The 144179-nt window shown below is 45.0% G+C and overlaps 1 protein-coding gene and 1 long non-coding RNA gene across 4 annotated transcripts; one reads left to right on the forward strand and one right to left on the reverse strand.

The window, feature by feature from the left end:
* Positions 1-13725: 13725 nt before the first annotated feature.
* PAX2 (paired box 2) lies at positions 13726-98396 on the reverse strand. Of its 3 annotated transcripts, XM_079313165.1 has the most exons (11): positions 97748-98180; positions 93675-93840; positions 92166-92363; positions 63824-63909; positions 61668-61787; positions 39918-40093; positions 37946-38072; positions 26177-26386; positions 22450-22551; positions 16531-16617; positions 13726-14610 (listed from the first exon to the last, which is right to left on the reverse strand). In XM_079313165.1, the coding sequence occupies exons 1-11, from the start codon at positions 97788-97790 to the stop codon at positions 14534-14536; spliced, it is 1392 nt and encodes a 463-aa protein (XP_079169291.1). In that variant the 5' UTR covers positions 97791-98180; the 3' UTR covers positions 13726-14533. The 3 variants fall into 3 exon arrangements, with proteins under 3 accessions (XP_079169291.1, XP_079169289.1, XP_079169290.1); XM_079313163.1 differs by lacking the exon at positions 26177-26386 and having other exon boundaries at positions 97748-98396; XM_079313164.1 differs by lacking the exon at positions 26177-26386 and having other exon boundaries at positions 13726-14591.
* LOC306805021 lies at positions 14468-116187 on the forward strand. Its single transcript, XR_013775089.1, has 2 exons — positions 14468-14958; positions 115612-116187. It is a non-coding gene; the product is annotated as an uncharacterized lncRNA (long non-coding RNA).
* The last annotated feature ends 27992 nt before the right edge of the window (positions 116188-144179 follow it).

Raw genomic sequence — 144179 nt, forward strand, 5'->3', positions numbered from 1 at the left:
ATTTTCTTCTCTCTTTGGCTTCTTCAGTCTGGGCTGTATCTTAGGTGACTTTTCAGCATTTAAATAAGAGGTTGACAAAAGCTTATTTTGGGGGAAAAATATAACACAGTGGGGATAGATGGCAGAAACAAAATGTTGTTATAATTCTGGTGCTGCTAACCAAAACTAGAATCCTGCATTTATTTTTCAAGGTCGAATCAGTTTAGGAGCAAGCCACAGTAGACAGCCTGCCCACTAGTTTTGGGTGCTGAAGGAGAAACTGTGTCAGGAAAAATATTTTCCGTCTTTGCTAAGCAAACCAGATTATCAATGGTGTACAGATTTACCATGCTTTGAAAAAGGATTAATGGGACCAAGTCAGAGGACCTGCAATCACAACACTTATGTCTGAAGAGGAGCATAAGGAAGTTCTTGCTTGTGTATGATTGTTGTCAGTATGTATCTCCTCTGGTAGCAGCATGGGGTATTTAAAAATGAGTGTCTGTTTAGGCAAATTAAGAACTATCCTGGTGCATAAACCAAACTCATTAGCCTAAGCTTTCAGCTGCCTTTTGAGGCTTTTGGTAGGCCATTTAACCTGGGGTCTGATGCTCACTGTTAGCATACACAGATAGATATATGTAGCACAAACCCCACGTTCTGTGCACAAGCAACCAAATAATCCAGACTCAACTTTTCTGTGTTCTGAGTGGTTGTGCAAGGGAAGAGTTACACCAAAGCTTTGATTTTCCTGGATTAAAACCTTTGTAGTTCAGAGATGACAAAAAACCCTAGTACCATTGCCAATGTATGACTCACTTAGAAGGAAAGACTCCAAAAAGGCTTCCAGCCAGCTTAGAATAGAACACAAAAATGATGAGACCCAGCCCTGTGATATGACCTTGGAAACATCTTCCTTTCCCTGCAGACTCTTCACCATTGGTGTCAAATGTTCTGGTGTCTCCCTCTCTTCTGAGGGGAACAGATGATGTCTGTGCTCAGGCTCAGCTTGGGAACACAAACAAGTCTCAGTGTAAATAAAAATGTTATTTATTTTTTTCAGTTTGTTGTATTATCCAAGCAAAATGCAAATGGATATGTAAAACACATGAATAAATAGACAATAACGAGTCAAAATAGGCAATCCATACTCAAAGACAAAATTAGAAAGGTGCACTTGACAATATTGGAGATATTGGTAAAGAGTGTGACAACTTCCCAGAATCGAAGACTGTTCTGAGTTACTTTTAGTTTTGTTTCCACTCTCTCCCCTCTTTTGGTGGAAATTTCACATCTGGCACTATGGCCCAGACCAGGAATTTCCAGGAAGGCAGTAATTTCAGAGAATTCACCCCTAGGGAGAAGATACATTCAGCATCACCTGCGTGTTTCACAACAATGGTATTTTGTGGACTTTTGAGACTTCTGGAGGGGTCCAGGAGCCCACTGTGGTACCTGCTGTGCAAACACAAAGCTGCAAGAGAATTTCTGCTGCAGACAGTAATATCTAAATCTAGTGAGGGTGATCAGCTGATACAGACAGAAGGGGAAGCACAATTAAATAGTTGGAGCGCAGGGTAAAATTCAAGTTTGTTCTGATTGATACTAAAACCTAAAAGGAAGTTGAATGGTGAATATGTAATCTAGTTGGCATAAGAACAGGATGAGCTTTTTCCTAATCAGCCTAAACCCCAGAATTTTCAAAGAGCAAGTTAAAAACAAACAAATTAATTAAAGCTAAGGTCTGAGTAGATAGAGACAAAAAAGATGGATGGGTTTTCAGGGATCTTTAACAAAAAAAAAAAAAAAAAGAAGCTAAAACTCAGTGAATAATGCACAAGTGAGTGTCTGAACACTTTTCAAAGTCTTGTAGTAAAAATACTGAGCTGTACATAATTACATACCTAGCTCACATTTCGACCCTTTAGAAGAGATGGTCACAACTGCAGAGACTGAGCCTCTGGAATATTTTGACAAACGTGAAACCAAATAACAAAAGATTATGCAGTTCAGAATACTAGCCTGTTTCTTACAGTTGTTGGGCAGTGAATCTTCAAAGCAGAGTCCTGGGATGGGAATAAACCATGGAAGGAATTCCACTCCTGCATGGATCCAGAAGAAAAGATGCTCGTGAACAGGGAAAGGGCTGAGCTATTGGTGATTCTGGGAAACCTGTGGTGCTTGGTTAGATCCTTGAATATGAGTTACTTTTTAGAGAGCTGCTTTTGGGAATCTCGGCCAAGTGTCTCCCAAAACATAACAATTAATTAACAACTTTATGGCCATTCTTTGGCCTATTGATGAGCTTCTGTGACCTCTCTGTTATCACTTCATTTCCATAAATTTCATTTTTTCCACAGTGTTTTCCAGTTCATTTGCTTAGACACTCTATCTATTATATCTATGTATTCCCCTGCCAGAAAATGATGCAGCATGTAGAAAACCTGTGTTGAAGATTTGTTATCTTTTCTTTCATTTACTTTCTCAAGAATCTGTTAAAAAACAAATAGCTAGGCTAATTGATGCCGGTTCCCTTTGCTTTTATCCATACCTGCATAAAGAGCAGGAGGATCCAGAGAGCTGGCAGAGCTGGTGAGATTTATGTGTTGTTCCTTTGCTGTCAATGATGAGGTGAGCAGCACTGAATGAGTCACTTTCAGTTTTGTCTAATGACGGGTAGGCTGGTCAGGACAGGAATGATGTCTCACTGTGTACAGTACATAATGCACAGAGTCATTGTCTCAGTATCTGTGGGTGATATTAATATGGCTCATGGTCACAATTTGTAGTGTTCTTTTCCAAGACTGCAGCCTTTGTACTCACTCAGTACCCTCTAACCTGCCTGCTAAAAGCAGTATTTTAGCAGTTTGTTCCAGACCTCAGACACTCATGTACAGATTGTATTTTGACCTTATCTGTGTAGCCCAATAGATGTGTATATGAAAGCTAACTAGTATCACCTAGTCAATATTTTACCTGATTCATCTCACATGAAAATCTGTATGTCCAGTTTGGCAAATTTCACTCAGTAAGTAAGAGCAATGACATGAGCCTTAATGTCCTAAAGACCTTTTTATGCAGTTTGATTTTAAGGTTTTTGTCTTTTGTTTTTGAGCCTGTAATTGATACTGGATGGTAGAACTGAAAGAACTCACAACTGTTTTAGGGAGTTTGAGATTTCAATCTTTTATCACATATCCTTCTTGGATCAAAAGCACAAAACTTGGATGAGACTTGTAACTGTGAGAAAAAGTCATGAACTGTATTCTGAGAGAACTGTTTGGCTACTGCACTGCCAAGATAATAACAGTGATACCTGTGAGTGTAAATGACATATGAAGGCAGAGCTGTTATGAGCAAAACAAAGTAGAAAGAGAAAATATAAGTACCTAAGATGAGGTTTGTGATGAGTGCCTAAGAGGCAACATAAATCCACCATCAAGCAACAGCTCTGTGGAAGAAAAAGTTTCTTGATTGGTTCAATGGCAACCTAAAGCAAGTGTGCAAATGAGAACATAAAAAAAAAAATAAAATCACTTTTTGGAAAACAAAAGATAATATTATTTAAAATTTGGCCCCTTTTTTTTTTTTTTTGGCAGACAGCAGAGTTCAGAATTTTACAGTGAAAACTGGACATGTTGAGATGTCCTATGAAGTTCTGCTCTCTCTGGGGATTGTTCCCAGAGTATCATCAGCTCCTAAATGCCATCAGCTCCTGTCAAGTCTCATGGTGTGAGCTATTCACTTTTGCTGCCATTTTATTCCCTATTTTATGCCTTTATATGAAATACTTCCTTTGACATGCAAACAGTTTGCAGTCCCCTTCTTTCCTAGCAGACAGGTAGAAATACCTCCTCTGCTTCTCCTCAGTGAGTGACCAGCTAGGCATGGTGGCACAGCAGCTTTGGAGAGGGGTTTGGAATTTGTCCTGTCTCTCCTCTGTGGTGTTGTGGCTTAGCTCCCATTGCCCCAGGGATATAGCACGTCACATTTACTGCTCCTTCTATATCCCTTTAGCCACCAGAAAACCTGCAGTTTAAGAAATCAGAGAGCTTGCTTAAGATATGAAAAAAGCATTTCCAGAACAAAAAGTGATGCTAGTTCCTTGCTTTCCACCAGTGCTATAAGGAAGGAGCCAAGCTGCAGATTGAACTGAAAGTGAGAAGGGTGAACTCCCCCTCTCTCCTTCCCCATCCCAGCCCCAACCCAGCCCCCAATAAGGCTTCATCTCTCCGGGAATTGAGTCCCTCTGAGCAGGATGCTGAGCCAGAGGAGTGACAGGTGCCTCCTGATATGCCTAAATGAGAAGAACCAATCGGAGGAGCCTGCCCAGCTTTTGTTGTCATCTGGCTTTGCTCACGAAAGATGAGTTTGATTGACAGATGCATCAAGGTTCACAGTTTATTGGTTTTTGCAAAAGAGCCAGATCTGCCAATTTAGACAGGGGAGTGACACAAAACTTTCCATCTAAATGGACTAATTTTACCACAGGGAATTCCCAGGCAGAGCGCTCCAAGGCAGGCGCAGTCCTGTTTTATTTTTTAACAAGGACTGAATGACAAATATAAACGACAGTTCTGGGCTGACGGAACATCAGCATTTGACACTTCACAGGGGAGCGGTGAAATAAACAATAGGCAGAGAAATTGAATTAGAATCAGATGAGAGTCAGCTAGAGAGGGAGAGGAGGGCCTGATTCTCTACCAAATCATTTATAAAAGAGCAAACTGAATACTAAGTAGTTATAACATGCTCACATCCTGATTTATTAGTAAATTTAACCTACTAGCATATTATATTTGCTTGATGTTAATGGGTTGCTGGACAAAGGTGGATGGTAGGGACTGTACAAGGAGTTTCTGTTCATGATGGTGCAAACCTCTTGTGCTAATCTTACCCTGTTACCAATAGACTTGACCAAGTCAGAGAGCAAAAAGTATGGCAAGTTAATTTAATTTCTCTGCTGTTCCCTCTGGCATGTTGCCTGCAGAGTTCTGTCCAGTCTTCCTGCATTCTGGCACTTACTAAGTTTTGGGTACCCAGCTTTGTAGCTTTGGCTCAATTCTTTTACTGCTCTTTTTTCCTCTGGGACTTTTCAAGTTCAAGCAGGCAATTCATGACATTTTAAGGAGAATGATTCTGTGCAGAGTCTGTCCGGAACTTTATGAGTGTGGACCATATCTACTTGAGATAAAAGGTTGGCTCAGCTGGTAGAATTAGCAAGCTATTATCCTATTTCAACTCAGTTTTGACAGGGGGATAGGATTTATAAACTTTCCTGATGGGTTAGACAGCTAACTGTTAGCAAGATGTTGCTGGATAAAATCGGAGTTCCTGGATTTCATGTCATGTTCTGAGATTTGAAGCATATCCAGAGAGAAGATTTTCAATCTTTTTCACTTAGCAAAGAGTAAGAACAAAAAACAAGCAGTAGAAGAATAGCTGTATGTACAGTGCATCTATGTCCATAAGCTCACCTTTCCCAGTTATATTAAAAACATTTTCCTTAAAAATAAACTAGTGATTTTAAAAGTGTATACTAAAAACTATACTAAAAATGCTGGTCTTGATGTTAGAGAAAGCAGCATGAAAATAGGGTGCTTTGGATTGATTTTCTTGGTAATAGTGATTTGACTTTCATAGATGAGTCTGTGAAGTATATATGTGGAAGCTGCCTGATTATCTAGGCAGTGTTACCAACAATTGCTGGTGTATTAAGGAGGTTCTAAATGCAGCTCTGTGATTAAAACAGGACTCTCATGGATGCTGGCATGGGGGAAAAAAAAAAGAAAAGCTTATTTCTTCTGTGCAGAGAGGTTCTCTACCTGTGTGAAGTTTCACCCTGTTCAATCCATTTAAGTTTTTTCTGTAGGTTTTGTTTGTCATCCTTTAGGGAGTTTTCAACAGATGTATTTGAAATTAGTCTCAGGTTAAAAGTCATTATAGAATCATAGAATGTTTTGGATTGGAAGGAACCTTAAATACTGTCTCAGTCCAGCTCCCCTGCAATGGGTGAGGCTGCCTTTAGACCAGTCTGCTGAGAACCCCATCCGACCCGGCCTTGAACACCTCCAGGGAGGGACTTCCACAACTTCTCTGGGCAACCTGTTCTAATGTACCACTGCCCTCACAGTCAAGAATTGCTTCCTAAAATCTAATCTAAATCTGTTTTCTTTCAGTTTAAAAAAACCCCAACACCAAATAACCCCCCTCAAAACAGTCCCTTACAGCTTTTCTCTCAAAGGTCAGAAGCCACAGATGGTAGGGATTTCAGCAGGTCAGCATTTGCTTACAAGCTCTGGCAGCAGAAAGTTAGGATGTAAAGCAAAGATGAATGTTGCCTCCTTCCTGAAACCTGCTGTTCCTTACTAAAGGGAACTGTGGAGGACCATGTAAACCATAAAGATTGAGCAAGTCCTTTGATTGTGTGGGGAAAAGGGAGTAGTGTTGAGAGACCAGTATTACCTGAGCATGGAATGTGGGGTGCTGGATGCTCTCCCCGGTGTCTACAAGAAACATGTGGGGGTTATACCTGGGAGGGTAGGAGGCAGAGAGGGAGGAAGGCATTTTATAGAGAATCCATGATTTCCTCATGGTGGGCAATATCAGGGGTCAACATGCCTGGGGCAGAACTGGCAAGGCATGGAAAGGGATCTTGAAAGAAGGGTGTGGCAGGAGATAGGGCTTGCCAGAAGCAGCCAAGGTTGACAAGAGGGGTTCTCCTCCTACATGGATAAGAACTAGTGAAAAACAGTCCTTTCCAAGCTGCAACTACAGAATGAATTTCCAGGTGGAATTTTGAATGTGAAATTATCAAATAAGCTTTGGATGGCATCTTCCACCAAAATGTCATGCAGGAGAAAACAGGAAAAAACCCAAGCCTCTGATAAGCTTTGGTATCAGACCAGCCCTGTCAGCCTCGCCAGGAGTTACTGGGCCTTTTCCAGGTCTTGTGACATTTGAGCTGCTTCCAAAAACACTAAGCCATAAGGTCCCTGTGATGCACTGAGATGCTTCCTTTTCACTAGAAGTAAATTAACAGAGGAAGAGGCACCATTAATAATGTAGCTGTAGATGTCTTGACAACACTGAAACTAGAAGTTAAATAAAAGTTATTTTGTGTTTATTTTATATACATGTATATAAATATACATATATACAAAATGGTGTTATTTGCAAATTACATTATTTCTAATGATTCTTGTGATTTTTGCTAGTACTTGGATCATGATTTTCAAGTATGAGGTGCTGGCAATGCAAACATTCTTTACTTCACTGTGGCCAGATCCTGAATCATTAAGTTAACTGTCCTTAGGATATTCCCAGCTTTTTTTCTAAAGCAGAGAAAAATTTATATATGGACTGTTTACTAGGCATATCTTCATTAACTGCTTCTTTTTTAGTGACTGGATCCATCCCTTAATATTTTAGAGCACTTTTCTTTGGACACAGACATCATTGTATAGATTTACTACATTGTAGTTTCCAGGATGAAATTTTTCCTTCAAAGCATTGATATTGTGTTTGCTGTTCTTCCATTTTTGCCACTCCCCAGGTCCTTACAGTTTTTCAGTACTGATTGTGTGTCCAGTAAATTCATCTGCTACCTAAATGAATACCTTGAGATGTGTATTATCTTTTCCTGCCTACACTTATTACAGAGTGCATTTAAAGAAGGTTGTCATCATCTCAGAATGTTCAAACTTTTCTTTATTTTTCTTGTCAGAATCATAAAGAGGATTTCTTTACTTAGTGTTGTATTAACCCTCACAAGATGATTTTCCTCATTAGGAGACAGACTGTGGTGCTCTTTTTAGTTTTATCACATAACATTTTCACACTGAGAACTCCCATTGATTATGCAGGAAGATTATTAAAGGAACATAATATTAGTTTGAATGGTGGAAATAGCTCTTTCATGCAAGTATTTATTTTTGCAAGATATATATGTTCTTGAAAGTTGCAAAGGTTTTGCTGTAGTTGTACTGCCAGTTATGGAGACTTACACAGGAATGCCAGCGTGAAGATCTCGGGGCTGTATTTTGTGATACAAATGAGATAATCATGCTAGTTTCTAAATCATTCTTGTAAGATTATTTTACCAGGATGAATTTTGAAAATCCATTTTGTATTTGTCTGACACATCTATCTGGTGATTCCTAGCCTTTCTTTCACCTCTGACAGTGAATGTACATTAATAATTTCCTTTGATTCCAGTCAATTTAACATCTAGGATTCATCTATCAATTAGTTGTTTGATTCTTATCGCCTAAACTTTTGTAGAGAAAGAATTGGGGAATCCAGTTTTATTCCAATTTTGAATGCAAGCCTATCCCTACTTCACATCCCTACTCCCCAGGCCTGTCTGCCTTGGAGGCAGCAAATCCTGGAAATTGAGACCTCCAGCTTTAGGAGAGTTGTTAGGCAGTTTTGCTGCAGTGTTGCAAAAACTTAATTGCTTCTACAGTCTGTTTGGATTTCAACAAGTTTACTTTCACTTATGGAAAATGTCCTGTAGGGGGATTTTCAGCCTATGCTATTAATACTGCAAGGGAAAAATAGAAAATAAAAGGATATGCTTTAACTCTCTGAGTAAGCAAAGGTATTTGATTTCATGATAGCACTTACGGGCAGACTTTCCTTAAGATACACATAGACTGTCAGAAAATGGGGGACACTGGCTTCCATGAGGTGTTGTGAAAATATTTTATAATATGATTAAGAACTGTAGGAGCAAAATTGGTTTGGCCTGGTCTGATTTTTTGCTACATTTTTAGTCCATGACTTTAAACTGCATAGGACTTCCTGGAGAACTGATACTTAACTGAGGAGAAATTGACTAAATACCTCAGTATTTGATTTGTGTATAGCATACCTGAATATAATGCCCAACTGTTTGTTAGGTGGACGATGAATAGCTTGGAGAACAGGTTATTTATGACTTTATACTGGGTTTTGCTCCCCAGTTGACCTGGACAGAGTCTCCCAGCTGAGGCTATGAGGAAACTGTCTACCCCGCATGTTTCTGATGTTGTGGCTACCCAACAGCATTTTGATTTTCTGAACTACCTGGGGGTACCTGATGTGTTATGGATCATTGGGAATCAATGGAGTGAGATCAATAGAAGAGGGAGTCCTGCTGGCAATGCACAGGAGTGTGTGGTGGCTGCTGGGGGCTCAGAGGCTGGATTGTACTGTGGGGTGCAGAAGCATGTGCAGTGCCGTCCATCGTCCATCACACAGTGTGGTGGTTGTTAACAATCATAATGTTGGTTACACCTTGCCCAAAGGGTGCCAGGTGCAGCAAATGCAACATCCCAGAGACCTCAAGGGGAATCTACTGGACAGTGAAGTGTTAGGGCAGTGAGTGAAGAGAGAGAGAAGGAGAGGGAAAGAGAAACAAGCCAGAAGCACAAAAATGACATAGAAAAAAAATGTTGCTTTTATTTCTCATGTGCACAAAAAGAGAAAAGAAAAGAGTCAAACAGAACTGAAGTGATGAGGAAAAGCCAAGAGGGGCTGCAGAAGCCAAGAATGGATGTGACCCTGCACCTGGCACTGGCCCCCTCCCTCCCCAGTCTCGTGTCGAGCTTAGCCTGGAGATCATCAACAGAGCTGCTCTACGCTTACATTTGTTATCAGTTCTGTAATTGTCAGTTTGGTCCCTCCTCCCTGCTTTGCAAGTCTGCCACCATCCTGGGCTCAACCCAGGAGCACACTGTGCTATTTGTGGATCCCTCAGAAGCCCTCACTGTCAGTGCCAAAGAGGGCAGCTCAGCTATGATTCTTATTTCTTTTTCCAGAGGGGTGCTTTTCCTTGGGAATAAAGGGGTGGAGTTTTTCCAACAGTTCAGCAAAACAAGAATTCCTTTAGGAAAATATTAATAAGCGTATATAATTTTATACTCAAGAGAAGAAAGAGGTGCAGGACATTTTGTTTTCCTTTTCTTGTTTAACATCCTCATATTTATGTTGTGATTAATTCGAAGTCTTACTCTGAGTTTGATTCATTGCTACTGATGGGTCAGAAAGCATGCAAACTTCCTCCTGTTTCCAGAGCAGGGCTCATTGCCACCAACCCTCCCCAACAGATTTACAGGCCACAAGTGTCAGCTTTACTGCATCCATCTCATGCAATCCTCCCCACATCCCATTGGGCCAAAAGGATGTGAGAGCTTCAGAGAGCAGGACTCAAAGGTACTGCCCAGTTTTGAATGCCATGGTCCCTGTTGTTTCCAGCCAAGCACAGCATTTGAGATTTCATGAGATTCTTCCGCCATGATTTAGTAGAGACAGGAGACCCAGTCTCAGAACATTTCTGCTTGGTCCATTAGATAAAGCAAACGTAGCAACAGAACTAAGAATGACCTGAGAAAAAAGAACTGAAGGGGCAGCTAAGGAAGAAGAATAAAAAAACCCAATGATTTGTGAGGAAAAGGAAAAGAGAGAAATGTCATGGAAACATTAATTATTATTCACAATAATGCTTAACATTTTGATAGAATTTTCTATCCAGAATCTCAAAGCACTGAGCCGGTGCTAATTAATTCAGCTGAGCAATCCCCCTGTGAACTAGAAACTGTTGTTATTCCCATTTTACTGAGTGTTGGAATTGAGGTGTGTGGGGAAATTGGACTTGACAAAGGTTTTCTAGAGCTGCAAGGAGTGCTAGGGGGTTTGAGTCCCAGATACCCGCTCTTGTAACAGTAATGCTCTTCCCTCCCTGGATAGAAAAGTGCCTTGGGAGTGAGAAATAATAAAAGAGAGGGATAGAAAATTGTATGAAAGGAGGGTGTGAGAAAGAAATGTGAAAAGGTAGGAAGCAGCAGAACGGAGGAGTGGTTTGTGTTATAGACTTCACTGGATTTTGCATAATTATTTCTTCCTCCAATCCTTTTTCATTTTTTCCTGTAACATTTTTTAAAGGAAAATAATTAACCCCACCCCCCCCCCCACCTATAAAAAAGCAGCTGTTGGCCTGTTGGGGAAAGGGTCCTTACAAGGTTTGGCTGTTCCCTCAGGTTCTGGATTTGTGCTGTGCTTTATTGAACACATTGTTTTGTTTTCAGTGAGCACAACGAGACTTGCACAGTACACACAGCGTGTTCCTTATCTACAGGATGAGACGAGGCTGTTTTAATAACTACCATGATGAAGATGGAGATGAACTTATATACAAGAGGAATTGCCTTCACATTACACACATTATCTTCCTACAAAGCAGCAATTGTTTTTTGCAAATAACATAATATTAAATAATTGGTAGAATTTTTGCGTTTCCTGCATAGTCCAGTCTAATGGAATCTAGATGAATATTGATGGTTTTCTTCTGCATAATATCACCACATAAATCCCCATGTCAGCTACTAGACTTGGGCTATAATACTGCTTTACAATGCATCCACCGACTGTAAATCAAAACAACCAACACAAGAAACTCTTTGGCAAATGTAATTCAGTACATTCGCATGAGGGTCTACAGATGGTGGTGGAAGAGGATTAGACTGCCCAGTCCTTTGTGTAATTCTGCTTTCCTTTGAAATTTCCTGGTCAAACTACATGCTGTACTTATGAACTTTCCAGACAAATCCAATGCCTAGTGGAAATCCTCTTTTACCAGTGGAGCTAAACCAACAATAGATTTGGCCCTCCGAGGGTCAAATCAAGCCAGCCATGAGTGAGACAACTAAATCCTGCTTTCAGACTCTAGCTCATGTCCTCAAGTTTAGTGAAACACCATTAGAAAAATAAGCATTTCTGAGCTTCTGGCTTCTCTTGACCTGGGCCCTGGGCTGCAGGTGGCCAAGTGTGAGGTGTGACAGTCTCCTTTTCTCTAGCTTCCTCAGGAGCTTCTCTCTGCTTGTCCTGGGATTTCTTGCCTCTGCACTGACTACCTGCTGAGTGAATCTGGGTGGTGCACAAGTAGAGCAGAGGTTGTACTGAGAGATGAAAAGAGAGACCATTCTAACAGGGCTCAACATCTGTCTGGTGTCTGTGAAGGGAAACAGAAGGAGTGGTGGAATCATATTTTTAGAAATTGAACAGAATTTTCTTCTCATAGAGTAAGATCAGACAACAGGCCAAATTCTGGTCTTGGTGACAGCGTAACAACTCTGCAGCAGGTTACTCAGATGTAAGATGTGCAGAATGACACTTTTAATAGATCAGGAGTAACCTTTGATTTTATTCTGTACAGGAACAGATTTTAGCTCTATATCTTCTATGTAAATGTCCCCCCAAATACCCTTATAATTTGGGCACCCCATAAAAGAAGACACAGACCTATAATCAGCTAAAGCCATGCAAAGGCTAAAAAAGTTAGGTGAAAGGGGCCTTTGGGATCAACACAGATGTTTACTGATGGTAGATTTCATACATACAAGTTAAACTTGGAGACAGAACACCAAGTCCACTACCACATCTCCTCAGAGGCTTGGAACTTTGGATTTTATACATGACGTTGGCTGTACAGATTGCTCCACTGTTCACTTTTATGGCCTTCAGGGGTTTTATTCTCAATCCTGTCTTTGCCCATGGACGATAGGCCATGAGTTTTATCTGAAACCTCTCTAAAACAACAAGGATCTACTTTGGCAGACTTGGTGCCCTGGGGACAGGCTATAGCTGCCTTCATGTTTTCTTTGAGTAATTTTGAGGAAGTGTCAGTGCAAGGAACAGTTTATGAGTTTGCTGACAATACAGGAGTAATCAGCATTTCTATTGACAGTTAGCCTTTTGTAGAACAGTGTTTGTCCGTCACTTGGGAACCAAAATGAGCAGAGAATCCCTAGAGAATCATCAGGCGAGCATTTGGGATAAGGGGTAAATATTAGGGTGCACAATACAGGATTGAAGATGAAAAGATGGGGCTGTATATTGGGTCTGACTGGCAGGATACAAGCATATGGATTTGAATGGGGACCTTATAAATTAGTAGGTGTATGAGCAGATGGGTGGGGAATCAAAGGGGGGCCCATACAGCAGGGCTATAATGGTTAGGAAATTAGGTGTTGGGCACAGATAATGAGGTGGTTGTCACCAGCAGTGGAGATCTGGAGAATGGGCGTTGGGCATATCTAAAATTGCAAAAGTTGGGATGTGGGTGAACTGAAGTCGTCACAGGTACAGAGTTTAAGGTAAAAGGACTGAAGGCTAAGGGCTAGGGAACCAAGCAATTATCCCAGCCAATCCTGAATTTGTCCATCTCAGTCTCAGCTGTCCAGAGGGCAATCAGATGGGCCCACATGAAGCCCCACACTTTCCACCACACGGCGCAGTGAGAGCACAGCTGGGCTTGTTTTCTTTGTTTGCCAACCAGTGACATGGAAAACTTTTGTTGCCTCAGAGTGCTTTTTTTTTTTTTTTTTTTTTTTTTTGTCGACTGATGTATTTGGTAACTTTGTCAGATGTGACTTGTCCACACTGCTCCCCAGAGACAGGATTTGGGAAAGGAGGGGGAGGAGGAGGCGACCGGGTGGAGCTGGCATCCAATCCTCTCCAATACCATCATCCCATTGTAGTGCAAAACAGAAAGGAAACAAAACCCTAGAGTGAAAGAGGAGCATCAAACGTCAGAGGAACTCGTCTGCCATTCAGGTGGTGGGGAGAGATGGGACTTGGTGTTTTATTTTTGTAGGGTTTTTTAATTATTATTTTGGTTTTTTTGTTGGTTTTGTTTGCTTGGGTTTTTTAGAAAATTGGGGAATTTTTTTTGTTCCTTTTTACAGACCTTCATGACAAAGCATAAAAACACAGTTATATTTATATATCTATTTATATATTTCTTCATTTCGTCGGTTTGTTTGTAAGTGTTGCTCCATCCTCCTGTCTGAGCTGATTGTGTGTCACAGAAATTGTGGGTGTATGTGTGAGGGTCCTCCCAACTCTGGCCTGCAAAGTCACCACCCGTGAGGTGCAGCCAGCTCTGGGGGAATCCGTGCTGGAAAGTGGGGATGAGGTGCACAGAGAACCCCTCATGGGGCGCAGATCTTTACTTGGTCCTTTCTTCATTGCCAGGTCTCTATGCTGCCATCTCTGCTCTAGCCAGACCGTTCCCTCTGTCCTGGGAAACAGGGTGAGCATCACAGGTTACACGCACTCAAGAGTCCACCACAGAAGAGCATATCTTTGGGGAACAGTGTTTCACGAGCGGCACTCTCCCCATTTCCCTGGCCCTCACCGCTCCCAGAAGGGGTCCTGTAAGGCAATGGCCGCCAGCTGCATTGCTTCCCAGCCCCCTGGAGTCCTGGAAGGCAGGAGGGTTTGCACGGCAGAGCTGTCTGGGGTGGTGAGGGCTCCTGCAGGGGAGGCCGCTCGGCCGCAGGCTGATCCGGGCGTGGGGCAGGCCGGGGCGGAGGGCAGGGGAACCGGGGCCTCAGTCTCATGTGGTGAGCGCTTGGTCCGGCGCCTTGCTGGCGAAGAGGAAGGAACTGGACTGTGGGGAGGAATGGAGGAGGTCTCTTCACCCTTGGCAGGGGTGGAGGGAGGTGATCAGACAGGTACAATGTGGAGGCCTAAGCTGTCGCCCTGCAGTTTCATGTGGTTTCCATGGTAACTAGTGGCGGTCATAGGCAGCGGCAGCAGTGGGAGGTGCGGAGCCCCGGGATGTGGCACTATAATAATAAGGGGAACCTGAAAGTTAACACAGGAGAAGAATGGACTGGTTGAAAGGACAAACAGTAAACAAAACAAAACAAAAATAAAAACAAAAAAACCAAAACAAAACAAAAAACAGAAACAATCAAACTAAGAAAAGAAATAACGGACAACTGAAAACAAAAAGAAAGGTAGAAAGAAAGAAAGAAAAGCAAAAGAACCAAAAGAAGGACCTGAAGACCGAGCTCCTAATGGGATTAGGGAAAAGCTATCGGTGGAAGCCAATTGAGGGCCACGCCTCAGTCGATAGATGCTACTGTGGCCTCTGGATAGGACGCCCCTCTACAGGAAGGTGATCCTTTTGCATCCTCTGACAGTCAATAAGTAAGCCCATGAGCATTTGTGATGGTTTTGGCTAGGGTAGAGTTAGTTTTCTTCACTGTGGCTGGTAAGGGGCTGTGTTTTGCATTTGTGCTGAGCCCAGGGTTGATAATGCAGAGGTTTTGTTGTTATTGCTGAGCAGGGCTTACACAGAGCCAAGCGTTTTTTGCTTCTCACACTGCCATGCCAGGGAGGAGTCTGGGAGGAGACACAGCCAGGACAGATGACCTGAACGGCCAAAGGGATATTCCAGACCAGAAAACATCATGGTCACTGTGTGAATGGGGGAAGGAAAGAGAAAGGGCAGATGTCTGGAGTGACACTGTTTATCTTCCCAAGTAACCATTATGTGTGATGGGGCTCTGCTCTCCTGGAGATGGCTGAACACCTGCCTGCCCACGGGAATGAGTGAATTAATTCCCTGCTTTGCTTTGCTTGTGTGTGTGGCTTTTGCTTTCCCGATTAAACTGTCTTTATCTCAGCCGAGGAATTTTCTAGTTTTTATCTTTCCGATTCTCTCCCTGATCCTCCTGGTGGGGGAATGAATGAGTGGCTGCATGGGGCTTGGCTAATGCCTGCGGCAAAACCACAACAAACATTGCAGCACAAATATGCCACACCTGATCCGTAGCCACAAAGAAAGTGTCAGGGCCAGATGTTCTGAGTGTACCTGACAAAGGATAATGGGTCACTTTAAAACCAGGAGGGGAGAAATGAAACAAAATTACAGTGTTTTACTACTTGGGATTTGGGTCACATTTGGCATGAAAGCTCTTTAGATGGTTATCGAATGTGTGTTAAATAGTGATTGATTATTAAGGTCACATTTACTGAAGTTTAACAGCACTGGAATAAAATGTGCATCTATTATCCAGTTGTTAAACATCAGTAAATATATAGGTAATAATCACAACGGATTTATTTTACATATAATAAATCTCCTCCTATTCCCTTGCAAAGAAATGTTGTATTAGAAGTTAAAGTCTCGTAGGAGTTTTTTCCTCTCTGAGAAAAGCCCTGACAGCTTCTGACCATATCAGTGACTGGAGATGGATATATATCCCTGCAAGAGAACTCGGTAGAGAGGCTATTATAAATCTTGTGATGCAGCCTGTCTCCCACTCTAGACATTAGTCCAACTGGCCCAGTAGGAAGAAATTCTATAGGATTTAAAGATCTCCCAGGAATTGACTCTGGATTTAGCCTGGGAGAGAAGTGAATGCTTATCTGAATTTTTAACCAGGCCTTGAAAGTATGATGGTTGTGGCTTAAGAGTAGCAGAACTTAATTTAATGTTTGATATAAACTGGAATAAATTGTGCAATTCATGGAGAAGCCAGAACTGAACTGGAATTCTGTCTCATGAAAGAGGTATCAGCTACAGAACTGATACAAAACATGCATGAGGTATACACCCATATCAAACTGGACTGGAGAGTGAGGAAAAAGACCTCTCACCTGCCCAAATACTTGAAAACCCTCTTCAGAAACAAACGAAAAAACAAAGAAAAGAAAACAAAGAGACAAACAGAAGGAGCGCGAGGCTGGGGGCGTGCTGTGGGAAAGAGTACTCACTTAGTAGCGCAGGGTTGCTGAACCGCCAGGCCTCGTTGTAGGTCGTGTACTGAGGGTGGCTGTAGGGGTTCCCTGAGAACTCGCTCCCTGCAACAAACCAAGGACGGTGTGAAACACAGTTTGGAGTAAGGATTTACATCTGCTATTCCATCTGACCAGTGTTCATGCTGAATCGGTTTGCCAGCACGAAAACTGGTGTATGTGGCTTCCTTGTCTGGCTGAAATTCTTCCCTTCAAGTCTCTGCAGTGCCTGTTCAGTGCAAAGTTGCTTGCCCATACCATTAAGCATCACAAAACTGAACTTCTTCACAATCAAGGAATCAATTCAACTTCAATAATACAATAAATTATTGAAGTGGAGATTTTTTGTTTAATTTTTTTCCCCATATGGAAGCTTTTATGCACTTAATTGAAGGTTCTCCAGTAGTGTTGAGACAGTAGGCATGGAAAGTTGATGGAACAAGTTCACAAGAAACTGTTTGGAACTAGTTCTGCTGTTGATGGCAATATGTATTCTAAGTTTTTTTTTATTAAGGTACTGAGCATGATGGCATATTTGTGGAGAAGAGTATAATTCATTTTTGGAAATGTTCTGAGTTGACTGTCCTTAAATACAAAACAAAATGGAAAATACATAATCACTTTCTTTCTTACCCTGGATGATGGTATTAGAAAAGTGATTCATACATGATTAACCTCTGTTTTATGCTCAGTTAGCAAGTTACAGAGAAAACTTGCTTCATTTTAGCTCTGGAAAATATTTTTTTAATGATTAGCACTTTAGGTACTGTGCTGAATCTGAAAGACAAGTTGTGCTTGAGCTCCCCTTTTCACATTAGGAAAATGGGCCCAAACCAAAATAGTTCCAAGCTTTGTGATCTAGTAAGACTCTGAACCAAGATCTGAATGGCACAGAGTCTTCTAAAACATTCAGTTTTTTATTGTGCAGAAGGAGCTCAGTCTCTCTGTTTCTTAGAGGGCTGTGCAGGGTATTTGAACTGGTAACTGAAGGGGTACGGTGCTGTATTCAAAATAAACAAATCTCCCCAAACTTAAACATGTATCATTCTAGTATGGAAAATCACGGCATGATCTGATCATAAGCTCAATTTAATGTAGTAACAACAGACTGTGGACAATCAACCCCATCTGAAAGTCCTTATGTGCTTAAAAGGCAGTGGAAGAATAGAGTTGGTGTTAGCTTCTGGTCTGCCTGAAGGCAGAGGTGGAATTGTTACAACAAAAGTATTTTAAAAGCACCTAGCAGTTCCTGATAGATACCATGGAATAGGAAAAGAAGGTAATGCAGGATGGGATGTATGCCTGTGATACAATTACGAAAGAATGTCAATTAATTATAGCATAATCTCTGCAAATCTCCTCTCACTGGAGTGTTAAAGCCAAAACCACAGATTCTCAGATGGTGGTAATGAAGTCTGTTCAAGTTAGGGGATTTGTACTGCTTTAAACTTGGGGAGAATCTTTCCAGCGAGGTTTTTAGAGGTACTCTGAGTGACAACCAAAGTCAGTGCAAAATGAGTATGAACCAAACCCAATCATCATCCAAAGATATTTTAGTATAGTAGCTTTTAGTTTCAGCATAAAATCTCGTTTTGTGGGAGAGATCTTGCTAACTACTGTTTTCATGATAACAACTCAGCATAATTCCATAGCTAGAAACATGCTGCGTGGAAAATCTGACAACAGCTGGGAAGGAATAGGTGAAACCTGCAAAGATGATCATGCAATGTTCAGTCCAGATTTTTCTCTACTGAATTGACTTATCTGTGGAATATACTGGAATGAGTTTGCTTCCCGAAGAAGGAGAAAAAAAACCTATCCTCGTGAGAATTTCTGCTTTTGAAGTGCTTCATATGATGTAACCTCACTGCATGGAGAAGAATTGTTCTGATATTTCAAGACCTTTCTCTCACTCCCTGCTATAAAGTGTTTATAGTGTTGCTAAAGCACGGGTTAAGCACAGGAGAAAGAGCCACAGCTCTGGAGCGTGGGGAGGAGGGAGGGCAGCCACTGGAAACAGTGTTTATTGACGAGGAGTGAAAGCATGCATGCAGCAGGATAATGAGCTTTTGAGCTCAACTGTGACCAAGAGGAACTGAGCTATCGCCTTCCCCGATCACTAATGAAACAAGTGTAATTTCCTCATCAACATTGGATTCTGTTTAACGACTCCCTGCCGCTGCTGTCCCCAGCCCTCTGCAGGCTCCACACTGCTCTGTGTAAACTTCAGCTCCTCCAGTGGATGCTCACTTCACTAACACAGTTTGCAGAAACTTGACGTCCTGTCTGGGAAAGAGGAAGAATTGAGACAGGGATCAAAGGTATATTCTGTTGCCTTTGGAGGAAACTTCTCTCAGATATGTAGGTTATTGTAGCCCAATACCTGATTAATCTTTCTGAGAGTGACTAACCCCTGCTTTTCCAAGAGTGTGCTCAGGACCACTGGCTTTTGTCCATGTTTACAGCCCAGGACCTGAAGTTACAGGAAGGGCAAGTGCAGGAATCTTGTCACATCATCTGTATAAACCTCCAAGACATTTGCATTAGCTGGCCATGTTGCACGAATGCAGTGTTACAAGAGACAAGCTTTTCTCTAGACTATGTGAGTAGAAGTCTAGTGAAAGGTTGTCATGGGTAGAACATAGCAGCTTTGATTAGCATCAGTTAAATAATCTTCTCAGAAACAGTTTTCATTGGAAAATGCTGTCTCATTGAAATGGAAATATTTTGCTCGAGCTTGTCAGCTTCAATAGAGTTTTGGAAAGAAAAGTTCTGAAGTTATTGCAAATTGAAACAAAGTATTATGTTTCAACTTTCTTGTTTTGTTTCATTTTGCCTTTCTCATTTAATTTAATTTCCTTTCAATTCTTTCATTATTTTAATATGTCATGACATCTAGAACATGTAGATGTTATTGAAATGTTTCATCCTGATGTTTGCAAACTGAACGGTTGCAAGGTTCTGACTCCTCATACCAATGCAAGATGAAAACAAATATCAAGGAATCAGAATTTTGAATGGGTTAGAAGTGTGGTTTTTGAACTGTTTTGTGTTTAGCTCTGCACCTTTGTTAAGAGAAGACAGAGCCTCTTTCCCATGTTTTCTCACATCTGAACAATAGATTTGTTTGCATGTTAGTATGTTTCTTAAAGATACTTCTTGAGCAGTCATCTTGCCAGCTTCTTGTTTCCAGTGCAGTTAAAGCATTGGTCCCTGAACTTCCTTGGCCAGAGGGCACATAACAAACCATTGGCACCATTGCATTTAATTGTTCAAACTGGACTCCTAACAGAGGTTGCAAGTCAGCACAAAGGATTGATCTCAGGAGGCCTATATTCTGTGCAATCTGTGCTCAGGGAATCTTCACTATTTCTCAGCATCTGTATTTAAATCTTATTGGATTAGTCCTCTAATACAGAAACGATGAGGCATGAAGTGAGCCTAGCAGGTGGCAGGTTCAGAACAAATAAGGGATATAGTTTTCACAAAATATGTAATTTAGCTACAGAACTTCTTGCAAAGGTTTCTTTGCAAGGTTCCTATGTTAAAGGCTTATATGGCTTCAGGAGACATTTTTTACATTTGTAGAGGGAAAACCTATCAAGGGTTTAATATTAAATAGAAAAATACTAAGTCTGGCTTAGAAAATCTCATAGCTGCAACATGGAGACTGGGAGGTCTTCTGAGAAAATACCAATACATGCTTGCTCTGCTCTTACATCCTTCCTCATATTTCCCCTGGTGGCCCCTGATACAAAGTAGTGGCTGCAGAGATCTGCAGAGTGACCCATTAAAGCAAAGTCTTCTGTTTCTTCCCAGGAAGCCTCTTTATCTCCATCTTGTTGGCTTCAGTCACACTTGAAAACAGGAAGAAAAGGGCTTCCTGGCTGGGGCTGACCAGTGGGGTATGACTGAAACAGCCAGAACCTGATGCTCTGTTGAAAGATGCAGTAACTACTGCAGGATGCCCAAGCAGGCCACTGGAAAAACTCCCTCTGATTGAATGTTGACATCAGATTTAATGTGAAGATATCCATTTGACCAGAATAATTTTTTTTTTGTTTTTTACTTTAAATTATAACTTAACTCTGTTCCTTTTCTTTTGGGGAATATTTCTTGGGGTATTTTTGCATTTTTTGGTTGTTTTTTTTTTGTTTTGTTTTGGTTTGTTTTGGTTGGGTTTGGGTTTTTTTGGTTTTTTTTTTTTTTTGGGACACTACGGTTTCATATGCAGCCTCCAAGGAGCTGAGATACCCTATTCTTGGATAAGTGAGCCCTGATATTAGTAGTCTTAAAATTTTGTCCCAGTTTAGAAGTCAGTATCATCCTTGTCATGAGGACATTAAACTTAAGTAGCAATCACTCAACAGTTTCTACTCAAAGAGACAGCTATTTTGATATTATTAAGAATTTCTATATGCTGTGGCTTCCTATAAGGTTTGACCATAAATAATCTAAATATTGTCAACTAAATTTACCAGCTGTTATTGGGAGTAGTTGTATGGGGGTTGTTAATTGATTTTATATTGTCTTAGTGCTTGTCTGATTCTGGAATTAAACCACCTCCCTGAATAATTTAGAGTAGGACATACCCTAAAATGTGCCACTGGAACAGGTTGCCCAGAGTAATTGTGGATACCCAATCCCTGGAAGTTTTCATGGTCAGGCTGGATGGGGCTTTGCACAACCTGTGAAGATGTTCACCCATCACAAGGTGGTTGGAACTAAGTGACCTTTAAGTTCCTTTTCAACTCAGGCCATTGTGTGATTTGTCACTTAAAGATGTTAAGACTTTGACCTGAAAACATTTCCTCAGTTACATTTTCACTGTCCTCGCTGAAGTTAATGTTCATTTAGCTGGCTGTTCCAAGATCTGGATGAGGATAAGTTAGGCTTTGCACTTGTAAGACCTGGCAAATCATATGATAGTCATTTAAAAGCTTTCTGTCCTCAACTTTTTGCTGCCTCGGTTCTGGACTCATCTCTTCACAAGCAGAGTGGGTTGTGTACCTGCTCCTTAATCATCACAACTCACAAACATGGGCCATGAAAAGCAGAAATCAGTGGTAGAAGAGTTTTGAGTTCTGAGCTACCATGTCTGAGAAAAGAAAATCCTGCCTCTTAATTTATCTACTGGGGACAACTGTCATCAGAGGAGAGTGGGTAATAGAGCCTGAGGTAATAAATTCTTCAGTTGTCCTAGAGTAAATGGTCCTCTCTTCTTCCAAAAGAGTGGGAGAATCCATATGCTGACATAAGGTACTTGTCTAAAGCATTGTGTATCAAAGAAAGAATTTGTGTTTTGATGTAGGATTAGGTTGATAGTTTCTTGGATTGGAGGCACTGTTTTACAAACGGAATAGTTAAGTAATTGATTGTTAAGAGTGAATAGTTAGTTTCTCATGAAATGCTGTTAATTTCTTCTTAGTAAGTTTAGGCTATATAGACATTAGGTGTTCAAATACTGCAGGTATTAAATTACTGCTGATAATTTTCAGCTTGACGCCATGGTTTTAGACAGAAGGTGAGTTGTCACCCTTAGTTAGTGGATAGGTGAATATCTTGAGCCATGAGCAGTACATAATAATCTGCATGGGTCATTGGAAAATAATTACATTAGTTAATGAATACTAGGGTTAATTAATTACCAATTAATTGCCACAGGTTATAGCTAGCTAGCTACCCATAGCAGCAGTGAATCAGTTACTAGGGGGAAAGATACACATTACAAAAAGGGTTGTTAGCTACATTGGTTATAGGCACCTGATGGTTTCTTTATGAAAAGAATAGCTCTGCATGTCAGCAAAGCAATAGCCAAGTCAGCAGTGAGAGCTCTCACAAAGCTGGTAACCATTCAAACACGTGTGCACCATCACTGAGGGTTGGCAGCTGACTTACCAGGAACCATTCCTGCAAGAGTTGATGTTGGATAGCTGCCTTGTCCAGTTGGGGGAACATGGGGTGGGTAGCCAGGCAAGGTGGTGCTTGCCATATCACGACCTGGAAAGGGAGAGAATGAGGACAGGTGATCAATACAGATAAGATCTTTCCATTTGACTTGGTATCACCTCTTGTCCCACTGTCACACAACTTGATAAGCAGCTACTGCACAGCCTTCTCTAACATGACTTCTGCTCATCCACTGAAAATTCTGGGTGAAGGTTGGGGTGCTTTTGATCTCACACTGTAAGGATGGATGTTAAAAGTTGGCTTTGATGAGGCTCAAAAGAATTTGGTTTGTTTCATTGTAGATTTTGGATGTATTTTAACTAAATCAAAATGGCCCTGATCTGCTCAGAGAATGGCAGCATATTCATTGCCAGAGTAGCTGAGGTCCTGTCAATGTGCACTGGATGCAATTCCAAAACTGTGGTGATGTTGCTTTAGGGCATGATCAATGTGCAAGGCACTGGGAAGTGATCCAAGAGTTTTCTGTGTCTGTCTCTCTTCCCCCTTTTGCCATTCACCTGCTGATGGTTTTAGGCAAGTCACTTTACCTCTCTATGCTTCTTTTTTTGCTGCAAACTCTTTGGTGCAAGGGCTCACTTTTAGTACATTTGCACAGTGCTTAACATAAGACCAGTATTGGTTGGATTCCTTCCAGGTGCTGGTGTACTATATATAATAACAGGATCATGCAAATTAGCTTGAGTCTCACTTCATTTTTATCACAGGTACGAGTTTTTGTTTATAATTCTTGAAGTTGTGATTTCTTTTCACCACCAAAGAAGTAGAGAGGGGTGTGGACTGGGTGTATGATTGTAGTTTATTTTTCCTCTCTTAGGAAGTGCAGCTGGGGGCTTCTTGGATGATGCCAGAGGCATTTCCTCATTTGGACTGGTTAGCCTGAAAATGGGCCAGGCAGAAGGGCATTTGCTGTTAGTGCTTATTGCATTTAAATGAACTAAAATAATCTCAGAAGCTGCTGGGAGTTTCAGGCCAAAGCAAAACAAAACAAACAAAGAAAAACAAAACAAAACAAAAAGCTAAATAAATTAAGATAATCTTTCCCCCACAGCTGCTGAGAGATTTACAGTTCAACCTCCAACACTGCCTACTGAGATGTCAGCCTGTTCCAGGCATCAAAAGCCTTTCACATTCCCTAGGTGAACTGTAGCTCACCACGAAGTTTTTGCTATTTGTTGTTCTTTTTTTTTTTTTTTAATTTGTCTCTCCTGTCTGTTCTAACTGGAGGGCAAGAGTCTGATTGGCCTTCAGGAGTGACAGGTTAAGTACAACCCATTAACACCATTGGAGTCAGCCAAACCATGCTGGGACATGCCAGTGAAAGAAGAAGCAGTGTTGGTTTAACTCTACTACCAGCAGAATGATAACTGATAAAAGCAGGCCCTGGAACAAGCATGAACCTTGGTTGGGGAATCACAAATAATTAACAGTTACAAGGCAAAGCAAAAACTAATAAGCATGGAACATTAACCTGAAGGGAGGAAGTTTCTCTGGGATGAGGTAGGCTAAACCAGTGTCATTGCTTTCACAGGTCTTGAGTAAAGATTACTGAGGTGATTTACTCAAGAAAACAGAAATGCAAGTTCATTCTTTCTCCCTGAAGAGGTTCCTGATCAGTGGCTGATGTTCCTAGCTTATATCCTCTTAGACAACAGCTGAGCCATTTTCCAGCCACTCCCCAATACTGATAAAAATAAATACATAATGTATCAGGGATTAATATTCTACACCTTTTTACTCTTTTATCACCATCATTCCTTTAGTGATTTGTACCCTAATGTTAAACAGTATAAATAGCACCTAGTATATGTAGGGTTTTTTTTCTCACTTTGGTTTAAGGCATGACATTTTTATGCTTAAAATTCTTGTTCTTTTAGTTTAATTTATTGACTAGCCTGAGAAATAACAGCAAGTGATGAGTGAGAAAAAACTGTCACTGAAAATTAATTCATGTTGAGCTTTCATTCAGGTGGGATCACGTATACATTCACTCTGCTACTTGATGTGTGCACATATGCCCCTGTGTTTTTATTCAGACATGAGCGCACAGAGGTTGATGTTCAAAACTGAGCATGGAAAATTTGTTGGGAAGTGATCATCTCTCAAAATCCCAGTCTTGAAAAAGAAGATAACAAACAAGTACTGTATCAGCAATATCAGTATGATTCTCACAATGAAACCCTTAAAATGCTGTTACAAACAGACCCCTTCCACAACCTCGTCTCATTACAAACAGGTAGACAGGATTATTAAATTCTTGTACTGCAGGGCAAAGCTGGCTCATAACATACTTCCAACTGCAGCTATTCTTCCTCCTGCAAGAACCTTCTGAGTGAGAAACCACCTGAATTACTGTGACATTGTTTGCACTTTTTAATGCTTTGTCCCATGTCTGATTCCCTGTAAGAGTCCTAAGGCACATGCCTCTTGAGAAACACAGTGCCTTCTAGGCTAGAAGATGGTCATGCAGAACAGTATCCCCAGATATCTGTACTGTTGGAAAGAGTCAGGAGACTTCTTGGCTTAGGAAGTGCCCAGAACTCAGAGGCTCTTACTGGCTGCAGTAAGGTAAGACCCAGACAGTCTTATAAACACAAGTCTTCTCTGCTGCTACTTGCTGCTTTCCTACATTGAGGTTTAGAAATGCAAATCTCACGTAACAAGACAAAGGAAGGATATTAAGTCAAAAGAGAAAAATAATATAGAACATGAAAGTGGCAGAGGTAAGATATGTTTCTTGAGTATTAGGAACTTGTCTGCACTAAGACTTGTTTGTTCTAAAAAAGTTCAGATTACATCCTTTGAAAAATGGTCAGTGGTAACCCAAGATGATACCCACTATTTCACCCAAGTCATCCCTGAAATTCTGCAGCAGTGTTGCTTCTGTCACCTTTCTCAGGAGTTTCCCTTAGTACCTACCTGAAACTTGACCTTTCTCCTCATCTTTCCCTCCTGCCTGCTGCTCATAAACATTGCCATCTTCTGCAACCTATTCCTTAACTTCCGCTCTTCCCTTAAAGGCCACCTACCTCAGCTCTGTATTCCTTTAGCTGTAAAACACAACCTCTCACATGTTCTTCCTGCTCTTGACATTGAGACATGATGCTGGGTTTCTTAACTGCTTAGTCTGCTGTGTGAAGGCACCTGCTCACATTGACACTCCCAAGCCAGGTGACTCCAATCCTGCTCACAGCACAGCTCTGGCAGTGCTCACCAACTGCCTGTGTCTGACTCAACAGCTGAACCCGTGCTGAACAGCCCAGGCAGGCCTAGAGCTGGCTGGGATCCTCACTCTGCTGTCATATACCTTAGGCTAACACACCGTATTCTCAGGGGCATCCTGGCTATTGAGGCACAATGTTGCTGTTTGCATGTTTCTATACTAAATCCCAAACTCAATCCAGCTGGGACACCCAGTCACTTTTAGGTAGTTACAGCTTCTTTTCCTGTTTTATTCTAAAAATGAAGGACAGGTATGAAAGCTTGTTGATTCTTCATGGAGCTGAGAGCACATGCTGCAGATACAGACCTGGAACGCGGTTGCTCTGGTTCCCACTTGCACTCAAAGAGCTTGCAGCATTTACTGGCCTCCCCATCAGACGAAACTGAGCCCCTTGCCTACAGCATCCCCACTCGGTTTGTGGCCAAGGCCGGTTACCTGCTATCAGAGGCTGGCTGCTGGACTGCCCAAAGTGGGCACCATGATGAAGGAAGGCACTGTAGCAAGGCGTGGACGCATCGTCTGAAAGGGCCATGTGGAAGGGCTGAAGATCAGCCTGCCCAGAGCCGACCGGCGTGGTGGGGGTGAAAGGGGTGAGAGAGGCTCCATGAGGCTCTTGCTTTATACTGAGGGGAGAGGAGAGGTTTTCTGTGGTAGGGTAAGGGATGGACACAGACAGACAAAGGGAACAGGGGAAGGAAGAGGAGGGTGGGGAAGGGAGGAGAGGAAGAACAAAATGGGTAAATGAAAATGGAGTGGTTAAAATCTACAGGGAAATTAATTTTAAAACAAAAATAAAAAATAAAAAGGCTAGGAGTAGATCAGAGGAGCCAGTGCTGAGACAACAGCAGTAAATGTGCCTGGGGGCTAGGCTTGGACTGCAGGAATGCCTCTGCGGGGTAGCAGGAGATGAGGGGAAGGAGTGCAGTGGCAGAAGGGAGGAACGGGAGGCAAGAAGAGGAGAGGTGAGGGAGGGAACATGCAGGAGAGGGAAGACAGGAACAAGCATAGGATTGGGAAGAAGAATGCTCTGAAGCTTTTGTGCTCCCTTTCCTGCTTTTTTTTCTTGCTGGCCAAGGGCATATGAAGATGCTACACTTACACGGTTTGGCCCAAGGAATTGCACCACTTTTTCTCTTCAAACCCAAGGTAACCTTCCTCAGGAGAGTAGCCTTGCTATAAGCATCTATTAAACAGATTGCTGGGTGTAATGGCCAAAGCTTCTGAAGACAAATTTTATAAAAGCTTGATAAAAATGGTATAGCTGGAGTTTGAGGTTAAAATACAAATGTGACTGCAATTAATAGATGGATAGATAGATAGATGGATCAATCAATCGATCTTGTTCACAGTGACACATTTTGAAGGTTTAACCATAAAAGCAGTCAGGGCTGACTCTGATTGTTTCCAGAGTGTGGTTTTGCCAGATAGATACCTTGACAGAGAGATATAATGGAAGAGAGGAAATGTGGGGGACTAATAAAAGGTCTAATTTTCATTGTTGTGTCTATTGGGCCTCCATTTCTGATGTACAGATTTTCATAGGCACAATAGATTCAGTTTTGCAACTAGTCCTAACTTGGCTACCAAGTAGGATGTTTGAGAGTTGGAGAACTCTGTGACCTAAAGCATGGGTATGCCAGAACACCCACTTCTGTTTGGTCAGCAGTAATAGAGTCCTGTATTTGGACACCTGAAAGCAAAGCATGGATGATGTGATCAGATCCAATCCAAATTATCTAGCAAACCATCCATCCTCGGGTAAACAAATTCAAGCCAATAAATGAAAGCCATCTCTCTGCTGTAATGGCAACTATTGCCAATGGACTATGAAATAAGTTAGTTCTGGTGGTTTTGATTTGTACAGAGTAATAGAAATGTGACATATAATTAGGTAATAAATCTGACTTCATTAATGTAGAACTGGCTTAATTAACTTTAGGCACCTTGTTGCAAGGCTGTAGTGCTCACCTAGACAATAAAGGGCTGGGCAATTCCTCTCTGTGAATGCTGTTTATCCTGAGATATTTGTTTTCTAAAGATTTGTTACCTATCAAAAATCATCGTTTGCCATCTGTGTTCTCCTCCAAGTACTTCAGACATGGGTGGCCAGCAAAGGTCTCTCATCACCAAGACTTCTTTGCAGCAAAGATACATGCTCATGTTTCAATCAATTGGGAGGGATCAGTCCTCACCAAAAGGGATACACTTCTTCTTCATTTAGTTTACTAAGTGAGGTCACTGGTATGCTAAGGGAGGATCATGGTGTCTTTTCCCTTTTTTGCTAGGAAGCGCTGTCTGGTAAGGGCCTTTTGTGAAGAATATGGGGAATGGAAGTTGGAGTATCTTTGTTTTACAGTCAACAGAGTAGGCAGCACATAACACCCAGCTTCTGCTTTTTACAACCATACACTGTCCTACTATCCCACCAGTGAGCCTTCATGTGCCAGAGCCAATCTCTGTAGATCAAGAACCCGCCCAAGCAATTTTTCTCCTGCATCCTCTCTCATCAGATGGCAAGGAATGCACAGATTTACTTTCAGACCAAACAGACAGACTCACCACCAGCATTCTGGGAGTGCTTGAAGCCTTTATCCAAATGATGTTGATACAAGATAATTTGGATGAACAGACCTATCTGTAGGCAGAGGGCCAAAAGTTCCCTGGGCTTTCACAGGCTGCAAGTGGAGTAATATTTTTCAAGGAAGCCATTTAACATTGATATGTAAATAAACTGGGGACACTTCTGTCCAAGGCATTTTCCATACTCCTTTTTCAACTCTCTTTATAATACAGGAGACAGCAGGTGTGGGGAGTTGCTGAGGAGGAAAGGGCAGAGAATAAGGTGGACATGGAAGCGTGGGTGGGCAGAAGCAAGAGGTGCTATGGGCAGGGTTAATCCTGTTTGCACAGCCCCCAGGCACGTTGGGTTTCCTAGTCTTTCCCCTGCTTTATTTCTCTTTTAAAGCATGGAATTTTCAGCTATAATCCTTCCTAAAGCACAGCATTTTTCAGGTGCTCTGTGTAAGTGAAACCATAATCTCTGGTAAAACAGACCGCTTAAGCTGCTGTAGCATTAGGCCAATCTGATCCAGCCCCTGGATTTCCGCTCTGCCCAGCCACCACTGAGAGGATTTCAGCCTGAAAGGCTGTATAAAGCCCTTGCAATGGAACAACAGTGCTAGGCCTTGCCTTGCAAAGCTGGGAAGGGTTAAGGGACCAGGAGCTATTTGTCCCAGTGTTGTGAGGCTGTTAAAGCCCCTGTCAGACTCACAGTGGAGATGAGCCCAGCCCTCTCTTGAACACATCAAGGCTTATGAAGAAAAATTCCTCGCACCTTACAGAGGCATCGCCACTTACTCAGTGTGTGGGGGGATAAAGAAGTCAACAGTAACATGGCAAAGAGACTTGAACACAATAATGCTAAACACTCCTCTCTAAGAATAGTGGAAAGGAGGCAAGGATAAGGTCAGACAGCAAATGATTGCACAACCAAAACTCAGACTTTTATGTGTCTATTTATCTGTCTATCTTTCTCTCTACACTCTGCAACTGCACAGACATAATTTATATCCCATATATCTTTACTGATAGATGGCATTTACCATTTTTTACTCCTTTGTTGTCCAACTCTCCACTGACTAAAAGCACCTGAATTCTGTCTCTGGTATAACTCCTGCCACTGCTATGCTGGAATAATTGCCCCAGCAGTGAATTATAGCTCCAAAGCATGCCACTGTATACAAAATCAATTGATTGATCTATCTATCCACCTGTGAATGGCACAGTCCCATTTTTTACTTTAACCAACTCAAACTTCACCTGCATCTTTTATGTTTTCAATTTTGATTTTCTCCATTCTCTAATTCTTTCATATTTGTGATGGAGGATTTGCCCCTGCCTATCCCAAGTCCCACTGCTTCCAGCAAGCTATGGAGCAGTGCCATTTTGGCTTGTCTGTGTTTTTGTTGGGAGTGTTCCTCAGTAAAGCTCTTTCAGTGAATCCCAAGGTATATCTTGCTCCTAAGTCTGGAATACCAACCTGTAATTAAATGACAGGGGAGTGGAATGAGTTTGTAACCCCTTTCCAAAGCAGCAGCAATCTATTCCTGCCCCAGTCTCATTTTTTCTTCTAAAAGGCAAACAGTATCCTTGTTTATAGGTGGCAAAAGAAAAAAATATCACCCACTGTGGGGGAAACTTGAAAGTCAGGGTGGGGATATAGCTGGAAACATAGCAGAGGGCAGCATTTTGTGAATTACCTACTCCTCTCTTTCTGACTGTACTTTCTGAGTTGCGGTTGTTTTTCTTCCATTCTAACCCTCTCCTCTGTTATTTTGGCGGAAGGCAGGAACTGGTGATCTCTAGCCTAAATTCCTACTGCGAATGAAGGGATTTTGGGCAGACAGAGTGAGAGGAAGATTCACAGCTTTGGATTCCTAGGGAGACTCATCTCAGCTTTTATCATGCTCTCTCCTGCTGAAGGGAAGGGAAGAGGGGTGGGTGGGGGTGGGTGGATGTTGGTTGCAGGACTAGATAAGCTGCTTGTTTTTCACTGCTGGCTTCCTGGGGGATAAGCTATCTGCATCCAGTGCTCCTTTTTCTTTATAGCACACAAAGAATACCAAGATTGCACATCCATGCATGAGGGATGCATTTACACACCTGCTCAACACTGCTTACCATCTTGACAAAGTTTCCCATTCTTTGTCTTTTCCTGAGGTCTCTATCAAATATTTGTATGACCCCAGTGCCCCACCCTTTACAGCACATATCCTTACAGCATCACTTAAGATCACTCTTTTGTCTGTGAGGAACTGAGCCCAGAGAAGAGTACTCAAGTTTGTGTAGGAACCCTGTGCCAAAATTGAATCTTATCTCAGGTATTTTGAATTCTATCCTTGTACCCACCTCTGAAACCTCTTTTTCTGTTTCATTGTGGTAACAGAATGGGAGTGGGTCCTCAGAACTCATGGACCGGGTGAGTTCGCACTACTGGCAGTGGAGTTACATAATTTTCTCCCATGCGGGAATCTTGCCTCCAATTCCAATAACCATACAAAAGAGCACAGGACTCACACAGCATATTGTTTGCTTTTGGTTACTGTCATATCAGAAGAACCACGTTTTCTATTCTTAGTTTCCTAGGTTTTCTGTTGTGAGAGCTTTTTATAAGCTGCACTGAAAATAAATACTCTTTTTTTTTTTTTTTTTTCTCTTCTCTGGTCATAACAGACTTTTACTAGAAGACCTTATAGGTATGCCAAGATTAACCTTCTTCTCATTATACCTTTCTTGTCTTCCTACTGACTGGAGAGTGAGCCTTGTGTGTTTATTTTCTCTTTCTGCATACATTCATCCATGTTCTTAGCCCATTACATTGTTAAGTACATGTTTAAAGAAACAACTTTGGACTGCATTCCCCTAAGGGTCAAAGCTGTTGTGACATCACATCCCATATCAACTTTTGTAATCTATTTGCTGTATTATTTTCATTAAACAGAATCCTATAAGCCTAGATTTTATGTCTGACCTGATCAACTGCTGCTTTCCAAGTAAGCTGACCTGCTAACTCTGTATGTTACTTTGAAGAGAAAATTTTATGCTCTTCATACAGAGTAAAACATGGAGTTTCCATGTAGACCTGTGATCTGAACTTACTCTTTGAAGCTACTTGAATACTGATAAATCACTTGAGAACTCCACTGAAGTGTATTTCATGTGGCTCTCAGTACGTTTGTTTAAACATGGAGCTGAAGAAGGAAGATATGCTTTGAAGTCCTGGGTGGAGGGGAGAAAGAAGTGCATGCAACTTGTGCATTTGACAGAGAAGATCAGTAGAGTTTATATTGCCCCCTTTCTTGAGTCCTAGCCCATTGATTTGGAAAGTTTTGCCTGTCTTGAAATGTAGCATGCACTTATTCCTTGTTGTTTTGTGACTTGAGAGTTACCTGTCAAACAAGATGCTTTTGAAATATATACTGGGTAATGCAACTAGAACCAGCTAGTTTGGTTTTTTTTTCACTCAGTCTTTATTATAGGTAACTCCAAGGTTTCATCATAATGGCATTTTACTGATCACAAGACAGGATAGATCTTCCTTGGTAGACCACAGCAGTTGTAAACTTAAAAAGATGGGACAAAGATTACTCTAAGCTCTCAATTTCTCTGAAAGACTGCAGCAGGCAATTTTGGTTGTACAAGAAGTGGGCCTGATTAAATCCAGTACAGCTGATGGACACCAAAAGTTAATAATGTCTGCTTTACTCAGGTATAAAGTCCTTGCTACACTGGGTAAATGTCTACATCATAAGAATTTTTATCAAAATTGTACTCATTGGATCCTTCATTTAACCTCAGAAGAAAAGGCAAAACTTGAATAGCTGGAAATACAATATAATACAATTATTTTGTCTGAAAAAGCCCCCTTTTGTCCAGCATCATAGAGTGTGTCAGCCTGCAATGCTGTCCTCTGCTGAAGAAAATTGGACTGGGAATGCCAATTCACTGCTATTGTCTTTATATGACATTATTTTCATTCACTGCTATTGTTCACTTAAATGCTAATTTAAGGAAAGCAAAGATATTATTTCTTTTGGGTCCTGTGTTCTTCAGTTGAATATGCCTCTAAAGCCCACCAACTGCTTTCTTCATCATCATAAACTTACTGTCAGTGAAAATTCCACTGAATGCATATAAATAGTTTGTGTGATTCCTTCCCCTCCACCCCCATTCCTGTCTGTTTCAGGGATCATTCATCTGACCATCTATCACTCTCAGCCATTTGGTCCCAGAGAAGAATAGTAACACCTTTTGCTTTTACAAATTCCTTGACTAGATAAGAAGATATTATCTCTGCTTAAGGAGGGGAAAAAGTTGATTAAACTTGCAGGTCCTGTGGTCTTCTGCTTTTGCCAGTTCCTCATTTTAAATATGAGAGGCTTGCTCACACAAAATTCTACCTTCATTTTAGTGAGGCAGAATAGCAAAACCTGGCAGCAGATGCATGAATGATTATCACATTCCATTTTCATGGCATTGGAGCATCCAGAGATGTGCCCAAGAGGATGTTTTGTTTGACTGCTGGTGACTGCAGCCATCCTGCTGGGCTGGGCCAGCATCTGTGGGATCTGCCATCACCAAAGACAACTTGGGCCCCTCAACAGTTTTTTTTAAAGTCAGATTAGTCAAGCCCTGGCCAGGGCCATTGCTTGTATCAGAGGCTAAAGTGGACTGAAGTAAGACAGGAATTTTTCACCAGTACAAACCAGGAAAAGGGGAAGGAAATACTTCCCTTCTCGCTGTAACATGGCAAGTACAACTGAATGTAATGCTCAGTTTTAGTAACGATTTGAAACAGCAATCTGGATCAACTTGTTTTACATTTCCACTGTGAGGTTGTTTTCTTAAGCTTGAATTTTATGGGAGGTAACAAATATTTTGACAAATATAAAATTCACCCTAAACATAGTCATTTCAGTTTTTGCCAAGTAGATGAACTGCATCATGTGCATATTTATTTAAGCAATTATGTTGTTTAATATAATTTGTCTTCACATATTATTACATGGCAAAATAGTGAACGATGAGTCCGTATTATTATTTTATTAGATTATTAACTTTTTACTTGTTATCTGTGTCAAGTTATATTTGGATGGAAATTAGAATTAAATTAAAAACAGTATTTGTAATTATTCATGCTAATTAAACAAAATGACCATAGGTTTCCTGACTTCCTAAATATATTAGAACAGAAAAAGCAAGATTTTCTTAGCAGGTTTTGCATTAAAAAAATATTAACTGGAGGAAAGGATAGCTATAAGGAGGAATTTGGACTGGTTTAAGAACACTATTTTGAAACTAATAGATGTCATCCTTTCATACTAACTCTAATTCACTTAATTTGATGAAAACAAATGTTTCTGCTTTTCCAAATCCTAGCTTGTTTCTTCGTTTTAAATGACCAGGTTGTTGAACTGAACAGAATTCTCTTCAGTTCACTTGCTAATCTGAAATGAAGCAAATAGTAACTTTTCACCTTGCAGAAGGTTAAAGTTCTCAAAGGCTTGTTCAGCATTTCAGAAAATTTTTCCAAGTGCCTAGCCAGTGATTTCTCCATGATTAGCATCACAGCTTTCCTGGAAACTTTCACAGAAATCAGATGCTGTTTGAGTACTACTTTTTTATGTCTCTCAGGCATAGCAAGTATACTTTTTTGTCAGTAATTCCAAATTTTTTTTACATACATTCTAAGTCCCCAGGACTCAGAATTTGCTTTGAAGACATCTCACTTCTTTGCATGACAATTCCAACAGCTGTTGGAAAGAGGTGTTTAAAGGTTGATCTTAACCTTTGTTCTCTTCTCAATTCTGTGGACATCCTTGTGCTTTTAAGACACTCCTATTGCTAGTGCCAAAATCTTGAGGTTCTTCTCCACTCACCTCTCAACCATTGAGAACCTACCTAGCTATTGAGTATGTCCCAAACTCAAAGCTCCATGGAAATGAGTGGATGAAAGAAAGCTATTGAGATTTTCTGTTTACCTTGCCTTGTACAGATTTATACTCATCTCCTTTTGCCTTCAATAAAAATGATTGAAGTAGAACAACTCTGTATAACAGAATTCTCTAACAGTGTTCAACTGCACATACTTGCCTTATCATGGTATGTTTGAGCTTGGATCTTTGCTTCTAGGAATTCTGATTGGTGTCCAAAGATATTGTCCAAGAAACTGAGAGGGCTCTACACAAATGCAGCTATGAAAGTCATGAAACATCAAGGCAAGATGTAGCTTGCCTGCTGGCCTGTGTGTGCAGAAAGAGGTGAGGTGGTCTCAAGCAACTCTTAAGAGCTTTCTCTCTCTGAATCTTCACAAGGAAGTTGAAATTTTCTGCAGTGTCTGTTCCATATGAAGGACAGCAGGGTATATTTCCTAGCCTAGTGTCCAACTAGTCCCTAAGTGACAACTCATTCATGGAAATTCCTTGCATATACTTAATAGGGAGAAATAAGGATGACCTGTCTGCTCCATAGTAAAAAATAAATGGTTTTGTTTACTTTTGGAGATTTGAATAATAAATGAGCCATCTAAGTTGTGTTAGTAGAATAATTGTCTAAAAGGGAGTGTTTGATATTGGCAGTACTTGGCAAGGCTGGGCTGTACATGGCTGTGGTGCTAAGCTGTGTCTTTGATTGCATGCCCAGGACTTTGAGGAAGGCTGCCTGGCACGTTGAAGAAGTGGATGCCTGTTTTGCAGCATTTCCACCTCTTCAGTTCCAAGAAGCCCCAAACAGATAAAGGGACTTTAGCAACACTGTTCCTTAACTATCTCACTACATTTCAAGATCTTAGGTAGCTACATATTTTTGAGGTTTTGATGGCTTTTGGAGGTGTGTAATCTGAGAATGGTGTGAGCTGAAAGAGCTTACTGATCATGAGCCAGAGAGAAGGACTTCTTAAGTCTTCAGAAAGGACAAGGATCTGGTGTCATAGAGCTATGGTGTGGAAAGACCTAGTGACACTTTATTCTGTCTGGGAAGACTAAGATGGGGAAACTTGCTTGTAGACTGAATGTCTAAATGTCACATTGTGAAGTGACTCTACACAGAATTTGTACCCTGAATGGGTAGATTTGTTTTACATTTGTTTCAGGTATCATCTAAATTCACAGACTGCCTGGGACAAAAGTATGAGGCATTTCAAGGATGATACCCTGGGAGCAGGACCTAGGTGATACCAAAGCAATCTGTATGTCTCTTCCTTAATTTCCTAGCAGGGGTAGATCAGGAGGCATCACTGGGTTCCTCACCTCTCTGGCCCTTCCTGAAAGCATTGCCCAGCCCCATAGCAAACATATCATGAATCATTCATCTTTAGTAGATTATGCAAATTGAGAACATCAGATCAATGAAGATCAATACCTGCAACCATTTAATTGCCAGCAAAAACATTTTAAGAATGAGCATTATCTGAAGTCCTTTCTTGGGTAATGGCACCATTAATCCAAACATTGGATCCTGGCCTAAGTGTCCAGGAAAAATTCTCCTCCCCTCTTCCCCTGATGCATTTCAGGGTGTTGAGGGGTTTTTTCTTCCCCTTTTCATTTCCAGTTTCTGAGTTTCTCCATCATTACCACCACTGAACAGCTCCCAGTGCTAATAGTTCTGCTTTTGTTACTCTGCACTGATTGAAATGTCGCATACAGATTGAGATGTTAGTGCTAAGTTGCCACCTGGGAATGTCAAGCTGGGTCTGAAATGAACTTTTCTCACTCTTGGATCCAGATGGATCAGATAGGGATGTTCTCAAGCTGAGCTGAGAGTGTGGCAGGGAACATAGTAGAGGTATCACAGGGTATAAGGGACATGAAGAATTTTTTTTTTTCTCAGCCCATAGTCTCCTCTGTGAGACCAAATCTTCCTCCTGCCCCTGTGGGAGTCATGTCCAAGGCTTGTGTAGTGTCCCAGCCTTCAGGAAGCCTCCTCTCACATTAACAGGCTGAAATGCACCATCTTCACTTAGGCAAAAGGACTAAAAATAACAATTTTCATGGCCTCTTTGAATCTTAAACTCTGATTGTAGACACATCACCTTTACATTTTGCTGTAGGGATTTGCCTTGTTCTCCTACTGGCTTTGCCCCTCAAAGACAAGAAGATATTTCCTGTTAAGAGATGTGGATGTGTAAACAGTAGATGAGCACCAGCTGAGTTTTGCAAATACAAAGAAAGGTAGAACACTTTTGCCACAGCTAAGCCATTTTTTTCTGGTTGGCTAAGAAACTGCATGGCTACAAGGATTCTGAATCAAGCCTGATAGCTGTAAAAGCCATGAAAAACTCTGGGATGTCATGCTTTCTGGACACTTCCTAAATAATATAGTTCATCTCCCATGTTCTCCACGAGATTTTGCAGACTTCACACTGGATATCCTCTGTGTTTAACTGTTACTAATCCTGCCTGGTCCCAGAGTTCTTGGTAGTCAAAAGTTGCATGCAACAATATGCCTTTGCTCAGTGTTTGCTGAACAAGCAATGACTGTCTGCTTCAGCCATGAGCTGCTTTGACATCAGGGGCTATTAGCTGGGCTTCTGCAAGAAAACATTGAGATACAAACTCCAGTGCTCTTGATTCTGTGCCATCAGAGGAAAACTTTTTGGTCAAGGGACAAGGTCAAGCTTCTTCCCTTGTTAACAGGACCTAGACCTCTTTGTTATGAGTTGTTTCTCAGCTTCTGCCATGAGGTTTCTAGAGAGGCTACAAAAGTTGTTGAGAAAGGGGGACAGGGGCAAGTCATTTGAGCTTTGGAGCCACTTTAGCTAGGAGGAGCTAGCAAGTCTGGTAGCTGTGTGAGCAGCCACTGATGGCAACCAAAGCCTTGAGAAGAAGGGCTGTGGCACCAGAATACTTCCTTACAGCTCCTAGACACACAGGACAGGCAATCTAACACCTGTGTCAAGACAGCGTGGGAGTGACCCGTGGCCCCAGGCCAACCTGGGCCACTCAGATTCTGCACCACCAGCAAAAAGGAAGTTTCAGTGAAGCATCTGCTATAGAGATTACCTCCTATTTCTTTGCATCCCAATTTGTCTGCTTTCATGTGCTTGCTCAGAGTTTCTACTCTTCCAGACACACCTGAGTTTAATTTGCCCACACATGACAAAAGGCTTGAACAATTTTTTTTTTTTTTTTTGCCAGCTCTCCTAAGAGACTCATGGACGTAAGGAGGAAGGAGTTTAGCAGTTGCAGTTCAGCAGATCTAAGCATTTAATTTGCAAATGCCCCTTCCAAGTGCCAGGACTGAATAAAACTTAAACTATTATTTCTCCAAAAGAAAACCAAGTGGAGATCATGGGTAAGCCATGACCCTGTTGTTCTCAGATACAAAGGAAAAAAATCAGTGAATATTTGGACATGTTTGTCCTCCACCAACATCCCAACCTTAAGCCCCATCTGGACACACAAGCTTGTGATTCACATCTGGGTTTGCCTGTCTTTGAGTCACACCTGGACACATCTAAGTGTACCCCAAACTGCCAACACCCTGAATTTCAAACTTCTATTGAACCCTTATGTTCTCCACAGTCTTTCTGTCTCTTTCCTTGTTTGCCACAGAGGGGTATCTTGCATTAGCAGAAAAAGCAGAAGCTAATGGTGATGAGGGAAATAAATAAAAAGCTTGGTTCTGCTGTTTGGTCAGGCAGCTTACCGGTCACCACAGGGTACGTCTGGGGTCCTGACACATTTGTCCCCAGGTCTGGGTTAGCAGAGGTGGATAGACTTGATTTGACTTCATCGAGACCAGGGGTCAGAGCTGGGAGGGAGTACTCATTACCCTGGGGAAGAGAGGAGAAAGACAGCTCGCTATTGATGCGATGGGAGAAAGGGAAGGGTGTACAGATGGGGGGGAGGAAGAGGAGAGATGCAAACCCCTGCACAGATGGAGGAGGAGGAGGAGGAAATGGAGAAGACAAAGTGACAAGAGGGTTGAGGGGGATGAGGTGGGGGGGCATCCTAGGATGAACTATCCCACTGCCTGCTTGATGGTGTGAAGGGAAAGAGGTGAGGGATCTGGCCTGTTATCTGTGGTATGGCTGAGCCTTCACTCCGTGCTGTGGGGATGGGGATTGCTGTCTGTGCCAGCCCAGGGGAAAAGAAGGGAAATCCACATCCCCTCCTCTTGGCTGAGTGGAGGTGGGAGGTGTTTGCCCTGCTGACAAGGACAGCTGGGGCATAGGACTACAATGACATGACTAGGACAGGCAGGCTGTAGGAAGCAGCCAGTGTTGGCCCACTGTCACCAGGGTCTCTGCCTGGGTCGGCTGCGTCCCCTCCACTGTTACCTCTGTCCTAGCTTTTTAAAAACAAAGAAGCCTCATCCCCTGCCTCTGTCACTCTGTGCATTGGGGTATGAAATTGGGGAGGGGGGAGCCACATGGCTAACAGAAGGGTGGGAGGGGGAGAGCCATTGAATCTGAAAGGGTGTCCTGTCCGAAAGGCTCTGGTAATTGCCTTTTTATTGTGGCAGCCTCCAGACCAGACGCGGGAGCTGGAGAAACCAGGAAGGCTACAAAACAGCAGGAAAAGTTGCTCTGATTAATATTACGTTAAATTAAAACTGATTTTCTGCTCTTTCTCCTCCGTTTTTTTCCATGCATTTCCCCAACCCCCTCCCCATATCTTCCCCTCCTCCAGCAGGTTCCATGCATGCTGCCCCCTCCCCGCCCCTGTCCCTGCTTGGCTAGGACTGCCTAGTCATTTCCAATTCCTTCTTGTATTGATCTTCCTGTAGAAATCAGTTTTGTAATTAGCTGCAAATTAGGCCTTCTACTGAGGGTGAGCCTGCCCCCTGATTTATCACCAGAGTAATTCGCTGTGATCGGAGAGAAATTAAAATGAACTCAATTAGGCTTTGGATTTGCTTTATGGGCCCTGCTCAGAGTTTCAGGGGGAAAAATGACTGTGCTGGTGCTTAATAGTCTAATGAAAGTAAATAAAGGTTATTCATTGTAATAAACCCAGGGACTCTGGGATGAAGGGAGTCCACAGCCAGCCTCTCCTTCTCTTCCTTTGTTGGTTTATGGCTTGGGGCGGTTAAAAAAGACTTTTGATTTTCATTTTATTAAGACAAACAGCTTTTGGGATAAAAGGCTAGGAGAGCGGGGGAGTAAAGAAAAGGTGGGTAGAGCTGCAGAAGTGTGGAAAACTATGTTGGAGATGGGAGTCAAGTCTCAGCTGTGAGTCATGAAGGAAAATGATCCATTAAAACCCAACCCGGCAGCTCGCTGGTCACCAGTGTGATCTCAGGGTGCAGGAGATTCTGTGCAGCGCTGCCTGCCAGTGAATGTGGATGGGGGTGTAGGCAAGTTCATGGCAAGAACAGACTAGCATACAGACAGGTGTGTGTGCAGAGGGAAAAGTGGTCATGGGGATATAGGGAGAGAAGAGTGTGCAGGTATATAGCAAGTTTAGGAGAAGAGGTAAAGCTAGTATGTACATGAGCATCAGCAATACAGTTACAACTAGACAGGGCTGTGAAAGGCATATAACAGATAGAAAGGCAGTAACAGATCAGTGTCAGAACAAGGGACAGAGAGGGGGAGAGGGATTTTGGTGAGGGAATCTCCCTGCCATCATCCTCTCAGTGGCTGTGGGTTCCCATCACCAGGCCAGGCCCTCACCTGCTCAGATTTGATGTGCTCTGATGTTTGAAAGACGTCAGGGTAAGAAGGACGCTCAAAAACTCGATCTAAAGCTTCCAGCTGCTGCTGGGTGAAAGTGTCGCCACGAAGGTGCTTCCGCAAACTGTCCACGCTGCTCTGGGAATCTCCATTGGGAACTGAGCCCTCGGACACATCTGCAGGGCACAGACAGAGAAAACAGGGAGTTAGCACCACCCTGGCTTGGATTAGTAACGGGTGCAGGACAAGGACAGAGTGGGAAAGAGTGAGGCTCTGTGCCTCCACTCAGACAGCCATGCCACTCCTGAGGGAAAAGAAGGCTGCAGGGGTCCAAGAGGAACCCCCTCCTCTCTGATGGAGTGGCCAGGCTGCTCCTGTGGGTTCTCTGGCATTCTCCTGCCCAGGATGAGTGAGGCTGTGGAGAATGGTCCTTAGCTCAGAGATGAGTTTCGGTTCCACTGATTTTCAGTGTTAAAAATTGCCAAATCTCCACTGCTGAGCATAAAATGGGAGCAAAGCACAGCGATTAGCATCGCTAGAAGACCACTGGAGAGGCAGTTCACAGAGAAACAAGAGTGCTGAGGATGGGCTGTACTGGAGAGGACTGAGGGAGCCTGCAACTGGGAAAAAGGCTCTTTAGTAGCTTGTGGGGGAGCCAGTCTCTCTTGTAGCTCCCCAGTCCTATGAGCAGCTATCAGTGTTATAATTTCCTTTTCATCTGATTGTATTCTAGATGAGTCTTTTATCCCCCTTAGATAACAGGGAAATCTGGTTTCTGACTCCATGTTTCACCAGAGATAAATCTCTCCCTGTGGGACAACTGTCCCATCCAACATATGTTGGTTTCTGTTCCATTCACCTATGTGTAGCCTGTGATTTATCATGACTTGTATCTCTGTTATAAAACTCCTTCCAAAATGAGATGAATCCTTGTCTCTGCCAGTCTCCCTTCTTATCCAAAATGAATTATTGTTACAAAACCTAGTCCTGCTTAGTGGGGATGAGCCTTTGTGGTATTATGTTGTTCTTACTAGGAATATAGCTGCCTTCTGGTAGAAGCTTCCCTACAAGTGCATCTCTGTCCTTACAGCAGCCCTCTGATACAGTCCAATCTCACCGCAGTGCCTCCTGCCAAGCTCCAGGTCTGTTAAAAATGCCCTGCCCCATCCAAAGTGAAATTTTTTCCTGTGATAAACCATCTGATCACCTATCTGGCTTTGGGTTTGGTTTGGCTTTTTTTTTTTTCCCTGTTATCCCCCAGCTCAAATGAGGTGCATTTTTCTCTGTTATAACCCCTTTTTATCTCTAGTGAGTCTCCTGCTATTAGCATCTGTCATATCCAAGGTGAGTCTGTCTGTTATAACCTCCTGTCCCAGCTGAAGTGAATCTGCCTCTGTCATAATCCCTCATCTCATCTGAGGCAAGTCTTCTCATTATAATCTCCTCCAACTGTGCTGAGTATCTTTCTGCTGTCACACCTCAGTCTAACTTTGGTGTGCCTGGTTATAATCCCCTGCTTCATCCATGCTGATATATATCCATACTCTCCATGCTGAATCCTTACCTACTGTGCTCCATAAGACACAAGTCTGACTGCTTTATCACCTTGACTAACCTAAGATCAGGTTCTCCCTCTTGTGCTGTAATTATATTCCTGGTTTTTCACTAATATGCCTCATACTTAAGCCTTTCTTGGTGGCCTCCAGTCTGTGAATCTCAGAAACCTGCTGTCTGTCAAGAAATTGTTCAAGGGTTCTGTATAAACCTTTCCCTTCCTCCATGCAATCGCGAGGTGTTCATGGACACTTGATGCTCCCAGGAGCCTGGAGTCACATTCACTGTGCAGCATCCAGAACAAGGCTACTCTGCTGCTTCCTCTTTCAGCTCATGGATGATACCAAGATGGTATTTTCCTGGCACAGTTAATGCCCAACTGGTGGCCCAGAGTTATGACTGAGGCTGCTGCCTTCTGGCTATGAGATATATCCGTTTATAGGTGATTATACGATATGATATAATCAATAGTACATTATATACAGTAGCGTAGTACAGTACCACTCACAAGACCATAGAAAATATTACATATTGATTTGTCCCTGCCAGCAGCCTTCCCTCGAGCAGCCTGTTCTCTCTTTCTTTTCCACCCCAAGCCAGAGCAAGGCTGTTTACTGGCACTGATTCCTGGAGTTTTCTCCTCTCCCCAGGCTTATTTGCCCAAGAGAAAGTTATCAATTTCCTGAAATCTGGAGTTCATGACAGATTTGACTGAGAAAACAAAGCAAGGCTCAGGCTTGGTGGACTGCCTACTGTGTGGATCATTACTGTTTTCATGGTTTAGATGGACTGGGCTGTTTCTGCAGGGGTGACTTGCAGGAGAACTAGAACTCTGGTGTTCTCTGCAGAAAGCTGGCACAGAAATCCTGGGTCCAGACTCAGATAAAACAATGTTTCTGTATCAGCCTCAACCTGTCTGCAGCCTGTGAAGCTGTTAGCCCTTGAGGATTTTTCCACATGTGTCCGTGTGTATGATTATACACACCATGACACTAATACACACGGGTATTTTTGCAGTAGATAGTTATTCTGTTATTATTTAGATTCTGCATCACAGTACATGCCTGACCAGGCACTTATCTGTGGCTGCTGGTTTTGGCTATAACTGATTTTCAAGGATGGCAGCCCTATACTCTGCATTGAATTTGGTGTGAGCAGACGGATGTGCAGTAAAACTTTCACTGATGGTGATTAAACTAGACTTTAGCCTTAGTGAGCTGCCCTGTGTGCTTACACAGATTTGTGCACAGGCATTTGCAATTCTGTCTGCCTTCAGAGCCCTGTGCACATGTGTCTTCTTCATGTGCACAGGCCATGCCTTTGTGTGAAGAAGCTGAAATCACAGCTTTCCCGAGTCACTGTAAGAGTCTCTTTTCCTTCATTTATTCAGGGGCCCTTCAGATCTTGACAAATCTGTCACTCTAAATTTGCGAGAGATTATGGTGCTCTCTGCCTAGCACGGAGAGAGGTGATATATGATATCTGCTGCCCCTATTGATTGCCTGATCTGGTGGCAGAGGGCTGGCGAAATGAACTTGAAATGAACATCATGCCTCAACTCATTGTGCGTATAATACACTACTTAATCCCACATTTTTGAGCCGCTATGGAATTCAATTGATCAATCATGTCCCTCTGATAGTACTGTTTTAGGGGTTATTGCTGCACTGCTCACTGACCTTTCTATTTCTTTATTTATTTATGGCATAGTGTGTGCGTGTGCATGTGCACACACAAGCGTGTATGTGTGTTTGGGAAACCCAAGACCAGCTGATGAGAAAGGACCTGTACAGTCTGCAGGAAATGAAAGATAAGGATGAAGGAAATAGAAGGGTAAAGAATGGGGTTAAATAAGAAATAAGAATGATCAAAGCAAGCAAATGGGTAGAGAGGGGTGCAAAAGTCATAAGGAGAAAGACAATGCTTTAGTTTGGAAATTCCTGGAGGGGAGAGGGAAGAAGGAGGTGGATGGGTCACTCTGCCCTAGCCTATGCTTTAAAATCTGCAAAAGAAAAGAAACTTTTGACCCAGGCCCGTCATGGTAGATTTAAAAAGCTTGCCATAGTATTTGGCTTAATAATGGTAGGACACATGAATCCCAAATTTCAAAGAGCATTTATGAATTGTGCGTATATATTTTATTTATGAAGCAGAGAAGGTTTCACAGAGGTGATCCTGAAAGATAGATTTGTATATCTTGTGTTGCTAATGTTGAGACATTCACAGTCACAGATCATTTTATTTTCTTCAAAACCAAATGATTGTAAGTCCCCTGTATTTGTCTTCTGGTGTCAAAACCTACAGAGGATGTGTTTCATTTTTTCCCTGAAACTGCAAGGACCAGACACTTATATCTGGTTTTAGATCAAAGCTGCAATTCTTATCTAAGTGCATGACTCTGTAAGCTGGACTATCAGGAGAAGATTCCAATAGTGTAATACACAAAGTATGAGAGTCTTGTGGGTATGAGCAAAGGTGGCAGAGAGGAGTTCAGGAAAGAGATGGAGTCCTTCAAAGTGATGTGGGTGCTAGTGAAGCAAGGGCTTATGGGGAAAACTTGAATTGAGAAAGACTAGCAGATCCCGTGAGGAATGGCACTGCGGTGGGCAACAGTCACTTAGCTAATGAAGAGCAGTGCTAGGAGTAAAAGCTTAAGGGCCATGGATTTGCCAAGAAAGCAGATATTGGAAGGGGTCTTGTTCAAAGGGGTAAAGGAAGGCTTAAAGGGTAAAGGAAAGCTGCAGGATGAGTTGAGGATGACACCTGGGTAACTATGATAACTGTCCTCAATAGAAAGCAGCACCATCACCTTTCCCAGATCCCTTTTGGTGGCAAGGGAAACCACTCTTTTAAATCATAAGAATCTTAACAAACAGCTTGAGAGGCAAAGCACAGCCTCAGTCACTGTGTCACTCACAAAGGTGCACGGTGCTGTCAGTGTGATCAGGCCTTGCACATGTGACAGGAAATATCTCTCCTTCAAGGAACAGCCAAGGGAGTACACACAGTGAATATTCAGAGTAAACCCTCAACACAAGATACAGATAAGCTCCAAGGGTGTCACAGAAACATTTGGACAAATAACAAGGAAATGCTATGCCAAAGAACAACAGAACAATTTTAACTACATCTGATACAGGGAATATGCCCATTAAATAATTCCAAAGCAAAGAGACATTCTCAGGTCTGGAAGCCACAAAGACACCATAATGTACAAGTAGCATAAAGCAGCATAATTAATTACTTCCCTGGCTGCAAGTGACATACAGAACTCATGCTCAGGGTGGAACAGGACCATGTCAACAAATAACTCAGAAGTATTGCTGATATAGGGAGAACTTTGTGGCACAGAAACATCTAGGAAGGTCATGAGAAGCTGTGCAGCTACCACACAAACATGGAGATCCTGCTCTCTTTTAAGGAAGGGGCTGTTGCCATCCCTATGACTTGTCTGTCTGCAGTGTCGTGGGGCTCTGATCTCAGCTGGGCCCTTGTGGCTCTACCAATAAAAATCACAGTCATAATAAAAGCGAGTGTGACTGGCATGAGAAGTGCCAGCCAGGTGACACAGCAGAACCCATCTAATTGCCAAAGGCTCCGAGGGAAGCACAAGCACTGATGCAGTGGTGCTGAGCTGTCTGCTGCAGTGCTGTCCCTCTGCACCAGCAAGGCGAGCCTGTCCTCTCCTCAGCCTGCCTGCACCATCCCTGCTGGGGTGCTTAACCCAGAGCAGCCCTCTCCCACTCCCTGAGCATTTGTGGCTACACACGCTGCCCCTTCCCAAATCACACTTCTGTGTTAACACTGCTCTTTCCCTTTTTTTCCGATTTCTCCTCTCTTTTTTCCCCCTCTGATGTGCTCCCGTGTCCCCATGCAGCCTGGGCCTGTCAGGCAGCTTTCCTGCCCATCCCAGGGGGCCTTTCCCCACACTGCCAGTTGTTGCAGTTTCAAACTCAATTGTTCTCCTCGGTACTGAGGCAAATGGAGTCATTAATTACCTTCTATCGGCTGGGCCGAGTTCAGAAGGCGATCGATAGCCAGTGCTTGTCATTCACGGCAGCCAGCCCTGTGCAGCCCCTCGTGCTACATTCAGTGTGGCTCCATGGAGCACCCAGCACTGCCAGAGCACCCAGCACTGCCACCCCAGCACTGCCAGAGCATCCCAGCACTGCCAGAGCACCCAGCACTGCCACCCCAGCACTGCCAGAGCACCCAGCACTGCCAGAGCATCCCAGCACTGCCAGAGCACCCCAGCACTGCCACCCCAGCACTGCCAGAGCACCCAGCACTGCCAGAGCATCCCAGCACTGCCAGAGCATCCCAGCACTACCACCCCAGCACTGCCAGAGCATCCCAGCACTGCCACCCCAGCACTGCCAGAGCACCCAGCACTGCCACCCCAGCACTGCCAAAGCAACCAGCACTGCCACCCCAGCACTGCCAGAGCTGCCCTTCAAACCCAGTCTCCAGCTCCCACTGGGAACAGCAGACCTTCCGCAACTGTGTCTGAACTGACACCCAGCCAAGGGCGGGATAAGGACAAAGACCTTGTCCTGAGGTAGTGGGTCACAGTTTTTCAGATGGCCAGCATTGTCTAGTACTGATGTCCTGATCTACACAAGCTGATCCAGTCTGTCTATCATAATGTTTCTACAGACAGTTTGCATCCTTGATAATAATTAAACTAATATTGTACTCTCCCTAGTAAGGACAAGCACAAGGACTGACAGTCCTAATCTAGTGATCTTTTCAGCTATGCAACTTTCTTGCCCTACTAGTTAGAGGTTTGGAAAAGGAAGGCTGTAAATTTTGGGTTACATTTGCTTCCAGAAGAATTTTTGTGGTCTTTTAGACAGTGTGAAAGAAGATATCATCTCTAGAAGAGTCAGTTCTGTGTTTCAGCATGCAGTGTTGCAATAATTTTACATGCTTTGATTGTGATAACTGGTGGAGAGAAAGATGAACCTCAGATTCAGAAGGGAAGGATCCTAAGTAAGTGCAGAATAGAGATGATGGAGCATGGAAGGGGCTGGCAAAGTTAGGAAATGCTAGGGAAGGAATATTATCAGGGATCTATGCTGCGATGGTGAAAGGAGATACAGTACAAGTTCAGGTTATGTAGAGTATCCTGCAGAAATAGGGATAGTGGGACATAAATACTGGAGGATTATCACCTCAAGGAAGACCATCAGCCTTCATGAACACCACAGTTGTTCAGATCCCTGTGTCCATTTGCCTCAAGGGAATCCATAAACCTGAATTTCAGTATGCTAATTGATAGTACTGTGCTGGTCCATGTGTCTCTGTAATTTGTGTCAGCAAGACATAGACTGTGTGTATTTCTTTCTTACATGCTCAGGCTTAAAGCAGAAATGCTCAGAAACAAAGGATTTTATGTCTTGAAACCAGGGTATAGCTCACATGAGGAATTGGTGAGTAAGGCAGGCTGCTCATGCAGGGAAGTGAGTGTGCCTGACTGAGGAAGAGTGAGATGTGTGCTGGTGCCTGACAGCAGTGCTTTTAACACAGGTGTTGTGTGTGACTAAGTACCCTAGATGGAGCAGGGAAAGGCAGTGCAGCTTTAATACAGGGCTTACATGAACAAAAATGGCAGTGCTCAATGAGAATGTAAATGTAATGAATTGTGTGTGCAAATGTGTAATGAAGTGTGTGCTCAGATCTGCCTTGGATTATCATGGGAGCATGCAAAATGCATTTAAGGAAGTGAGTGTGTATATGCATATGAAAATCATATGTATTTACTGCTGTATCCAAGTGTATGATTGCAAATTTGGACAAGAGTATCTGGGAAACTGTGTTGGATAGTAATAATCAGCACATCCAACCTTACTGAAAATGCCAGCAAAAGTCTTTCCAGGTGTTAGGATGCAAGCAGCTATCTCAGATGTGTATACATGTACTACATGTGTGGGTGTGCAGGTGAGGGGTTTTAGCCTAGGGAGTAGTTTGCTAGGTCCAGTATTTCTTACTTGTGCTATTAGGCTTGACTGTTAGACAAATAGAAATGCAGCTGCCTCTAGGACCCAGTACACTGGCTTTTTGTATGTTGATGGAGTAGCAATCAGCACACTCACACAGTGAGCCAGATCCTCTGATTAGTGCAAATCTGTGAAGTCTCTTCCATTCAGTGGTTATACTGACTTACACATACTAAGAGTTATCAGAAGGGTTATCCTGATTTATGCTGTTGTGGTCCACAACATTGCCTTCAGTGCACTGCCCTCGGGGACAGCTGCTGCTGCAGGGAAGCAGGGCTCCAGAAGCTGTGCTTTCCCTCTGCCAGAGAAGATGATGCTCTAAGCATCATTGGCATGACTTAACTCTCTTCTCCCATCTTCCCAAGCATGTTTGTTGGGGAGCTACTTCTTGGCAGGATCCCCCTTGGTGAGCATATAAAAAAGGGTGGCTTTTGTTAGTTCCGAAGGACAGAAGCAACACAAAAAATTACATCGCATGCAGCCCTAACTATGCTTGTTTAGAGAAACTGCTTGCATTTATGAAGCCTTTGGTGCGGAAAGCAGGGTTGCAAATGACTGCATCAGAGCGACAGTAAAGGCCATTAATTTCCTGTTATGTTTTCCTGTGTTGGGGGCTTTATTAATTTAATTTTACACTGTCGAACAACAGCGAGCGCTGACACCGCCACACTTGGAGGGTTTTTTTTTTCTTCAAGCAGTGCTTTGCCTGACATGCAAATCAACACTGCTATCAGGATTGCTAGACACAAGGCAGGGAGCCCAGAGCTGGACTGTCACCATCCAGTTCCACCTCCCAGTTTCTGGGAATCCCTGAGATTCCAGTGGAGAGGACACCAGCATAAAGACTCAGCAGATCTGGGTCAGACCATGGACACCTCTAATGCACAGTCTAGAAAACAAGAATTCCTCTTTAGACTGCTTGGTTCCATTGGCTTGGATCCCCATGAATATGCCCCTTAATACCTCCTTTCCTTCTCTTTCCCTTGCTCTAGCCTTTTCCTTCCTTTCATTCCACCTATATTCCTCTCATACACACTTTTACCTTAACCTCACCAGTCAAAGCAGTCTGTATCTGCCCCTGAGCCAGATACTTGTGAATCATGTTATTGGAAGCTCTTCTGAGTCAGCACTAAACCAGTATTCAAGCAGAGTGTTTTTAGAGCTGCCATTTTTGACGTGCCATAAAACAAAGGCTCCAATCACTCAGAGTCATTAAAATTCCCATGGCATTTTTTGCAAGAGTGCAGACATTAACCTGGCTGTCCTGAACAAAATCCAGCCTGAGTGATTACCCACAGCATATCTTAATTCTCCTGTGGTTTCATTTGGACATGGCACAGCAAAATTTCACAGTTGATGCTCTGTATTGTTCAACATCTGCCATGGTCCACCTGAGAGTCGGCCACATTTCAGTAGAAAATGAAATATTAAGAATGGGAAGGTTAAGAAACAACATATGATACAGGATGGGTAATTGTGAAATGCCATGCAATAAAAGAGCTGCAGGCTTGCAATTGGCAGCAATCCACTTGAAATATCACCATGCAAAATATTTTTTTTAACCCTCGTTCCTATAATTCCTGTAAACCATTAGTAGAGTCATTTGTCATCTTTCTGCATGAGGTTACTTGAAGGCCATTATAGATTCATGAAGGAACCTATACTGATGTGACCTCTATAAAATGTATATTGCAGATAAGTTCCAAATTTTAAGAGGTAGTCTCCAAACAAGAGAGGGCCCAGCCATGTGCAGCAATCAGTTTCACAAACAAGGGAGGTCTCTGCAGAGAAGAGCCATAAGTATCTTTGAGGATTAGCTAGTGGAGTACTGTTTTTTGTTTGCTGGGATTTAATAAAGTTGTCCCAAACTCTAGAACAGTTCTGATCTTCTTGGAAAGTCAACCCTTCTGTTCAAGGCCTACCTCTTCTCAGACTAGATGCCAAAAGCTATAGCAAAAAAAACCTGGCATGGAAGTACACCTGTCCTTCATAACAGCCTTTTCTAGAGCATTTAAGAGAGGAGTCAGTCAAGGTTTGATGAGCATTTCATACACAATAACCACCTCATTGAAGTTTAATCAGATGTCTACAAATCTGTTCCAATGCAGATCCCCTAGCTTAAAAACAGAATAGCTCCTCTGACCAAAAAAAGGCAGGGCCATAGAGAGAAAGAAACCTTGACCTGATGCACAGCCAAATGGAAGCAGTGATACCCATGACCTAGCTCCCATTCTGGCACTGAACTCCTGAGTTTTCCTGTAGCTGTTGGCCTCTATGGGAAGAACCTTTGTACCTTGAACCTTTTGGGATGTAAGTAGTAGGATGCTTGGATGAGGGAAAAGTGAAAGGAAAATGTGGATTTAGGTATTGTTTTTAGGCCTCTTACCAAAACTCTGGCATTTTAAAGGGCCTAAAGGTGGGCATGAATTGCATTTGTCCCTATTTAAAGCATCCTTTATTTTATCTGATTAATGGTTGGAAAAATCACCTTCAGAGAGCTATGGATGGAGACAGACAGAAGACAACAGGTCTGGTGTCAATAGATAGATACAAATATGGATCTGTAACTACTCCTTTCCAGCCATCTACTACTAGCAGAGTTGTCCTTCAGATGCAATTTCTAGACTTAGCATAGCTTCTGCAGGCCAACACAAAATGCTGTTTTTACAGGTCTTGCTTGGCAGCTACACAGATAGCTGGAGCTCTGAAAATCCTGAAACCATCACAAAATGTTCACAAATGGCTTTTTTAATGCAAGATCTGGTGACAAAATTAAACACATTGGTTTTTCTCTTTCTTTCTCCTCTCCAATCAAATTGCCTCCTTGCCCCTCATCTATTCAGCCAAGATTCTCACAGGCTAATCACTTGGTGAGATTTTGGTTTTCCCCTGGAATCTGTGAAACGAGGCTGGAGGATCTGACACTATCACTTAGGGAAGTAAAAAGCTTCTGCTTTCCTTCCAAACAGCAGCAGCTTCCATTTTGGGAGGAGGGGTTTCTGTTGCCCTGACTGAGAACAAGGTGCTTAGTGTTTTCTTTTAGCACAAGGAGACATTCCTCTCTAGGAATGATTTACATTTATGAACAGCAAGCGATGCTTAACATTACGTTGATGTAGACTTGGGAGTGCAGAGATAGCCAAATTAGGAGCTAATTGGTGCACTGGGGATTGACTGTTGGGCCCCCTTGGCTGCTGGATGCGATCATGAAGAGAAAGAGAGAAAGAAAGGGAGAGAGCAGGAGCCATCCTGCAGCCAACGCCTCTCTAAAGGTTGGGATTCCTGAGGCCGCTGCTGCCTAGTGCTGTCAAGGTCAGCAGGTTCAGGTTCACTGAACGGTCAGGATGGTTTGAATTACTGGCACTGCTGCCGATTCCTCCGCTGATCGTGATCCGTCTTCCAGCACCAGCTGCGGGATGATGCTCCCCAGCCATGTGCTGTGCACGGTGTGGGGCACAGTGAATGTCACAGAGGCAGATGCTCTTGTTAAAAGGATAAGTTTTTAGGAAGATTTAAGGACCAAAGGCAACGCTGAAGAAAGGCACTTGCTCCAACCACTGAGCATGTGGAGACCAGTTTTCTAGAAACAGCTGTTCTGATCAATTTTTCTTTTACCAGGATAACTGCACATTAGTATGTGTAAGCTTTTATGCAAACACTGCTTGGACATTTTCTCCCCAAGCACACATAGCTGTGTGACCAGGCTAAAAGGCAGGGTAGCCAGCATGTTCCTACAAGGCTGCAGAGTGCAGAAAGGTGCTCAGAAAGCTGCCTGCCAGTGTGCCCTGCAGCAGGTGGGCTTGGAGCCACTGAAGAGACCTCACCAGAGCAGGTGAGGAGAAGCCATGCCTGCAGAGGTACGAGTTTGCATAGCCAGGCTGCCACTGTCACAAATGTGTGTCTGGGGTGGCTGAGTGTGGCTGAGTGCCTGCCTGTGTGTGTGTGTTTATACTGCACATGAGCTGTCCAAGCAGCCACAGCAGCAGTGATAGCATAAGTAGCTACGTGAGAAAGACTGTGGCAGGAAAGAGCAGCAAGAGGGATTTAGAAGACAACAGGGCTGTGTGGAAGTAGTGTCTGGTGTTTGTCTTAGACAAGAACAGCTCCACAGGCATCCTTTACTTGCTTTCAATGGAGAAATCTGGCCTTCTCAGCCTGTAAGCTGAAGTGCTTATTCCTGCTTCTTATTCTGAGCTCTGTTGTGTACCTCTGTGAGTCAGTCAGCTCCTGGTGCAGTTTCTCCTGTGCTATAGCTATGGATATGCAGCTTTTGTACTCACACCTCTGTTTCTGCTTGCCACACACATTTCTACACCTGTTGAAAACTCTATGTAGGGCTGAGAATGCACTGGACTGCCCATACACCAAGGCCTCTTGCATAGCACTCTTAGTGCTCACCAAGACATGGAAGAGGCCAGGGTTGATGTCATGTAATCTGCTTCATAGAAGAGAAGCCTCTATCTCCTCTAAGCTTAGCACAGGTATTCTAACAAGCTCTGTGTGTAGCCTGCACTAGGAAGTACGTTGTGCCTACTGTCACCTCTCTTCAGCTCCTCTCCCAGTTCCCTCTTCCACTGCAGAGCAAAGGGCTATGGCAAGAAGGGTCAGAAACAGTGCCCAGTATCATGCTGGTTTACATTAATGAGATACACACAGTGTAATCCAGCAATGGAATCAGCTCTACAAAAGGAGGTAATAGCAGGCTGCCATGAACAGAGCAGCTCAGGTAATTGGTTTATCTATCTAGAAGCAGTAGTAGCAATCTCTGCACAGACAGAGTAGCAGTAAAGTCTCTTCCTTAAGGCTATTTCCTTTGTCTTTTCAATTGCTTGCACATCCATGTGAGATAGAGAGAGAGAGAGAGGAAGAGAGAAAGAGCTAGAGAGAGAGAGAGAGGGAGAAATGTTAATTTGTGAATTAATGGCTTTTCTCTGCGGAATTGTAAATTCAAATGTCACCTCACAGGGTGACACTACGCTGGGCTGCTGAGGAAGCAATGATAAGATCCCCCCCATCCCCATGCCGACATATACCCATGCCCCTCCCCTCCCTGAAAGATAGCTACGAAGTGGAACATGCTACTTTTAATTTGCAGTAACACCACAGCAGAGGGATGCAAGAATGACTGCTTTCCAACCCTCCCTTCCACAACAAGCTGGGCCACATCTTTCCCTCTCTACCTCTACCTCCTTCCACCCCCTCTTCAACCCCTCCCATTTTAAACTGTGTCCAAGACAACACATTATCTCAACTCCCCCCACCCTGAACTAATCAAAGGATGAGCTAAGGGAGGGCTCTTTAGAATGGATGCCTCTGCAACCCTCTCCTCTCCTGCAATAATCAGGTGAATTAATGACCCTGAAGTTAAAGTGAGCGCTGATACTCAGGCGTTGTGCAGCGTAGGGGAGAAAGCCTTCATTGTTTTCGAGCAGGAGGCGGGCAGCAGCAAGGGAGATTCATGGATGGAGATTGAATATGCAATTTTCTTTCACCTTGCCAAGAGCTGCCCCTGGGCTGTGCCTGGCCTAAATTTTTTTTTTCCTCTTGCCATCTCTGCCTTATCCGGCCCTCCCACCTCCCTTCCATTCTTTCCAGAAAATTACCTTCAAAATTGATTTCCACTTTTACAAACAAATATAATGGGAACATGAGGGGGGAAAAAATCTTGGGCTGTGATGAATTAGGGCTGTCAGGTGCTTCCAAGTCTCCTTTGTTTTTGTTTTACTGCCTGTTAGGTTCTTTGTTTTTCCAGCAACTGGGAATAATGCCCCTGCCCACAGAGTCCCCATGGTCCATGGCTACCTTCACAGGATATGGCCACCACCTGATGTCATCACTGTGTTATCCCTGCTTTTCATCACTGTGAGCAAACAACCACAGCTAGCAGACTGCCCTAGCCCTTCACACCAGAATACAACTGATCCCATGGAGACACTGCATGTCCTACACTACTGGTGATTGGGGTCCTACAGCTCAGGTACAGGTCTGTTGATTTGCCTCTGATCTTCTTCACCCTCCTCCTCCCATTTTCCCTTGTCTTATTCAGCTGATGGGCAGATTCCAGTTCTCCCTGTTCTGACAGATCAGCCTGGGTCACTGGCAGGTCACCGTGACCCATGTTTTGTCTCAGTGCCATGTCACCTTGATTCCATAGTAGTATTGCCCTTATGTCTCATTGCCATGTCACCCAACCCCCAAATCAGTGTTATCTCTCACTGTCATGGCATCCTCATCCACAACCCTCTAAAATGCCATTTGCCTGCACATTGCCAGCTATTTCTGTTTCTTTTTCAGTTGATTCTGTCATCCACAGTGCATTAAACTGGGATCCTCATGGGTTCAGACACCATACTCCTTCTGACTCCCATACTCTTTACATCCCTGAAAACATATAACAGTCACCTACATGACTGCAGGCAGACTCAATGTAAAACTCCTCCAAAGTGAACAAGAGGATCCAGAGTAGCAGGCATCTAGCAAAACTGGGGAGCAGCCTTTGCACAGGTAGAATCATGGAGGAGGCAGAGACACTGGGAGTTGTAGCTGCCTGACTCCTGTTGACACATTAGCTGCAATAACCCCTTCCAAGAATGAGTCAAAAAGCAGAAAAATATCTAACCACAAACTAAGTACCCAAAATAAACAGCCAGAAAAGCACACACTCATGGTTCTCACACGAGTAAATATAAAGAAAAGATCTATGCTTAAGTAGCACCCACAAAACATAGCAAATTAATATTGAAGACACAAGAATGCAAACTGGGACACACAGAGGTACTAATGCAGATGCATGTCAATTAAATGTAATTTCTGAATAAACAAATAACTTACAAAAGTATATGTACACTAACTGAATGAAAACCTGTAACTCAAAGTAATTTCCTTAACACGTACAGAATCAAATAATGTTAACAAATACAAAATATTTACATAAATAAACAGCCTTTATACAGGCAAGAACAACCAATATGTATATATATAAATATATATATAACATACACACAAATATATAACCTCAATGCAAATACACATCTGTACAAACTATATACAGAAGTGCACAGCACTGGAAGGCTACATATTCATATCCAGCATATCCAGCATATCCAGCAACCACAAAGATACAGTGATACTCCAAGTATGTAACAACACATACACTCAGAATATACAGACAAATATACAACATTCACATATATGCTCAAAATGTGGATACAAATACCTCGCATTCATAGAAATACATAGCACTAATACTGAGCCATACATGTCCAGACATCCATATGATCCACAGTATTCATCCTCCTACTAGGCAATATTATACACAGCTTAACATACACATTTTCCAGGTGTCCATAGGCATGCACAAAAATACGGGTCCAACCTGCCACTCACCCCATACATAAGCATAGATAAGTAGAAACCAGCGATCCTAACACAGAAATACAAAAAACAAACAGGCGTGCATTCCTAGAGACACAAATACACAATCGGAGATGCACACAAATACAACTGAAGCCAGACCAGCTTGTCTTCAGAGAGTACCAACCCCTGCCAAACTAAGCAGCACTATAAGCTTTAGAAGCAGGGCATTCTGTCCAAACTGCTTTCTGTGATGCAAGCTGTTAACTCTCCCTTACCTGACTTCCTCCTGAGCAATGCATACTCCCCAAACTCCCAGCGTGTGTGCAGACATGCTCACACAAACACATATCCTGCTTCTCCTGCTTACAGACTGACCTCCAAATTCCTGGTGCAGCAGCCCACATTTCTGCCAGTGCTGTGCTGCTTATTCATTGTCTTCTGCTTCATCCAGTTTCCTCCTCCTCTCTTTTCCCATACATACTCTCCCTTTTCTGACATCCTCCTGCAGTTTATTTAGAGAGGCGCAGGATGAGTAGCAGGGGCTTTTCTTATATCCTTCCAGGGGTTTCACTAGCCAAAGACCTTCAGGAGGGAGAAGTGGGTGCTTACCTAGAATAAACTAATTTTCATCTAGAATGGCAGGGAGTGTTACCTAGACTTGCTTGTATAAACACAGTGAGCCTGGTCCCCTGTGATGACTGCTCCTGTTTGCAGAGATACACCATTGCTGCAAGCTGCCAGCCACTGGAAACTCAGCCGTGCTGCATAAACAACACAGTCCCAGGGAAAGTAGGAAAAAGACATTGTGAGAGTGTGAAAGACTCCAGAATCTGCTCAGCCCATCTGCACAGCCATAAACTGCTGTGTGCATGCCCCACGACTCTGTGTGATGGTTGGAACATGGGGTTAGCACCTGAGGCAATATAACTGCATGTGTCTCCAGTGTCATTAAGACTATTGCTGACCTGCAATAAAGCAGTCATATAGAATAACACAAACAAGTCGGCTGTGGTGACAAAAAACCACACTGTGAAACAATGCAGGCTCGCCACAGACAGTAGTGCTGTTCTATCACCTGCAGAGGTCCAAACACACCCTGTTGTCTTCAACAATTATTAGGGTTTGAGGAGAACAGAAATATACCTGATATACCCAGAGATGAACATGCATCAGACCATGACACAGTCAAGTGGAATGACTCACTCATATTCTTTGCAAACATATGCAGGCAGCATAGAAAAATGAATGAATGCATTTCCCCACAGGACAGTTCCGGGCTAGATCTCTGCTCTGGTACAACTCCAGCACAAGCAAAGCATCACCATACTGCAGATGACAGCATAAGCACACTGTATGTTCTGAAATGACCCCAATATGCTCTGGAACATTAATATCATACTTCATAAAACACATCATTCTGAACGTGGTGCTGCAGTGACACATCTGTATTGACTTCACTGTCATGGCCAGGTGACAGTCTGTTTTTAACCAAGTTACATCAGCTGCAGTAACAACTCTATGAATTGCAGTGACAGCACTGTAGAAACTGCACCAGTGACCCAACAATTACCATGTTGAAACAATCTTACTGCATACCATGATGCAAATGTACCACACGAAACAATTCACAGCTGCTTCTGTGAAGAGTGTAATGGCCTTGAGTGTAATGGGGCAGCAGAGCAAGCAGTGATACAGTTAATCTCATCATTAGTGTCACAAACACACAACCTATATACAACAATAGGATAAGCACAACCACACTGCCTGCAAACACATACTGTGTGCTACTGACAGTGACACAGTCTTCTGAAATGTCATAGCTACATCTCTCAAATTATATTATCCCTGCCACTCTGAGCAACAAAAAAGATCATACTTGCAGTGGCATACTCAGCTGCTGTATAGCTGCTCAAGAACTTACACATTACACACCTCTCCACTCTGTGCTACTTTCCACTTGAAGAAAATTTTGAGCTCATGTCTTTAAAACAGTCTATGTCCTGGGGCAGTATTTTAGAAAACAACTTCCAGTACTCGACTGTCACACATATCCTTGCCTCACACTCCACTGGAAGAAGGCATTTGTAATTTCCCAATACAAAAATGAGATCATGGCAAGGTAGGAGGAGTCCCAAGCTAAACACTGTCAAGACCCTGCTCTGCACTCAGAGTCCTCCCATTTGGACTGAGGAAAGAGAAAACCACCTGTAACAAAAGCACTGATTTTCAATAGAGGGTGTTGTGGCAATAAACGTCAGAAAATTTTATGAGCAGCACCAAAGAGAAGGGCAGTGAGGCTGCCTTTGCTATAGCTACAGGATTAACAGTGCAGATGCTCCTACAGATGCTGTGCAGCACCCTCTTCAGTATAGCTCAATCCTATTTGAAGAGTGTGGTGAACCATCTGCACCATAGAGCTAACACTTCTTGGGAAACACCACCAGATCTGTAGAAATCTTGGTGACTCTTCACTGTCCCCCTGCATAGACACAGCTCTGCATTACTAGGCATCAATGTAGCTCACACTAATCATCAAAATGACAAGTGAAGAAAGGGGAGACTTCTGCCTTCTCAGGTTTGCTCCCCCATCTCTGCTGGGGATTCCTTCACTGCAAACAGCCTGAGTATTATTGCCATTTACAGTAGCAATCACTCTGTCCCCTCCTCTCCCACAAACCTAGTGCTGATATTAGCATGATCACACTAACAACCCTTTGGGTTTTATTACTACTGATACTAATAATACTGGACACATTACGTCTGCTCCCACCAATAAAAGGCTGCAGATATGATCCCTGCTAATACCGATAATACTGGGGGATATTATCTCTGCCATTGTCAGCACTCCAGATATTATTGCCAGTAATGCTCTCAAATACTACAGATACTGTCAAGGACCAAGATTAATAATGCTGAGAATGTTACAGCACCAACCTCACTGGAAGATGAATCCCAAATTAGAATTTGGGTTCAGACAGGAAATCTGTTCACAGCTATTACAGAAAGGGCCACGTCTCATAAGAATGGTTTTGCAAAAATTGCCGAAGTTTCACCCAGCTGAAGATGCTGTGCTATGTTGGCAGCAGCTTGATATACTCTTTTTCTGTTATCTAATTATCTATCTATATCCATCTATATATCTATTTATCTGTCTTTTGCTTTTTCTGCATTTCTCATTTTTTCTCCTTGTACAGTGCCCAAGACCACAATATGAGTAATACTAAGTTTTTTGTTAGTGCCTCTGGATCACCCCAGTTCTCATTCTTTTAGCTGTCAATTAAGAGGTTATGAAACAGCAGAAATAGTGGCATAGTTTTCCCCTTTGTCCTTATGGACATCATACTGCTGCTTCTTAGTTTGGCAATGACCCTGCTGAGCATGGTTGGCCTGCCATCACAGAGTACTACAACACTCAAACTACAAAGAGTCAGGAATTCACATTTTTTTGATGCAACTTGATAGTGTAAGATCCTCACTGGCCTTGAGAAAGTCATTACATGCTGCAGGGTTACCTCTGCCTTTGGAAGATGGTGGGTGTAAGTGATGGTGGATGGAAGGTCAGAGGGAAGTCACAGCTCTACTGGCAGTGCCCACAGACCACAAGAAATGGCACACACTGTGTTACACAAATGGCGGTGAACTTTTCTAGTTAAATTATTTTCAGACTCACAGGAGACCAACTCTATCTATCAGAATATACAGAAGTCAGAAGTTTTGCAGTCACTGGTTATGAACTTAAACAAAAGGGTAATGTGGTCTTAAGGCAAATCCTGACCATCCGTTCTTGGCTATCACCTGAGGAGCACAAACTGAGTTTTGAGGAAAGACTTGTGGCCAGGTAGTTCCTTGTGACTAGTAGACACTCAGAGCTGCTTTCCACTCTAATTCTCTCCTAATGTCATACATTTCCCAGGCCACACTTGCACTTGCAACCAGTGTATTTGGTAGGCTGGGATTCCCACTCTTCCCTCTAAGTCCCTGTGAGGGACACACCTGGCTGTCAGCGTCCATCTCTGAGCCCACCTCGTGCATCCGTCTGGCTCCTTCTGTCCAACTCGGGAGTTCTGCTACATCATCTTGACACATAATTATCTCTCCTCTTCTTAATCATCTGTGCTACTGTCTAATGTAGGCACCAGCTGCAGCAAGGAGGACCTGGGGGAGGGGGTGTGCTCACATAGAAGCTTCTCTGTCTTTCTCCCACCCTGTTCCCCCCAGCCATCACAGAGGTTGCTAACAAGGTTTTCAGAACTGGTGATTCAGGAACAGCTTGGTACTTCCCCTTTCTGCTGAACTGCATTCCTCACTGAGGAATCCTTGCAGCAGAGCTGGTCCAACAGAGCGGAAAGAAAGAGAGAGTAGCGCTGCTTCTTCTGCCTCCTTTAGGGAAGAACCACTCCCTAAATGCTTGAAAAGTAGATGTGCAAAGCTCACAAGGGCTTTTCAATGTGAGAATAAAATCTGAAGTTAAGAAAGAAATTGCAGCAATGTGCTCAGAAGCTCTGGGAAACACTGAGAAGGCGTATGGGTCCAGCATGAACATGAAAGAAATATTCGCATTTAATTCCTTGACAAAACTTTTCCTACTCTTCATCTCAACTAGAAACAATCAGAATATTCAGAGCTACAGGGGAAACTGCCCAGGAATGAGCACAGGTCACTGGCTTTGAAAAACTTCCCCTTGGACCATTCCAAACTTAGGACCCAGCCCTGCAAAATTATTTTTCAGCATTTCTGAAGGCCAGTGTGAGCCCAGATAACTCAACTCATGGTTAAAGATGTCCAGCACCTGGCTGTGGGTCCCATGTGAGCTTTCTCTGGGACAGGAGCACAGTGTGTCCCTGCAACAGATATCTGGGATGGCAGGATTAAGGCTGTTATCTAAGGCAGTTGCAAACATGTCATGTAACTGCCACCTAAAACTCTGAGAGCTGAAGACAAGCAACATCTGCAGGATTGTCTGGTTGGTACCTTTTTGATTCCTAGTGGGATATATGGGCGCTTGGCCAACAGCAAGGAGCTGCATAGTGACACTTGCCTAAATCAAATCTGGAATGAATTAAGGACAGACACAAAGAATACTTCTTACTGTCAATGTATCATTGTGAAGTGTCACAGTCTTAGATGGCTGCTCTGTTGTTTCTGTGTTTAATTGTACTGTTCCAAAGAAAGCTCAAGTTCTGAGGCTGGAAGTGGCTGTGTGGCTGCATGAGAAGTGGGGTGTTCTTTCCAGGTATAGCCTGAATAGTAGCTAAAGCCAGATTGAAGAGCTTCATTTCTAATGAGATGTGGAGGCACCATGTTGAGAGCTGGTGATCACCACGTTGGACTGTATGAGAACAGGGATTCACAAAACACCCAGATAACTGCCAGGAGATCTGCACAACCATTAGAGAAACCTGTAATTCAGCTTGAAATGTCACTATTTCCTGTATATGCAGTGATGGCAAATGCTGGAAAGGTTTGCAATACTTGTCTCTTATTCCTGACATTTTTTGACTTTGAGGCATTGACTCGGCCCTTCCATTGCTACACTTTTCTCTTAGCTGGGCCCTACTGCCATCTAGCTGGGAAATGGATCTTCCTCTGGGGCCCGATCCAGTTTCCAATGACATCAGCAAAAATCTTCCTATTTGCTTTAACAGAAGCTGGATTGGGTCCTTGCATCTAGTTTTACTTTGTATAAGGGAGAAAGGGAACACGATGGCTGCCTTTTATTCTTAGGATTACTGTGTTTATTGGATAAAAAACTTACAGATGTGAACCTCACCAGAGCCAATACTGAGAAAATTGCTAGCTAAACCTCAAAATGCAACATAGTCTCAGGAGAGCTTTCTCTTCTCACCACATATCACAGAGAACTCTTGTGTTCTCTTGCAATGCTCAGCCTTGGGATTACACACAGCACACTGAGCCACCTGTCCTAAGAGGTCTTTCCATGCAACAAGCAACAAAACATAGTGAAGTCAGAGCTGAACCCAACAAACAGGCCAGCCAGTACTCTTTAAAAAGCTCACCACCTGGCCCTCAATTTTAGAACAAATCAAATTAAAAGAGACAGATTTAAGGAAAAGTGTTTGAAAGCCACCATAAGAGCACCAAAGAACACCAAGACCTTACCCACCTCTCCTGATTCAGTCTATTTAGACCTGAGGCTCCAGCTTTTGATTCATCTCAGGAACTTTGCCCTGAATACTTTGCAGCAAAGTAGGAAGCAAAAGGAGATAGCCTAATCCTATTTCCTTACAGCCTCCGAGAGAAGCTTAGAAATAGCCTTAGAATCACAGTACTCAGAAGACCTCCTGTTCTGCTTTCAGGCTGTTGCAAGCATGACAGTTCTGCTGTGGTGGATGCTACTCATTGAAAACTGGGCCCTTGTGATCACCAGCTAATGTAGCTTGTGGCACGTCACAGGCCAGGAACTTGTTTGCAAGGGGGATGAAAGACAGCTCCCACATTGCTGGTGCTTCTCCAAGATGGCATTTAGTTTGAAATCGAGTGAGTCAGGGAAACCATCTTTAGCCACAGTTCAAAGTCCGGGCACCTGATGGCACCTGGGGAGCTCAGTTCCAGCCGTTTCCAGCAGTGAATGAACTCGGGATCAGCTCCAGCAATGGAGACGGCTCTCTGCCTGCTGAGCAGATGTCTGGAGACGCAGCCTGTCATGAAAGGGCCTCGGAAGAAGAGCATTCCAAGCCAGCAGGGCAGTGACGGGGAACTGGTCTCTGTTGCTAAAACTGATCTAGCCCCTGGAGCAGCTGCAAACCTTGGCCTGAAATTAGAGCCTGTACATGGGGACAAAGAATATAAAAGGGAGGATGAGCTTCTCCCCTCCCCCTACCTTCATCACGTTTCCTCTTCTCGCCATTCGACCGAGGAATCCCCAGGATCCCGTTAATGGAGTAAGAGCCCACTGGATCATTGGAGGCACTGGAGACAGGAGGGGATGCTGTGCTGGGCACTGGACGAAAGGAAAAGGGAAAAAGGGCCATCAGGAGAGCAGCACAGCACTCAGGGATCCCCAGCTGAAAGCTATGCATGCCACCAGTCTAATAGGAAAGCCTGGGCACTAAGCAGATTCCCAGTCCTTCATTCTGAAGGACTTACTCTACTGTATCCTAGCAAAACTGCATCCCAGATTTGCTTGTCCACTTCTACACTATAGCTTCACAGCCTTCCAGTTCAGGGCCATTGACAACAAGTAAGTGTATTCCATCAAGAAGCTAAACATGGTTACATCCCAGCTCAGAGCAGGCTTTCAAGATAATCGAGTGAAATGCTGCATAGGCCACATTCTCTAGTGACTTCATAGTCCATCCATATTTTACCAGATCATTTCCTCTCAGCATTTTTTCACCAGGAGTGCACACGTTCTGTCTTAGGCAGACTAGCCTCTTACATGCCCACCCAAAACACTTACTGAACAATTACCTTCTTAGCATAGGTTAGAACCACTTCAGTGCTGGACTAATAAATACAGTTCCCTACTGGAATGACTGGGTGATACATGCTACCGCCCAGATTAATGAAAATCTAATGCCTTTCTTTTGTACTGACCAATATCAATAGGCAGAATGCTCTGGCTACTTGGCCGTCCAAGATTGTTCATGAATTTCCAATATATCAAAAATGACAATAATCCCTTCATGATAATCAGGCCTTTAGAAAATAGAACATGTAGACCTATGCATCCAACAGGCGTGCCTATTGTGTCCCAGTGTGTCCCAGTATTAGAGAGAACATCCCAGTTCTCTTACAGGCCACTATTCGCCATTCAGCTCATCAAGCACTGCCCTGAAGCAATCAATACGTCCAACAGAAGCCTTTCAGGATGGAGCAGAACCTTTCAACACTCCAATGTGACCTACACTTCCTAGTACATCCCAGAACAATGAGACACTCCACCAGAAGCCCTCACAATCACTATCCCCACTCAGCCATTGCATTCCCTAGACATTGCATTAGTGGTCCAAGAAGGAATATCTGCCAGCTCCATCTGTTGTGATCAGTGATTGCCAGTCCACTAAGCAAGTCCATATTAAAAGGGCATCCAAAAATGCTCTTCCATATTGGCTTATTGTACTCATGAATGCAGTTTGTGTACAGGATTATATCTACCAGCTCTGTCCTATGTAGATGACCATTTTGTGGTAAATCCTTGTGTAGCAGCAGATTCTCAATAACCAAGAGAATCTAAGAAAGTCTTAGGTCACAAAAGTCTTAGGCCACTGTATTTCACAGTATCCCAGAATACTGCAGAATTATTGTTTTTCCTGTTCTAGTTTGTCACTAGATACAGCTATGCTAGCACGAGCAGACATATCCACCACACAGCCCACAGATTAAAAAGCATTTCATCACACATCTAACACAGTACTTTTAAACAGACTAGAGGCATTTGATCACTTTATTACAGCCTCCATATTCTGTTCACCTCAACAAAACAGCAAAACATCTCCCCCAGCAAAAAACCCCCCAAACATTTTCTCAGTGAAATGCACCCATGGGACACCTGACTGCAGAACTAAACAATTAAGAACTTAGTTGTGAGGCAGCTGGAATATCTTATTCATGTTTGTGTGTTAGTAGCACTAAGAAATGGACCAATTCCAGCAAAGGGAGAGGAGAGAAGAAAAATCGGTAAGAGGGGACAAAAGAGTCAGGGTAAGGACAAGAGAAAAGGTGAAGACTGACACTTAGGACAGCAGTAAATACTTCTCTATAGGGAGATGAAGGAGAGAGTGTGAATGTGAAATGGACATTAAGGCAGAATCACTTGGGCAAACCCCTGCTTTGGGCTAGTTTCTCCGTGATTCACTTCTCTGCAATGCAACAGGGGAGGTGAAGAATAGAAAACTCATTTCCATGGATGCTTCCTTCCCCCCACCCCCTCCCTTTTCCTCTGCTTAGCATCTGCTTGTCAGAGTTTGTTCCTCAACTAAGCTTCATCCCCATTTCCACTTGACCTGTCATCACCCCTCATGCCAGTCTACTTACCAATAGTATGTCCTGGTGCAGTCACACCTGTCCCACTCCCGTCTGGTGTTGGGTGAAAAGGTTGCTGAACTTTGGTTCTGATGATCCTGGAAAAGAGTGAAATGCATTCAGAACTCAAATGCATCTTCTCTGTGCCTTCACAGACCTACTATCAGAACCTGAAGGCTTGATCTGAGCTCTGGTGCAGCAGAGTGGCTTCATTTGCCCTGTGGTCCTGATTCTACTGCTTTAATAGTCCAGCTCTCAGAGAATCATCCAATTTCTGCTCTGTTGTCTTTATCCCAAACTTGGGTGTTCACTGCATAAAGATGGTGTTCAGTGAACAAGCTAGGATCTTCTGTGTGTTAACAGCTGCACTGTCATTTATGGCCTGATCTGTGAGCATAATCACATTGCAGTCTTTGCAGCTAATAGAGACATTGCTGAATTTACAAATGACATAACTTTAATTTTGTTGTCTACCTGAAAAATACCCTTCTGACTGACTAAATGCTTTATACTGTGGAAGGTTTGCCCAAAGCCCTTGCCCTTCACAAATGAGGTGAAAGCCAAAGGCATCTGTAGGGAGTGGTGATGGGATATAGATCACCAGAAAAAAACGGTCCATCAAACAGGGCAAAAATTGGTGTTTGTCAGGTGGTGAATGAACACAGCATGGAAACTCAAAAAGACATCACAAGGCTTATAATGTAGCTCAGAATGACAATAAACTGAACTGTAATTGTCAGTGCTCCGTTTCTTGTTACATGAAATCTTTCACCTCTAGGTCACTGGTTTAAATCCAGCTGAGGTCAGTGGTGAAAGAAAATCACTGGTACCTTGTATGACTGGCAAGGTCCCTGACTACTGGCAGATATTGGGTATCTGTGAATTGGGGACAGCTCTTCCACCAAGGAACTCAGTAAATAAGTCATGACCTGTGAAGGCCATGGAAACCAACTTCCTTTCTGAGATTAGAACAAGTCTCTCCTCTCTTCAGCCACTCCAGTTAGGATGTAGCCTGCAGATCCTCTTCAGCCTGAGCTTCTGGAACTCTTAGCTCTGCATTATATAAGTTTTATTTTCTACCTAAAAATATCTCCAGAAAATGAAAGCAAATAGAAGATTCTTCCTCCCCATTTGAGAGCTTCCCTTAAAAATTTGTTCTAAAGAATAAGTTGGCAAAACTTCAAAGAGCAAATGTGTGGCTAGTGGGTGATATGGCATGGATAGGGATAGGCAGAAACATTGTGAGGGCAATTTTTAAAAACCACAACTTCTGAGAGAAAAGCCTTCTTAGGAAAAGAAACAGAACATCTCACCTCAGCATACTAGAAAACTCTGCTACATGCCTGATAAGGCCTGAACTGTAGCTGGAGTACCTGGGACACAGCTGGAGACAGAGAGTGTCAAGGTTCTAGCCTGAGGATGGAAATCCAGATCCTCATTCCTTATAGATCAGTGGCACCAGATGCCCTAATCTACAGTTGCTGAGAAACTATACAAAAAGTGTCTGAAGGCCTCAGGGCCAGATTCTGAGGTCATACAATTTGTACTAGGTGAAGAGCTGATCTGAAAAGTGTGCTACAGCAAATAACACAACTTCTTCCTTCTTTTCTGTTTTTTTTCTTTTTTCCCCTCTTGTCTCACATTCCCCCTAAAACCCCCTGAAGTGCCACTCTGGTTGTGTGAGTTTATTGATTTCCCCCAGCCCAGAGAAACAGAAAAAGGGGATGGGGTGCAGGCAAAGGGATGGAAATAGAAAGCTATAAATTATTTGTGACAGGAAAGCAATAGTGCCAGAGTGCTGAGCACAAGTCCCGTGTCACTATTAGATTCCTTTTAGCCTGATGACACTGTAAAAGAGGTTAAGTGTCTGATGGAATCGTACACCTTGGGGGCAGGGGCAGTCCAGGAGCAGAACAAGCCACACAGAGCGGGTATATCAATTCTCCACGCCAATAATATTCCCCTCATTGATCGCAACACAAAGTTCAAAAATCTCATTATAGCTAGGCAGTCCTGGAACTTTTTTAAAATCAATAGAGTGATATAATATATGTATACTTTGTATAAATGTTTCTATCCATCCATCTATCCATCTATCCAAAATCTGCCTGAGGGTGTCTAAGTTAACCTACACATTATACTGTGTTATGTTCTATTGTAATGTGGCATAGTGAATGGATTGGAAGATTTCCCCTGCAGTCTTGGATGACATATTATAAAACGTCCTGTTAGCACTGAGGTGACATCAGACAGTTCCATTCATACTGAGATATGACATCAGATTTACCATTTGTACTGGGAGATGGCACCAGACAGCTCAGCTTCTACTGAGGGGAGCCATAAGATGAGTCTAATTATACTGAGATGGCAGATCAGGCTGTGCTGAATCATGCTGCATGAAAATTGCAAAGTTTCAAACACCCATTTAGAGTAAAAACAGCCTGTGAAACGCTGCAGGTATAAAATGCCTGTCCGTAATATTCCAAAACCCAGGCAGGGGATGAAGAGGAAGGTTCAATTTCCTTCCCCATTCACTTTGAGGTCTCTTGGCTGAGAACACCAGTTAGTGCCAGTTGTGACTGTGTTTACTGAGATGTGTCCATTAGGAACTGGAATGAGACTCACCAGCTCATTGCACCAAGTAGCTGTCAGCTGGTAATGATTTTCGGTCACTACCAAGCAGGACCAGATTTCTGCTAGTGACCCAGAGGTGAAAGGCTCTGTTCAAAAACATTCCCTTCCTAAGAATGAAACTGGTTTTATGTCAAAAGAAAGTATCCGGAAACTGAGCAGAGGGGAACAGTTCTGGTTGTGCAGCCTCCAGTGGCTTGGATCAAATAATTTTTGGCATCAAATGCAACAGTGAACCTAATAGTGTATTTGGTAGAACATATTTTCTATGGCTAACAGAAGAGACAGGTCTTGAAAAGACTCTCCTCAGCAGTGTTCCTTTGCCCTAAGGTCATGACTGAACTCCAGTGTTTTAAGGAAAGAGGTGAAATTTCAGGATTCTAATGCTCAGTACAGAAGACGGCAGTGCATCCCCCTGGGTCAATTCACTTAGGGACAGTGACAAACAGCAGAACAGCTAGGCAGCACTGCTGCTGCTTGAGAGGCTTCAAGTGAGCCTGTCCTACACAAGACCACCTAATGAAACAGCAGATGAAAGATGAACAGAGCTGACCTGGCCCTGTAGCAACAAATGCAGCATAATAATGCTGTCTTTAAACTTCAATGTTGCTGAAAGCTTCTCACCCTTACCGGGGATTGAAATACGCACTAAGCCAGCTCTGCTGCCTCAAATCTAGGATTTCTGGATTACTGCTGGATAAGAGGTCGCAAAGCCTCAATCACCTCTGGCTGTCTTTGATGGCTTGTTCTTGCCTTCAGACACTGGAGAAAGACAAGTTTTGCAGATTACATCCTCAGCCCTCCCCAGAAGCAGAAGGGACACAAGTCCTGGCACACCAGGTAGCAGTGCTGATTTCTTAAGATAAATACCAATATTTTCAAACATCTTTTTTCAAGAGAAATTGACCCTTTGGACTAAATTCATCTCTTCTCCAATTCCACCACAATCAGTGACTCCAATAACAGCATTTGTATTTAATTAGGAACATAAACTGGTACTCATTTTAAATTCCCATTTTTCATTTTCCAGTGGGAGACTTTTGCAGAAGTTAACTACTTTGAGTTTTGGATAATATAAACAGATTTAATACATAACCTTCTGAAGTTTCAGCAACAGGACATTTATAGATCTTTGATTGCAGTAAAGCAACTGAACTTCATTTCACAATCTGAATTTAATATCCAATATTATGTTAAGTGATGGCATATAATGTCATTACAGTAAATAGTATCATACTGTGAATTATACATCCATTCTGGAATTCATGAGTTGCCATAGTTGGCTTGTAGTAACTCTTTCTAGACTTAATATTATATACAGCACCAGCTGAAACCAACTACTTGTTTCCAAATGCTTTTGACTTCCTTAAATGTTCCACATTAGATCGTGAATTTCCAATCTTTGATTTCTATTTCATTATTTTTGTCAGTTTTAACGGAACTCTTTTCCTGATTCGGACAGACAAAAATCTTTTCTTCTAGTATTACAATTGTAACAAGCTCTAATCAAGGGCTTGAAATAAATATTAGAAGTTAAAATTAGCTGAGCAGAGTGATTTCTGAGAACTTTCACTCTTAAATAAGCAAGTAGAAAATCACTTCTAAAGCTGTTCAGAAATTACTAGCTAAAAGAACAACAGATCATAGAAAACTCACCTTGCTTCTCTGACATTTCTATCCAAACTCTCTTACAGCCTAACATACTCTGTGGTTTCTTCTCTCTTACTATGGCTGGCAGAGTATTTTGACAGTATCTCTAATAAAAAAAATCTAAAAAAATACTAGGGCTGATCAGAGGGAGATAAGGTAGGACTGTGTAATCTGCAGTCATAATCTAGCAATTGTTTTAACCCTGGAAGAACAGAGTGAAGTTGAACTGAAGGAAAGATTAGCGTGTCCTGCTGCCTCAAGAAGACTCTGACAGATTTCAGAAAGCACTGGTATCCTCACTTCAGTCATATTCCTTTGTTGTGGATTATTTTTGAGAGTGGAAGGATGCACTCAGCAGAGCACCTAACTCCTTGTAATTGTTTTGGAGTATTCATATTTTAAATGCTCCATATTAGAAGCACATTACAAGACCCCAGGGTGTGCATTACTGGGCAATTAAAGCGGTTCTTGGAAGGCTAACATCGTGAAGCTCCAGCCTTTTCTCTGCACTGTGTCCAGGGGAGGCTGTGATGGCCAAGGCACACACACCCTGCTGTGCTGCACCGCTTAATTAGTGCCGGGCTGCGCTCAAGGCAGTGCACGGAGCTGGGCTCAGCGAGACACTGGAGCCTTCTCTGCATCAGATGGCTCCCTCCAAAAGGGCTTGTGAGCATCCCAGTGATGCTGGCAAAGAGGGACAGCATGGGATGAGAAGAGGCAGCTTTGGGGTCTAAGGTGAAAGCCCCCATGGAGCCAAAAGTATCCCACCTGCAGATCGGTGCTGCAGAGGCATAAAGAGACCTGAATGTGGCTTTGGTTCAAACAGGAGACAGTCTTGTGTTTCTGGGCATAGGTTGAAATGCAGCTGAATTCACGGTTGAGTAAAAGAAGGGGGAGGGAAAGTCTTGTTTGCACAAAGTTCGAAATGGAAAGCAAGCTTTGTAACATGGTGAGGAAAAACAGCCAAGGGATTTAGGGGTGAAGGAAGGGAAATAGAAAGTCTGATAGTTAGAGCCTAATCCGATTTAGGAAAGGGCTTCAGTTCTTGCTCTGTCATGGACCTCTCTCATCAAGAGTTTGGACAAATGGCATTTCTCTCTGTGCTCTGTTTCCTGCCTGAAGTGTGAAGATAGGAGCATTGCCGTGCCACCTGGGGCACAGTGAGGACAGCTGGAAGGAGGAGTGAAGGGCTCAGACTCTCTAATAAACAGGGGCCAAGTAAGTGCTTCAGCGAGCTGTAGCACAGTGTTGGCTTCGTTCTCCTGCTTGAAGCAGAAGTGACATGTACCCTGCTGACAGAGGCTGTATGTGAAGGGAAATGGGCAAAGGCAACAGGAATCGTATTTCAGCTGTACAGCCTTTGGTGGTGGTGTTTGAATTTGCAACAGCAGATGTAATTGGGAATATCAGAGCTGCAGTTGCTATATAAAAGCCACAACATAATTTCTCATACGAGGTAGGGTGGGAGCAGTAGAAAAAATCTACTGCAACACTTAGAACCCTCAGAAAAACAGCTGACATTGGCAGGAGCAGCTTCCTTGCTAGCTGGCCTGAGGCTCTGGCACTCCCTGCCAAGACAGCAGAATGCCTTCAAACCCTGCCATATTCAGGGGCCACAAGCAATATTCACACATTCAAACTTGCTTCTATCATGAAAATTGCATTTTCTTCTCCCTACCTTTTGGAAAAAGAGAGAGAAGAGGGGCGATCATGTACTATGTTAGTATGTAGGCACAAGTATGGTAGATTAATTACACTGATTAAATTGATAGTCCTTAAAGGTGCATGAAGAGGGATTATCTGTTTTCTCAAAGCTTCCAAATAGATGAGAGGTCAAAATGGAGATGTCTTATGTACCTCGATACACAATCCCAGCCCTCTCTGAGGAGAATTGACTCTCTATCTGCTGTTAATCTGTAGGTCCCTCAATTTCACTGGGGCTAGACTGACACCATGCCAGCAGACATGGGGAAAAACGTGTCACTTTGTTCCAGGTTAGCCTGTTCACTATGAACACGAGAGAAAGCCCAATCCTGCCCATTTCTCTCACTGCATTTCTTGACTGCACTCTAAGAAGACACACGATTCACAGCATCAGTTTTACTATCTGAAGGGCTTAGAGAGGAGCTAGGATTTTTTTTTTTGTTGTTTTAAATCAGTGACCCATGATGACACCATATGGTTTTATTTCATTTAATTTGAGCAGAGCATTAACGTTCAGCTTCTAGCAGATCTCTACCCATTCCAGTTCTGCTGTGCTACATGGCACAGGTGCAGATATAAGGAAGAGGGGTAGAAGGACAGAAAGGAGAAGATGTCTGCCTTCTGAAACTAGATGTGCCAGGCTGGAGGCTGACCTTCCACCTCATTCTACTCAGCAGTAACATGCTGCTCCACGCCCCTGGCACTGATGATTGACAGTGGTCAGCCCCATGTGTGTAGGTTGCCCAGCCTGACCTCCTAGAATGAATTGTTGCATGAGGCTCTAAGAACCATTTGCCTACCTGGGAAACAGGTGTGCCTGAAGCTGTGTTATGCAAAACTGTGGCTACAGAACCATCAAGACCCAGGCTGGCTGCATGAGCTGCACTCAAGAACTGACTGCAGCATAGAAATGTCCCAACAGTCCTCAGGCAGGTGTTTCTACTTTTATTACAGTCATTTCATGTCTGGAATGCTTTCTTCCAGACATTCATTAAAATCCAAGCATTTAGAAAACATCATACAGTTACCAAAATATTGTAAGCAAACTTGATGCTGGGTTTTTGACATCCCGGTTTTAAGGCGAATTAAGGAAATCTTAAATGACAAAAAGAGTTCTATTGGTCTTGGATGTAGAAACACAGGGAGGAACAACCTGGGTCATCAAGTCCAAATTTTAATACCATAGGCAACCATGAAGTAGACATTCAACTCAGAGCAGCCACCAAAACATCCATCAAAGCAGCTTTCCCCCTCAACACATTCATAATCTCTGCAACAGAGGCCAAAATCTTTAAAACCAACAAGCCACATGAACAGAACAGAGAGAAAAACATCACTGGTAGCTAAAGTCCCTTTCACTAGCAAGACATTTCTGCCATGAAAAGGCCCAGAAATTTGTGACCTCTTAGGAATTAAGAGTTGTTTTCTGATTACACCTGCACTGCAATGGTGTGTAGCTCAGAGTGGCATCACAGTTGCCTCCAGCCTGGCTGGCTGGAGTGCTGGGGCAGTGTTCCTGCAGCAGGGTGGAGCTGGCAGGGGGCAGAGCTCACAGCGAGCGCCGCGCAGCGCGGCCGGAGCTGCCACCACAGCGCCCGTGCCAGCAGCTGAGCTAAGAACACCTACAGAAACACACGGGCTGGCCAAGGTTAAATATCTTAATCTGCAGCATGGCAACTTTTAATTGAAAGCTTTGCTTTGAGCCCATTTCCAGTTATTAAAATTCAGGAGTCTGTGCTGAATTCCTTGTGGACATTCATTTTGATTAACAGAAGACATGTGTGTACTAGGAAGGGAGTCTTGAACTGGGAGGAATCAGATAAATGTAGATAACATTCTCAGCCCTCTTGCAAGTTATGCCATACCTGGTATTTTGTGTAAAGCCTCAGATCTTGAAGATAAACAATTAGTTCAGCTTTCATTTAATACCAAGGTATTTCTGGCTTTCATAACTTCAAGGACCAGGTGGAAATGGGACCTGGCTGCCTCCCAAGGGGCCAGAACTGGAGGCAAAGGTAAAAAAATTCTTATTTACAGCATTGTGAATTTTATGCCAGGCTCCTCATTTTGGAGGGTATTGACTCAGGACTTTTTAACTTTTGGTTTTGGCATCTTTGTTTATTAGCTGTGTATTATCTCTCTATCCTGCAGAGTGCTGCACTGCAGTAAGTGCTTGCATGTGTTGGATAAGTAAATGTTTGCCTTTACAGGGATGTCATTTTGTGTGCCTCCCTTACACTTGTCAGAACAGGGAAAAATTTTCCCAGTGGACTCTTTACCATTAAAATATTTTTGAAAAAAACCCCAAACAAACAAAACAAAAACAAACAAGCAAAAACCAACCAACCAACCAAAACAAAACAAAACAAAACAAAACAAAACAAAACAACAAAAAAACCCCCAAACCAAACCAAAAAAACCAAAACAGTGCTGAGGATGTGTCTATTTAATCTTATGTTATTTTTACCTCAGCTTTAAAGAAATCAACAAAATTGTAAGAAGAATATAAGTCTTATTAGAATGGGAAAAGTGTGGGTTTTCTCTTTAGAATTGCCTTTTTCAGATGAATTGGTGACTATGCTGGTGACTATGCTAAAAAATAAAAATGATATGTTTTGATTTTATTGAAACTGCACTTAAATGTAGAATTCTAATAAAAATCTGGCTCAAAAACACATAGAAAGTAGTCCCAGAGAAGCAGAATCTTTCCCTTCCTGTTCTAGTCCTTGTTGTTCTTGGTATAATTTATTCCTTGCTTTATCGTGTCACCCAAAGCAGCTCAGCACAGGTGAGCACTTCAGGGTGGGGATGTTACACAGACTCCTGCATCAAGTTGGTGCCTGTCTCTGTAGGAGATGGTCTAGTTTTCATATTTATAGGACAAAGCCAGTTTTATGTAGTGGAAAGATCAATCTGTAGCCAATCTGTTAGGCTGATGTAAGTCACTGCCAGGTCTGGTGTTTGGAGATACAAGCTGTATGTTTATGTGTCCATATCATATTGGCAAATGCATTAGTGTTTAGTTCTTGGTATGTTTTAATTCACCACAAAGCCAGCATACTTGTTTATCTTTACCTGTAGATTTGCACTTATAACTGTGGCTACATGGAGTTAGATATTTGGGTCACATATTATATATTCAGGACCCATGAAGAATTAATACATATTTTTTCACGCGTTTAAAATTTTAACAGAATTTTGTGGGAAAATATTCAGATGTGTGGCTTGTAACCATCATCAGCTATTTATATGGACGCTTTTGTACAGTACTCACTTATTACAAATAATAAGCCACCATCAACTAGCATTAGTCTTTAACAAGGCTATAATATCTATGATGTAATAGCTAACATATCTGAATACTGATTCATAACTTATGTGGAACCTTAAGGCCCATACCTGTGTGTATATTTGCTTAATAGTGTAGGTTTGTGAATGCAGAACTGCTCTATTCTTAAAAAATATATCTGGCTTCCAGTTTATTAACTGCAGAACTCTGGGTTTCTCTGAGACTACAGCAACCTATTATATCCATCCTTTTCTGTTACAGTGGCTGATAAAGTACCCTCAGCCTCTGGGTCCCCTTTTCCTGGCTCCTGGATAAGTACAGTCTCTGTCCATAGAAGTTAGCAGATCAAGAGTTTATGTACATAATGCTCTGCAAAATAATTTGAATTAACTGAATGTGTGAAATTAAAGTGGTCTAGTTAAACTGCATTACACCTCTGGCTCCCTTGTTTAGAATTAATGCAGCTTTAATTTAGTTTAGCTTAATTCACTTTGGAAATGAAGTGAACTAAATTCAATTTAGGACACTTAAATTTTGAATGAGCACCTGAACAATGTTTTAATGCTTTTAACCAATGTACTTGCAAAGTTAATTCAGATTAATTTTCCTGTTTGACCCTGTGGAAACAAGACTGTTTTCTATTCCCTCTCAATGAAACCTTCTCAGCTGAGACTCCTTCAACAACTCCGAATTGACAACCAACCTCCCAAGAGGAGCAGTTTAAATGATCCTCCCACATGCACAAGTGTTTCCTTATCCCTACATCCCCATGCAGGCAACTTTTCTCCCAGTGAGCTTTCGTGATCTCTGAGGCTGATTTGTCTAGAGCTTGACTCGCTGAACCAGGCACTAGCTGGGGTAAACACAGCAGAGATACAGCAATTGTTTAGCACTATCTAAAGACCTGAGTTATAAATATTGAATTATTCAAATTTTGCAGTTTAGGATTTTGCAGTGGAATATGATATTGCAAATTACGATCTATTATTTCTGCAAATCATGATATTCTAGAGAATTTTAGTGATTTTATTCAGTTCCATTATTTCAAAACATGGTCCCCTTAATCTGAATTAAGTATGTGTTCACCTAATGAATCAGAATGCCTCCAGCTGTAAATCAGCATGTATTGAATTTTTTTAATCTAACTTCAGTTCAACAAGATCAGATGCAATCAGGATTCACAGGCAGAAGAATATAGAGGGATATAGGCAATGGTATTTAAAAAACTATACTCCCTTTACATTTTTTCTTGAATGTATTGTAGTCTGAGAAGACAGGAGATATCATAAGGTGAATCAAAGATTCTATCATGTCAGTTTTAAAATGCAGTTGTCAAATCAATCATGAACAAAATAACCTTAGAAGTAAGACAGAAGCCTATTTTAATGCAAAAATATTGATATTTTTAGAGCATCATTATGGAAATTTTGGAATTTTCATTACCTTCTTTAATTTTAAAACACACAGTGTATTTGGTCAAAAAGATACCTTAGGAGGGAAATGCTGTTAAATATATTTATCACAATGCAAAAAAGCCCTTGAAAATTGCATTTTGGAAAATCTCATCTCGGAAAGCAGCTGGCCTAAGATTTTGCTGAAAAGTCAAGCAGACCAAAAAAAAAAGAAGAAAAAGAAAAAAAACCAAAGAAAGCCACTTAAATGTCCCAAGCCATCCAGTATTTTTGATTAGATGATTAGGCAATATTTTGTGTGCTGTTTTTTATGGAGTTATTGCTTATTAATAGTGTTGTTTGATGGCTACAGCAGTCTCATATCTTTGAGCAATAGAAAATTAGCATGGTTTCACTGAAACAGCCACTGTATAATGCAATAAGGAGACAGACCTATATATTAATATGCTTGTGCAGAATGCACTTCAGCATATGTGGGCATCCATTTATGTGCAGCTAGCTAAGAGGATAGCACTGTAAGTAAAATCTAGGCTTTCAGTGTGCCTGTGCTGCTCTACAGGGCTGTACTGATGTACCAGTGTGTGTGTGTGTGTGTGTGTGTGCTTATGGGTTTGCACACATAGGCCATTGCAGGTCTGTCTGTCTGCAGGTGTGCTCCTACTTCTGTGTGTGATCTGGCTGTGCTGCTTGCTGAATGCCAATGAGCTTAGTAAAAGCATGTATGTATTTGTATCTGTGTGTGCATCTATCTGCATATGGATAGGCTTGCATGGTGTCTCTAGATCTGTTTCTTTGTGTGGTTTGTGTGTCCCTCCTGTGAGATGGATACCTCCTTGAGGCCTGATCTCAGTCACTGTGAGTGCTTTCATTCCCATAAAAGGCACCATCACTCAGCACCACAAACACAAACTGGGCACCAGGAGACTTGGATCCCTGTTGATGAAGTCTGTGAGAGAGCAGAGTCTTTTAATTCACTCTGTGCCTCGGTTTCCCCTCCCAGCCTTTTTTTAGACTGAGACTGAGGACACATGCTCCCTGCTACTATATGGGCGTAATGTAATGCCCTGTGTGAATGGCTCTATCTAGTTCAGTCAAGATACGAGTCATGAGAGGACCTTCTGATGCTCTGCCACTGCCTCCCAGAAACATTCATCCCTGCATGTACCTGCCTTTGTGTGTTCGTGTGTGGGGTGTCCATCTGTGTACTTTGTGGCTGGCTATTTGTAGTTTTTATCTCCCCCATGTACAAACAGAGCAGGGGAAGATGGAAAGGAAGGAGTTATTAAATGCCAAGCGGATATGCAATAAATCCCATTGATTTTACAAACTCCAGCTTGTCTTCAATCTCTTTCCGTTCTTTATCCTGGGGGCATTGCAACAAAACCCTATTTTAAATACCTTTTCTTTCCCTTCCCCCTTCCCCCTCCTCTCACTCCCAAAAAAGTGTCAATATTTTATTTGGATTTTTAACTTCGCTCCATAACAGTTGTTTGACCTCCTGACTCATGTGAGTCACATAAATTCTGGGACTTTATTCAGGAGCCATGTTCCTTCTATTGAATAAGCAATTTGGGAGGGTGAATTAATGACTTGTGCTGTTGCTGGAAAGTCCCTGAAGAAATATTAAAATTGCTTGCAGACCAAATCAATACTCACTGAACACCCAGCATGAGGACCTGGGCTTTTTAATGGCTACAAGCAGCAGCACTGGGTAGAGGAAGGGGAATTCCTGTACACACAAGGCACGCAGGCACACACAACCAACAGCAGCCTTCCCCAGCCTTGCTGGCTGTTTCAATAACAGCAGATTCTTGTGCACACAACCTGCTCCGAGCTGCTGCCTGCTGTGCCAGGGAAAGGACTCACAGTCCCGTTCCCCAATCTGCCTCCCAAGCAGATCATGCAGGATTTGCAAAAACTGGCAGTTTGGGCTGTGTGTTAAGCACTTGGGTTAGCATGGTCTGGCACAATCTGTGAGGCACAAGGAAGGTTGATTGTTTGTGCCATTATGAGCCTGTTCTGTGTGTCACTTTGTTTTACTCTCTAAAGAGGAAAGACACGAGTGCTGTGTTAGGTTTGAGAGTGCTGTTGTGGTTTGAGAAGAGGATTTGGCTGTTTTGCAGAGGCACATCTGTGAGATGGTTCTGTAGCTTTGGGTGCTGAACAGTATTTTCATCTGTCCACAGTGTGAATTTGTTTGGTTTGTGGTATTTTGTAGGATTTCCTTTCTTATAATGGCTTGTGTTTTGGTGAGGCTTGAATATCATGCACCCCTTCTTGTGTTGAGTGCCTGCATGATACTTTCGGTCATTAAGCAGGTGTCACTTCACTACACCAGCCTATTTCAACGCTCTGGGTGAAATCCTGAATGGTTCTGAGTGCCCTGGGAGTCCACCAGACTCACTAGGACATGAATGTGCTCAGTTGTGCTGTTCAACAAGGCTTTTAGTATTTGCTGCTCACTAGACTGACGACTGCCAGATTTTGCCCATACCCTAAGACCCCTCTGGCAAGGGTGGGTTTTGTTACCAGAGATTTCAAGTCTCCTTTGAGAATGTGGCCCCGTGTTTTGGTGTTTTGCCCTGTGGTTGTGAATGGCTGTTTTGTATTCGCTTGTTGGGCGGCTGTTATTGTGTATTAACACCAGGCTGGGTGTGCTTTGTATGACCGCATGTCTGTCTCATTGATTCCATCAGTATTATTTTGTAATCGTGTGATTGAGTTAGTGTGCATTTCAGGGCTCCTGTGTATTGAATAATGATGTCAGGGATTGGGTTGTTTGACTGGGTAATGGCCTCTTTTCAGTGTTGTAAGTGAATGTGTCCTTCTCCTGTTTCCCTGTCTCGGCTGGGGCAGGATCATTTACACTAGGTGATTCCTTAAGATGCTCACATGCACTAAAAGAATTTCCCTTTGGCTCACGAGCTCTCCCTGCCCTCTGGGCATGCTGAAGGTACGTCTCCTGTGTGTGTGTGACACATGGGGTGCCATGTCTGGCTGGCTCTCAGCTGCATGCTCCAAGGTGTGTGTGTCTTCTGGCGTACTCAGGGATCTTTCAGTTACGTTTTCGGATAAGGTTCTTCACAATTACATGCAAGACAATTCTGTGCAGTTTCAAATAAGATTTGACTGAGGCTGTGAAAGGATCTATAAATTACAACATGCCTTCAGTGAAGTGCATGCTTGCCTTTGCAAGGGTCTTCTTGTATGACTTTCTACATTAATGCATAGAAGGGCATCTGTGTCAGTTAACAGATGCCTCTGATCTGTGTGTGACTGACTAGCAATGTTCCCAGGTCTCAACTGACCTGGGTCTCTCCTATATGTAAGAAAGAATGGGATTTTGTGTCAGCAGCATTTAGCAGTAAATATATGTGTTAAGAAATTTTTAATGTACAATGAATCTCTGGGTTTGTGCAATGGCTTCTGACTTGTGCGGGTATTGTGCAGTAATACTTTAAGACAGTGTGGCCACATTTGGTCCCTTGGAAATGAACAAGAGAGTTCAGTTATTTTTCAGCTGATGATTATATGTCATTGCTGCATGAATTTATTTGCTCTGTGCAGGCAATGTGTCTGGCATTGGGCCTGCTCTGTCCTTCCTCAGCCATCAGAATTTAGCCCAGCAGTAGTCACATCCAGACAAAGTCTATGAAAAAGGCTGTGAAAGATCCAGAAAACTTCCAGAGAGAGTTGTCATTTGTACCCTCTCATCAAAATATCTCATCAGGGAAAGATCTATGACCTCTCTCAGTCAGGCCATCTATATGGCTGAGATTTAGCAAGGCAGTGAATTTAGCTTATATTTTTCAGTCAGGTTGCTAACAGGTAACTCCTTTCTCATCCTTGCATTAGCTCAGTCCTTGTAACTTCCTTTGCTCCCTTGTTTGTGCTCTCACACTCTTTTCCCCACTTTCTCCTCTGTATTCTGGCCTGAATTTGACCTTGAACAGTTTACATGATCCTTAGCCCGCCCACTTCTTTACCAGATCCCACCCCTCACACTGGGGCAGCAGCAATAGGGAGAAGAGAAAAAAATGAGGGAGTGAGGAAGGGAGAGAGGGAGGGAAAGAGGGAGAGAGACCTGTTTGAAAAATAATTGGAGGCTGTTAAACAGAGGAGCCCAGCATATCACTCTAGTAATGGAAATAAATTCCATTGTATTTGCATTTTAATTTTCCACATAAACAAAGGCCCGGAGTGAGCTGGCTTCGCCAGAATCACCGGCCAGAATTTAATTAGAAATGAAAAGTTTATAGGGTCCTCTTTAATGCGATTAATGCACAGTTAACATTTATCACATACATATGCTGGAATCGCCTTTTTTAAGCAACCACCGGCCATGAAATGAATTTCTTTTCAACTTTTTTAGCATGCGTGAGGAAGGCTGTCTCTGGTGAGGCGGTCCAGTGAGCACACTCCTGACAGCTTGGTAAACTGCAGCCCACAGAGGCTTAGTAGCCCCCATCCTCACTGAGGAAAGTTCAAGGTGGCTTAGAGGGAAGCATGGTCTAGTGGTTAAAGCCTGAGGTTGGGAGTCAGGGGATCTGGGTTGTATTCCCAACTCTGCCACATGCTCACTGCATGACTGACTTGCTCTCAGCATCTGTTTCTCTGGGTGTTAAAAATAAAAGAGAAATCAGCTAAAAGAAGATATCTCAGCCCCAGACCCCTCTGTGTCTCAGTCTCTCCAGCAGCTTGCCCAGCCCTGTTGTATGGGATCTGGATTGTATCCTGTACTGTGCTGACCTCTCAGCTCATCTCCCTGTGCTTGAGCATTCCTATGCCAGCTGCAGGGACAGAGGAACATCCCTGATGTGAGAGACTGGGCCTCCTGGAGGGACTTCTTTGCAGTGCCTCAGCTGCCTGCACATTCATATGCATCTCACACGGGCACAGGTTCCTATGGTTCCACATTGCTTCTGGGAGATACGCATCTTCCTGACAAAGAGCATGAGTCAGGAGTGGGACTAACTCTGCCTCTGAAATGTGGGAGCCCCAGCAGCCCTGCCATGAAGACCTGTATTCATGCTTCATGTTTCTTAAGGGGATCATCACATGCTGGCTTGGTCCAAAAAACTACTAAGAACAACTTGTGAGATACTTGACTTGAGTCCATCAAGGCTGAGCTTCAGATATGAACATAAACCTACTCAGGAGCAGCAACCAGTCCTCCTTGTGGAAGGGGTAATTATGCCTCCATCACCCTGAGGGGGCCTGAGAAGTTGTCCTGTGAGTGCTTATAAAAATCTTGAGCTTGTCTGCACATGAATGCTAGAGAAAGCAAGTCTGAATCAAGACAAATTATCAATATCCTTTCCTTGAAGAGCACAATGACAAGATAAAAGGCCAAAGGTGAACACCTCCCCTGTTAATCTGTGCCCCTGCCAGGGCCAGGAGGGTATCAGACTTGTCACCTCCCTGCCTTCTCATGAGTCCCAGAGGGGACTGTGGTCCCTTCCTTATGCTGCTTTCCCTGCTCTAGCTGTGTCAGACGGGCTGCAGCCCCCCTCTACTCCCACACTTCCTTTCCAGTCTTGCAGACAAGCAGAGTAAATAAACCAGGCCCATGGACACAGAGTGTTAGCGTGTTAGGGACACAGCAGGGGAAGGAGGAACATGAAACCTCTATTGATCCCTTGAGGAATGATGTCCCTTCCTTATCTTATCAGATTCTCTTCACTCTTCAATTATAGTCTGTTGAAATTGGCCTCTTAACCCAAACAAGATAACCTGGGTAATGAGGAAAAGAGTGCAAGGGGAGGGGAGAGGAGAGAAGGGCAGAGTCCAGTGCATTAAACTAAGCTATAATTAGAAATATCTCCTTTAGTGCAATCTCCTCTGCCCCCACTGTCCCCAGGTATCCTCTTCTTGCATCATGTATCAGGTGAACTACTGCACATCCAGTCCCTGATAAATGTATCATGTCATATACACCCCTCATTCCCTCAGTCACACTTGGTACCCACAACAGGCACGTCCCTACATTTGTGCATGACATTTTCTTTATATATGTATTTGCCCTGCCTTACACCTTTTGTGTTCACACATCTCAGCAGATGCCACTTTGTCATGCACACGTTTGCACACGTTTGTGTTACTGAAACTGCCCATCTCACCCAGCTGTGTTTCCTCTGCACACTGGTGGCACAGCTGCCAAAGCACCTTATCCCCACATCTGCCCAAAAGAACTGTTGGCAAAGATATGAGCACTGTTAGGGCTCCTCCCTGCATCTGGTTAGAGCCATAGCTCATCAGTGCACAAACAAGACTCTCTGGCCATCAGGAAGCAGTGGCACGGAATCCTGTGCAGAGTTCCACCTATTGCTGTGCCTCTGCTCACCACTGTGACTCCCTGCATGCAACTGCAGAGTTGTGACGTTGTTTCCATGGATAAGACTATTCTTAGTTCTTACACAGACCAACAATACCTGCTTGCCAAAAGTCTATACTCCCAGCTGGACATGTTGCCCTAGTGATATGCCCATGCTCCTCCTTGTACACATGTTGTGGGGTATAGGGCATGTCTCGCCCAAATATCCATTACAGAGAAGATTGTCTGGTGGAACAATAGAGACTCAAAGGTTTATCTGCACAAATGCACCCAGGTTTCCATGCTCAAATTACTTCACTGTGCACAGGGTGATCCTGGAGCATATTCAAGTGGTGCAGAAAGCGCTTTCATTTTGGAAGGTGGTGCTCTGAACAGTGCTAAGGCTTCATTTACAGGGCTGGCATCCTTCTCATGCATGCATGCTTCAAAAGACTGTGTTCCCCGGGATCACTTTATCCCTTGTCTTTCCCTGTGCCAGGGGCATTTCCTTATATACACATCCACCTGAAATGGGCCACACTCCCACTTCATGTCTCCCTGCACCACCAGCTCTCCCAGTTGTGTCCGTGGGTCATGAAGACCCATGGGTATGCCACAGGCATGTGTTTTTCTTTAAGTATTTGCAGGTCACAAAAACTCATGTAAGCTGCAATGGGAGTTTAGAATCAAGGCACTCATCTTTTTACAAATTTGTATGTGTTTTACTTGTGCAAGCATACAGACTCATCCATGCAGCTCCTCCCTGCTCTCCAGCCTGCACCCCTCACAAGAATCTGCATGCAGCCAGACCCACTTGCTCTGTCCCCATCCTGTCTGCCTTCATACTTACAGACCCTAAACTCAGGCACAAGTGTAGCCTGGAATTGTTAAAGCCACATAAGGGAGTTGGATGTTAATACTGAATGACTTGGCTTCTTATTTGGACAATGGCCCAAACTGCCTTCTGGAAAGCCACAGCAGGTCTGATTTTGACAGTATACAATTCAAATCAGCTTTAGCCTTTCACTCCATCCTTATCTCTTGCCCTTTTCTTATCCAACCCTACCCAACCGTGCTCTCTTCCTATTCTGGAAAACTTCATGTTGTGGCTCATCTGTCAGAATCAGCACTACAAATATTGTCTCTTTTAAACTCTAAATTTGCTTTTTGTTCCATAGAGAAAGGGAATCTGGGACATTGCACAATTTCCACTCTACCTCTGCTTGCACTGCCTTGGCACAGTTTTACATAGAATATCCCTGAAATACACTCGGTTTGCAAACATGATATCCCTTTTTACAGAAATGTTATTCCTTCTCTTTCTCTTCCTCTTCTCATCTCCTCCTGATTTTATAAATGAATATGTATTTTTTTGTGTATGTGTGATTTATTTATAAATGTTTAATTTTTCAAGTTCAAAAGTCTGCAATTAAACAACCAAGAAGTGGCATAAATTTAGGCAAATATTAACAGCAGGTACTGTTACCTAGCTACATCATGCTGTCGTCTTTCTTTTTAGAGACAGATTACCAAAATTTGATCTTAAAAGAATTTTTAAGAAACAGAAGTATACTGAAAGACATTATTCCCTTTAAGAAGGGCCCAAATCTTAGTGCTTAAATAATATAGTGCAATTTTAAAGTGAGAGCTTGAAAGTGGGCAGTTGGGTAATGAGGTTGCTGTTGTATTTTGGCCCTGCTTAAAACAAATGAGGATTACTTTTGTGAATCAAAGGACTGGGATATTAATCCTTCCTCACCAATGAAATGAGTGCTCTTTTTATTGCCAGAACTATGCAAACTACTCTGGAGCTAGAGGTGGTACGGGGCATTCTGTCCAACAGATGTGTGAGGGTTTCTTTTGTGACTTTGTTGTCTTGGTGCAGTCTCTGCTTTCCCTCGTGTAAATTAGCAAACAGACATCAGTCTGCCTTGCAAAATATGGGTACCACCCTTCTCAAATGAAATACAGTGATGGGCATTTTGAGCAGAGCTGATCACTGATCTTGAAGCAATTTGTCTTCCAAGCAGATATGGCTATTGAACCCTCATGCCTTGGACCCATACAGAGAGGGAAGAATTCTTACCTTGGAAGGAGGAGGATCTGCTGAAAATGGAGCTAAATGCAGGAATAGTAAATTTGCCCCCAGGAGAGAACAATTATTAGAGGCAAACTCCATCCTACCTGTGTATGTGTGCATGTGTTAGGGAGTTGCTGGAAGCCTGGGGAACAATATGCTGTGCAGATTTTAGAAATGCTACAGGTACTGCAGAGCTAGGGGATGACAAAAACAAGAAATGTCCTCTTTCTGTTTTTCACAGAGGCAAAGACAAGCCACCAGAATCTCCCTTCCTGAATTAACAGTGAGGTTTGGGTAAATCTTTCATATATAGCATTTTCTGGGAAGTGTATCTGTGTACTCACGGTTCGTAAGCTCAGGCTTTTGGCACATCACTCTTTCTCCTCTCTGTCAAAACTAGTACACACATAAATCCCAAGCCAGACAAAGGACAAAGGAATATCCTTCCCTGACTGCCTCAAACTCCTGCATATGCTTCCTTTTGTGTTCCAGCATTTTGTGTCACCATCTATGTGCCTGCTCAGAGATGTGTTCTCTACCATATACCAATATGTGGTGTCCAACCAGCAGGCACGTTTTACCAAAGGTACCTATCTGCCTCACTTAGAGTCCCTGTACAAATGTCCTGTACAAAAAAATGCAGTATAGTTCAGCTATTTTGTTCCCCACACTCACCTCTGAACACATCAACCTTTCAAATTTGCCTACTATATACTAATGTATACCCTCTGTACTCCTTCTATGCCATCACTCCTCCTCAATGTCTATATGGACAGACATATTCTCTCCATATGTCTCAAACATTTCTTGCATATATCCTGTCATTCTTCATACCCCAACCACAGCTATTCCTCTCCTATGGCTCCAGGATTGAACTATTGTGTTGTCCATTTCCCAGTGACAAGGGGTCTAGTTACAGGGTTATTGATTAGTTTTCATGCAGACAGATGGATCTGCCTTTGGTCTCCCCACCAAAATCCACCTCTGTATGGGCTGATTGTCACTGCTCCAGGGATAGGATTTCACCAGGAGACCACCCTCCATGCAAACATCCTTCACCCAGGCCACGGATGGTAATAAATGGAGTCAGGCTGAGCCATAATAAAAGCAATTGAGTGGGTTACCTGTGCAGACATGAGATTTATACCTCCTCATATTTGATGTGATTGTTTTATTGAGTTCTCAGTGCAGTTAGGATGCCATTTATTTATTTATTTATATGCCTACTTATCATGGAATAGGGGGGGAAGCTCTTTCAGCCTAGCTGGTGTTCAGCCTCTGTCTTGTCAAATATGAGCCTACAGAAAAGGACTCTCCAGTTTTGCTCTGCGTTTTGCCTAGGCTTGGACTTGACGAGTGAGCCCTTCCCACATATCTCATTTTCTATGACAGACAAAGATGTTTGTTTCAGGACCCCTGAAACCTTGAGGACTGTCTGAATTATGAGCCTAGTAGAAGGTAAGGGGCTGATGTAAACCAAGACGTGTGTATACTGATTTTCTAAAAGCACCTCTTGGAAGAAATTCCTATTTACACTGTGCCTGTATTGGACAATGGTTTTTGATCTATGCACAGAGCCTCTTTATGATGTTGCAATAGAAACAGTAAGCACTGGCATTGCTTCTGACTCTGTGATCACATGTGAGCATTGAGAAATATTAGCAGGTGTAAATTGATTGGAAATGAATATTTGTAAGTGCACCCTGAGGAGTTTGGAAATCAAGTGATTTTCAGCTGAGTAGATAGCCATATAAGTGCTGCAAAATCAGCCCTCACTTGCTGGCAACAGAGAAAATTGGAGGCTAGTGCTGAGTATCATAGTGTCTAGTATTTCATCACAAACCTAACCGTGGTTTTTTGGGTTTTCCTGCTCCTCTAGTCGAGTGGTAGCATGAGAATTTCATTTTTCATTTAATAAAATATGTTGCCAGTGCTTGTGGGGGCTTGAAAAGGGACCTGTCAGCTCTCAGAAGACTCAAAGGACTGCATTGTTAAGATGTTTTTAAAGTTGTTTAATAGGAGTCAAATATCCAGATCCCCTTTAAAATTTAGAGTAGAAAAGAGAAAACAAGTGAAAACAAACCTACATTGTATTACAAGTGCTCATGATTCTTATGCCAATTACACAGTTTAGTCTCTGCCTTGGCACTTTTGAACAGTTGGGACTGATAAATATAGCAATGCAGCTATAGGCTCCAATAGATTAATTTGGATTACAGTGGAAAAAATCCTCATTCCTGGTAATCTCAGTTTAAAAAATAAACATTCGAGAGAAGAACTCAAACCTTTCTGATGCTTTCATGAGTAGCAATCGTTGTTAGAGCCATCTACACACAGATGGGGTTTCCTAAATCCCCATTGAGCTATGTGGATGTCAGACCAATGGCAAATGCTTTTAGAAGTCTCTAGTTTTCCATTTACAGAGACCAACACCAGAAGTGTGCTCTCTAAATATTTTGCTGATTTTAAGTGGAGAGCCTAAATTCCATTTGAATTTCTCCATGCCTTAATTAAGGACAATGGAATCTAAGTGAAACTTACCCTGCTCAACTGTTTAGAAGCCATATACTGTTATTCAAGTAATATTAAAATATTTTGTTTGAAAAGGCTTTGGGGTTAGAGATGGCAGCTTTTTGACAATTGATATAGGTCTGAAAACACGACTTTGTTTTGTGTGCACCATGCCATCACATCATAAAAAGTCCAGCTGACCTGCTAGACCATTATCTGTCTTTAGCCAACGCAAGATTATTTCTTATTGTATATTTGCTTGATATTAATGCCACCAAATTATATATATTCCAAGAAATCAGGAATTCCTATGGGATGCAATTCCACATTTTAATGGACCTCCCTATCAGGGGATACCTTCTGCTACCATTTAAATGTTTCCTTTCTTATTACCCTCCCTTCATTCCTGCCTATAGTGCTTTGTTTAAATGTGAATAATTCCTTTCCTGTTGGAAGGGCTATGCCCTTCAGATCACTATATTGTTCTCACCCCTTCGTCATTTCTTGGCCAAGCCACTTATATTTTCTCCTCTTTTCTCCCAAAGTCAAATGAGTTTTTTTCACATAATACTGATTCTGGTAAGTGAGGTTTAGCTGCACAAGACTCAGTCACCCAGCACAGAAGTGCAGCTACCTTCATGGCAGAATGCAGTGATAATTCAGTAGTTGCAAAATCTTAAAAATATTTAACTTCCAGGAAAAAAAAAAAATCAAGCTTTTTATACATCTGTAAAAAAAGGAAGGGCTGGGATTTTTAGGCGATAAAGGGGCCGATACGGTTCTGAACTTCAAGGTTCACAGAACAGGGAGTTCAAAACTTCCCAGGCACAACCAATTCTACTTTCTGACTGGCTCTGTTGAGCTAATATCTCTGCAATATGAAAATGAGAAAAAAATGCAGCTAGCTTATTGTATTTTCCCCCATACAACCTTCCAATAGCCAGAATACGGTGAATAAGACAAAGAGAAATGCTGTGAGCATTCATTTACTCTTTCAGCTGCAGTAACATTGTCTGTAACCTCTGCTTTATGAGCCTGTCCTTTATTTGTAATGATAAAAAGAAGATAATACCAGGTTTGTGTCTGATGGAAAAGTGTCTGAATTTAAAGGAGTGTATTCCCTGTAATGAAGACTTGTGTGACCCGATTACATTTTTTGCTCAGCTGAAAGCAACTGGCAGTAGAAGTCTTCTACCTTGACAGCATGCCCTGATGTAGGAAACTGCATAGGACTCAGCATCAGCATGGGAGAGAAGATTCCTGCTAGAATCCTGAATCTCTTCTGTGCACACTAGGCAGTGCCAGGTTAGAAGTCCTGGTAACCTCTGTTGAGTACTGTCGGACAAGTTTTCTTCATCCCTCCCTTGCACCAAAAGAGTGTCAGACAGAGGCAGATCCAGTCTATAAGACAAGTTGAGTATTTGGTGTCTATATGGAGAAAACTGACTCGTGCCTACTAAGTAGCAGCAGTGGCGAAGGTCTGAGTGATGCACACACCCACACACACCCCTGCAGGTTAAAACTCGGGCAGTTCACCCTGAGTTCACTGCAGACAATGCAGTTGTCACTGCTTTTGATCACTATGAACAAGCTGCCTATTAGAGATACTCTGTACTCTTCCACCTTCTCCCGAGACTCATTACCTGTCTTCCAAGAATTCCAGATTTGTTCAGGGGGAAAAACAAGAAGAGATTCACAGTGACTTTGGCCGGGATGTCATTGGGGAATTCTCAAGTACCACTGGCTAGCGAGGGTGGCTCAGAAAGCTCTGTTTGCATAATACTGATTTTTTTCCCCATGTAACGCAGTCCCTGCCCTAATGTGTCTGATTTTTGCCAGACAATTGTTTGTTTGAAACATTACATTTACCTCAACTGCATGATCTAAAGCCTCAGCTGATGTAAAACAACTTGGCTCCGGTTTTGAACTTTTTCACTTTTTGTGTTGACCTCGATAAATATTTTCAATGAAAGATGATGCTGAGTTTTACAAAAGTAGCTAAAAGCTGTTATTTTCATTTTGCAAATGGCAAAACAGCCTTCTAAGGAGTCCGCGTGACCTGCCTAAGATCAGTCAGAAAATTAATGCCAAAACTGGTAAGAGAGATCTGATCTTCAAATCTGCCTTTCTTTGCTCTAAACTACAAGCCTGCTGCAGCCACTGAAATTGGCCATATGCTCAATAATATTTCAGTGTACAAGTATATTTCACTGCTCTTTATAACCCAAGTCAATGTACATGTCTTTCCATAAGTATTTTTAAAAGCACATAATTATTGGAGACTTTAACTAGGCATCATTAGCCAATTGTTATATCGTGAAAATGGAAACATCTCCCTAAACCATATGCTTAACACTAGAAATTAATGGATACCCAATACCTAGCACAAGATCGAAAAAGCATCCAGCAGTTTGACTGAGATAATATATCCACTAAACTCTATTCTTTGCCATGGGGTATTAGTTAAATCTGCTCTCAGGAACTCAGGGTCCAAAGGGTACCCAGAAGACAGACTGAACTCTGAAATGCTTTACCTTTGGCATGCCTTGACTATGAACTAACTGGGAGTTCCCAGTACTGAACCCGGCCATCCAAGAACTGGGATAGAGGTACAAGTCAGGGGGAGGTTGTTTTACTTTGCCTTTCTGGACCTCACTCATTAATCCAAGATAATTCATTAATTTAAGAGAAGCAGGAAATAGCTCTTAAACGACAGTGTCCGTTGCATAACTTGCGTTGCCGTGAGCGTATGTCCGTCATCTGCTCCATCCAGTTCCTACTAACGTACACTGTCTCATTCAGAAGATTTCTCTGGGATGATTATCATCTCATGAAACCTATCTTCTTAAGTGAGCTATATGTTCCGCTAAACAAAGGAAAAGTTCTCACTAAGATCTGCCTCCAAGTTTGTTTTTAGGAGACTGCCACAAGGAACACCTAAATTTAGCGGTGTCTAAATTCAATTGAAATAGTCTAACCTGAAATGACCAGAGATAACTCATTTATAGTCATATGATAGATGGAAAAGTTTGGGCTGGCAGAGCGCTCAAGAAGCAAGGTGCTCAAGCAATTTAAAGCATTAGTTGCTTACCGAAGAATGAACATCTCCTGCCATTTGCCTGCTTCTCAATTACATGCACTGTGTGTGAGCTTACATATATACATGCACATATGCACATTTGTATGTATGTATGTGTGTATACCTACACATACACAACTGGTTGATACTGCATAGTTCTCAATGTGTGAAGTGGGAACAGGAAAGCTGTTGGCACAGAGATAACTGATCTCGATCCTGTCATTTCTGATACACTTTCCTTATTAATTCTTATATGCTCTAGATTTTTCCCGTAATTTAAAGAAATCTACTGCATAGCAGAAGACTTTAGTATTTTTTCCTGAATCTTGACAGGGTAGTTAGGTCATATTTTTTTCACTAGCTCTCGTATCTACCCTTTATGTGCATGAGTTTGGTATGAAAAAGTTTCGGATAAAACTCAGAACTAAGTAAAATGTTGACCCAAATGCGTCTGCTATTCTCAGTGTAATAGTGACAGATCAGTGCAATGTACACACACAGAATTTAAGAAAAAAAAATTAAGTGTTTAAGGGAAACTTTTAAAGCGGAATCAAAACTGTGTTTTTCCATAGTCCCTCACCCAAAGACCTTTATTAATGTTAGACTAATTCCCAGAAGGAAAATGAAATGCAATTAATACATTATTTTAAAATCTTATAATAACCACAGGTAATTTTTTTCTGTGTAAAGGGACACGTCAGTTTTGAAGCACAATATTCACAGTCTATCTAGGGATATAGGTAACTTATTTTTCTATAAATGCCTTACTAATTCCCTAAAATGTTAAAATGCTCCTAAAAAGCTCTAACTGTTCTAGACACTGGGCAAAATCAGATTTTGCACTGGAAACTCCACATTTTGCAAAAGTAAGAAGACAGATATTTATTGATGGCTAGGTTTTAAATTTGTCATCTCTCTGAAGCTGCTCAGAGACTGTTAGATTAACTCCAATTTGTGGTTGGTGATCAGAGAGATGACAATTTACTGCAGGTAAGGGATTTGCTTTTACAAAGAACTGACCCGATTCTGTATGAGAATTTTTACAATGAGGAAGAGAAAAATGTATATTTAAATTGTGAGCTTCTTTTTGTGTTTTGTGGGTTCTGTGAGCTGGAGTCATGAAAGTCACTGGAGTGATGAAGTTCACGCTACTCTCCGCAGCACTAAGATTGGGCCCTAATATACTCAGTATTTCCTATTTCACTGCAATTTTTCCCAGTTTGCTGTCCCAATCTTGTCTAGGACAGGCTTTCAAATTTTAAGACTTGTGTTATGGGCTCACTTCCTCACATATGTGAGTTTTGGGGAGCCTCATACAAAGGCGAACAGTGGGAAGTTTGGTCTGAATTTTAAAAGGAATGAAGAAAGACTGAATCATACTAAGCTAAAATGCTCTCGAGCCATGGGGACTACACACTCAAATGCCATTGCCATGGTGGGTCACAGCTGAGCGTCTCTAGTAAAATAATACTTAGCAGCTACAGAACACTTGTCCTCAAAGTATTTTATAAGCACAATGTGACATATATTTCCACCTCTTTCTGAGAAAAATCTGTTTTCATTTCCAGTATGGGGAAACTGAGGCACAAAACTTCCAAAACCCTGCTGCAGACTGGTAGCATGGTAGGAGCTAAATCTGGTGCTCACCTTTCTGCCTGGGACAGCACAGCCCAGACGTGAGGCACTGGGTCCAGCAAGCATAAGACTGAGACTTCAGTGACTTTTGGATATTGAGATCCCTTAAGCTGGCTGAGGTATAAATATGTGTTGTGTCCATATATGCTATTTCTCCAAAAAGCCTATGGCTGTTCCTCTGGACTTCCATACCACCCGCTCAATTCCTTACAGGGATAGCTGTCTGTCCTTCCAAAGCTGCCTTTGTAAGGTGTCTGAATGTCAAACTGTTATTATTTCAATACCTGACTGAGAGAGTAACAGAGACCTGGAGGTTTTTTAGGAGGGTGTATAATTAGCCGATCAGTATTATGTTACCCTGTTCATAACTTAATAACCATTTTAATACAGATGGCACACACAGGGATAATTTCCTAGGGTAGCCTAGCAGTATATTACAGAGACAGTGTGTCTGAGGGAATCTTTCTTAGCCAAGGTACATTCCACTAGCTAATTCTACCTGCTGTTTTCAAGATGATTTGGGATAATTCCATATCATTTGCAAAATATTAAAACCCATTTATATAGGATGCCAGATTTAGAAATACACAGTCTGAGTTATTAGACATATTTTGATAAATCTGCCATGAAAAGTGCAAGACAAAAAAATGCCACTGTGTTTTCCTTGCTATTTTTTTTTGCTTGTTTTTTGTTACCCTTGCTATAAATACACCAGGTTTTAATTATGGTTTTTTTTTTTTTTTTTAATCTGGCTAAATTTGTTATATATCAAAGGGGCCAGTATACCAATTTGTGCATTTTATCTACATAGACACTACAAAACCCTGCATGCTTATTTATACATATCCTGTGTATGTTTATTTGACTAGGAAGAGCCATACATTTGGAATTGCGCCTGAAATTTCATGTATTTTTACTCTGTTGGTGAGGTATTTCATGCCTACGTACATACCTTTTGCAAATAGTTTTGCCTTACTGTTTCTAGAGGTTGTATTTCTGTGGGGACAGTCAGGGTATCTGTACATCCATAACACTAAAACAGCGTAATTGCTTTTACTGTGTGCACAAGAGTGTTGTGTTGCCAAAGTGTGAAGATGTGATGTACGTTGTGTTTGAATGTGCAGGCATGTGAACAGTGTGAGCACTTTGATGTCTGTCAGTACTCGATTACATCTATTCCCTTTTCTCCTGCATCGATCCTGGGTTTTTTTGCCTGTCATATGGTTATTTTTGTCACCTCAAACCTGGGACCAAATCTGAGTCTCTCCAACAACAAAACCAACAAAATCTGCACCCTAGCAGCCGGGGGAGGAAATGGGGAAGGCGGAAGGGGGGAAATGGTTGGCTAGTGCGAAATCGATTCTGCTGCTGCCCATCCTTCTGCGAGGGCAGGGATCAGACCGAGTCGGGGCCGCAGGGACCGCGGAGAGCAGCGCTCCCCACCCAGCCGGGTACAGAACCGCCCGGCAAATTTAACCATTCCCTCGGGCTACCGATGGGGAGTGAGCCGGGGGCGTGGGTGCCAAGGAATCCTTCCTCCCGCGCTCAGCGGCTCGCGGCTGCGAGCCCGGCTTGGCAGGAGGTGACGGCAGCCTTTCGGCTCAGAGCGCTAATACCCTGGCAAGGCTGGAGGTCATCTACACCCCGGCAGGGGTGTTGGAGAGACACGGCAAAGCCCGGCTCCGCAGCCCGGCAGCTCTGCAGCCCGAGCAGCACCCAGCCCTTGCGGCAGGGCCGGGCTGCTCGGCGGGAGCAGCGCTGCCGGGTCCGGCTGCAGCGAGCCCCGGGACACATCCGCGCACCCGCTGCTCGGGGCGGCCGCTGCGGGAACGGGCGGCTGCTTTCGGTCCCGCTGCCCGGACCTGGGCTCGGAGGTCACGGCGGGGCCGGGGACTGGCGGGCCATGCCCACGGGTCCCGCTGCGGGCAGGGGACTGGAGCAGGCTGGGTCTACCCTGACAGAGGAAGGATTAGGCCATTCTCGCTGTTGGAAGGGGTTTTATGGGGCCGTAAAGATGCGACTGGGCCGCGAGCTGCGGGGTTTCTCTTACCTGTTTATGGAAGAGACGCTGGGGACCGTGTCGTTGTCGCAGATGCCCTCGGCCAATAGCCTGTCCCGGATTTCCCAGGCGAACATTGTCGGGTTTTGTCTCTTGTACTCGGCGATTTTATCCACTACTTTGGGGGTGGCCACTTTGGGTTTGGAGCCTCCGATCACGCCGGGCTTAATGCTTCCCGTCTCGTAATACCTGCACAAAAGATGATCAGTGGCCTGCCGTGCCGGGAAGGCTCCGCCGTCCCCGAGCGCTCAGAGCCGCACTGGCCCCGGGAGCGCCCCGCGGCCCCTGCCCCGTGCCCACCTCGGCTGCGGCCCGCGGGTACGCGGCGTCGGGCCGTGGCCGCTCGGGCGCTGCATGTCGCCGCTCCGCGAGTCGCCAGCCAGCCTGACCTGGGGCTAAGGCAATCTCTTCGCCTCTCTAGGGCTCGCTCTCCTTTCTATGTTTTGATTTTTTAGGAGGGATCCTTTTTTGTTGTTGTTGTTTTTTTTGCTTGTATTTGTGTGTGCTAGAAGCGAGGGGCGCTGCCTCCCCCTTCACCCGCTTTACGCGCACACACTTCTTTCAGACCCTGGGATGGGGAAATAAAACAGAAACCCCGTTCCCGATGCAGCGGTCCGGAGGCGAAGGCCGCCGAGCGGGCTGGGGCCGGGCGGCGGGGATGGGGGCGTGGGGAGCGGGCGGCGGCGGGCTCGCACTCCCCCGCCTGCATCTCCCAGCCGGCCGCTCCCAAGCGGGGCGCTGCCCGGGCTGCGGGTGCGGGAGTACGGTTTATCCCCGCCTCGGGATCCCTCTAAAGCGTCTGCTCGTACAGGGCAGCTCCAGCCCACTCCCCGCTGTGCACCAGCTCTGCTGCCGGCAGCGTTTGAGTCCCGGTTTCGGCGGGCACAGCAGCGCGTACCGCTCGCACCGGCAGCTGGGGATCTGCTCTCTCTGCTTCGCAGCCGAGCGGCCGGGCCAGGGCCCTGGCTCTCCCCGAGTAGCCCCTAGGGATATTGCACACCTCATTTGGCGGCGATCGGTTACCGCGGGCCTTTATTTATTTATTTATTTGCCCCGTTGTTTGTTTATTTACCCGTGTATTTGGTAAGGCTGCTTACGGCTTGTTGTGAGTTAGGATTTTTTTTTGTTGTTGTTCTTGCTGGATTGGGTTTTTTTTTTTTTTTTTTTTTTTTTTTTTTTGTCATTCTTTCGTTTTCTTTCTCCTGTTCCTTCTCTTTCCCGCCCTTCCACCCACTCTTCTGAAATTATTTTGTCTTCCCAAGAGTTTTCAAACACTGCCGGTGTGGGAAGGGAGGAGGAGGAGGAGGAACACGTCCTTGCCAGCTGGAGGAGGGGGCCCTGCTCAGCCGCGGGCTCCCACTGTGCGAAGGTGCCGGGGCCGCTCGGGGTCGTGGCGAGGAGAGCCCGGTGCCGAGGGAAGGGCGGAAGGTCATACTGGAGCGGGGAAGGGATGCGGCGAAGCAGTCTCAGGGGAGGGGAAGGAGCTGCCTCTTTCCTTACCTGCCCAAGATCTTGCTGACACAACCGTGGCTGACCCGCAGCTGCCTGGAAATGTCACAGGGTCGCACCCCCTGGTGAGCCAGCTCCACTATCCTTTGTCTCACCACGTCAGGTAGGGGCCTGCCGTTCACAAACACCCCCCCGAGCTGGTTCACACCCCCGTGCCCTGCTGGGGAAAGAGAAATAAAAAAAAAAACACAACAACCCACGCACACCAGAAACACACCGTTAGTCGTGGATTCTTTACCACTCGAACTACAAAATCTCCAGTTATTACAGATGGATGGAGGTAATGGCGGGGGGTCGAGAGTGGGGAACAGGGCGTGAGGAGGCGAGACAAGATAAACAGGGAGAAAGAGAGAAAGAAGAAGCTAAAAACAGGGAGGATGAGAAAATGAGAGAAAGAGATAACAAGAAAAAAATAAAGAGGAGGAGAAGAGAGAAAGAGAGAAAGAGACAGAGAGAGAGAGAGAGAGAAAGAAAGAAAGAAAGAAAGAAAGAAAGAAAGAAAGAAAGAAAGAAAGAAAGAAAGAAAGAAAGAAAGAAAGAAAGAAAGAAAGAAAGAAAGAAAGAAAGAAAGAAAGAAAGAAAGAAAGAAAGAAAGAAAGAAAGAAAGAAAGAGAAAGAAAAGAAAAGAAAGATAAATAAGAAGGAAAGATGGAAAAGAAAGAGAAGGCAGAATGAATTTTCCCGAGGCGGAGGAAGATTGTTCTCCACCTTCCCGCACGCCGCCCTCCCTCCCCGAGCCGCTCTCCTGCGGTCCCGACCGGGATGCCGGAGCGGTGGATTCTCACGGCCATTGTGATGGGCCGAACATGGAAACAGCGCCCGCTCCTCTCCCCAGAGATGCACTCCCAAACTCCAGAGCTCGACCTCTTAGAGGCTCCGGGCGGACTCTGCCGCAGTCCCCCTTCTCTTTACTCCTGGGCTTTTTTTCCTCATTTTCTTTCCAGGATTTTCTATCACGTTGTCAATTACAGTTCCTCGCGAACTCCGCCCTCCCTCACCCCGCGGCATGTCCCCCATGCAAGCAGTCCTATCCCGTTATTTTAGGATGCGAGTTGAAAGGAATCACAGAGAAAAGGAGAAAGGGAAAGAAATGGAGGGAGAGAGAGGGGAAGAAAATATTTTGAGTCCCGCAGTTGATGTTCCTTTACATGCGGACTCTCCCTCTCACTAGCTTTCGATCTTTACAGGAAAGAATTTCTAGGAAAAAAAAAAAAAAAAACAACCCCCCAAAAAGCCCAACAAACAGACTCGTACTGTTCCGGGTTTGTTTTGTTGGTTTTTGGTTTTTTTTTTCCCCAACACACAAATCTAATTCAGGGAGAATTTAAATTCTCCGTTTTCTTTTATTCCCCCCTTTCCAGGAAAAAACCTGCTCTCTCTCAAATAGGACTGCTAGGATCGCTTTTTTCCCTCGGATTTGTCTTTCTCCATTTCTAGAAATAACTTGGGGAGGGGGGCGGGAAAGAGTATGCACCTGCTAAGCATGGGCACGAGAAACGGAGTGACGGAGATAAAGGGAAATATCTCCTTTTGGGACGCAACAAGACACTTGGTCGTGAATCAAACGTCTACGATAGAGCCGAGAGCAGCTCGCTGCTGCCAGGGCATGAGGAGATGCCCGCTCGCAGGCGGTACAGCTTCGCTGGCGCTGCTACCTGAGTGTCTCTGTCTCCGGAATACCCAGCTGATATAGCTGTGGAGTGCACTCTGTATTAAAGCTTTCCTTTCACGCAACCCTAACCTCCTGTATTTTCCTCGCCAAGAGATCTTAGTTCGTTTTGCAGTTTGCTGAAAAATGATCTGTTTGTATTTTCGTTGAGTTTTTTTTCTCTCCTGCTTCTGACACTGACTTATTGGCTCTGAACTTAGTGGAAACTCTCATTGCCCTGCGATCGATCCAAGTCCTTTCGCACAAATAGAGTTTTTCCCATCTCCCCCACCCCTTCTGTAACACCTTCACACATCCCCTCCCGCCCCATCGGCCGGGGCGCCGGCTGGCTTTCTCGTCATTCCCAGCTGAACCGGGGTTATTTTTTGCTTTCTTTTGTTAGTATTTTTTTAAATGTATTTTGAATTTCAGAAGGGACGGGGGATATTTATCTTCCTCCACTAAAACCCGTGGGTATATATTGTTGGGTTCTTCCTTCATTTGTTCAGAACCCCTTCTGCACATGTTGCCTCTAAAGTTACAAGATAGCAATTTCTTCGGCAACTCCATGATAAATAATTCAAAGCACCTATTATAACTCGCATTACAAAGTATTAAAAGGCAACAGATGCAAAAAGATTAAAAATTAATAATTCAAATTATTGCAGTCCAGATATTTTTCACACGAGTTTGTTTTGTTCTGCCCCGTAGTTTTCTAAGATTCTTTCTACCACAGCAGTCAGATATTTAAGTGTATTTATCCGCATGTAAGCGCCGGCATCTGTATCTGCACAGGCTCAGTCGTGCCGCTGTCGTACTGATCGTGTGTTTCTGTCTATGTGTGTGTCAGGAGCCCATACCCGCGTCTGTTTTAATTGCTTAATAATATCCAGGTCTATAGCTCTAGAAATACACTGTAGGAAACGAATCAAATGTTGGTGGGGTCTTTTTGTTTTGTTAAGATTTGATGGTGTTTTTGTTTTGGGGTTTTTTCCCCCTAATCGAAAGCCAAAAATTGGTCAGGAATCTCCCAGGAGTTTTTAAAAAATCAGCGACAGTGAAATGCCTCTTTCGTCTGCTGACATGTTTCGGATCGTACTGGAGCCGGAATTACTGACATCACGTCTGGAAACATATCGCACCGCTGAAAACTGAAAATAATGTCTAATGTACGGAGTGATTGCTGTAAAAGCTCTTTTGGAATCAAACCTCACATTTTAAGCAATGTATTCTGGAAATCAGTTATTAGAACTGCAGCTACCTACATCCGCGTTTGGGGATTTATTCATGGATTTGTGTTTCTGCGCCTTCCTTCTCGAGGCAAAATCGGGATTTTTTTTAAACTTCAAGCATTTCCATTTTCTATCTTTTCGATCTGTGTTTTATGCAGCGGGCAGGGCGTGTCCTCAAAAGTTTCGGTGTCAAAAGTTACAAATTGCTCTTAATTATTCATTTCCTGACTCAACATACTCTCAATCTCGGTTTTCTATTTGTAATTTTTCTTCTTCAATTTAAATCTCGGAATTATTTTATCTTCTGTGGTTTAATTAAAATCACTGGAAATTCCTTATTACAGTCCCTGGTAAAGGGGGTTTTTCGCGTTCCTTCATCCCCCTCTTAAGAAAGCCTTCTAAAAAAATCAGAAATGTAGCACGAATGCCCTTTACTCTGTGCTAGGAATGTATTTAAAATTCACACCGGGTATCTGGTAAATAAACCAGAAGGGATCGTGACTTCTTGGGAGCCTCCAAAGCCACTTCATCTCCTAGCCGTACAATTGTCCTATTTTTCCCGCAGTCCAACCTTTCGCCAAACCAAAACGACTCACAGAATAGCCACCGACTAACCCGCCATTAATTCGAAACTGGCGTCTCCCCTCTCTGCCATCGAAATCCGAAATCAAAGCAAACAGCATCGGATCTCGAGGAAATCTGGGGGGTTAAAGCCGCGGAGGGTGGCGGAGTGTCCCGGCCCGGCTGGGCACGGACAGGGAAAGGGCCCGTCCCGGGGGCTGGCACGAGTCAGAATCAACTCTTGTTGTCTGCGGGCGATGGGTAAAGTGTATTTGCGGAGGATATCTCTGGCTCGGAGGGGGTTTCCTTTCGCGCACTCAGGGCACCAGCGCAGGCACAGCCGCACTCAGTGCCCTGGCCTCGGACGGGGGTCCTGGCCCCCGCCCCACTGCCGGCACGGAGGAGCTCTGCTCCCCTCAGCTCCGGGGCTGCCCGGCATCCTCGCTCTGCTGCTCGGGCCGACAGTGTCCGTCCTGCCTTCTGAACGCCTCTCTAAGCCCGGTGTCGGCCAGGGTGGAAAGGTGGACTTAGAGGAGGATCAGGTAAGGAAGGATGGTTGGGGAAGGAAGAATGAAAGGATGAGAAAGGGACAGCAGCGGAAGGAGCCGGGCTCCAGTACTCACGGTGCATTGCTGAGAAGGGGTCTGCTTTGCAGTGCATATCCATGGGGAGGCAAAGGAAGGGGAAGAAATCGGCTGAAGCCGCCGTGTCGCCTCTAAAACTCAACTTCAAGACTTAGGGGAGAAAAAAATTAAAAAAAAAAAAAAAAAAAAAAAAGGGAAGCAAAACAAAAAAGCACACGAGGAGAGGGGAGGAGGAGAGCGGCGGGATGCGCTGGGCCCCCGGCCCGGCGGAACGGGCAGCGAAGTACTTTCCGAGGGGCGGGAGGGCTGCGCCGGCCTTGGGGGAGTCAGCAGAGTCCGTGGGAGCGAGGGACTGGCGGCGCCGGGGGGCAGGTGGGTGTCATGGCTGGGAGGGCTCAGAGCATCCCCGGCGGCGGGGAGGGGGTGCCGGAGCAAGGTGCGGCCGGCGGCCAGGCGGCAGAAGGCGCAGGAGGACGCGGCTCTCCCTCCTCCTCCTCCCGCGGTCCGGGGCTAGTTCATTTAAGTTCAAAGCAGAGTAGCAATCCCCGGGAAAGCGGCGAGCGGCGGGCGGGCGCGACCCCTCCTCTCGGCCGGGCGGCGGATCCGGCGCCCGGCGGACTTTCGCCCGAGGTGGGAAGTGCTTGCGTGAAGCCGGGGCCGGAGACTGGAGCCTCCGCTCCCGGTGTGTGTCTCTCTAAAAGCCGCAGCGCCCTCAGCCCCCCGCCCGCCTCCCCGGAGATGGATGACTTGTCAGACAAAGGCAATAGATTCCGACACTCTCTGATTCGCCAGCGCGCCGAGCCGAGCGCGGCCAGGAGAGGAGAGGGGAGAGGAGAGCAGAGAGAGGAGGGCCGGGCCGGCGGCGCTCGGCGCGGGGGGGGCGCTGCCTGCGGGACCCGCGGCGGGGGAGCCCCGGCCCCGCGCTCCGAGCGCCCCGGGCCGCGCGTGTGCGGGGCGGCGGCGCCCCTGCCCGGCCCGCGGGAACCCACCCGAGCCCCGCTTTGTTGTCACTTGCGGCTCAGGATCCTTAACTCCCTTATTTAACACAAGCACACACGCCTTGCTAGTTTCACCTCCCTTCTCACGCTCCGCTTTTTTAACCGGAGACTTTACTCGGGGTAAAGCGGGACAGGAGGGGGATTCGATACACATCAAGGCTTCCGTGGTGTGCGGCTTAGTGTGGGAGAAAGAAAGAAAGGAGGTGAAGGAGAGAGAAGAAGGAAAAGAAAAAGCAGAGGGACAGCCAGAGGAGAGACAGATCAAGAGAGGAATGTATAAAAAAAGAAAAATAAATAGACGCTAGACAGACAGAGAAGAAAGAAAAAGCGAGACAGAGAGAGAACGAAAGAACAAGCAAGCTTCTTGCACCTCTTTAAACCAAGAGATTAGGCCCCTTTCAGTCATTGCAAAGTTTTCCCTCACATGTATTTGGGGAAATAACGGCAAATCCAACCTCACACTTTCCACATTTCCACATCTCCACATCTCTGCTGCTTCTCTCTCTCTTTTTTTTTTTTTTTTTTTTTTTTTTTTTTTTTTCCTTAATGCTAGGGTGGGATTTTAAAATTATTTTATAAATAAGTCTACTGCTAAAAGAGACATGGCTTTGACCTAGCAGAACAATATAGAGCAATATTACCTTCTTAGGGTAATAACCAAGGGCAAAAAAGCAAGACAGAAATTGCTGTGAGCTCTATTTTGATTTTCAAACTTGAGAGCTTACCATCACCTGAAATGTACTGCCTTTCTTTTCTTCTTTCATCCTTCCCCATCTCTCTGCTTATCTGTCACAAAACAGGCCCCCCTCCTTTTTTTTTCTAACTGCTTTAAGTAAAGAATGTCTGAGAGATCTTTATGAAATATTTTCCACTGTCTCATAAATCATTTTGGCACTTCAGCTGATGTTTTATCTTTCTCTCTCCTCTCTCTCTTTCCCTTGTGTGAAAAAAAAAAAAAAAAAAAAAGATGGTTTGAAAAATAAAATTTTTGTTACACCTCCGGGATTACATGGGAGTGAGTCCTCGGTGACTGCGGGGCTGCGCTGCGGACAGGCGCGGCGGGCACGGCTGAGCCGGCCCTGCCCGCCCCTGGCAGCAGCTCCTGCGCAGGGTGAATTTTCCCTGGGACTGGGGGGCTCTGCTCTGCCCGCTCAGCATCTGATCTTGGCCAAGGCAAAAGCACGGCTCCGTCTCTCCCGGGGAGCTCCCTCCGCACGCCAAGCTGGGGGCGGCCGCTGCCGGGCAGGGCGCCCTGCTCACCGGGGACGCGCCGTGGCTCTGACCCGCCGGCCGCAGCTCGCCCACCGCCCAGGTCCCCACCGGCGCCCCGGGCCCGGCACGGCCGCGGCGGGACCCGCTCGGGCTGAGGAGCGGCCGGGCCCCGGTGCGGGGACGCCGCTCCCGCCGCGGCCTCTAGATGGAGCCCTCCGGTCGCTTGCAGAGCGGGGAACGGCCGGCGGCGAGCCCGGGCCACCGCGATCCTGCCGGGACCCCAGCCCGGCCCGGCCCGGCCCGGCCCGGCACGGCACGGCACGGCACGGCACGACACGGCACGGCACGGCACGATGGGACAACGGTGGCTGTCGGGTCCCCCCGGCAGTAGAGCCTCCCGTTCGCCGTGGGGCCCGCAGCCCGCTTATCGCTGCTGCCGGGAACCCCTCCCGAGCTGCCCGTGGCTGGAAACGGCCCTGTTACAAGTCTCCGTCACAACTCTCCGTCACTGACCGGTCTCGGTCGCTTCTTGTCTTCCAGCAGTCACCCCCGGCCTTCCTCCCTCCCTCCTGCCCCAGGCAGCCCTGTCTGCCCCCCGCTCTTGGGGCCGTGCCCAGGCACAGAGCCGAGCCCAAAAGCAGAGCGGGAGATGCGGGAGGGATCCCCTGGCAATGCCGGGTGGAAGGGAACTCCTTGCGCCTGCACTAACACTTGGTGAGCTCGTGGACCCTCTCTCAGAGATGGTACGGTGTGGAGGCAGCAGCTTGGTGGGGCAGCCGGCGAATCCCAAAACCTCCTCCCGATAATGTGTTCTGCCTTAGTTTCCTCACTGTTTTCCCATATCACTGAGAATAAGGACAGGAATAACAGGCTCGAGAAATACACAAAATGGGCTGTCTGCGACACGAAGTAGGAATAGCACGGCACGGAGGTAACCCGAGTAAACCGGGGAGCCCTGAGCCTGGTGGAACAAGACAGCTTGGAAGGGAAGGGAAGGGAAGGGAAGGGAAGGGAAGGGAAGGGAAGGGAAGGGAAGGGAAGGGAAGGGAAGGGAAGGGAAGGGAAGGGAAGGGAAGGGAAGGGAAGGCTCGTTGTCCCATTCCCCCACCGCACATACCACAATATCACCTGGTGCCCCTTCCCACATCAGAGTTCCTGGAAGTATTGCTTTGTCAACATTTAAATCCACTGAACAATTTCTGCCAACACAAATTAAAAATACCGGGCTGTCCGTGCGTCCCCGGGCACTGGGGTGTGCCCTGAGGGACCGGGCGAGGCCAAGACCACGGGCCTCTTTCCACTCTCATAGCTTCGCATCTATTCCACTTCAAGAGCCTTGTGTGCTTATTTCCCTCTCCCACTTTAGATTAATCTTTTCTTTGCTTTGCTTCCCTTTTCCTTTTTTCTCTCTTGCTTTTATTTCTTTTTCTCAAAGAGAATCTGAGGATCTCCCCCTTCTTCTCTAACCCAGCCTTCCCCCCCTCGCCTTCCCCCAAGCTAGAAACATTAACACTTCAAAAGAGGCAGCCGCCTTTCTGCGGAAATTTCAAGAAAAATAAACTTTTTGGGGGAGTTGCAATGATAGCAATCTTTCGATCTGCTTCATTAGCTGGCTTTCTCCAGCTGATCAAGACGAAATCTTCTCCATTGATCCTGTTTCCCACCCTTGGTTCCAATACACATAACCTCGAGGGCCCTGTCAGCTTCGCTTCCAAGTCCTTTGAGTTCTCCCGTGCTGCCTTGGCTTCCCGAACTCGCCTTGTCCCTGGGAACCAGTTCTACAGACACTGCTGTCGGAAACTGCTCCCCCTGCTCCTCTGCCCGCTCGGAAGGGCGCTGTGCCCAGGAACAATGGGGGTCGGGCGGCGGGGGAGCCCCTCGGAGGGCTCAGGCCTGGACCAAACACTGGTGACTGCAATTGCAATTGGCTCCAAAGCCAGGACTTGCACCCACGTCGGTTCCCTGTTTTTTTTTTTTCCATGTTGTCTGTAGTAAATTACACTGGAAAACAGCTAAACGTGATCTCTGGCCATGGGATGCGTATAGGACAGTGTGCTGCAGAGGTGGAAGTTTGGGATTTGTATGCCATGGAGATGCCGCTAAATTGTCGGCTCCCACCCTGCCTTCTTCCCCTTGTGAAGTGCACAAACACTTACAGTCTAAATCTTGGTAGTTTGGAAGTGGTTTAGTTCAACCCTTATAATTCTCAGCACCATATTTATGAGTTCACAAAATAAACCTACACTGACCTTCTAGGTGTATTTTTCTAACAGTTTCTGTGTCAACTAATTTAACTTTCACTGTGAGAAAGTCGGTGGTGAAATCCCTGTCTGTTAAAAGATAGAGGAAAAAAATTATACCTCCCCCCCCCACCCCCCCCACCCCCAAAGATGTGAGCATTTAAGGGAAGGAGTCATCATGTGTATGAGTGTCAGAGGGATCTTCAAGGAGGGGGACGCTTTGATAAAACATTCCTGGACCACTTTTGGGGTGCTTTGTCTTAGGACAGGATGATTTCTGGCCAGAGATTTCTCGCTGCCTCTCGCCAACAAACACTCAGATGAAAGGGGTACCCACATCTTTGCTGTAGGGGTGTTGTGGTCTGGTCATACCAGAGGGGAGCGGGTGATGGGGCAGGACGGAGGTACCGAGCAGTAACGTGGAGATATGGAAACAGGACCGAAGCTGTGGGAGATTTCCGAGGGGTGTGCAGGGCCGAGCAGGGCAGGGAGAGGCAGCCAGCGTCCAGCTGCTCCTCCCCGTCCCCCCCAGCCGCTCTGCCCAGAAGACCCGAGATTGCTCTTGGTGGCCAAGTTTAACAAATAAACATGAAGTTAGGTTTTAAACGAACAATTAATAAGAAAGAGGGCGCGAAAAGAATAAAAGACCCCCATCCTTCCCCTCCCCCTGTGTCTCCTAGCCCCTCTTCCCCTCTCCCTCTCTCTCCCCCTCTAAGCACCTCTGGTCACGTTGGAGGATGAGTTTTTGGAGAGCTTCTGGTACAATATGGAGCACCACGGGCTGCAATTTCACACTCCACAGCACATTCCCCCTAAAGCTACTTTCTTTTTTTCCCATCTAAGACCCCCTCATGTCTCCCCCTCTCTCTTTCTCTAGCTCTTTTGTGAGCCATGGGTGGGTTGCATGTCTGGGGGACGCCGGGGCCGCGAGGAGGCCGGCGGCCGGGCCCTGCCAGCGGGGCGGGTGCGTGTGTGTACCGGGGGGCTGCGCTCCCCCCTCGCCCTGCCTGCTGCTGGCTTTTCCCTTCTCTGCATTTGTTTGCCCTGAATGGTAATAGCCCACGTGTGCTGCTCTTTATTCAGTCACCGACACTTTAACCTCTCCTCTTTACAAGAGAGCGTTTGCCACAAAAACGAGACAAGCCGAAGACCTTTTGCAGCCTCATTGAGGGGAAAAAAAAAAAAAAAAAAAAAAAAAAAAAAAAAAAAAAAAAAGAAAAAAAAAAAAAGGAAAGGAAAGAAAAAAAAAAAGAAAAGGAAAAAAAAGAAAGAGTGGAGCAGGGGGAGAGCCAACAATGTGAAGAGACACTTCTGCAACAAAGCCGTCTCTTAGCGTATCGGGACGGCCGGGGCTGGGGCGAGTCTCCAAGCTTCCCGGGCCACAGACATACGGGGACAGGGCGGCCTCAGCACAGGCAACCCCAGCCTGCCCCTTCCCACCCTAAGGAGGCAGGCAGGGAGGGGGCACACGGCTCCCAGCACTGAGGTGGGGCCTCGCTCCATCCCTGCCCCCGAACATCGCACCCAGCGCGGGCTGGAGGAGCCCCGCTGCAAGTGGGGTCCCCAGACCTGTTTCCCGTCGAGGCGGCCTCCACGGGCCAGCTTCACCCGCTCGCCACAAAACTCCTGCCACCGATCTCTGCTTTTGTCTGTCCTGCAGTCTCAGAGCCCCTCCGGTCGTCTGCCTGCTCATTTCTTTGCCCCAAAGCTGCGGAGTGGGCGTCAGGGCAGGAGGATTTCGTGCTGCCCTCTGACCCAAAAACGATCTGGCCCAGATGTGAACTCTACCTCTTTCGTGATAGGAGACTGTGCCACTGGCAAGGCCCAGCTGTCTCTTGCCTTTGCCCTGGGCTGCCGCTGGGGTAGAGGCGTGGGAGCCCCCCTCTACTGCGTCCTCCCCCCCACGCTGGAGATGTCTTTTTTTTTTTGTCCTCTAATTTCTCCATAAAACTCCCGATGAGTGAATTAGACGCTTATTAAAGTCTCCTTTTAATCAGCAGTAGTGGGAGATCCTCCCTCCCTCTATCTGCCCGTCCAAGGTTAGTTTGCCTCAGGGCGATTTGCAAATGTTAGGATTTACAGTTATCACACGCAAAAACATTTATATAACCCCTAACTATAATACACCCATAAAAACGGGGAGGCAGCGAAAACTGCTGCGGATCAGCGAAAAACCCTATGGCTTGCCCATTAAAGTCCCCGGAAAGGGTAATTCCAGCAGTCAGAGGGGCCAAAATGTGGTAATGACTGCTTGGGATTCACATCTCCAAAAATGATGGCACAAAAAGACCCGCCGGGTAGAGGGGCGACCGCTTCGCTCCACTCCCTCGTCTGGGCCGGCGGGGGAAGTTGGAAGCAGACTTCTTCACACATGCACTACAAAGTGATAGATATGCCTCAAGCCTTCCTTCCTTCCTTCCTTCCTTCCTTCCTTCCTTCCTTCCTTCCTTCCTTCCTTCCTTCCTTCCTTCCTTCCTTCCTTCCTTCCTTCCTTCCTTCCTTCCTTCCTTCCTTCCTTCCTTCCTTCCTTCCTTCCTTCCTTCCTTCCTTCCTTCCTTCCTTCCTTCCTCCTTCCTTCCTTCCTTCCTTCCTTCCTTCCTTCCTTCCTTCCTTCCTTCCTTCCTTCCTTCCTTCCTTCCTTCCTTCCTTCCTTCCTTCCTTCCTTCCTTCCTTCCTTCCTTCCTTCCTTCCTTCCTTCCTTCCTTCCTTCCTTCCTTCCTTCCTTCCTTCCTTCCTTCCTTCCTTCCTTCCTTCCTTCCTTCCTTCCTTCCTTCCTTCCTTCCTTCCTTCCTTCCTTCCTTCCTTCCTTCCTTCCTTCCTTCCTTCCTTCCTTCCTTCCTTTTCCTTCTTTTCCTTCACAGCCAAGCTGAGCCCGAACAATTTCTATACACACACAAATCCACCTCCCCAGAGAAAGTTGCTGCGGTCGCGTTTCTGGCAGTGGTTCCCGAGCCCTGCCTCTGTCCCCCGCTCCCCTCCGCCACGGCCGGCTCTCCGGCCGGATGGGATGCGCAGGGAGCTGGGTCGGGGAAGGCAGGCTCGTTTCCACCGCTAAACAAAGGCTGGAAACGCACCAACAAAGGACCTGGCGCGTCCCCTCCGCCCCGTGCGAGAGCCGCAGGTGAGGGCTGGGGCTTGCCCGGCCGGGTGTGGGGGGTCCTGCTTGCAGAGCAGTACTTGAATTGGCTGCGGGGGAAAAGATGCGAGTCTGCAGGGCTTCAGGAGAAACTGCGCGTAAGTTGGTGGGGAAACTTTCTTCCCCCTTCCCCTCTTTGTGGGAAAGCCGGGAAAACGGGCGAATTTAGCTCTCTCTCCTCCTGTGCCATTCGCAAAGACGGGCTCGCTCCTTCCCTTCCCCTGGCTGGGAGCCGCCAAAGCTCAAGTTAAGCGCTTAATTAAAAAAAGTGGCAGGAAGACTCATGCCTCTTTAACATCAGCTGTTAATGGCCTCGGAGTTTACTGCCTCTGAAGAGGAAGACACAGAGGGATGAAGTATGCGTGGAAACGGAGGGGCAGAAAGAAGTGGGGGTGTCTCTCAGCGTAGTGGAGGAAGAGAGACAGAGATTAAAAGAAGGGTGGAGGAAATGGAGAATTCTAACTTATAAAAAGGACCTGGAAGGTGGAGGGGGTGGGCAAGGACTGAACTGTGAGCCAACACCAAATCCCTCCAGTTTCCCTGGCTGCCTCATCTGGGCAGCTCGGGTGGGATGCGAAGTCAGGGAGCAACTGTGCGGGCGCGGGAGAGGGCACGCAGAGAGGAGAGAGGACGAGCGGATCCGGGATGGAGGGACGCACAGAGGGAGGGAGGTTTTCCGAGCGCGGAGCGTTGTTCCCGGGTGCCTGCCTTTCCTTCTCCTCACTCGGACACTGGTACTTTCCTTTCTCTCCTCTGAGATTTGCAAACCAAACGTCACTAATCAATAAGAATCCCGGCTCTGTGGGTGCGTGTGTGCGTGTGTGTGTGCGTGGTTGTTGATCCTGATCTGCTGGACTTCAAAAATCTGCCTCTTCTGACTCCCTCCCAGCCTGTAAGTTCAGAATTACAACCTTCTACATCAATGCAAACTTTAATTTGTCGGAGAATTCCTTTCTCTAGGAGGAAGAGAAATTGTCACCATGTGAACGGCGGATTTCTGACACACGGGGCTTTACCCTTCCCCCAGCGTGGGGAAAAATATCTCCCGTGGATATCTTTAAACTGTTCACAATCCATAACTTTGCCAATGTATATGTAGTGTAATTTCTGCAAGGCAGTTTTCCAGGGTTAGGGGAGGTGGTTTTTTCTAGCATTAGATGGATCCTTTGTGGTGAGCGCAGATTTATGCCCAGTTTTGATTTATAATTAAATTAGCTTCTAATTTGCAATATGTGCGTCTGTGTTTAAAATGTATCTAATCTGTGAAATTGAGGACTGGGGCACTTTAAATGAAAATCTACCTTTAGCCTCAAGGGTTTCTTTATGAAGGGATAGCCGGGAGGGCAGCGTGCGGTAGGAAAGTGAGGCTGTAATTTCCATTAGGAGATGTCAGTCAATCTTTCTTTTCAATACATCAATTAATAAATCCGATTGGTGCTGCGGGCTGCTCTCCCCCCACCTCGCCCACCCCCCTCCGCCCCCGGGGCACTCTTTTTGGCCGGATGGGGAAGTGTGAGGGGAAGGCAAACTTTGGCAGGGAAGTCCCCGCAGGCAGAGCCCGACCCGACCCGCCCTCCCCCCTCCCCTTCTCCCCCGCTCGGCCCTGCGCGGGGCTCCGGGACCGGCTCCAGCCTCGGCGCGGCGCTGGGGGCGGCAGGCGAAGCCGGCGGGACTCCCTCCGTCGGCTCTCGGGGTTTGGCAGAACTAAATTGACACAACTTGGTGAGATAAGGTCAATTTTTTTCGCCCCGATAGTGGGGGTGTGCACACGCGGTTAGATCTGGGCCCGGGATCCCCCGTCTTAGCTGACTTATATTTAGGCTCAACTTATTAAGCGACCCTCCCCCACAGTCCCACCCCACGCAGCTCTAACCCGGGCAATAGTATCGTCTGTTTCATTGGTTATTTTCCAGGGGAACCGCAGCCCCTAGCTTTAATTTTTGACGATTAAAAAGCGGCCGGGATGGCGGGGAACTCCTCCAGCCTGACAGCTCGCCCTAGCTCTCCCTGCTGTTAGCGTATGCTCCGCACCTAGAAATTACCGCGGAAATGGGGGAAAGAGGGTATTTATTGCTTTTTTTTTTTTTTTTTTTTTTTTTTTTTTTTTTTTTTTTTTAACGGGCAAATACAGTAATGCCTCTAATTTAGCAATTACACCGATTCTCCTTTATTTTCAAGTGGCGCTGGTCGTTCAGCAGAATGTCGCCGTGGTGGCCAGGCGGGTGGAAGCCCGAGGACAGCCCGGCGCAGGAGTGCCCAGTGCCCACTTGGGGAAAGTTGGCCCGGCGGGGACAGGGCAGGTGTGGGGAAGGGGGACAGCGCCGGGACAGGGCGGCACCGAGGGCCTCCCGTTGGGTCTCTGCTCTTAGAGCTTCACAGTCGGGAATACCGGACAAACAAAATTAATTCAATCTGTCGCCTCTCCCTGACAGAACACACACAGTATTTTATAGAAATCCAGCTACAGAAAGGGTTGACTTTCCTGAACCCACGACCAATGTAAAAAAGACACTCAGAAGGAGGAGAACATCCTCAAACTATTCCGTTGTCATCGTCATCATCATCGTGTCCGTTTGATTTAAAAACAGCACGATAGGGAGCACGCTCTCACTGAACGCTGTCTCCTCAGCTTTCTTTTTTCCCCTCCCAACCACACGGCTTTGTACCCTCAGATTTGCGGGCTTCTGCTGCCGGTTTGAGTTGCTCGGCACAAGCAGCGTTTTGCGCGTCTCCAGCAAGAGGGGGAACGCTGGGTGAACAGAGGGCTGCGAGCGGGAACACGGGGGCTACGGGGCTGAACTTCGGGAAGGAATGAAGTAAAAAGAAGAGAGACAGAATGAGAGAGTCTCCCAGGCAGCTCGATCCCATTAGCTCCGTCCTTGGGTTGCATATTTATACGGTCTAGGAGGTGAACAGATGGACTATCAATTTAATTCCATCTTCAACACCATCAGAGATTGATTTTCTACTCGCTTTTAATTTTGCCATAATTAATTAGATCATTACAACTGTTTTCTATTGATCTCCCTATTTAAACCTCAGATGCAAAGGGACTTCGGCAGATCCTTTAAAAACACAGAAGGGAAAAGGAACAGAGAGGTGTGCAAACTTTTTGAAGGTTTTTTTCATTTTTAACTCAGAAGATTTTTGGTGCAGAATAGAAAAAATACTGCCTCTGTGGCCTTTTCTTTTAGGAGGCCTTTTTCGTTGCCTTTGTAATTTTCTTTTACGTTTTGGTGAATCTTTGTCATATTTATATATAGTATACAGCATATATAATAGATTTAATTGGTTCGATTATGAAAACATAAGCTTGCACGTGTATATGCATATATATATATATTCGCACACAACGTGTTTAATATTGAGATTTACAGAGGTGGTGCACACACATTTGTATGTGGGGAAACTATCGACAGAAAAGATGTGGTTTCCTGAAGGGCGAATATTTTTATTTGCCTCCCGTACATGTCTGTCTGTGCACTTGAATCTCTCTCTAGGTGGGGGATATTTCACCCTGCGACTCCATCAGAAATTACAAAGGAAAACCAGCGCTGTTAGCTCCGGTTCCTAGCCTCGGTTCTCAGCGCCCGCCGCAGCCTTTCTTTTCCAAGCCTCCCCTGCAGCAAACGACTGGCAGCCGGGGCTGCGTGCTGGCAGTCTGCGAGGTTTGTATTTTAAGCCTCTGTGTCCTTTCCCCCCAACCAAAAAAAATCTCTAAATTAAAGCTCTGTTTATATACTTAATTTGAGGGAACCAAACCGAGTAGTTGTGCTTTTACCGAGAGCGGCAGCGCCGAGGAAAACCTCTCCGGCGGGGTTTGTTTGAAGCTTTGTTTGCAAATCATAAAATTGCTGACTGGGAGACGGGGGCGATCCGGAGACGCGTCCGTCGGCGGAGCAGGTTTGGGGGCTCAGAGGCAGTCGCGGCCCCCGCCCGCCCCATCCCCGCGCTGCGGCCCCGCAGAGCCCGGGCGAGGCGATGGGCTGCCCGAGGGGCCCGAGGCGGGGACAGCGCAGATCCAGAGCCAGCACGGCGAGCAGAGTTTCCCGAGATAGGGAGAGAGTCGGTGGAGGAAGAGTTTAAGCAAAGCCCTGAACTTTATGCGGACGGGAGGGACCTCCGGGATTGGGACAAATAGACAAAGGCCGATGGAGGGGCTGGCTCGGCTGCCCGGGGCGCCCGGAGGGCGGCGAGGCAAAGCGCCCGGGGCCGCTGAGGGGCCGGCAGGGAACGGACCGGGGCTCGGCCCGGCTCTCGCTCGCCTCTGCGGGTCCTTGCCAAGCTCCCGCGGTGAACGCGGTGGGAACCCAGCCCTTCGAGGGGCGCTGAGGCGGACACCCGTAAGGAAAAGGGGTATTTATCAGGTGAGATAGCAAGTGTTAGAGGGGGATCTGGCGAGGCGAGGAGGGTGTGCGTGGAGGAGAGCAGAAGCAGGCTGCCTCCTGCCAAAGGAGGGAGTTGGGGGTGACGGTCTCATCCCTCCCTGCTGAATATTCAGCGCCCCCCCGCCTTACCTGCTCTCCCTGAGCTCTGAGCCATGGCTCCTCTGCCTAATGGCCCGTCTCCCCGGGACGGCTGCAAGCCAGTAGATCCGCCGCGGCCTTTTCTTCGCTTCTCTCCTCCCCGCTTGGGTGTCTTGCTTTCCCCCGCTGACTTTCGAGATCTAGGCGCAACCACCCAAAACTAAACGGTTTAGATAACAACACACACACACCAGAGCACCACCACCACCACCACCACAAAAAAAAAAAAAAAAAAAATAGCCAGCCATAGAGAAAGAAACGCCGCTCTACTGAGCCGGGACAGGCTAAAAGGAGGGGAAAATAAATAACAATCAAAGCAAATGCAGCGCTGCTGCTTATAGAATTGGAGAGGGGCTCACCTGCTCCAGTCTACCAGGGCTGTGCAGCCAGGGAGGAAAGGGGCTGGGGGGGGTCCCGCGGGGATCCTGCGGGAGGGGGGACAACGCCTGGACTTTGAATCTGCTTCCCCTTGCCCCCCTCCTTCAAGCTGGCTACCTGTAGGGAAGTCTTGTTGCAACAGCAGATTAATTTGTTGTCTTATTACCATAAAAATGTGCTCGGAGAGAGGCTGGCAAGGGAGAGGGGGACGCGGGACAGAGGAGGAACTTCCTCCAAGTTGAAAAGGGAGGCGGTGGGCTCAGGCTGAGGGGGGAGCGCGTCGGGGACGGGAGGGGGATTGGTCTGGACGGTGGCGCAGCCCACCCGGGAGCTGGTAGCTCTCAGCTCGGGGTCCGGGCAGACTCCAGGTGGGGTGGCGGGCAACGGGGATTCCGCTGTTTAGTTTGGAGGCGGCAGAAGCCAATCCTGTGAAGTCTACTTCTGTGAGCGCCTAGCTTTTAGCCTCTGAGAGATTATTTATCCATCCATCCATCCATCCATCCATCCATCCATCCATCCATCCATCCATCCATCCATCCATCCATCCATTTATCTGTCCACTCGTCCCTTTTCTTGCTCTTACGACCGCGTTTAGATAAAGGCTTTGCGACTGAAAATAAATAAATAATAAATAGAACAAAGCTCTAAAGAAAAGAAGAAAAATTCCCAGTGCTAAAGACATCACTGAACGAATATTTTTCTTTCTCTCTTTCTACTCCCCCCCTTCTACCTCCCCATTGATTGAAAGTCTCTCTCAGCTCCAACAAGGAGTCCCAGGAAAAATGAACCATTCTGCTATCGATTCTTCATTAAAATTACATTTCTGCATTTGCTAAATTGGTTTTAAAAAGCTTCCCCTGTTATTATTGTCTTGTCAGAGCCGGCGGTGCTGGGCAAACAGTATTTAAAAGCTTGGGACCTCTCCAAGATGAGGCAGTTGGGGGTTATGTGTGTGCATGTGTTTCTTTTTCTAAAGTGTTTAGGAAAATGTTAACATCGCGGACTGGTGAAAAGCACGCCCCAGACAAGTGAAGAATTGTAAAAATAAGGAAGGCGGAGGGAACGCTTTCCTTCATATCACTTAAAAATCATCGATTGCCTCTTCAAGCAAAGAAAAAAAAGGTTTCATTTAAAATATTAAAATGGGGCACCAAAAGTCAATAATCGCAGCAACGAGTATTTGCCTCAGACGTCGTCTCCAGCCCGGTCTTCAGCAGCCGCCGGATCTGTCTGGTGTGGTTCCTCACCTCCCCGCAGCCCAAGCCCTGCTCGCAGCCGAGCTGAAATGTTTCCTCGGTGAGATATTTAAATAAGTCCAGCTAACCCTGACACATGCACCAGATTCCTCCGACCTTACCCCAACAAACCCCACGGAATCCCCGTCCTCCCTCCCCAGACTGGTGTGGGAGAAACCCAGAAGGGACTGTGGGAGATTCACTTTGAATTCTGCAAATCTCTCTCGAAAGAGCAGGGAAGCAGAAATGTCTTCCTGATGTGTTTATCCCCTAATCAGTTCATTAGTTATAAACAACATGACATTAGAAGTTAGGAGGCAGTTGATATTAATTTTTATTTAACTAGTTGATGTTTAATCCGTCACGCCAGACTGCTTAGAGAGAGCTGCCTGACACAAACCAGTTAGAACTTCATACACCGCGATGATCGGCCGGGCATTGGGACAAACAAACGGCGGCGGGGGGGCGAGGGGCAAGGAAACAGAAGGGAAGGGAGCAATGGGGAGAGGGGTAAACCCGGGAAAGAGGGGGAAAAAGGAGAAGAAGAGACTGGAAAATTCCCCCTTCCCTGTATAAAATATTTGTGTGAACCGGCAGAGAAGTGAAGGCGGGGAGGGGACGGGGGGGCGAAACATGAAAAATATCGTCAGGAGGCTGAGCCGAGCAGGCCGAGAAGAGCAGGTGCCCATGCCAGCCACCCCTGCGGGTTGTGGGGCGGGTCGGCGGGTTGCCCGGGGGCTTGGGGCGGGCTGGGCGGCGGCGCTGGGGCTGCCCGGGGGTTCAGCGCCTGGCGGGGCGGCGGGGGAGACGTGCGGCTGCGCGCCGTCGGGCAGAGCGGGGGGCACCGCCAGGAGAGCCCTCTCTTAATTAAATGGGGCACAGGTTAATTAGCACGAGGCTAGCCGAGGGAGAACAGCAACACACGGTGGGGCCGGGATAAACGGGAACCGGACATTTCCCAGTTTCCCGGTGTGTAACATTCCTCTTCGGTGTCAGACTGCGACCCTTAACCAAGGAGCGCAGGTGCTGCTGCAGATAAAAGGAGAGGACGATTATGAGTGCCTTAACGGACACACGACTCTTCCTCTTAAAGCTGTGCTGAAGTATAATATAACGCGGGTCTAGAATTACAGACTTCCCTGATAAAATTTCTTGTTTCTCCCCTTGCAGCAGACTGGTGCCCCACGAATGATTACAGCGTACCTGTTTGGCTCTACACCATGTCTATATATTTCTGGTCTTCACTCTGCCGACACGTTGGACCCTCGCCTTTGCTCCCGAGGGGAGCGCCAGGCATTTCCCCAACACCTTCACTTTCTGGCAGGACCCCCGGCGTTTCTTCTCCCCCGTGAGTGCTGCTGTGCGCCCTCAGTGTGCCCTTTCGCTCAGCACTGTACAGATGTATTAATGCGAGCTATTATAATTATATCTGCATTATTTCACAATTAAAACATTTCTTGGCGAACCAGGAAAGCCCTCGGCAGCAGCAGTTCACGTTGCTTGCCCTGTTCCTGCGTGCGGCAGTAGCCGTGCGACTGTGACTACGGGGAAAGTGTTCTACGACACTTATTTTAATATCAATTTCCATATTAATCAATCACCTCAAACATCTATCTGCTGGATAAAGGAAATAGTTCGCATTCCGAAGAAAATTGCCTGCTTTCCTGCAGTTAATAGTTAACTCCGTAATAGAAAGTTCCCAGGGAAATGCGGAGGCAGAGGGAGCGCGGCTCTCCCTGCTCCCAGCCAGCACCGGCCGCCGCTTTCCCCTGGCCACGGCCGCTCGTACCACTCGGGAAAATCTCCCCAATCCTGCGCTGCGGGCTCGGCCTCTGGCTGTCTGCACCCTTTAGGAAAGAAACCAGGACGGAGTGTTTTGAGGAAAAAAACCTCCTGATAGGGCTGTGGTGTGCAAAAGGGAAGCAGACATGCTGTTTCCCCATAGTCCGAGACAGAAAGTGGTGCAACAGGTAATAGGGCAGACACTAGCGACACGGGAACAGGGACGATTTCCTGTGGCGGGGGAAAATTCATACTCCTTGGCTGGAGAGCATTGTAAAGAAATGGGTGCCTTTCTTTTTGTCCAGCGTCTCCTCTCTCCTCTCCCTTTCTCTGAGGCAGAGTGTCCTTTGAAGGGTGGAGAGGATATTAAAAAGAGGACCTGCGGAGGGACAGGCAGTGGAGATACAAGCCAGAGCCGAGGTTGGACCCCGGCCGGGGACTTCGGCACTCGGAGACCGCTCCCGGCGGTTCGTCCGGCCGGCAGCCGTGCACGGGCAGATCCAGCCCTTTCCCGAGAGTTTCGGGGTGACTTCAGAGGTGCGGGATGTCCGTGCCCCTGCCGCTCTGCTCCGCACTATTGCCTTAGTGTTGGGCTGGCCACCTGGTGCTTTTTCATGGTGATGGCGGAACGGGGGAGGACAAAGAGGGAGGTGAGAGGAGCAGGGCAGGGAGTGAGCCTCTCCCTGTTCCGTAGAGGCTACGAGATGAGCAGGAGTATCTGGAGCTACCAAAGTTGCAGGGATGCTTCTGGCACGGGGAAAGGCTGCCTTTCCCGTGGCTGAGCTGGTGTCGGAGTAGCGGAGTGGGAAGGAGTTTGCGAGAAGTTTGGGGTGGGTGGGGTGAATGCTCGGGGGCGGTGGGTTAGGGTTGCCGTGGGATGGCAGTCGCAGGGGCTATCGCTGCCTGCGGGTCTCCCCGGCGGGGTGCCCGGGGCTGGCGGGGATGGGAGGCGGGCGGGAGGGATGGAACAGGATTAGCTGCGCTAGGCCACGTCGGTGCAGGGGCCTTGGCGTGAAGTTGCCGACCGGGACGTGGCGCCGGGACGAGTGGCTGGGCGGGCGCGCCGGTGGCGCCCCGGGGCACGAAACCAGGCCGGCTGCGGGAAGCCGGCAAGATCAGGCAGCGGCTCGGGAGCAGGCGGGAGGAGGGCGCGGTTTGGCTGGCCCGGGGCTCCCGGCGGGCCAGCAGCAGCCCCGGGCCCGGGCCCGGTGCCGGCAGGGAGGGCGCGTCCCGCCAGAGGGGGCAGTGCAGATCGGCGGTGCCGGGCACGGGGCCGCGCTCGGCCCGGCCGGGGGACTGCCCCAGCCCCTAGCCGGGAACTGATCATCCCTCGCTGCCCTGTGCTGACGTTTAGATTCAAAAGCGATTCCCAGAATGCTTCCATGGCCCCGGCTGGTGGTCCCGGTTGGAGGCGGTGGCTGGCAAAACGAATCCCTTGGTCGGGACTACCGCACCCCCTGCGCGGGGCTGGGTGCAGGTGGGCGGCAATGCTCTCCTGAGAGCTGGGGAGACGTCGGTGAGACCTCTTATTCCTTCTCCAGGTAGTTCAACACAAGTTTCTATCTCAAGGAAGAGGACCCGGCAGCCAGACGGCCTGCGAGCGCCCTGTGCTTCGGGACAGCCTGGGTCCGAAAGCCAGGGGAATCAGCAGGGCTTGGGGAATCTGGAGAGTCCCAGCGTGGGTTAGGATAGGAATGAGGGAGGTTGACACGTAGGCGCGGGTCTTCCGCTCGCCGTTGTCAGAATCGGAGCAAAGGAAAAATGGAAGATCACGTAAAAACCATGAGAGACCGAGGCAGCAGTGCACGCCCTGTGCCAATGTGCAAAAGAAGGTGAAAATAAAAGAAGCACGGAACTAAGTGAGAAGATGGAAATCAGGATGAATGGGTAGACAGACAGACATTGATCTTTACTGATATTAGAGAAAAAGGTCTGAATAAAGAAGGGGACGTTTAATTTGATGATGAAAGGGAGATGGACGGATGGATAGATGGATGGATGGATGGATGGATGGATGGATGGATGGATGGATGGATGGATGGATAAATGGACAGAATGGGCGAAAAAATAGAAAATCTGGGAAAAGTGAAACAACCCCCCACCTTTCTAGCGTTTGTGGACAGAAAGAAGTGAGTGAGGGGGCAGAGAAAGAGAAAGGATAAGAAAGGAAAGGATAAAAGAAAAATAAAAGAAAGGAAAATAAGTAAGGAGTAAAGAGGTTTTTAAGAGCCGTCAAACACTTGGTAGACATGAGAATTAGAACAGAAAAGCTGAAACATTTATGGCAGCCTGCGCCGAGGTGATTTCCCCATTGGCATTTTATGGAGCTCCTAAATCTCAGCTTTACGCTGTTTTGAGCTGTAAGAATTATTTTTCACCGCACTTTTCTTTTTTAGGTTCACTTCCAGCTTCCATTGCGAGAGCCCCGGAGCAGGGGGAGCAGCTTCCCCTCGGGCAAGCGCCTCCCGTCGGGCAGAGGGCAGCGGGCGCTGGCCCCTCCCGGCTCTCCAGCCCTGGCCACTCTCGGCAGCCCGGGGGTCCCGGGGGCAGCAACAGGAGCGGCTCGGTCAGGGCCAATACGCAGAAGCAACAGTTCCCCGGCACGTCGAGGAAAGGGAAGAACCTGCTTTTCCCCGGACGCGGCTTACTCCAGGATGGGGAGGGAGCAAGGGTCGGCACGGCTGGGCTGCCTTGCTCCGCGGCTCTTGCTAGGCGCGGGGGCGAGTGTTGGGGAACGGCTACGGGAGCAACAAAAAATAGACCTCAAGGTGCAAGAAGTGAGGAAGCAGTGGCTCTCCCTTCCCAGACAGCCTGTCCTTACACGCCGTCTCCACGTCGATGGAAAACTCCAAACCTCGGTGGAAAACTCCAATACTCCAGGCACTAGTAATGATAAGAGGAACAATAATGACAACAATGATAATGTGTTTCCGTATATTAAAGCACAGAAAATAAATACCCTCCTACATCCATTGTCTCTCTGGTCCCCAGATCTCTTGGACACGCTGAGTTTTCAGTATTTTGTAGGCTGCAGTAGGTCTGAGAGAGGAACATTGAGTGGGAGAGTAAAAGCCGGGGAGATGTAACTCGTGTGCCTTTCACCTTTTCCCGGGAACACAACCATTGTCCTTGTGACAAGAATCTCTGTTATGGTCTGGGAGCTGTAGAGAAAAGGGAACTTTGCAGGTCTGTCTCCTAACTCTGATACAAGCAGCTCCCTCCCCCCCCCCCCCCGCCCCTTGCCCCGCAACCCCGGCAGCCCCCGGGCTCTGAACCAGTTGATATAAAAGTGTGTGTGAGGGGGATAAAAGTTCCAGTCTCTCATGAGGGGGGAAGGCTGCAGGGGCAGAAGCAAGTTAATTTCCAGCCGATTTCTCATTACTCTTCTTAACGCCTGTAAGGGAGAGAAAATTAGGCACACAGCACACGTTTTGGCCACTTCATAAAAAATGCAGATTTGAGAGATGATGTGAAATGTGCCCTCGAGTCAATGATTAAAGATAGCTGACTACATTTTTTTTTTTTTTCTATTTGGAGTTGAGATGAGAAATGCCCCTGAGCTCTGCAGGTCCAGGAAGGGTCCTTTAATAACTGATAAATTGGCCCAAGAACTCCCTCTTCCCCTCTCTCCCTCCGCCCCCTCCCCCCTCCAGTCCCCTCCCCGCCCTATACCCTCCACCGTCACACGTCGTCGGCCGTCAGGGGAGAGATGCAATCCGCTGCTCTTCGCCCGGCGATCAATAGGAATCGCTCTCGGGGGATTATTTCCCGAGCGGTCCATGTGTGCCCGGACAGGGACAGGCGTGACACCCCAGCGAGTGAGTGCGGAGGGGCGCGGCCGCTCCTGCCTCTTCCCACTCGTGTCAGTAACTTTCGCTCTTCACCATCCCCTTAGCTTGTCAACTTTGCCTGCGAGCCGGCCAAGAGACAGAGGGTCTGATTCAACAGCAATAAAGATTTGCAGTCAAGAATACCCGATGGAAGAGATGGCCATTCTCCTCCTCCTCATCCTCAAAAGAGGAGTTTCCCCTCTGTTTTGAAAGCAGAGAAAGTTAAAGCTAACGGCCACGGGCATCTCTGGCAGTTGTCATCTCTACCCGATTGTCAGAAGTCGAGTTTTCCTCCAAGTTTCCTAAGAAAGTTTTGGCATCGGATGTCCCTGTTAAGGGGAAGCACTCGCCTCCCCCTGCCACGGCCACTCCTAAGCGGACAAAGAAGCGTTTGCCGAGCCCTGCCAGGGGGAGATTTAAAACACAATGGAGGGGAACTGTCAGGAAGAGCCCTGATCTGTCTCTTCCCTGCCTGGCGTCGGAGGTTACAGAATGCCCGGGCTGCTGGCTGCCAGGGCTGGCATGGTCCGTAAAAACAGGAGTTAGGAATGCTGAGGATGGGGCAAAGGAGAGCAGTGCCCTCCAAAAAGGCGCTTCAATTTCTTTCTCAAAAGCATCTTTCCCTGCGGTCCCCATCACAAACTTGAGAGAAAGAAAAAATAGAAAGGGAATGAAAGATAAGAGAGAGAGGATGGGGGGGATAAAATCAAAGCTTTCCAACCCGCTGGAAGAAGAAATGTGTATTTCTTTTTTCTAAACACTTCTAATTTTTCAAACCAATTGAAAATAATAAAATGTATAAAGAAAGCAGGGATGCAGTTTTCCAGAGCTCAGCTGCTGAATAACTCCTCATCAGCCGTACCGATTTCTTTGATTAATCCCGAGGTTTGAAGTGGAAGCAGTTCCAGTGTGATACCTTACACGCCAATATGCTTCTGCTTCCCTACTTTGTTAGACTCGTTTATGCGCATTTTTTAAACAATAATTTCGACTCCTTTTTCCCCTTAATAAATCCATTTTTTGAAGCGGTACCTGCTTTCTAATTGCCCTGAATAAATACCTTTCCCTATCTCCGGTTTCCTAAGTCCAATGGCACCCCAGTGAGAAGGAGGTCGCAGGCACCAGGCCGGGGGACCGGACCACCCCAGCTTTTGACAATTTCCTCCTGTTCTTTAGTCGGGAACTTGTAATTGCAATTTCATGTGCGAAACGGTGCGGACCGACATTCACTGTCTTAATGGGACTTAATGTATCTGTACACGATCCTTTATGCAACCATATATATAACGAGCACTCTCATTGCTAGACGTATTGCCAACTCTCAGATTCCCTGTATAACTATAAGTATATATGTTATGTTCACTGCTATGCACATATACCCAAAATAGATTCGTCTGTGGAGAGGAATACGTGGCAATATATAAGACATGTATAATATAAACCCGAATCTTTATATCAAAATGAAGAGACTTTAATTTATATATATTTTATTGTATTATATATAGAACTATTTATTTGGGAGACATCTAGGGAGCATTTAGTAGGTGGAGAGATGCACCTGTGTGGGGATCTGAACGGGAATGTTCCCTTGTGCTTGCATAGCCTGTGCTTATGAACATATATCACATGTATCTCTCTCCCCCCTCTTCTCCATTTATAAAATATCAATGTGATGCTTTAGAAAAGCTCTGAGCTCTGCACAGTTCTTTACCCTTTTGCCAGATGATGCCGTTGTTTATAAAATCGCACTTCTCTGCCAGGCGGCTTGCACCCTCCGTACTAATTCACACTACCGAGTCATTTATCCAGCTTTCATTTCTCCCTGAATTACCCGTCTCGGAGTCAACCAGAAGCACCAAATTCCTGCCTTTCTGATGAATGGACAATATTGTCTGCTATTTTCAGGGCGAGAGAAAAATAGCTCGGGCAAAGGAGAGCGAAGCCGGGGGTTTCTCTGCGGGGAGCGGAGCGGGGCCGGTGCCGCTCCCGGCCGAGCAGCCCCGGCCCTGGCCCGGCGGGGAGAGCCGCAGGTGCGCAGCGGCCGCGGTGCAGCCGCGCCGGGAAGGCGCGCACGGAGCCGCGCTGCCCCCGGCACGGCGAACCGCAGCCCTCCGCTCCCCGGCGTGCGGTGCCTGCGTGCGGCTTCCCCGCGCTGGCTTTGGGCTGCTTCGCAGGAGGCGCTAATTAGAGTGTAACTGCCAGGTCATTGATTTCATGTTACCAGAGTTGTTGTTGTTGGTTTGTGGTTTTTTGTTTTTTGTTTTATTTTTTTTTCCCTTCTTTTTTTCACACATGAAATATCAGCCCAGCTCAGAGGCAGCAAGAGCTGGGTTAGGGATAGTCTCAGAGAACCCCCAGACCCACAAAACCCAATTAACCTAATATACGCACACTGCTGGCTTGGGAGTTTCAAGCTCCAGACCCGCGGATCTGTCTGTTTTCCCTTTGTTGCTTTGTTGTAAGTCTCCTTCTGAAGACGATATCTGAATGCAGGGAGCATTATCAATGACTTTTAAATAATAACAAAGGGGAAAAAATAAAAATAATCAGCCCCGCCTCTTCTAGTTTCAATTACTCTAATTAAAAACCCGAAAGGCAATTCCTAGGCAATACCTAATAATAGAATTAGCAATCGGATCCATCATTTCACACGGGGATTTACTTGCAGGGGTTCTCTGCGAGCTCTATTAATAATAATAAAAAATCCTGCTAACCCTCTTTTTAAAATTAATAACTCTGTAATTATAATAATTTTATGTGCCTTTTTATAAGAAGAGGTTAATGTTGCCACAGTCTGGGGATGGGAAGGATGAAGTGAAGCGAAATACTGCTGCTTAAACTGACACCTTCCTATTTTATTAGGAGACATTATTATTATCAGACATCTGCAGGTAGAGAATTAAAATTAAAATCGCTTTCAACAATTCAATACACTTTTTATCAGCCATCTATCTGAAAATCATGAACATTCATCATCGGAGGCATTCTCCCTGAAAACAAGAACCCATTCAAATTTTATACAAATTATCATATTTATCATAGTCTGAAACTCTGGAGTAACATCTCCACAAACTGTCTGCTAACTCCCCAGGGAACTGAATTCCACTCCGCAGTCGCTCAGAGCAATTCTCGCTCCCTCTCCCTCTCTCCCGGCCCTTTCACACTATCTGCTTCCCGCGACTCCGCAGCCCCCAGAACAGAGGGAGCGAGGGCGCAGAGGGAAAGGGGTGGGGGGAGAAGGATGCGGCGACAAACAACACTAAAATAACACACAACAAGGGGAAATGCGTCCCTATTTCTTGCGAGAGAAATAAGTTTCGCCTGATGTAGGAGACTCTAAAGATTAAAACTCTCTCTGCCGATTTTGGAAGAATGGCATGGGTTTATCTTTGAGGTTGATGTCTTTGCATCATACCATTATTAGGAGTGGAATATTAGTGGTAATAATAATAATAGTAATAGCAATAGTAATAATAATATCGGATCCTCGCCAGTTTGGTGTTTGGTGTTTTTTGTTTTTTTTTTTTTTTTTTTTTTTTTTTTTTTTTTTTTTTTTTTTTTTACCTGGGCTTTTGTTGTTTTGGGTTTTGTGAGGGATTTTTTGTTTTTTTTTGTTTTTTTTTTTTTTTTTTTGCGTTTTTTGTTTTTTTTTTTTTTTTTTTTTTTTTTTTTTTTTTTCCCCTCCCCTTTGTAGAATTCCATCAGGGAAAGATACTGGCTGTTATTTGCGTGGGCACTAGGTGCTGGTGACAAATGACACGAATCCGTGCTTCCTGTTTGCGGGTTTGGATGAGACAAATCACTTCCCACGCTTTGTTAATGACATAAAGTTCATCAGTGCTGAATCAGGGGCTGGAGCGGCGCCGGCTCCACGCCTCGTGCATCCCGTCCGCAGATGCGCTGCGGAGCGCAGGGAGCGGCAGCGCGGAGCGGCTCCGCACGGCTCTGCCCGCCCCGGCCCGGCCCGGCCCCGCCGCCCCCGGCCCGCGCACCTCGGAGCCGCGGAAAAAAAGTAGTTCCAATACAATGTTTGTTAACTAGGTTATCTAGGCTGTAGAAGATTTTAATGTTGAATTTTATAGCTTTACCACGCTCTACCGTCCTTGTGAATATTGTAATATTGCATTTTTTACAAGTTACTCTTCTGTTAATGTTCCAGCTAGTAACTTTTATAATCCTCCTCAATGAAATTTTTTTGTATTCTTCCGCACCGTTAACCTCAATGGCGGCACCTCAGCCCCTGGCAGGAGGCAAAAATGAAATGAATTCCTCTTTAATCAGAAATAATAATAATAAAAACACACACAAGGCTCCCTCTGCCTTTTATTTCAGTTTCCCCTTTCGGGGAGAGGGTGATGCCTTGGGAGCCTCCATCCCCTGCCCCTGCTGTGCTCCTTGGGTGTGCCTCGGGCAGAGCCGGAGGTGGGGCAGGGCTGGTGATGGCGCAGCCCTGGTCACTTCACCGGGGATGGGGGCTACAGCCTGCCCAGCCCTGCTCCCTCTACCCTTTCCTTTGCTGCTGTGTTCTGCTGACAGCCTGGAGGCTGCCTGTGCTGCAGGTGTGGGCAGCAGGCCTTCCCAGGGCTGCCCACAAGAAGGGAAAGTTAGGCACTTATTTTCCCTCTTCTTCTGCAATTCTGTCTGTGGGTTGATTGGGATTCTCCACAGAGCAGCAGCTTTAGAGCAAGTCCTGCTGTGTCAGTCAGTCGAGCTCGACTGGCTCTGGTTTCTGACCTCAGCTGGGCTGAGGTGCCCAAGTCCTGGCTGTTTGTTTTACTGTAGTCTGAGATGCATCTAGAAGAGGTAGACGCTCAGAAAATGCATTCAGATGGACTTCTAATGAAATAAATGCCTTTAGATGTACATAAAGTGGAAATTACCTCCCCCCCACCCCACAAGCTCCCCAGCATCTAGAGCCCTTAAAAATTAATCAGACTTGCAAGCAGAAATGATCATCAGCCAGCAGAAAAAGGAATCATGCAGTAGCAATGAACTTGCTGCCTCTTAACTGAGGGGCTGCATTTTGAACAAGGATTGGATGCTGTTATTTCCCTTGGTCACTAGCATTTAAGAACTTTGTCTCAGGCTCTGCCTGAGTCTTGTGTCAATGAAATACTGGAGGGGTTTTCTGTGTTCATTGTGGGGTGTATGTGGGGGCTGCCTCAGCCTCACCTACCTTCAGAAACTGCCCTGACAGCTCTTGGAATACTGTCCCCAAGATTACCCTAACAGCAATTTGTCTCACTCCCATCTCCTAGAGCCAAGTGATTACATGCAACTCTCAGCTCTGATGTATTTTCAGCTAATATAGTTGCAAGGAAAGCCTAGCTCAAACCTTAGCAATAAAATGAGAAGGATGTAAATTTGGAAATTTGTTTGTGTCTCAAAGTGTGGTTGATTCATGACTGATACAGGCTTTGGGAATGACAATGGAAATCTTGTGTGTTATATTAATCAAAACATTTTTCTTCTTTAAAAACACACAACAAGATTACTGGTAATTTCTGAGTATGATTTTTCTCTTAGAAGCCTACAGGTGGGTAATCACAAAAATTCATATGGTCCAGTGTTAAAGAATAACCTAAAACCAACACACACAAATAAAAACAACCTAATTTTGAAAAATTATTTTTCAGTTATAATATTCCTTTTCTTAATTTATTTTTAGAAAGTGAGCAAGTCTAATAGATACAAGTTTCTCTTAAAAATAAAATTGTGCAGGTAGGCTAGATTACTTTAACAGAAATGTCATTATTTAACTAGTTAATACTCTGGTGTCACCTTGGAAGGCAAAGATACAAACCAGTCTTTGCTCTGACATTTTCATTTAGGAAATAACTTTTCTTCAAAGCACCTATCTGAGGACCTTATGGGATGCTTTTTAGAAATGCTTTTCAGAGTTAGCACGGAGCAGATAAGTATGAAAACAGAAACAGTGTTTCTATGTTATTGGTGAGAAGCACAGGCAAAAGTAGGTGGAAGGCACAGATAAAAAGAGTAGCAGATCTGGGAACCAGGATGTTGTTAATGTAGTAAAGGACTATTAAACAAAATGTTTAAGTTGCCTCCTCAGGCTTGGACAGAATCAAGAGCAGGTTTGATCTTCTTTTGTCCAGAGACTAGCAGGTCACACCAGGTTTCCTGAATCCCACAGAGAAGCAGCTCCTCTTGGCAGAAGCACTCTGGCAGTTCTTGGGTGCTCTTTCTGGGATGTCTGTGGGGTGGCACTGGCTATAGGGCACTCTGTTCTGAGCAGGGCTTGATGTTAGCCTGCTTGCATCCCACTGGGACAAAGTACCTTCTCCTGAGAGATGGTGTCAGGTGTCCAGTGCACTTTGATGCTCTGGCCAGCCTCACCTGTAGCCTCCACACCCCCACACCCTCTGGCCCATGGGCTGAGGTCCAGGAGGTCTATTTAAGATCGGACCTGGGCCTTACTTTGCCTATGCAGTGGACCTGTTTTCCTGACCCTTTGGATATACTTTGGCCTTACATTGTAGGTAGCTTGTTTCCTGGCTGTCCCCCTTACACATCTTAGAGTTTACCTCCAGCTATGCCTCTCAGCTGTGACTTCTGCATGGTCTTTATGCCCACATTGCAGAATTTTTTCCAGACCTGCCTGACCCTGCTGGTGGAGCCTGCTGTGCTCAGGCATTGTGCAATTCTGCCCCACCACTGTGTGCCTGTGCTGGGGCTGCCCTCAGCCCCTGGCTTCTCCCTGAGTGCACTGCTGGCCCTTCTTCTTCCCCCACTGATGTCTTTGCTTATCCCAGAGCTACTGCAGCCCTCTATACTTCTTTTTTTGAGAGCTGAAGTTACAAACAGGCCTGAAGGTTCCATCAATGGACTACTTGAGGTCCTTGCTACTGTTTGTTTGTATCCTGGCTGTGGTCAAGAATTAAAAAGATTAACCAAAAGCCTTTACTCCTCTGTGTTTTTCATCATGAGAGCCCAATAAATCCTTGCAAGGTAGAGTTTAATATTTCCTGAAATGTTGGTAGTTAAGATGTGCATGTCCCTCTTCTGTTGCCTGTGAAGTCAATAATCAAATCCCTTTTTCTAGTTTTTTTCTAGGACCACTGAAGGGTTCTTGGTCAGACAAAATCTGATGGAGAGATCAAGAACATTCCCTTCCCCCTTCTTCTTCCCTTTGGATACTTTTTTTCAGATCAAAACCTTTTGTAGTCTCTGTTCCTTATAGAGACTTCAAATTTCCTTTTACTACATCTTCTCCTACTTCAGACCTGAGTTAGGACATCTTAGTGCCAGTACCTTTTTTCCTGAAGCTTTTGAGAATATTCCAAGAATTCACTACTAGATGCTTTTCTGATATGACCATGTTTGCTCTTGTATAAGCCCTTATGGCCAAAAACCCATATGAAAATTTGCAAGACTTGACTTAAATTTAATGTTCTCTTAATCTGGGACAGTAGCCCCCATGTGTTTCCTTTGGCATGTGAAACAAAGTTAACTTGAATTTCTTCATTTTAACACCAAAAATACAGCAAAGTTTTTCCTCATATTCATTTGCTTTTTCCTTAAACTCACTACTTCTCTTCTGAAAAAGTTTATATGCAGTTTGAAGCTAGCTTATGACAGCTGAAGTGATTTGGAGACAAATCTGCCAAAATGTTTTGTGTAAGTGCTAGCAGTTTGGGACTTAGCACCTCATACTTCTTTGAGGCAGAGTTAGGGAAAAGAGAAAAAAGACAATTCTGAAACAAATAAATTCATACATGTAGCTTTTTTATTACTAGCAGATCACTGACCAGTGAGGAAAATACACTTTCAAAAAAATATAAAAAATACCCATTGGAAAGATCAGTGATGAGTTAGTACCTTTGGAGAGAGGAAAATTCTGTGCAGGTGAGAATTCAAGTTCACATCAGTGATTGTTTTGAGGATGTAAATGTGTGTGTCAGAGACCATGATGTCACCCTGTCCCAGCTGCCTGTTTCAGTGCTTGCACAGATCTGCAGAGGCTGGTGAGAGCTGGGTAAATGCAGAGAGGAAAGCCATGTGTGTTTGTCAGGAAGGTGGAGGCACAGAGCTGTGCAGTGGGAAAGGGGAGAGGGTGCAAGCAGGTACTGCTCATCCAGGCAGAACAGGCCCTACCTCTGTCATCATCTGTGGTGCTGCACTGGAAGGAATTCAGATCCTGGCTGTAAGGTCACTCTGTACAGCTCACTTTGTGCTCTTGATCCCTTCCTGGGACCTGGTACAAGCAGCAGTGGTGGGCAATGGGAATAGGGCTGATTGTTTTTCTCTTAAACTGGTTTGTGAAGAATCTTTAATAATTATGGCGACAAATATCTGTTTAGGACTGCTCCATGTTTCTAAACCAGTGGTGAACTGCAAAGATAAAAAGCTTAATTTTTAGTAAAGAGCAACACTTTCCTTATAGAAACATCAGTGATTCATTTCTTAGTGAGGTTGCTTTGCACACACATAGAAGAGCATGACTTAAAAGTATTTCTTTCTGCAGGTTTGCAGTGTGTTTGCAGTCTCTGCAAGCATGTTCAAATATGCATGTTGTATGCATGTCTTGCATGTGAGTAAGTACTAATTTGTCTTAGCTTATGGGTATGGGTTTTGCATGAGGTATCTGTGCTGTGGTGCATGTGAGTGCTTGGGTGGTGGATGAATAGGAGATGGAGGGATCTCTGCAAGTGAAGGCACTGTCAAACATGCACACACATTTATATGGATGCAATTTGCCTGAGAGTGAGGTGAGAAAATGTGTGTGCCTGTGTGACAATGTAAGTCCCCCTGTGTTTCCTCCAACACTTGGTGGATGCTCCTATGCAGTCTGGGGATTATTACATGTGATTACAAGTGCAGGGGTCTGAGTCATGAGAGGGAGAGTGTGGGGCACATGTGAGTGTGAGCCTGCATGTGGCTGAACATGAGTGTGTAAAGGAGCACAAGCAAGCTGCTCCTTTTGGGTACAAGCAGGAAACTACAGTATGGAGAGGACCACGCTGAGAGTCTGGCAGAACCAGGCCTGTTTGCAGAAGATGGACCAAAATAGACAACATGAAAGTTATTTTTGTCTATCAGCTGAAGCTTTATAGAGACATCAACAAGCTCTTGTCTCATGCCAGCTTAATTCCCAGTTAATCAGCAGTCTGCTTGGGCAAAGGAAGGAACTCGCATCAGGGGCTGATGATGAGCCAAACTTCCTAATACAGTTTCAGGAGCCTCAGGATTGCTCTGCCTGCACTTGGCTACATTGCTAACCACTGGGTAATGCTCTGGGATTGCTGAATGCTTCACCAGTTGTGTTCTGGTGGAAACCACTCCAGCATAGGGAGTATGGGTTGGTCCTTTGGGTATCTCTCCTCAGGTGGTGAGCAGAAATTTTTCTTCACTGTGTGTGATTAGATGCTTTAGGAAAGTTTCAAGTGACCTAAATAATCCCAATGCTTTCATCCTCTCTCTTGAGGCACTTCCATGTAAACTTCAGATTGACTTTTGGTTGCTTAATTTCCATTACATTTAGTGAGATATTCCTCTATCTGTGGTGCTCTATAGAAATACTCCTTCTTTTCCTCATTCATGAACAAAACCTCTCTTTTGTTCATGAGCTTTGTATATTGCATCTGAGGGCCATCCCACTGTCTTTTCTAACATGATTTTCCCATCTGCTTTGCTGAAAAGCCACCTTTCTTCTTTTTTTTATATTTCTAGCTGGTTTCTCTAATGCCACCAGAACGGCGTGGGAGGGTACCTGCCTGCTCTGTGACTGGCATGTGTTTACCACAGACCTATAGCCAAACTAATTAAAGTGCTGATTGCACTGATCCTGGCCACCAGCCTCACAGTTACTTTCTGGGAGCAACTACCATGATGTTCAAATGCCCTCAGAGAGTCACAGGAAACAGGAAATTCTCATCTGTGGCTCCTTGAGATTTAGCCAAACGGGTCACCGTGGGGTGAAATGACCTTGGGAATGCCTTGACTGTTGGTTATTTCAGGCAGGTTCTGTGCATGTCCTTGTCCTGCAGCACTCCATATGAGGGCAAAGTCATGCAGGGGAAGCATTCCTCATTTCTAAACACTTCTCACAGAAAACACCACCACCAACAAAATACAACAAACAAAAAACTCAAAAAAACCCTAAGCTGTTACAAATTTCCTAGGTCTTGGAAAGCACCCCTGGGTAGTTGTTTTATACAGCTGGTGTTTATGTCTCGTTTGTTTTTTCTATTTATATTGTTTTATCATGATGAAGTATAGTGTGATTCAATCATCAGGCATTCAGGTAACCTCCAGCACATCAGCTTGCCTCCATCTTTGCTAGGCAGACTGATCTCTTTTCCCTTTGGATGCTGAGCAGGATGGGGTTTATTTCATTCCTACAAGGGAAGTGATCATCACAGAGTGGTGCTATGGCCATAACTGTGGCACAAGAACTCCTGACTTGTGTCAGACCATAGGTGTAAAACGAGTCTTCACTTGGCCCTGTCTTCATTGCTGAGCTGACAAAGGAGAAAATTTGGTATAATCTAAAGTGTTTGATATCCTTTGCTCTGTGCCATTAATAAACCTGTGAATTGGCCTGACATGAAACCTGGCTGTTCCCTTGCCCATGCTGATCATTGTGATGTCACCTTTCCCTTGTTTCACGGGCCATCAGCCAGGTTTCAGCCCACATGATGCTGCTCTGTGCAAGCCCATCTGGTGTTGCTTTCCTACTTGGGTTTTGCCAGGCCCTTTTCTCAAGGCTATGACAATACTGCTGGACTTCCCTCTCTCCTTTCTTGTACTGATAGAAGTTCATTTGTGTCCCAGATCTTTCCCAACTTCCCCAGTAAACTGTCTGCCAATGGAGTTTGCCACTGTCACCACTGTAAGGCCAACAGCTGTGTGCAAGGTGCTGTAGAGACAGAGCACGTGTCTAAAAGCACTGAGGTGAGTGTGGCTGGAGGGGAAAAGTTGAGAAGAGATAAAAACAAGCACTGAGAATGGAAGGGGCTTGTATTGCTTCCCTTAACACACTCTGATTAAGAGTTCATCATCTCTGTTTGCTAGAAGACCAAGTTAAACACTTCTGAACATTTTCCTACTTTGCTTATTTTCAATCAAGCACTCCAGAATCAAATACCTCCATTGCTTTCTGTAGCTCTTTAGCAATATATTGTCTGCTCTGGGATCTTCCTATGTAACTTCAGCTTCTTTGGCCTAGGGAAAATGGAAAGCAGATCGTGAGAATACTTTGATGGAAAGCACCTGGCCAAAGCCTGACAACAGAGGAACAGCTGATGTTGGCAGGAGGAATGGAAGAAATTATCTGGAAATGAGCTCCTATTCTCTTCAACAGAACAGTGTTCCTGCTGGGTTGCTGGCCTTGGGCAGGTATTCCTCCTGATGGAGCCAGACTAGCCAAGTTGTTTCCATGGCAGTCATCTGGACTGCATGTCCATGAATCTCCTAAAATCTCCATCTCTCCTTGCAGTTCATAGTGCAGACTACTCTGTGAGTATTATTGGGCAGTGTGCTGAGGGGGCTGCATTATTTCACATGATCTTTTAGGGAGGGCATAAATGTACAGTGACCTGCAAGTCTGAAACGCTCCAGTTACCTCCCAATATGAAACAAAATGTGACATATTTTCCAGTTTGGCTTGGGGAAACTGATGGCAGTACAGATGAAGCCCCAGCATTGACTGGTATATGTCAATTACTGACTCTCTGAAGCTTGGTGGTTTCACCTCTCCTGCATCATCATTAATCCCTCTAAGTACAGTTCCTTTATATTCTGCAGCACTCACTCCCACTCCTTTTTTATTCTGCCTGCCCCACTACAGCCCTTTGCCCCATCCTGGCAAAATGTCTTGTAGGATCTTTTCACTCAGAATGCTGGATATTTGAGGCTCTTTCTATTGCTGGCAGAGTCAGGAAATCTAATGTCTGACCCAGGATTCAAGTTACTTTCTGGAGCAGTTCTGACTGTGTGCCAGTGAAGTGCCTAGGCTACATGAGTGGAAGGGCTGGAGAAGACTTAAGGGAGACACATCAGTGAGTCAGACCTCCCTTGTGGAAGGGAGGTGGGAAGGACAGAACAGGAGTAATCAGATCTCTTTCCTAGAAACTCCTCATTGTTATTCCACGGTGGTCAGTTCTGAGCGAGTGCATATCCCATCTCTGTTCTGTCCTGCCTGGGGTCTCCATCATTAAAAGGTGCCATGCTGAGAAGTGTGTCACAGAGGAAAATATTCTGGCACCCAACAGCCTGTGGCCATAACCACTGGAGAAGGAGTTGAGACTGATGGCAAGGGTGGCTGTGTTTCTGCCACTCCACCTTATTATCAGGACTTGGCAAATGCTCCATGTATTGTGGTTTGCTCAACTCTTCTTAAACCCACCATCTTCATTATCAGCGACCTAGGGAGATGTTTATCACCAACAAGTGGGTGGAGAAGGCAGAAGAGACATTTCCTGATCAAAGTGGCAGGTGGAAAGTGCCCTGGTATGTCTGCTTTGGTCCTGTCCATCTTCATGTCAGATTGAAGGGAATCTGTAAACATATTCCAGCTTCTCTAATTGCATCTGAGTAATTTTGGGCTCTGCCTCTGGGGCCTTGTTTACTGTTTGGGAAGTTGTCTTTCCAGTTCTCCTTCCTCTATCCAGATATGGCCCAAGACTTGCTTCATCTTTGTCAGTCCTAACAGTGATTAATAAGGACACACATTTCCTGGGTTTTTCACCCATTTTTCTAAAAGACTTGCCTGCCAGTGTTGAGGAGACTGAGATAATAAACCACTGCTGGCATGTGAAGGGCCTGGGGGCAGCAAGTCTTGGAGAAGCTGTGATGCAGGTCCAAGCACACAGAGAACAGAGAGCAGCTTACAGAGACAAATTCTGCTGTCAGTTGTAGATTCCTTGCAGCTGAAGTGAAACACTGGAATCTGTGGTTCATAGTTATCCACACTGATACCTTCTTGGAGGTGACAATCCCAGCAATAGCTGTTGTGGTACTTCTGGCTCTTGTGAAACATTTCTTTGCTGTCTCAAAGATCAAGAAAAGCCAACAAGTGAGCATCCTGGCAGATTTCTCATTGGACTTGAGACTTTTTGCCTCTCATATGGTTTATGTGAGATGCAATGTGCCATGGATCTAAGTGTTTAAGTGGATGTTCTTTTGCTCACCTTTCTCAAAGGGATCATGGTCAAGTCTTCCCTTGTAATCAGTTAGTCTGACCTAAGTACAAAGCTCAAGGCCAGCCCCCCTGTAAAAAAATAAATACTGACAGATGAGTGGCAGGGAGGTTTCCTGGGACTGCTGTACTGCCTGCCTGCAGTAATGTCATGTTGCCTGAGCTCTTATCATCCAGTTCCGTTATAAAAGCCATGTCTGGAACATGTGTTTTGTAGTCAATCCTATCTTTCCTGTTCCATCTCACAGGGGAGTAAATGCCAGGACTTTCCTTTTACTCTCATCTTTAATGGCTCCTTTAAACCATCTGGTCACATATTTAATATTTAGATTTAAATTGAGGATAGGATCCAAACCTCCTGCATATTCCTATTTGTGGCTTAACTGAATGTTGTAGGAGATACTGCCTGAATTTATTCTGTGTTTTTACCCTGTCTTTAAGACAGCAATAACTGTCCTGGAGATACTGTGTAAGGATCTCCAAAATGTCTTGGTGCTGAAACACTAGAACAATCAAATAAAAGTGATTCAGGAAAAAAACTATTGTAAAGCTTCCAGACAAACACAACCCTCTCTTGAAGAGATAGTGGCACTGCACTATATAGATGTAGATAGCAGTCCTATGGGGCATTGAATTAGAATATTCAATATTTGTAGTACCACAGCCAAACTAGAATAAAAGTCTGATTGCAGCCAGAATACAGCCTGGAGAATCATCTCCACCCAAATGACTAGAACCAAGTTTGAATGGACATTACAGAGCTCTCACAGCTGCTGAGTCTTAAATTTTTGTTGACCACAAGGATGGGCTGTTCATTATAATTAAAGTGAAGTTTTAGGTTGAGGAAGCCAAAATAAATGTGTTCTTTAGGGTTGTCATCCTCAGGGAGATGTTCGGCTCACATCAGGACTTTTTTCTCTTGCTGCAGGATGGCAGTTCTGGCTAACACTTGTTTGACTGAACACTATTTTTTTATCAGAGTCTGCTGGGCCTTTACAGCAAGGAAGAGATCTGGTGCTTTTGGAACTCTGTGTCCTGCATTCTACTTTACTGTAGAGATGGGTGACTTGACCCTGAAGCTTGGGATTTGGGCTAGGCTTAAGACCAGGTCTTGGTAGTCATGGGCACCAAAGTTGAATGCTGTCTGAGAACAGAAGCTTAGAGTAATGTGAGAGGGAGTAAGTTGTTTCCTTGATATAATACCGAGTTGTGCTAATGGCATGTTACAAAGATATTGAGGGTTATGGCTGATAGGAACAGTGTCACTGAAAGTAACCTCACCCTAAGAAATCTGAAACAAATGGATACATTTAAAATTAGGCACTGAAAACTTTCTAATAATATTTTTTTTTTCTAATTGCTTCATTCAAAGAGAAAAAAGAGACACAATTCTGTACCTGTTTTTGAGTTGTCCAAAGTACTGTGAAAATTCCCAAGTTCTGTGTTTCAATCTACCACACTTTGAGAGGGCCTGGGGACCTGGCACTGGGAGGGGAGTGCAGCCCCTCCCCACCAGCAATCTTCACTCCTACCTTCCTCCTCTTCCTCACCTGACACAGCTGCACCTTCAGCTCAGACCCCATCAGCTGGATCCCAGGCTAAGATGCCCCAATGAACCAGAGCTCCCTGGTGCTGCCCCAGCTCCTGCAGGGACTTGCTAAGAGACATTGTTCTCAAGAACAGCCAGTGCTCAGCTTTTAAATGAATTTAATTCCAGCTGCCATGGGGTAAACTCAATCTCTGGTGCAGGGAGGCAGGAGAGAAAGATCACTGTGTGACTGCTGCAGCCACACACAGGAAGGAAAGATGGAGGAAAAGAATAAGTGAAGGCAGAAAGTGGAGAGGATAGCATTTAGTAACCTCTGAAACTGGGGTTAACCATATTGCTTCCAGTGAGGGCCACATCCTGCTTAGAGCCAGACTTGTGAGAAGCTGGTGATAGCAGCCAGAATGCACCAGCTCACAAACAAACAAGCAGAGAGAGAAATAAAGGAAGGCAGGAAGACAGATGCCCCTTGGGCAAACACTTGTTAAATTGACAAACTTGTAGAAAATGATTAAGGCTCTGGCTGTTCCTAGTCCAGAGGGGCCCTGAGCTGCTGCCTCGAGCTAAGATACAAAGGTAGTTCCTTGGGAGCCTACAGTGGACAGGGCACAGAGGGAGGTGAAACAATTACTGCCTGTCTCTACGGTGCAGTCTCTTGTCAACTGTTATTTATGTTTCCCCAAATGTTGCAGTCTTCTTACAGGGGAAGCAGGCCCTGCCAATCTATGGCAAAATAATTGCAGCAACGTTTTCCTCCCTCCCTCCCTTCTTGCTGTGTCTTACTCTCTCCAGCTCTGATTTACCTTGGACTGCTTTGATAATGAATTGTGATTTAAGCTCCACTGAGGTTTCAGTCTCTGACAGACTAGTAGGACTGAATGCTCACTTGTGCTTGGGACCCTGCTGGAAACCACCCTAACACAAGAGACCTGGGCCAGCACAGCAGATTGTGCTGAAAGCTTTTATGCCATATTTTGTCCTTTCTCCATAAGCTTGCAGCTGAGGCAACATAAAAGTTCTTCATTGTCTCTCGTAGCTGAAGCATATTTCCAGCAAGGGCAATTGCACACCTACTCTTTACCTCTCCTGAGGGATTGCCTGTGCTCCTATATCTATTCTGTATCTACAAGTTGTCCTTGCACTTGGTTTCTCTTTGGAGATCTCCAATGGGGCAGCAAAGAATCAAACCAAGGACCTCAGACTGGGACAGTTTGTGCTAATAAACAACTTGAAGCAGCCAGGGCTGAGCCTGTAATTGCTTAGTATGAAAGTGTGGTGCAGGGCTGTAGCTGTGGTGAGCAGGAACCTCATGTCTTCAAGCAGCCCATGGGATTTGTTTAACAGAGGAGCCTGTGCTCCCCTCTGTCAGAGGCACCACACAGTCCAGGCAGAAGGTAAATGGAAACAAGCAGAGAACTTTGCCATCTCTTTTGGCCTCTCTTACACCAGGGATGCTTTCAGAGAAAGTCAGCAGCACTAGGACACAGTTTCAAACTTCGGGCTTCCTCTCGCTTACTGTTCTGTCCACCATCCCTCCCTTCCCTCCATTCCAGATATGCAAAAAGCCTGTCAGGAAAGGGTTAAGTGCTGCTTACCCCAGCCAGCTTTGCGTATTTAAAGTGAGTAAAGGTTTAATTACCAAATGATGACAGTGTCATATGGTTTTGGTGATGGCGCGTGGCATTCGATGAATGCAGAAGAGGGGAGGATGTGAGAAAGACACTGAGTGGCAGTGGGGAAGCGAGGAAGCTAAAAATGCCAAAGACAGTAAAACATCTGTAATTTGCAATTCGCTAGTGTTCGCTGATTGCTCATGGATTAAAGATTAAAATCTATTCTCTGGCAGATGGGGGAGAGAGAGAGAGGAAATTCTTACGAGCATGTTTTGCATCTGCATTTCATTCTGCTCCTCTTTACAATAATCACGGATGAGGAAATAAACCCAGATCTGGGCTGGCAGGAGGCGGGGAAAGTGCACAATATAGGCAGGACTCAGCATGCTTCTCCTGTTCCAGAAATGCCAAGCACAGAGAAGGAGCTGACATCAGGATTGCTCTTCTTGACGCCTGGGACTCTGTTTTGGCTGCATGAGGATGAATGTTCCCATGAGGCTTGAAAGTGCCAAGAGCCAGAGCAAAGTCTTTCTTCTGGTCACCCCAATTCTGCATTCTGGGGTTTCTTTGATAGGAAGGGGACGTTAGCCATCTGTCCCCTCTCAAGGGATGGCTGAGTCTGGCTACAGTGTCCATGACGTGATGTTAACGCTTGCAGGCAAACAATACAAGTAGAAATAATGTTTGCAAGTATAAATCATTTTTATAACTTCAGCTAATCAGAATCTGTCCCTTTTATGGGCATGATGAGCTCTCTCTCTTTCTCCCTCTCTCATTCTGACTCTCACACAGGGTTTCTCAAGTGTGCAGGACATTAAAAGAAAAATGGATAATAAAACTGCAAATACAAGGCCTGCTCCTTAGAGGGGCTGGGTACTCATGACTGTGGTTGGCTTCACTGGAGCCAGCTTTTGTGGTGAAGCCCACAATTTTAAAAGTATGAGGCAGCCTTAGGACTTGCACACCCTGACAACCCTGTGGATGTTAGGGCACTCCCTCCTGCAATGGAACAGAGCCGGTGGTCTCCTGCCTGGCAGATCTGCCTGGTGTGCAGAAATTATATTCTCTGGAAGGAATAGGGATTACATCAAATGATCAGGATAGCACAAATGGGCTCATAGCTCCTGGGCCTAGCTCAGTTTTTTAGGTAGTTGTCACCAGGAAGGGCAACTTCTCCCTGCAGCAGCATAAACCAGTATGTTGGTGAGGAACTGTAGTTCCTTTCTGTTCCATCTGCCTCCCACTGCTGGCTTGGCTCCACACACACCAACAGGCATTTTTCCCATGAGAATAAAATTTTGTTGGGTGTCTTTGGAAATGTTGTCTGAATATGAAGCTGCTACAACCTGTCAATGAAATTCTTCATTCCATGAAGAGCATGCATTGCCATAGCATTTATTATATTTCTGTAAATTCATTTTCATATCCTTATCTCCATCTGTATGCACATACAGAGATGCTCCTAAATCCCAGTCCTCATCCAACAAACCCATGACCTCTGGCTATTCAAATATTATCATAATTTTTGGGCCACAGCAGTGACATGAACATGTCAGATGGAACTTAGACTGCTCTGGGCACAGTTCAAAGAGTATTTGCTGTGATAGTGGAAAAAGGCACTGGCCTAAGTGTCCTTGGAGTCCCTCCCATCACATCTGTATTGTGTTTTCATATCCCTACCTTAGCTGCCATGCCATGTTGGTGCCTGGGTTTTGTGTGTCCCTGAAATAGCCCCACGCCAACCCATAATAGACAGGTTGTTTCACAGCCAATACCCAGGTCTTTGTAAGGTGTGAAGACACACATTTTGGGGGAGGGAAAGGGAATACTCATGGATGCTGTCCTGGCAGTCCTGTCTCGATATTGTGAAACTGCCCTCTCACCAGTAAGTGCTGCTGCTGTGTGCTTTCGACTGGTTATAACAGTGTTAACAGGAGCTAATAGGAAAAATTATCTGTATGTGTATAAATATATATCTGGGGAACAACTTTTAAGTGTTGGGATGTTGTTTAACTTTTTATTTAAAAAAATAATTTGTATTTGCATTTGATAAGTGGGAAGGAAAGTGTCAGAGAGAGAAAATAATGTGCACAGGAGGAGAAAAAAACTCAGATGTGTGGGCAAAAAAGAGCCCAACATTTGATTAAGAAGAGGAAAGTGATCTCTCTGAATTGGGTCGCTGCTGTTGGACCACTGGGAAAGCTGTGTCTCTGTTTGCAAGTGATCTGTTCCACCAAGCGAAAAAGATGAGGCAGAGCAGAAGAAAAGCTGAAGAAAGATCAATGGGAGGAGGGGGACAGCATGGCAGATTTAATTAATTACTGCATATTAAAATGTTTGTTTACAGTAACAAACAGCTACAAGAGGTCTGATGTTAATTAATTTACAGCATTTTTCACCAGTCCCTTTGCCGTTGCTGGCAGTCAAGGAGGTAACACCGTGGCAGGTAAGATAATCTCTCTTTGGATTTACAGCAGCATCCTGGAGCTGAGCTGAGGAGGCTGTGCAGCTCTGACTGGCTGCCTCTGCACTGCTCAGCACTGAGGGCATCTCATCCAGCCAGTCAAAGGGACAGCATTTGGGAGCCTGGGCAAATGTGCTCCAGCATAACCTGGGAGCTGGGCAGTGCAAGGGCAGTACAAGGCTTGGATAAGAATGCCAGGCTTTTTGGGGTTGGGTTTTGCTGTCATCTTGGTTGTGCTGTCAGGTTGCAGTTAACTTCAGTGTGGGTCTTGCAGTTCCAAAGAAATCTGGGCAGCTTCTGTGGTATTTAGGAGTGTGTAATTTGAACTTTCTAGGATTGGCATGCAGAGAATCACTGTCTCCTCCATGTGTGAAAGATTCTGGAGTGATATGCTCTGCCCCAAAGGTGGTTGTGGTCAGTCTCTGTGGGCACTAAGCAATTTTGTTCCAAACTGGGATCATTGAGCTATTGGTGGAAAGATACAAGGGGGAGAGCAAACTTGGAATAAAGTTTTGCGATTGGAACATGCCTGAACAAGGGCATCTTTCTTTGAACAAATCAAAGTTCAGGCTCTAGGGAAATCTACACATATGTTCCTCCAGCCCAGTGTGGCTTCTCTACCTGCCCACCTTATGCTCTAGCCCCAGTCCTCACCTAGATGGCTTTGGAGGGCAAAGAAGAGATGGCATTTTTATATCCCTATTCTGATTGTGCAATAGTTATGTCTAGATTTCTTCAAAACGGGTGAGAAGGTCTATGTGAGCTCAGAATATGGGTCAGACCCTAAGTGCAATGTGAGTGTTCTGCAAACAGAGGAAAAATCTCTGAAGTTATTGATAAAGCTGTGTCTGTTGCTCTGAAATGACTGGAGTGCTCAGCAGAGGTCTGAGGAGCCCTTTCACACACTACATAATGTGCTTGTGGATGGACAGTTAATTAAGCACAGAAAGAGCAGGGCTGTGTTTAAAACCTCTGATCCCAGATTCACTGGTGTCAACACTAGCAGAGAAGCAGTACAGGAGGTCTGGTTTTCACACCTGGCTGGTTCCTCAGGCTGATAGAGCTGTGCTGTTTTTCCAGTGAGTCGTTTGTAAAGACATGTGTCTCCTGCCCCTCTTGGTAGGTCTTTTACAACCATAAGGCTGTTAAGACCATGAAGAAGATAAGTCATATCTTACTCCTACTACCAGTAAAGGCCTCACAGTTGAAATCCCAGCTGGAGTAAATCAGCATTGCTTCCTGAACTTCCCTGAACCTCAGTTGTGTCAGCAGTAAGATCTGAGCCTCTGTCTTTCAGCTGCCTCAAGGGCTAAAAAGTCTTCTCCCACTTTTGGAAGCTCCTCATCTGAGTTTCTCCATGTGGCTGCAGGTGGGCTTTGTTCCTATGTGCTTGCAGACCTTTGCTGTAATCCCATAATTGATCTTTGAAGTGGCCCTGATATTGGCCCTGTCATTTTAATTGGCAGTTAACACTTGTAATTTGTCCTGGCTGTATCCCGCCGGCAATTAGCTCTTGTCACTGTGGTTCACTTCCAAGTCCTTGATACCTGGTGTTAAGAGGTCCTAACACTGGCCTTCTTAAACTGCCCTTTGCTGTCCGTAATTTGACTGGCTGTAACTCTGGACATGAGCCTCTCTGCTCCACCCTGATCTCCACCATACCCCAATCTCAACATTAACACTCCTTGTAATCTTCCTTTCACTGACCTCTGCAATCAATCCCTGTAACAGAGAATCATAACAGTAATTGAATGATACTCAGCAGAAGAAAGCACTCTAGCAGGGACACATGCTGAAGCAGGATTCTGAAAAACTTTTAAAATTCATGAAGCATTCAGGTTAACCTTTGTGAGTGCGTGCAGACAGTCTTTACTGGATGGGTGCTTCTTCACATTTCTGTCCATCAAGGCACCAAATAATTTCTACAACCCAAAGAGAGAGTAGGGAATGTGGTGGGTTAAGAAATGACAAGGGGTTTTTAGGTGCTAAGTGTGGCAGAGTGAGAGTGAGTTTTTCTGTAAGTAGCATGTTGTTTCAGAGATAAGCCTGCAAGGCAGCAAAACCTTTGCTGACGAATGATTTCTCAAACTGTTAACGGGCTGAACATCGCTGAACAGCTGGGGAAGACACCGGAGCAGCTGCTGCTGCTCTTTAACTTCCCCTCAGCTCTGCCTTTAACCAGAAAAGTGCTGGCAGAAGGCAACAAATGCAAAAAGTGGTGCTTCTGAGGGCACTGGTAGAGAAGTTGCATAGCCCACAATGAGATCACAGGCCATGGCACTGGGGATGTGTGTTTGCACCTGGCAGTTTTTATGAGAAGAAATCTGTGACCTTCCAAGAGGCCTGTAGACATACATGGCTCTTGGTCCATCAGAAAATCCCTACTTTGTGGCTATTTGCTCTTTCCATGGTTAATCCATGTTGCAGTGGTAAGGGCAGATATTTTTAGTGACCTCATATGTCTTACATAGAAATGAAATTTCTGAAGGGGAATTGCTGCAATTGAGATTTGAGCATGTGCCTTATGTATTAAATACTCAAACAAGGAAATATCCTCTAGAAAGCCTTTTTTGGATCTATGAGCAGGAAAAGATAAAGGCTGAACTTGTGTCAGTTTGCACTTACTATGAAAAATGTCACCAATGTTGGTGGTGAAGCAAAACAAAAATGCTTTAATGTGGATGTGTTAGCATGGTTCTCTGGATGCTGTGAAGTGAACAGAGGATTCAAGGACCCTGAGTTCAGTCCTGCCTATTGTATGGGCTGAGCTGAACCACACCACTTCTCTATACCCTGTTTCTTCTCTCTTTCTGTGTCTGGTCTGTTCATGGTGTGACAGATGTAACATATGGGCTCCCGAGCTCCAGCTGGGCTCCAAGTGCTATTGCAATAGTTTCTTATACCATTAGTAACATGCTGACTAGGGACAGTGGAGTTATTTTATTTAATTTCTAATGCATGGTGAGCAGGGTAGGAGATGGCCAAATATCTCCACATGTAAGCCATGTACCAATATTTGCTATAGGGTGGTCAAGCAGTAGAAAAGGTTTCACAGAAATCTTGTGGGGTCTCCATCTGTGGACATATTTAAAAACTGATTGGACAAAGCCCTGAGAAACCCCCTCTTGTTGATATTGGTTTGGAGAGGATGGTTGAATATAACAATCTCTGTAACTCCATCTGACCTCACCTAGTCAGTGATTTCATGCTAAGGTGCAAAGGGGTCCTGAAGGGGGTCCTCATTCTGGTACAGGCACCGTGGGACATAGTCCTGAAGCTGTCTCCCATGAACTTCCTGATAGTCTTTTGGCAGTGCTGTGGAGTTGTGAGTGTCTCTGAGTCCTGTAGGATGGTCCAGGAAGGATGCTGTACTTCAGAGAAGCCTTTGAGCTGCATGCTAACAGCCACGGCTTTCCTCATCTCTGGAGGGTGAGCACATTCTCTCATCCTATCTGGGGTTATTGCCATTTTTTGGTTTGTTAGTAACTCTATATATGGGTAAGAGCAGTATCTGCTCTTTGGGAGACTTGGGTTACTCCCTTTAACTAAAATAACACAGCACAGAACTCACCAGAGCAGGGAGGAGCCACCCTGTTTCTCATGAGGGTTGTGAGTGCCAGCTCTGCATAGCTCCCACCACTGTCTTGGAGCAGTGGTGTGTTTCTATTATTTCCTAGTGTGCCTTGGTATTTCACTTTAATTTTTTGTTTTTTTATTTTTTTATTTTTTTATTTTTTGGCAGAGATAAATGATTTCTTTAGATCTGAATAATAAGTAAGTAAAATCAATACGCAGGTTGAATTGAAAATTCTCACTCAAGTTCAGACACACTAAAAATTCAGTTTGAAAAGTTTGTGTCAGTTTTGGCTCACAAGGATTGTAGTGGCATTTGTTAACCATTCTTTCTTTCCCATTGTTTTGTTCTTTGGACTTCTCATTCCTTCTAGGCTGATTTAGCATAAATAGAATTGAGAGCCAACTCAGCCATGCACTGAAGATGCAGTTGGAAATCAGAAATGGGCAGAAAGGCCAGCCTGAAGTTCTGAGTGGTGAGGCTTCTCTAGGTAAAAGAGTAGCCTTTTCCTCAAAGATCTTATCAACTCACTAGACTGGGAGCTGAGGCTTGAAGAAAAATGGTGACTTGTATGGGCTCACCATGTAATTGCAAGAGTTGGCAGTATTTTCATCATCTGAGAATGTATCCAGAATATTCCTGGGTTTCTGTCTCCTTTCACTGCAAATGGTTGAAGCAGGTGCTGTGTGTCATTTCTGATCAGTGCAGAATGCAGTGGAGGGGCTTTGGCCCTGCTAGGAGCCCCTAGGCACTGTGACCATGCTTTGTGATCAGCAGCAGCAAAGGGACCCGGGTGATCTTGGGCAGGCTCTGATTGTGCTCCCCCTGCCCCATGGCTGGGGGTTTTATATGGAACCCTGAGCTGCACTGATGTGTATTGGTGGAGTCTCTGCAGCACTGCTCCTGATTTACACCACCACAGAAGTGATCACAGACTAAACAGGTGCAAATGTACATACTCTGCCTTCTTGGAGTGCTTTCGGAGTAACTCACCGGTATATTTTTGCCTGTAAACCCTCTAATTTTTCTGTGAAGAGCAAAGCAAATGTTATTTCACAAGGAGAGTACATTTCTCTTGATGGAGAGATCATGATAGAGATATAAATCTGTAGTAATAATACCAATAATAATTATTATTATTGGGTAATCTCCTGTTCAGGATTCTGACTGTGCAGGCAGTTACTCTGCATTTTGACAGCCTTGTGGCCAGTAAGAAAGCATTAAAAACGATGCAAGCATTTAGCATTTGTGAACTTAACTCTATAAACTTGATGGAGTGAAGAGAATCTTTTTGTTCTATGCTGAGCTGAGAAATACTCTGGCACTCTGGACACCTGCCATCTTCCCCCTACTGCCTCTTTTATGTCCTGCTGTGAATCTGCAGTATCTTCTGCAGTGGCAGCAGCTGGCAGGACTCTGGTGCCTTTACCCCCCTGACAGCTTTCTGTATTTGTGCATCACCTTGTGCTACATGGCCCAAGTTCCTGTGCAGGGCTCCTTAGGGCTCCTGCAGTGAGTGTGATAAATAATGACAATAAAATATGTCAACAATGAACAACATGACCCTGTAAATCATTGACAGCTAGAGCAAGTGTTTCCTCTTTGGAAAATAGTCACCCTCATGTCTGTATTATTCTTTCATCTCTTTATTGTCTTTCCCAAGCTAGCATTGGGCAACAGCCATACAAATCCACAGGGTAAATATGCCAGAGCACATCCACAGCTGAGCCGGGGTGTTGGTAGGTGCCATTGTGCCCCTTGTCCCTAGGACACCCTCCTGTAACACTAAACAGGTGTATTATTCCTGTAATCATTCAGTAGGCATATTTCTGAGAATGAGATCTGAGCCAAGAGCAGAAATCTAATTCAGGATCTCGGACGATCTTTCTTTCTTCTAACTGGTGGCCTTGGGCTCAGAGTGACTGACTCACACAAGGAAATGAGTGTGACCTGTATGTTGCTACTGCTCTGTGTGCACGTAAGGGCAATTGAGTTGGTTGATATCTGATGAAATCACTGATGACTTTTTGGTGACCTCTGATGGAAAGGTCATGTTTGAGACCAGGATATTTTTTTCTGCACAGTGGTCTGTCATAAACAACAGCACCTCATTTCCACATGCTGGCTCTGCAGGAAACAGTGGCAGCCCAGCATTTTCAAACTTCCCTGTATAGAACTTAGGATCCAAATATTAAGTCAGCTTAAATCAGAGTAGCTCCCTGGGAATCAAGGGAGTTGTACTTGGGGAGACAAGTTGGCTCTTAAGCAGGATGCACTGAATACTGTGAGGTGCCTAGATTTGGTTTCCTGTCTCATCCCCTGGATGGGTGTGCAACTTACACTAACTTTGGAGGAGCAGAACACTCTTAGTAGTAGAGAATGCACAACTAAGAATCAAACCTTTATTTTCAAGGCTGGAAAATGTTGGTCAGAGAATAACACACATGATCTCTTGTAGGTCCCTGGAACTAGCAAATCTCTGATTTGTCTGCAGTTTGGTAGCAAGTGAAGAGAGAACTGGGTCATATACTATGTGGTTCATATACAACCACTGATGTTTAGGAATGAAGTCAGGGAGTAGTCAGGGAGATGAATTAGGGGAAGATTGAAACCTCTCCCTACTGCTTGCCCTGAAGAGGGATGGTGTGCAAACTTGAAGGCTATGGATCACACAATGTAGAAAATAGGTGATGTTTGGGAATGTCAGTCTCCTGAGCTGTGGGGCTGACAAGGAGGTAGGGAGCCAGACACACCAAACATAACCTGCAGCCTGTGGCCCCAGTGTTCTCTTTCTTCACCAGGGAGCAGTCCTGCCCCCTGACTTTTCTTGGCACAGAGCTGGCCTATCTTTCACTTGGAAACTGTACTGACAGTGTGTGTGTATAAATATATATCTCTGGTTTTGGAGATGCCCTACAAATAATGTTTTCTACTGATCTTATTGGAGCCTAATCCCCACTCTCCCTCTGCTCTGCTGTCAGCCAGGATCCAGTTATACTCACTGCTTTGTAGCATGTCATTATTGAGCTGGGGCTATTTGTCATATCTCAGGCCACTCAGCCTCACTGAGACTCCTGTCTGCATGCACTGAAGTTAGGGGAGAGGTAAGGAAGAGTGCTGATATCTTGATGATGACAAGGGATGAGCCTAAGGTTGAGGGAAAGGATTAGGCTCAACTGGTTTCACATCTGCTGTGGTCACTGGTGTCAGAAGAGGGTTTGCTTAATTTCCTTACATGTTTTGAGCTGCATCAACCTATCTTGGACGCTGATTGAAGTAGCATGTGACTTTCCACCAGCTAAGAATTAGACCTCACCTCATGCTGCTCCTCTGTACAGCACTGCTGCCATTGTATATTCTTCTACTTGTCTGCACCTTCCCTTGCTGCCTAGGACAGATTGGTGGGATTAAATGTGTCTCCCTTTCCTACTAGGACACTGTGTAGAGTGAGCACTCACAAACCTCCAGTGGTGAAATGTGCTTTGAAGAGTCAGTGAATGGCTCTGGAAGGCCCCTTTTGCATCCTGCACTAACAAATAAAGCTCCTTGTGCCTTCAAAGTAAGATTGATAACTCCTCTGACATTTAATATTCAATATTCTGAATATTGGGAGGTGTGGGTTTCCCTTGAGATACCATTCTTTCTGCTTCTCTCCTCCTTTATCTTCAGAGAGCCTGCTGGGAGACTGAAGGGGTAGAGAGGGGGGAAGACATATAAAAGACTTGGGGTGGGGAAAAGGAGAAAAATGACACAGAGGAGCATTTTCCTTTTTTGACTTCATCAGCAATGTCTCATTTCAGAGCCTGGCAAATGGAATTGTACTGCTCAGCCACGATGAATGATCCTGTTTCCTCACCACCCCCTGCCTCAGCAGGGTCATTGAAATAGGCTTCAAAACTAAAATAAAAATGTTCCTGCTTTTATGGACACTGGAGTCTGTGATCTGTTCCAGTTGAGAATTTTAGAGAGGTCAGAGTTGGGAGGAGATGAGAGAGAGAGAAATAAAGGGAGGTCAACAATCTGAAGCACACTTTTTGTTTTTAATTTGCTATGAGTGGGCATTCCAGGTATTTGTCTATCCAGGTACCCAGGAGTTGCTTAAAAGAATGAGAAACAGAAAAAAAAAATACTTTGATTGAAATTCTCCCATCCCTACTCCTTCTTATTACTTGAGGTTGTGAAAGGAAAAAGTAGTGGCACCTGGAGCAATTGTGGGTAGCCAGAAACGTAGTTCTGGACATACTTTTTCCAGGTGGGATTTGTCCTAGCTCAGTTTACTCTAAAGAGGTTGGTCCAGACTGGTTTTCTGATCCAGCTGATTAGATGCTGAATGGAAGATCTTAGATGCAGCTTTGTAATACTGTTTTCTGTCTTATGCTTGGAAAGGAAATAGTCTGCAGTTCCTTCTGCAGCATGTTAATGTTTCATCTGGTGCCACCCTTTGTGACCACTGTGTCTCATCAACACAGACGGAACAGAACACAGATAAAAAAGTTTTGTGTTACCTTGCTCTGTCTCATCTGCTTCCTCAGCCAGTCAGGTGAGGTGGTCTAAATGCCAGCTAGTCAAGCTGGAACAGGTGGACAGGTGTGAATTTTTTTTATTTCCCAGTGGAAATGTGTGTGTAGCAATGAAATTTTAGTCAGTCTGCACCTGGCTGTTGTAGTATTTTGGCCCATGTTTTGTCAATGGATTCATAGTGTGTTACTAAAGGGGCCCTGTGAGATTTAAGTCTATGATGGCCTTGTCTCCAAGCTGCTCCCATCCTCCACCATCCC

This window comes from Erithacus rubecula, assembly GCF_903797595.1.
Source record: "Erithacus rubecula genome assembly, chromosome: 9".
NCBI classification, from domain to species: Eukaryota; Metazoa; Chordata; class Aves; order Passeriformes; family Muscicapidae; genus Erithacus; species Erithacus rubecula.

What these genes read in the sequence shown, in the direction of transcription:
- PAX2 (XM_079313165.1), bottom strand. Translation starts at nt 97,790, where the DNA reads ATGGATATGCACTGCAAAGCAGACCCCTTCTCAGCAATGCACC. An exon ending in TGCACCAGGACATACTATTG is followed by an intron (nt 61,788 to 63,823) that starts GTAAGTAGACTG and finishes CCTTTCGTCCAG; the next exon opens with TGCCCAGCACAGCATCCCCT. An exon ending in AGCACATCAAATCTGAGCAG is followed by an intron (nt 38,073 to 39,917) that starts GTGAGGGCCTGG and finishes TCTCTTCCCCAG; the next exon opens with GGTAATGAGTACTCCCTCCC.